Source organism: Heterocephalus glaber, unplaced genomic scaffold (assembly GCF_053883595.1).
Source record: "Heterocephalus glaber isolate CG9 unplaced genomic scaffold, H.glaber_assembly_v1.0 deba00001497, whole genome shotgun sequence".
NCBI lineage: Eukaryota > Metazoa > Chordata > Mammalia > Rodentia > Bathyergidae > Heterocephalus > Heterocephalus glaber.
The window spans coordinates 51263921-51404413 of NW_028258320.1; the positions used below are offsets into that span (position 1 = coordinate 51263921).

General features: G+C 47.1%; 8 protein-coding genes and 1 pseudogene across 22 annotated transcripts; 6 read left to right on the forward strand and 3 right to left on the reverse strand.

The window, feature by feature from the left end:
• Positions 1-31459: 31459 nt before the first annotated feature.
• Positions 31460-32395, forward strand: LOC101726457 (olfactory receptor 226). The gene has a single exon (XM_004838993.1). The coding sequence runs from the start codon at positions 31460-31462 to the stop codon at positions 32393-32395; it is 936 nt and encodes a 311-aa protein (XP_004839050.1).
• A 10414-nt stretch (positions 32396-42809) lies between these two features.
• Positions 42810-47071, forward strand: Sprn (shadow of prion protein). 3 transcript variants are annotated; one of them, XR_015440419.1, is made up of 3 exons: positions 42844-43001; positions 43860-46661; positions 46749-47071. XR_015440419.1 is itself a non-coding variant. In XM_004838673.3 (2 exons), the coding sequence occupies exon 2, from the start codon at positions 43875-43877 to the stop codon at positions 44325-44327; it is 453 nt and encodes a 150-aa protein (XP_004838730.2). In that variant the 5' UTR covers positions 42810-42996; positions 43860-43874; the 3' UTR covers positions 44328-47071. The 3 variants fall into 3 exon arrangements, 2 of the variants coding, with proteins under 2 accessions (XP_004838730.2, XP_004838731.2); XM_004838673.3 differs by having other exon boundaries at positions 42810-42996; positions 43860-47071; XM_004838674.3 differs by having other exon boundaries at positions 42835-43001; positions 43860-47071.
• Positions 47072-47211: 140 nt separating this feature from the next.
• On the reverse strand, positions 47212-60124 carry Mtg1 (mitochondrial ribosome associated GTPase 1). Of its 2 annotated transcripts, none has more exons than XM_087185131.1 (11): positions 59920-60124; positions 59221-59287; positions 57701-57803; positions 55958-56035; positions 54975-55031; positions 54646-54736; positions 52819-52880; positions 52250-52346; positions 51760-51841; positions 48434-48546; positions 47212-47881 (listed from the first exon to the last, which is right to left on the reverse strand). In XM_087185131.1, exons 1-11 carry the CDS (start codon positions 60026-60028, stop codon positions 47742-47744), a joined length of 999 nt encoding a protein of 332 aa, XP_087041257.1. In that variant the 5' UTR covers positions 60029-60124; the 3' UTR covers positions 47212-47741. The 2 variants fall into 2 exon arrangements, with proteins under 2 accessions (XP_087041257.1, XP_087041256.1); XM_087185130.1 differs by having other exon boundaries at positions 55958-56038.
• Positions 60125-62235: 2111 nt separating this feature from the next.
• On the reverse strand, positions 62236-74201 carry Paox (polyamine oxidase). 3 transcript variants are annotated; one of them, XR_002392623.2, is made up of 8 exons: positions 73821-74181; positions 72872-73358; positions 71947-72146; positions 69246-69498; positions 66395-66507; positions 64074-64231; positions 62815-62958; positions 62236-62629 (listed from the first exon to the last, which is right to left on the reverse strand). XR_002392623.2 is itself a non-coding variant. In XM_004838679.4 (7 exons), the coding sequence occupies exons 1-7, from the start codon at positions 73999-74001 to the stop codon at positions 62486-62488; spliced, it is 1536 nt and encodes a 511-aa protein (XP_004838736.1). In that variant the 5' UTR covers positions 74002-74201; the 3' UTR covers positions 62236-62485. The 3 variants fall into 3 exon arrangements, 1 of the variants encoding a protein (XP_004838736.1); XR_015440415.1 differs by lacking the exon at positions 62815-62958 and having other exon boundaries at positions 64005-64231; positions 73821-74072; XM_004838679.4 differs by lacking the exon at positions 62815-62958 and having other exon boundaries at positions 73821-74201.
• Positions 74202-78538: 4337 nt separating this feature from the next.
• Echs1 (enoyl-CoA hydratase, short chain 1) lies at positions 78539-87855 on the forward strand. The gene is made up of 8 exons (XM_004838680.3): positions 78539-78735; positions 80184-80381; positions 80785-80912; positions 81846-81945; positions 83370-83474; positions 83996-84115; positions 85763-85830; positions 87358-87855. The coding sequence occupies exons 1-8, from the start codon at positions 78648-78650 to the stop codon at positions 87421-87423; spliced, it is 873 nt and encodes a 290-aa protein (XP_004838737.1). The 5' UTR covers positions 78539-78647; the 3' UTR covers positions 87424-87855.
• Positions 87856-90535: 2680 nt separating this feature from the next.
• Positions 90536-93331, forward strand: Fuom (fucose mutarotase). Of its 7 annotated transcripts, XM_013069947.3 has the most exons (6): positions 90560-90772; positions 91324-91392; positions 91575-91645; positions 91843-91941; positions 92740-92813; positions 93078-93331. In XM_013069947.3, exons 1-6 carry the CDS (start codon positions 90688-90690, stop codon positions 93151-93153), a joined length of 474 nt encoding a protein of 157 aa, XP_012925401.1. In that variant the 5' UTR covers positions 90560-90687; the 3' UTR covers positions 93154-93331. The 7 variants fall into 7 exon arrangements, with proteins under 7 accessions (XP_087041261.1, XP_087041259.1, XP_087041260.1 ...); XM_087185135.1 differs by lacking the exon at positions 91843-91941 and having other exon boundaries at positions 90536-90772; positions 91333-91392; XM_087185133.1 differs by lacking the exon at positions 92740-92813 and having other exon boundaries at positions 90538-90772; positions 91333-91392.
• A 2998-nt stretch (positions 93332-96329) lies between these two features.
• Prap1 (proline rich acidic protein 1) lies at positions 96330-99840 on the reverse strand. The gene is made up of 5 exons (XM_013069949.3): positions 99736-99840; positions 98251-98317; positions 97308-97360; positions 96767-96867; positions 96330-96634 (listed from the first exon to the last, which is right to left on the reverse strand). Exons 1-5 carry the CDS (start codon positions 99741-99743, stop codon positions 96420-96422), a joined length of 444 nt encoding a protein of 147 aa, XP_012925403.1. The 5' UTR covers positions 99744-99840; the 3' UTR covers positions 96330-96419.
• Positions 99841-103705: 3865 nt separating this feature from the next.
• On the forward strand, positions 103706-105277 carry LOC101696323 (signal recognition particle subunit SRP72 pseudogene; annotated as a pseudogene).
• Positions 105278-109041: 3764 nt separating this feature from the next.
• Positions 109042-120293, forward strand: Caly (calcyon neuron specific vesicular protein). 4 transcript variants are annotated; one of them, XR_015440417.1, is made up of 7 exons: positions 109042-109163; positions 114984-115138; positions 116193-116306; positions 117210-117323; positions 117575-117900; positions 118295-118397; positions 120166-120293. XR_015440417.1 is itself a non-coding variant. In XM_004838686.4 (6 exons), the coding sequence occupies exons 2-5, from the start codon at positions 115004-115006 to the stop codon at positions 117869-117871; spliced, it is 660 nt and encodes a 219-aa protein (XP_004838743.1). In that variant the 5' UTR covers positions 109042-109163; positions 114984-115003; the 3' UTR covers positions 117872-117900; positions 118295-118451. The 4 variants fall into 4 exon arrangements, 2 of the variants coding, with proteins under 2 accessions (XP_004838743.1, XP_004838744.1); XR_002392626.2 differs by lacking the exon at positions 120166-120293 and having other exon boundaries at positions 117575-118071; positions 118295-118451; XM_004838686.4 differs by lacking the exon at positions 120166-120293 and having other exon boundaries at positions 118295-118451.
• The last annotated feature ends 20200 nt before the right edge of the window (positions 120294-140493 follow it).

Genomic DNA, 140493 nt, shown 5'->3' on the forward strand with positions numbered 1-140493 from the left:
AAGCACCACACTCGGGGCAACCCACTTTCCGGTCCCCCTTCTGTCTCTCTTAGACAGAAGTTTTCTTTCTCTCAATAAATTTTTTTTAAATAAAATAAAATTTAAAAAAAGAAAGCACAGTCAGAACACAATTAACTCAAGCACACTCAGAAGCACATGTAAGCCATAGGGTGGCCAGTCAAGAAGACTACCCAGCATTTACTCTGAGTTGTTACTGTACTGGAAGGAAGTGATCCAGAAAAAAGCCAACAGTGAAAGAAAAGGAGGAGAGATGAAGCTGATTTTTATCTTAGGTAATTAACAATACAAGATAGAGCTCTGCCCTTGGCTCTGTGGTTGACCTCATTGTTGCACTTCAGAGAACTGAAAGCAGGCTCTGCCATGTACCTGAGGTGTCTTCTTCAACTGAAGTCAGAAAACTCCTGGAAGCAGAGTTGTTTAGTCTGAAAGTTTTGGGTCTCCTCATCAAACCCACAGCCTGGCACCTGAATCACTGCTTCCTCTGGCTCCTTTGGAGACAAAGCCAGCATGATACTGCTCCTATCAAATCCACACCTGGATGCAGGCTTCCTAACATGGCCTATATGCATGTGAGTATCCCATACCTCTTCCTCAGCGCTTTGGCACATGCTGCCCTAGCCTGGATACCACAGACCTGGCCACCTGTGCCAAGAACTTGGTTGCCTGCTTGCAAGACTTAACTGAAGCTCACCTCCTCCGACCTATGATCCCCATGAGCTCTGGCTGGTGCATGTTCTGTACTGGCCTAAGAGTGAGTAGCAGGCTCAGATAATTACCACTGACAGATAATCATGAATGCTTGCCAAGAAGATGCGAACTTTAGGTACTGAATGATCGCATTCTTATAAGTGAGTAAAGATATGCCTAGAAAAATATTTAAAACCATCTAAATACAACTAAACCACTAACATGGCTCCTTCAGGGCATGTATCCCTTAATAACAAAACCCTGGGCTGCCCATTCAGGAAGCTGTCCCAAGAGCCCTGCCTGGGCATGTCACTGGTTCACATAAGCAAGAAAGTCTGCCCTTGTTTTAGGCTGAGGTCTGAGGCTCATCTGTGACCACAGTCAGCTTGCTCTGAACAGAAACCACAGGAAACCTACTTGCAGAATATGAGAATTATGCCCCTAAAGGAAGATGGGCTCACTCCAGTAATACAAATTAACATTAACTAATCTACTAGTCATATAACTAGTCACATATTCACAAAGAAAGATGAAAACACAGGAACACAGATGGGAAAATTGAAATTTAATAAGACTTCTGATCTTAAATATAAATATATTTTAGGCCTCAATAGGAACACAAGTATGTTTCCTAACTGGCCCATAAACTTGGACGCTAAACTATCATGACAACACACAACAAGAAATGGAGGAAATCTTTTTGCTGAGGTCTGACAGGTGTCCAAGGCCAGAACAACTAAACTAGAATGAAACCCAGGCTGTTCATGTAACCCGGACCCTGGCACACATAGTTATGCAGACTAACACCTCCAGAAAAAATAATTGGAGCAAGGACATAGCCTCCAATTCACATGTGAAACTGGACTGGAACATACGGCTTTCACAGACCCAGAATCAGTGCATGTTCAAGACAATCTCACATAGACCTTAGGAGAGAATGTGGCCCACAGCCAACAGCTTGTTAGACTGGAAACTGGTAAGAAACCCATAAGGTCAAGATGAAGAATATGCACACTTAAAAAGGGATGTTCGTTCAGGGACATTGGAGTAGCAGAGCTTGGAGCTGCTCATACCCAGGTGTAAATGAGCAACAGCATCCAGAGGAGACATCCTACATTTCCCTCAGCCTCAGGGAATTACTAACAAAATCTCAAAAATCTAACCTTCAGTGGGTGGCTGGCTAGAAGACTGAGTTGGAGGATGGGCAATGACAGTACTGACAGGAAAAACACAGATAAGATCCACTCACCTCTCCCCACACTCTAGGGGATATCAACATTCAACCATGAATCCTTGCCAAGAAGATGTAAACTTTTGCTATTGTATGATTTACATTCTTATAAGGCAATAAAGATATTCCTAGAAAAGTATTTGAAACCAGCTAAATATAAACCATTAACATGGCTTCTTCAGGGCATGTATCCTTTTTTAATGAGACAAAACAATAATAAAGGGTTTTCTCCTTTAAATTTTCTGTTAAAGAAATTGAATCAATAATTAACCTTCCAAAAAGAAAGATCCAGACCCAGTTGGATTCACTGGTGAATTCTGCCAAAAAATGTAATAAAGAACTTATACATGTTCTCTATACTCTCTTCCAGAGTATAGGTGCAGAGGAACTCTGCTCAACTCATCCTGTGAGGAAAGCATCACACTAACAGCAAAACAGACTAGGGCACTGTAAGAAAGGAAACTACCAGTCTATATCCCCATGGACATAGATACAAAACTCCCCACCCCAACAAACTATAAGCAAATCTTGCTCATTTCACCATGCAAACATGTACTGGAACTATTACATTGTACACCATAAATAAATAAATAAATAAATAAATAATTTTTAGTCAAAAATAAATTTAAAGATATTTATTAGGATGAGGAAGATGCCGAATCACCCCACTGCAGACAGGCAGGTCTGCCCACAACCTACCGAGGTCCCCAGTCCCGCGGAACATGCCGAATCAGCCTGCTGCAGACAGGCAGGTCTGCGCACGCCCTACCGAGGTCCTGAGTCACACGGAAGACGCCGAATCACCCCACTGCAGACAGGCAGCCACCTGATTCCACATTACCAAGGCGCAGAGGACACCAGACCACCAGACCAAGGTACTGAGTCCCACTGTTCCCGGCCCAAAGATAGGGGCTTCTGAGCCGTCGTCCCACTGCTCCTGGTCCAGAGGAAGAGGCTTCCCGGTCACCAAACCTCCCGCTGCTCCCAGCCCAGAGGAAAGGGCTTTTGGGCCACCATCCCTCCCACCGCTCCCGGCCCAGAGGGAGGGGCTTCTGAGCCGTTGTCCCATTGCTTCTGGTCCAGAGGAAGGGGTTTCCCAGCCACCATCCCTCCGGCTGCTCCCAGACCACAGGAAAGGGCTTTTGGGTCACCAACCCTACCGCTGCTCCCGGCCCCTGTCCCACCTCATCCAGCTCAGAGGAGGTAATCTGTGCAGGCGCTAACAGCCCCCCGCCCCAGTGGAAATGAGAAAACACATATATAAGTCTCAAAACCAGACTTCCAGATCACCTACAGCAACCCCAAAGGGAAATGAGACGGAACCCTCTGATACTCAACCACCTAGACCCACTGAACTGGCAACAAAAGGGGATCTGGAAAAAATGAAATCAGAAATAATTTCTCAGATAACAGGAGAAATTGTGCCCTTAGTGCAAGACATGATTAATAAATCTAGAGAGGAGCTGAGGAACATGATGGAATCCCAACATAAGAAACAAATGGAATCCATAAAACAGATGCAAATAGATTTCCAGGACATGAAAAACTCTATTGAAAGTCTACACAGCAGAATGAGCCAGTGTGAGGACAGAATTTCAGATATAGAAGATAAGATTGCAATTAGTGACCAGGAAAAGAAAAATTGCTTCAAAATTATAAGGGAACATGAGAAATCAATCCAGGAGTTGCTAGATGATGCAAAAAAGAATAACATAAGACTGATTGAGCTCAGTGAAGAAACAGGAGAGAGTGCAGATGACATAAAAAATCTCTTCACAGAAATAATGGCAGAAAACTTCCCAAGCAGGGGAAAAGAACTTGACATACAGATAAGTGAGGCATATAGGGCTCCAAATAGCCTTGATCAAAAAAAATCTACACATAGGCATATAATTGTTAAGATTCCAGAAACACAACAGAAGAACAAAGTTCTCCAAGCAGTCAGAGAAAAGAAACAAATCACATACAAAGGAAAGCCCATCACAATCACAGCAAACTTCTCAACACAAACCATCAAGGCAAGAAGAGCTTGGAGTGACATATTCCAAGCCCTAAAAGAAAACAGCCTCCAACCCAGATTGATGGACCCTGCAAAACTATCTTTCAAAATGGATGGAGAAATAAGATACTTTCATGACAAAGAGCACCTTACGAACTTCGTGAATACCAAACCAGCACTCCAAAGAATTTTACACAATATCCTAGGAACAGACATTGAGGATCACAACCCCAGGAAGCAAAGCAGAATGAACCCATCTGGCATGACAAGAAATTAAATGTAAAGGGGGAGAACCCAACAAAAAGAAAAAGTCATGGCAATGACAAGTCATTACGTTTCAGTTATAACCATCAACGTTAATGGTCTCAATTCAGCAATCGAAAGAAATAGACTGGCAGAATGGGTCAAGAAGCAAAATCCAACAATATGCTGCATAGAAGAAACACACTTCATTCAAAAGGAAACTCATAGACTGAAAGTTAAAGGGTGGAAAACAATACTCCATGTGACGGGAAATCGAAAAAAAAGCAGGAGTAGCTGTCCTCTTGGCAGATCAAGTAGATTTCAAACTAACACTGAATAAGAGAGATGAAGAAGGAACTACATCCTTGTAAAGGGAACAATCCAAGAGGAAGAGATGACAATCATAAATATCTATGCACCAAACACTAGTGCACCCAACTATATAAAACAAATACTAATGGACATGAAAAGTCATATATGCACTAATACAATTGTAGTGGGGGACCCGAACACCCCACTGGCACAAATAGATAGATCAACTAGACTAAAAATAAGTAATGAAATACTAGAACTCAATCGAACTCTTGAACAAATGAACTTAACAGATGTTTACAGAGTCTTCCACCCCACAAAATCAGAATACACATTCTTCTCAGCTGCACATGGGTCATTCTCCAAAATAGACCACATACTCACACATAGAACATGTTAAAGTAAGTGCAAAAGAATTGAAGTTATCCCCTGTATATTATCAGACCATAGTGAGAAGAAATTGGAGATTCATAGCAAAAGAAACTCAAAACATTTCATAAACATGTGGAAATGGAACAACACACTTCTGAATAACCAATGGGTCATAGAGGAAATTGAAGAAGAAATCAAACAGTTCCTTCAATTAAATGGCAACGACTATACAACATATCAGAATCTATGAGACATAATGAAAGCAGTCTTACAAGGGAAATTCATAGCAGTGAATAATCATATTAGGAAAACAGAATGAGCCCAATTAAACAACCTGATGCTGAACCTCAAGCTTCTAGAAAAAGAAGAACAGGACAACCCCAAAGCTCATACAAGGGAAGAAATTATAAAGATCAGAGGAGAAACCAATGCAATGGAGACTAAGAGAATGATACAAAAAATCAATGAAGCCAAGAGTTGGTTCTTTGAAAGAATCAACAAAATTGATAAACCTTTAGTCAACCTTGTCAGAAAAAGGAAAGAAAAGGCTCAAATCCATGCAATTAGGAATGAAAAGGGTGAAACTACAACAGACCCAGCAGAAATCCAGATGATCATCAATACCTACTTCCAGAACCTATACACCAATAAGATGGAAAACACAGAAGAAATGGACAGATTCCTAGATACATATGAATTACCAAAGTTGAATGAAGAAGACTTAAAAATTCTGAACAACCCAATATCAACCAATGAAATTGAAAATGTAATAAAAAACTTATCAACTAAGACAAGCCCAGGCCCTGATGGCTTCACTGCTGAATTCCACAAGACATTTAGAGAGGAACTACTGCCGCTACTGTTTAAACTCTTCAATGAAATTGAAAGGGAAGCAATACTCCCAAATTCATTCCTGGAAGCAAGCATCACCTTGATCCCCAAAGCAGACAAAGACCCAACCGAAAAAGAGAACTATAGGCCAATCTCACTAATGAACATAGATGCAAAAATCCTTAATAAGATACTGGCAAACAGAATGCAGAAGATCATCAAGAAGATCATACACCCTGATCAAGTGGGATTCATCCCAGGGATGCAGGGATGGTTCAATATATGCAAATCAATCAATGTAATACACTATATCAATGGAACCAAGGACAAAACCATATGATTATCTCCATAGATGCAGAAAAAGCATTTGACAAAATCCAACTCACATTTATGATAAAAACCCTACAAAAAATTGGAATAGATGCTCTCTACCTCAAACTGATAAAAGCCATCTATGAAAAACCAACAGCCAATATCATACTAAATAGTCAAAAACTGAAATCCTTCACACTAAAATCAGGAACAAGACAAGGATGTCCACTATCACCACTCTTGTTGGATATAGTTCTGGAAACATGAGCCATGGCAATTAGACAAGAGAAACAAATAAAAGGAATAAAGATAGGTAATGAAGAAGTCAAATTGTCATTATTTGCAGATGACATGATACTCTATATAGAAGACCCCAAGAACTCCACCAAAAGTCTTCTAGACTTAATAACCAAATTTAGTCAAGTAGCTGGTTACAAGGTCAACACACAAAAATCAGTAGCTTTCCTCTACACCAATGACAGACTCACTGAGAGAGAAATAGGGCAAATAATTCCTTTCACAATAGCATCAAAAAACTGAAATACCTAGGAATCATCCTAACCAAAGAAATCAAAGACCTCTTCTCTGAAAACTATGGCACTCTGAAAAGAGAAATTGAAGATGATATCAGAAAATGGACAGACATCCCCTGCTCCTGGGTAGGAAGGATTAATATAGTGAAAATGGCCATACTTCCAAAACTGCTATATAGATTGAATGCAATTCCAATTGAGATCCCAGCAGCATACTTCATAGACCTCAAGAAAAAAAATCCAAAAATTCATTTGGAGCAAGAAGAGACCCAGAATAGCAAAAGCAATTCTAGGTAACAGAGACATGGCAAGGGGTATCACAATCCCCAACCCGAAACTATACTACAAAGCTACTGTGATAAAAAAAAAAACAGCATGGTACTGGCAAAGAAACAGGCTTGAGGACCAGTGGAACAGATTAGAAGATGCAGAAACAATGCCAGACACACTCAGCCATCTCATCTTTGACAAAGGAGCCAAACACCCTCACTGGAGGGAAGATAGCCTCTTTAATAAATGGTGCTGGAAAAATTGGGCTTCAACTTGCCAAAGATTAAAACTAGACCTGTATCTCTCACCATGCACTAAACTAAAATCAAAATGGATTAAAGCTCTAAATATTAAAATAGAAACTCTGAACCAGTTGGAACAGAGGTTAGGTAGAACCCTTGAAGACATCGGTGTAGGAAAAGATTTTAGGAACAAAACCTCACTTGCCCGTGAACTAGCACAAACAATCAACAAATGGGATCTCTTCTTATTAAAAAGCTTCTGCACAGCAAGAGAAACCACCAGCAGTGTGAAGAGACAATCCACAATGTGGGAAAAAATCTTCACCTCCTCTTCCTCAGACAAAGGTCTACTATCTCGAATCTATAAAGAACTTAAAAAGATCAGACCTCCCAAATTTAAAGACCCAATCCGAAAATGGGCATCTGAAATGAACAGACATTTCTCAGACAAAGAAGGAGAAATAGCAAAGAAATACATGAAAAAATGTTCAACGTCACTGGTCATTCGAGAGATGCAAATGAAAACAACGCTGAGATTCCGCTTCACTCCAGAAAGAATGGCTGCTATCAGGAAATCAACCAATGAGAAATGCTGGCAGGGCTGTGGGGAAAGAGGAACCCTGCTCCACTGCTGGTGGGAGTGTAGACTGGTGCAAGCACTGTGGAAATCAGTATGGAGATACCTCAAAGAACTAGGACTGGAAGTCCCATTTGACCCCGCTATTCCACTGCTGGGGATCTTCCCCAAAGAATTAAAAGAATCATACCACAGTGATATATGTGCACCCATGTTCATAGCAGCACAGTTTGTAATAGCTAAAACTTGGAAACAGCCCAAATGCCCATCACCTGGAGACTGGATAAAGAAAATGTGGTTTTTTCATAAAATGGAGTACTACTCAGCCATAAAAAATGAGAAATTAGAGAAATTTATAGCTAAGTGGATGCACATTGAGGCAATACTCTTAAGTGAAATAAATAGGACACAGATGTGTAAATACCAAATAGTTTCTCTGGTGTGAGAAACTGAAAGTGTAAATAGGGACTAAATGTATAATAGGTCATGTGAAATAGGAAGAAAAGGGGCAAAGGGGAAGGAAGTGGGAGGGCTAGGGGAAAGGATAGAAGGGATTGGGATTAATATGAGAAAATGGAAAAATAGGAACAAAATTTTTGTAAATGGGGAGGGCTGGAGGGGTTGAAGGGAGGGCTGGGCAAGGGTGAAAAACAAGAACCAAGAGAGACTATGTAAAGGTGCAAATTTCCAATGATGAATGTCATTATATTGTATACCTAAAATGTACCAATGATTAGAATGAATAATCGATAATGTAAAATAAGAATAAAAGGTCCAAAGGGGTAGGGGTAGCGGGAGGCACAGGGGAAAGGAAAGAAGGGAAAGGAAAAAATGATGAGAACTGGAAAAAATGGAAATAAAGTCTTTGTAAATAGGGAAGGGTGGAGGGCGTGAAGGGAGGGCTATGAATGGGGAAAAAATAAGAACCAAGATGCATTATATAAAGGTACAATTCCCAATGAGAAAAAAAAAAGAAATTTATTAGCAAATCAAATCTACCAGGAAATTAAAAATTATTCACCACTACCAAATGGAATTTATTCCAGATGTATAAGGCTGGGCATCTGCAGATTAGTTAATGTGATTCATCCATCCATCATGCCAACAGGTATGCCAGCCTCTGCAGATTCCTCCCTGCTATCATGGCAATGCTGTTCCTCTCCCGTTCACTTGGACTAGTGCAGCTCTCAACAGCCTGCACTTGCTGCACAGACTTTCTCATCTCATGGGGAAAAAAAGTCAGTCTCTAGAAGATGATAAACAATGGCATTCCCTTAAAACCTGTCTTGTTTCTAATCCCAAGAAACAAATTTCATCCCACAATGCCAAGCTCGAGGAGGACATGTAAGACAGGAAAGACCACCTTCCCCAAGAAGGCAGGACCTGGCAACACTGGCCTGTGGGCCCAGAGGGCTCCTTTTCTCCAAAACCTGCTCATCTGAGTCCCCATTTAGGCTGTGTCCAGAACCCAGCAGTGCTTCGCAGCACTGCCTCCCTGTTGAGTCACTGCCCAAGAAAATTGACATGAAAAAAAAAGAAAATTGACATGGGCAGGAATGAGGAGCAGTGGATGTCCTGAATCAGGCAAAACCTAAGAAGATAAAGACCTTTAATCCTGAGTCTATATCCATCACCTGCTCACCACCAGGGCCCCTGATCCATAATAAGTGGAAGTGGGAAGGACCATGGTCTACCTCCAGAGTCTGAGAGGAGTCTGAGTTGACTCCTCCACCATGCACTGCAGCAGTGGGGCAGACCTAGAGCAGAATAGGGACAGACAGGCTACCAAGGGATGGGTCCCTGAGAAGGCCCAGGTACTTCCTGCTCCTATCCCCCACCCTTGGTCACCCAGGGTCACCTCAGGCCACAGTCTCTCAGGAAAGGCATCTACAGAGAACCCCATGAGAGCAGGGCAATCTCCATCAGAATGGGAGGAGAGAGGACTGATGTCCTTGAAGGGCATCTGGTTGGTCTGCAAAAATGAAGGACAACAGTGGTCCTGTCAGGGTGTGAGGCTGCTGTACAACAGACCACAGATACTGAACTGCCTGTCCCTCTGTCCTCTGCCCTATCCATCTCCTCCAGGTGTTACTGGGAGTTCACCAAACCACAATAAAGTGAGCTGCTATTAACTTATGTCATCAAGTTAGCAAAGACACAAACCAATGAAAGTAGGATGCTCTTTAATTTGTCATTTGCTAAGTAACTTCATAAAGCATGATGACCGCACAAATGTCAGTAGCTACATATGGTGAGTTGCGCAAGTCTCAGGGACCAGTGAGTCATTTGGCTGCAGGCCCTGAGAAAAGGGGACCCCCAATTTAGTGTTGGTGATGGCACCTCCAGACCCTGGGAAGATATCTCCAGGCACCTGTGGCCCTGCCCTACTCCAGGCATGGTATCACTACAGAGAAGAAGCCATCAGAACCCCCTTCCTGGGCTCCCACTCTGAAGACAGAGTGAATAAAAACCACAGGGTAGAACACACAACCATTAGACTGGAAAGAGCAGGGAAACCTGTGGGGCAAGAGGTGGGAGCCAGTGCAGTGTGAAGTGAGGGAGCTCTGCAATAATCTGTAGAAGCAGGGCCACAACCAAAACCAAGATGACTCCCCACCCTCGGGCCCTGCTTCAGCAGTGGTGACCCCCAGCACTCCCAGCACCCCCAGCACTCCACATCCCCACCCTGAGGAGCAGAGTGGAAAATGGGCTGGATTCAGCCCCTGTACAGGCTGCTCTGAGTTCAGCCCACTACCAGCAAGGAAATTTAGCCAACTCATATTCTAGCCTGGGCAAGCATCGTGGCCACACCTATGGCCCTGGCGGACCTGAAGCCACAGGTAGTGGTCATAGGCCATAGCAGCCAGCAGGAAGTACTCAGTGCAGCCCAGGGAGGAGACAAAGTACATCTCTGCAGCACAGCCAGCCAAAGGGATGGCTCCACTCTGGGAGGTGAAAGTGGCCAGGGTCTTGGGCACAAAGGCTGTGGTGAACCAGATATCCAAGAAAGAGAGATTGCAGAGGAAGAAGTACATGGGTGTTTGAAGGTGCCAGTGCACCCCAACAAGGAAGATGATGGCCAGGTTTTCAGCCACTGTAAGCACATACATGACCAAGAAGAGCAAAAAGAGCCCAACATGCAAGATTCTAGGGTCTGGGAAGCCCAGCAGGATGAAAGGGCCCTGTAAGGACACGTTCTGGCCACTGCTCCAAGCACTGTTGGAACACAGAGCACCATGCAACAGGAAGGGTCTCAGGAACCAGATACCAACCCTTCTCCACCCTCTTGGGGATCTACTCACTTTATCCTACAATCCCAGGTCCCCAAGCAGACCTGGTATCCTGTGGGAATGGGCAGATGGGGCCATAAGCTACACATCTGCTGGCTGAAACAGCTCAGAGTCAGAAGGGAAGCCAGCTAGCAGTGGCTTGTTACCTGGAAGGAGAAGATGTCCTTATTTTGGAGTCCTTGTCACCTGGGATATGGACACATCCTTCCTTATTCTAGAGTCCTTATCACAGGGCAGTAGGGGGATGCCTTGTTCTAGAGTCCAAGGAGCCCGGAAAAAGGCAGGAATTGTCAGGTTTTTCACAAATGAAATTAAGTCTGCCCTGACTTTTAACATTTTCATCCAACAAGCCAGACTGGATCCTAGTAGAACATCCTTATTGTAAAGCGATCCCATTCAGGACATAAACCTGTTGGGGGGCGGGGATGGGGCGGGCAGGGCTTGTCTTCTTTGCCTGGGGTTTTAACCCTGCTGAGAAGGGAGGGAGACAGACTTCCTCAAATGGGACTTTTGAAAAGCTGTGTTACCAGCTCCCCCTACTGGCTAGACACTGGTGGACAGGCAGGGCCAGGGCACCTGTAGGGTCCAGTGGAAGCTCAAGATAGATGAGGAGGTTGTATAGGTTCTGCAGCCCTGAAGGCCCCCAGGTATCCACATCTCCCTCAACACCTTCTCAGAACAGGTTCAGTAAAGAGCTTAAGAAACAGCCCACTAGATGTCCTGGAGCTGGCAGAGGGAATGGCTGGGAGGAGAACCAGGCCCCAAAGGCACCCTCCAACTCCCGGGTCATGTTTACACACATACCATACAAGCACACTCCCACTTGCACCTGGAGACCTGGACTCTAGCCCCTGGATCACCTCCCCTCTTCCTGGCTGTAGAACCAGTTGCATCACTCAAAAAGACTTGGGAGTGCCTTGGTGAGGACCCTTCGGCTGCAGTCCCTTCCCTACTCCTACAGTGTGGTCCTGTCCAGCTATCCTTAACCTGTGCCAATCTACAAACAACCTGGGATGTACCACCTCAACCCCATTCCAGACTCCTGCTCTGAGAGTCAACCCACTGCTATGTGGCCCCCAAGTACACAGCTGTGCATTGCCATGGGAGGGGCAAAGTGAGCCAAGGCCAGTACACCTACCCCAGAATCCAAGGTGGGACCACCAGGGGAGCACCTTGCAAGGAACAGTTTTCTCAACGTACCTTCATGACACCATTACCTGAGAACCAAAGCCTGAAGCATGGCCGGCATCCTGAACACATTGGCACAGACCCCTGCAGGGCTGTACCTGTACGAGTGGCCACGACACCCCTAGAGCCCACAGGCACATTCATTTTCCAGGTGGGAGTCACTCTGTCCTGTGACAGCTGTGGGTCCTGACCTGGGGGCCAGCACCTTCTTCCCTCAACTCTGACCCAGACAAGCCTCTTGTTTAGAAAAATGTTCTTGCCAATAACAATTATACTGTACAGGCTGAAAGGGAAGCAAAGAAATCAGCATCACCTGCCTCACAGCCCTCCAGTCCACCACCCTGGGTCTCTCCTGCCCCTGTGAGTGAGGGCCAGGCCAGCTCAGCAGCTTCCTCCTAGCTCATGAGCCGTATGTATGCAAAGACGGGGCACCTGCAGTGTGGGTGAGGAAACCCATACCTAGCATTCTCCCCAGTCTTCCTGTGACCACATCTTGCAGGCATTCCCTGAGGCTCAAGAGAAGATAGGCTTGGCCAGGGATTTAGATCAGTGGCACTGCGCCTGCCTTGCAAGCAAAAGGTCCTGAGTTCAAACCCTGGTACCAAAAGAAAAAAAGAGAAAAGATAGGCTTGAAGTCATGGAGTTGTGCCTGAGCCAAGGTGGGGTCCATGGACCCTGTGTACACATGGGACTCAAGTGGGCTTGGAGGAGATGAACTCAGGGAGACGTCCAGATGGCCTGGATCCTGAAGAGTAGGGGATGAGCTGCAGGAGTGAGACTTCCCTGGTCAAAGTCAGGCCAGGGCCAATCTCAGCTTCTCATTGAGGGGTAGGATGCAGAGCCACTCACCCAGCTCCAGGATGCGTGTCCCTTTGGCAACCTAGGGACCAGGAAGGTCAGCTGGGGCAACACACAATCCCTCCGTGCAGGGACACACTCTGGACCAGGGCATAGGGAGCAGCTCAGCCACCCTGTCTAGCTTGTTTTCTGCTGCCAACCTCCTGGAGATGAGGTGAGGAGTGTCATCCAGGTCACAGGCCACTCCGCACTCTCAGCATGTGGCCTAAACACACCTGCTGCCTTGACATACCCATGGCTCCCCAGGAAGGCATCTGACTGTCCTTTCACCTACATGGGCCTTGAGTATGGCCCCTGGGCTGACTGCCTGGGCCCCAGGTCTACAGGACTGCTCTGATCAAGTGGCCCTGGCTGTGGTCACTTAGAGCAGCCAGTGTTGGCACTGTTCAGGCCAGACCCCAGGACGTAGGGAGCCACAGGAAAGGAACTGGGGATGCTTTGCTACTGTTCTACTCATTAGGCTCCACACTCATTTCACACTGTGGCCTCACAGCTCCTGTTATCCCCCTACTCACAGAGAGAGGCCGGGGCTGACACCTACACTAAACCCTGCCAGCTGTCAGCCAATGTGCTGGCCAGAAACCCAGACCGGAGGCTGCTGGCACTCAGCTCCCAGACCAGGTAGTGAGAGCACCTGATAAGGCAACAAATGAGGGGCTCCCCACCCTGCACCTGACCCTCCTGCTCTCAGGAGAGGCATGGGAAGCCCTGTGCCCAGCAGGAGGCACTGGGGTATTTAGGTTACTTTTGCCTCCACCCTGGCCTCCCCAGGGCTCAGGCCTGTGAGGATTCTCTTGCTAATTATGCAGCTGGCAAGAGGCTGGCCCTGGAGGCTGGGGAGAGGCCCCAAGGGTGGACCACCTGCCCTTGGACTGCACCTGATTTCTCAAGCACACCCTCCCATCTCCTGGGGTTGTGCCTAAACTGGGTTCCCATACACCAAGGCTGTGCACTCCAGGGAATGCTCAGGCTGCACACCAGATTCTGGGTGCTGCTGTCAGTGTTCTGTGCCTCAGTTTACTCCTCTTTAAATAGGGGTGTGACACTCCACCACACCTGCCCTGCCCCAACAGATTGAGAGGTAAATTGCAGGCTGCCCAACCTCATCACAGCCTTTCAGATAGAGCTACTCTGGTAGAAGCTGGGGTGGTTTCTGTTTCCTGCCTGGTCCTCTAACCAGGGCCACTCCTCTGAGGCAGGGACCCTCAGTCAGTGTCGAAAGGAAAAAGCTGTGCCCCAGGTAAGGAGCTGCCATGGACTGTATGGCTTCAGATGAGGCCTAACTTTCTGAGCCCCTCAAGCATCAGCCCTGGGGCACCTGCAGGCCAGCCCTGTGGAGCTTAGCAGGTACCTGGAGCCAATGTTGGGCTCACAGCCACAGCAGGGATGTGTGCAATTAGTCACATGGCAAGGACTCAGCTGCCTGGAGCCAGGGTCTTAGGAGGTTGTGGGAGTATGCACCCACCCTCCCTCAGCTCGTTTCAATTGCCTGTGCTTTGGGGCTCTGGGACGGGTTGCTGGGCAGCCATTCAAGGGGTATGTGGACGCTACCAGCCACACTTGAAAAGTAGGTGTCATGCAGCCTTAGGGAATGCCACCCTACATAGGCCTATAGGCTGCCCCAATTGGAAGCTTATTAAAAATGGTACAAAAGGGCTAGGGATTTAGCTCAGTGGTTCCGCCACCTGCCCTGCAAGTGCAAGGACCCGAGTTCGATCCCCGGTACCAAAAAAAAAAAAACCCAAAAATAGTACAAAATATCCCCAAGACCAGAGCAAGCAGGAGTGAGGCCTTGTCATTTAGCATCTACCGGGGGGACTGCCCCTGGCCTGGGAAAATAGAGTTGCTGGTAAAACCACTGTGGAAATCCGTATGGAGATACCTCAAAGAACTAGGACTGGAGGTCCCATTTGACCCAGCTATTCCCTTGCTGGGTATCTTCCCCAAAGAATTAAAAGAATCACACCACAGTGATATATATGCACCCATGTTCATAGCAGCACAGTTTGTAATAGCTAAAGTTTGGAAACAGCCCAAGTGCCCATCAACTGGAGACTGGATAAAGAAAATGTGGTTTTTATATAAAATGGAGTACCACTCAGCCATCAAAAATGAGAAATTAGAGAAATTTATTGCTAAATGGATGCATATTGAGCAGATACTCTTAAGTGAAATAAATAGGACACACATGTGTAAATACCAAATAGTTTCTCTAGTGTGAGAAACTGAAAGTGTAAATAAGGACTAAAAGGTATAATAGATAATGTGAAGTAGGAAGAAAAGGGGAAAGGAGAAGGGGAATTGGGAGAGGTAGGGGAAAGGAAAGAAGGGAATGGAATTAATATGAGAAAAGAAAAAAAGGAAACAAAGTCTTTGTAAATAGAGAGGGATGGAGAGGTTGAAGGGAGGGCAGAGGAAGGGGGAAAAAATAAGAACCAAGAGAGTATGTAAAGGTGCATATCTCCAATGATGAATGTCATTATATTGTACACCTAAAATGTACCAATAAAAGGATATACCAAAAAAAAGAAAATAAAGTGTTGCTTTCTGTTTGGTAGAAAACAACTCTATTTTCCCACTTTAATAACATAATAGAAATCTTGAGGATAAAAAAGTAAAAGAAAAGTTTCTCAAAGCATAGACAGCTATGAAGATTTGGTCTGTCACTTCTTTTCCATTTTTTGGATTTATTTTTCCCATGTCAACTTTTAAGGATCACACTGCAGACATATTTCTGAGCTCTTACTTAACATTACATGCCAGAATTTTCCACAATGTTGTAGACTCACTGCAGTTACTCAACAATGCTCCCAAGACAATTCTCCAGGTTGTAACTTGTGATCCTACGCATAAATGTTGACCAGAAGTTTTTCCTACTTCTGATAGTTCCCCTATGATAGGGAAAGAGTGGTCTAAATACATAATTTCCATGGACTTAACTACTCTCATGGTGATAAGTCTAAGAAGCAATATACCATCCATGTGCTGGGCAGGCCTGGCCCTTCTCTGGGCCCCTGACCAGCCCAGGAGTCTGAGAAGGCCACCCTGCTCTGAAAATACCTCTTTCTCTATAAAATGGGGATAATGGAGTCTCTGGGAATCTCAGCCTCTGGGATCAAATGTGGAAATGAACAGCAGGATGCTGAGGGATCTGTGAACATAAGGGGCTTTGTTCTTGCCACCAGCAATAATAGAGATAAATGTCTTTTGGAGTACTGTGCATGTGCATGTGTGTTATAAAAAATAAACACATGTGACAAAGTATGAGGCTTGTCCTGTCTGCATTTAAATTTAGATGCTAAGATAGCAGAAATCAGATAGTAAAATGCAGCCCCAGAAGAAATGAAGATTTTAAATGGTATTGAGAACCAAGTCTGTGGGCTGCACAGGCCTCCCACTCAACTTAAGACCAGCCAAGATTAAAAGCAAGCCTCCAGACAAATGGGATCAGCCAAGGTGTGCTTTCTCTCCAGCCCAGAGTGGCTTTGGGTGGGAGCCCTGAAGTACAGAGGGCATAGGGAGGGCCTGTGCTGCTCCTGAATGTCCCTGGGCAGCCTTGGGATAGGGGAAGGAGAGTATCCCAGGACCCACCACCCCCAGAAACCTGTGTTCCCCAGGAAAGAGAGGTAGAAGTTCCTCTGGCCCAGCACAGCCAAAAGCCCAGGCCCCCTGGGAGAGATTATGCATTGAAAGAATGCACCCTATGGCATCAAGGGCTGCAGGGGGCCAAGGGAGCCTGAGATCACTAGGAAAGAGCCCAAGAGGAGCCCCTGGTGCAAAGCTGGCTCAAAGAGATAGCAGCAGCAAATGAGTTACCTACAGCAAAAGCTCACATATGCAGTAGCCTAGAACAACACATACTTATGAATTGGGGTGCACAGAAGGGCACAGAAACTAAGAGCTGCTGGAGTGACCATAGCCCTAGAGTGAATACCACTGACTGACCATGCACAGCCAGAAAGGTTGGGCAAGATTCAACATTCATTTGGTTTGTCTTTGTGTCTATATTATTATTGCAGGTCTCTATTGTTAAGGGTGGTACAGTGGTAGCTTTTATTGGTTCTTATGTTACGTCAATATCCAGTTTGTCTTTGATTCTATTATTGTGGCTGGTTTCTTTTCTATTGCCAGTGGTGGCATAGCTAATACCATAGTATTAATTGGTTTTTATGATGTGTCAATAGCTGATTTGCTTTTGTGTCATCACTGTAGTTCATTTCCAGGGAACTGGGTGCTGGGCCAATTACACTGCACACACCCCTCCCCAAATTAATGGAGGTAGTCAGACCCTGAGACAAAGGCAAAGATCTTAGTTAGTTACCCCAGAGTGCATCACTGGAAAGCAGACACTAGCTGAAGAGATTTCCATATTAGCAACAAAGTCTTTCCACTTTAATTGACCTTAATTCCTCAGGATGAAAAAAAAAAAGGAAATATGAGAAAATAAGGCAACAAAATGCCTCCATAAACTTCCAGCTCCTCCAAAACTGATCCATGGGGCATCTCCTGGGAGGAAATTAAAAGCCAAACAGCTAAATTTTATGAAGTGATCCTGGGTTCATTCCCCAGCAGCACCAAAAATAAAAACAAAAACAAAATTTTATAAAGTGAGGAAAAATGAAATAAAAAACAGATCAATAAGATGCTCAGCCATCTCTTAACCAACATGAGTGTATTTCTATAACCATAGTTATATTGAAATAAAGTTTTCAAAAGCAAAAAAAAGCTCAGCAATCTCAATGATGATATAACTAAACCAATAATGTACTTAAAAGAAATGATCAATGACGTTAGAAAAGACACTTTAAAAAGTGAGCTGAGCTAAACAAAATGATACAAAACATGAATGACGAGTTTCGCAAACAATTAGAGTCCATTAAAAGGTGAAAAACATAAATCCAGGAGATAAAAACTTCTATTGCATGTATACGCAACAGAAGTTACCAATGTGAGGACTAAGTATCAGAACTAGAAGATAGGGCTGATGTGGATGACCATATATTGAGAGATACCTTAAAAGCAACAACCGATTGTAAAAAATGAATTCAACAGATGCTATTTAATGTAAAGAAGACTAAGATTAATTGGATATAGTAAAAAATCAGAAGACAGCATAAATGGCATAAAACACCTGTTTATAGAAATCATTGCAGGATAGGGGAAGGGGGAAAAATAAGAACTAAGAGAGTATGTAAAGGTGCATATCTCCAATGATGAATGTCATTATGTTGTACACCTAAAATGTACCAATAAAAGGATATACAAAAAAAAGAAATCATTGCAGGAAATTTTCCAAGTATAGGGAGAAATTTAACCCACAGGTGAGTGCTGCATACAAAACCCCAAATAGCCATAATCAGACAGGAATTTCTCCATGATACATCATAGTCAAAAATCCCAGAAGTACAACACAAGGACAGAATCTTAAAAGCTGTTAGATAAAAAGCAAACATTCACTTATAAAGTTAAACCCATTACAATCACAGCAGACTTCTCAAAACAAACCTTGAATTCCAGAAGATTTTGGAGTGAAATTTTTCAAGCCCCAAAAGTAAACCGTTTCAAACCTAGAGTAATATACTCTGCAAAAATACCTTGCAAAATTGATGGAGAATCAAGTGATAATGTCAGTACAACATATCAGAATCTATGGGACACAATGAAAGCAGTCCTAAGAGGAAAGTTTGTATCTGTGTACACCCACATCAGAAAAACAGAGGAAGCAAAACTAAGTAACCTAATAATGCACGTAAAAGTCCTAGAAAAACAAGAACAATCTAAAACTAAAGTAAATACAAGGAAGGAAATTATAAAGATCAGAGTGGAAATTAATAAAACTCTTCAGGGTTTTTTTTCATGAATGGATATTGAATTTTCTTAAAGATTTCTTTTTTAAAATTAATTTTATTGATACATTTTAGGCATACAATATAATGACAACTGGAAATTTGTACCTTTACATAATTTATCTTGGTTCTTATTTTTTTCCCATTCCCCTGTTAAAGACTTCTTCTGCATCTGCTGAGATAATCATGTAACTTTTGTACTTGCTTTATGTCATTTGGTACTTGTTCATGTGATATATTACATTTATTGATTTTTCTTGTTTTGAACCATCTTTCCATCCCTAGAATGAAGCCTTCTTCATCATGATGTATGATTTTTTAAAGAATTTATTGCATTACTTGCCAGTGCCTTGTTGAGGATTTTTACATCTATGTTCATTAAAGATATTGGTCTTAGTTTTCTTTTTTAAGACAACAAGTGAGTTCAATGCCAGCCTGAACTACATAGTGAAACCCTGTCTTAAAAAAAATGGATAAACAGAATGTGGGATATACACAAAGGAATATTATTCAGCCATAAAAAGAATGAAGTACTGATGCATCATATAATGTGGACAAACCCTGAAAACACTATGCTCAGTGAAAGAAGCCAAACACAAAAGGCTTCATTGCTTGCTTCCATTTATACAAAATATCTAGAACAAGTAAATCCACAGAGACAGAAAGCAATTTCATTGCCAAGTACTACGGGATGGAGAGGAAGGAGCAGGGTTGACTACTTAGTGAGTACAAGGTTTTATTTTGCAGCAATTATAATTTCCTGAAACTAGATACATTTAATAGTTGCATGACATTGTGAATGTGTTTTTAAAAAGCACTGAATTGTGCCTAATAAGTCATTAGTTTTGTATAGTTTCTCCTCAATAAAAAAAAGAAAAAAAATAGAAAGCAAAAAAGGATATCCTTAAGACATTTCTATGAATACAGAGAGGAATATTATTCTGAGTCAGAGCAATTGCAAAGAGAGCACCTACCCTTAGCTAAGAGCTACAGACATGGACTGGAGTGTCCTTCTCCTGCTATCAGAGTGGAAAGGAACTATGGAGAACTTTGAATTTTCAGCAAAGATTTCAATACCATAACTTGGAGCAGCTGGGAGAAAAGGTCATCACTCTTGCCACGGAGCTTAAAAAGAAGTCTTTCAAAGATTGTGATGGTTCCCAAATAAGCTAACTGCCTGACGAAAGTCAAAAACATCCATGCATTTCATAATGAAGAATCCATAATGCTAGGAGCCAAGCACAGTTTACTAGGCATATGAAGGAACAGAAATAGATGATCTAGAAGCAGAAGAAAAAATCTATCAAGAGAAAAAAGAAAACTATTATTGACTGAGATAATGGAATTAGTTATCAAATATCTTTAAATTGCTCTGACAAACATAAACATAAAAAAGAATTGTATGGATATAATGAGAAGAGAAAAGAACCAGTCTAGAAATTCTAGAACTGAAAATAGAATATATTAACCAAAAATTCGTTAGATGTGCTAATGTGTTAAAATTTTACCTGGGCCAGCCATGGTGGCACACACCTATAATCCTAGCTATCTGGGAGGCTGGGGCAGAGGAATCACAAGTTCCAAGCCAGCAACTTATTGAGATGCTGTCTCAAAATAAGATTTTAAAGAGCGCTGAGGGTATAATTCAGTAGTAGTTTCCTAGCATGAGAAAAAACCTTGTTTCAAGCCTCAGCACACACACATACACAAAAAACAACTGTACCTGGGACTTGCTTTAATGAGGTACAGCAAGACGACAGACCTGAAAATGATTGTTGTTAAGGGAGTTAACAGACCCCTGGAAGTAGTAGACCAGTGTACCACATGGGCCACATGGAAAGAACAGGGAAGGGTCAAGAGGCAGGAGAGAAGAGAGCAAGAGTCAAAGCTTTGGCAAAGTTTCATGAAAAAGAATTAGTGATGCAGATAGCTTTAGATGTGATCGGATTTTTGGAATCATTTCAGCAGCCCTGGGAAGCCCTGAGCTGTAGGAGTGGGCTCTAGCTGTCTGGTGTCTGGTCCTGGATGACATAGGACAGGGAGAATATTGGCTTGCTGAGTGAAAGTTTGATAAAGGAGATACCTCAGATGAAGACTCTGGATGGGTTGCTGTGTGTCTTGGTCACTTTCCTCCTGTCTGGAACCAAATACCTGACACCTACAACTTAAGAGAAGAATGGTTTATTTTGGCTCATGTGTCAGTCCCTAGTTGGCTGGCTCTAGGCAGGATGGCATGACAGAGGGGCATGGTAGAGGAAAAGCTGCTCACCTCGCGGCACCCAAGGAAGTAGAAAAAGAAGGGAGAAGCTGGGGAGGAAGATTAACCCTTCCAGGCCATACCTGCAGTGACCTGCCTCCACCCAGGCCCCACGTCCTATCACATTTAACTATGAACTCATCAATGGACTAACGCACAGAGGAGTATAGGACCCCATGATCTAATCACTTCCAAAAAGAGCCCCCTCCGAGTGCATGAGGCTTTGAGGGAACATCTAGATATAACAGTACATACAATAATACTTCAGTTCATGAACGCTTCTGTCTGTAAACAGTTTGGTTTGGAAACAGAAGTATTCAGCAAAATTTTGCTTCCATTCACGAACTCTGCATTGGGTGATGAATATGAATGTAGCCATCTTCCCTGGAATAGTAGAACAAATTAAGTGCATGAAACGGGGTACCACATTCAAAGACATGCTCAAAGGGGTGGATGTCCTTTGCCATCTCCAGGAATTAGCCAGCCGTAGCAGGGGAAATCTCTCCAAAACCAAGGTCCAAAATTCCAAAGCATCAAGAAAACAGAAAATACCCTCACTATTAGATGCTGAAAAAGAATGGATCCAAGTAATTGGAAACAAGACAATAGCAGTTTCTCAAACTGGATCACAGACATGTTTTATAAACATAAAATATAAACCAAGCCTCCTTGCCCTGTGGGCCAACATCAAGCAGTTTAAATATGTGTAAATGGAATCCCAGAAAAAAGAGAGAAAGAAAGAAAAAAATTTTTTAAATAATGACAAGTTTTTTCAAATTTGATGAAAACTATAGACCCCCAGGTCCAATAAATGCAATGAATTCTAAAGTGGATAAACACAGGGCAACCACACCAAAGAGCATCACGATCAATTTTACAAAAAACTGAAAGCTAACTAAACACAAATACTTCACTCAATAACTGCATAATCTACATTCCTTTAACTGCATATGGAATATACAATAAATACAATGCCAAGCAACAGGTCTCAGTAAACTGAGAAGAGTTGAAATAACAGGGTATATTTTCTGACCACAAGAGAATTAAATTAAAATTTAACAAACAAACCCAAGACATTTTCAACATTTTAATAGTTTGAAATACTTTCAAGTCATGTATATATGAAGGAAGATATTTTAAAACAATTTAGAGCAGAGCATACCTGTAATCCCAGCACTTGGGAGGCTGAGACAGGAGGATCACCATGAGTTTGAGGCAAGCCTGGGCTACATAGAAAGACTTCTCTCATTAAACAAAAAAGAATATTTAAAATTTAAAAAATAAATAGAAATAAAAACAGTTTAAAGACTTTCACTTCTAGCCAAATGGAACAGGATTAATTATTCCACCATAAAGCAAGCAGAGAAAATAAATGAAAAATTAGCTTTCCAGGAACAGGACATTAGTCAATAAGGGACACTGGCTTTAAGAAATAGAAACCAGGTAAGCTCACAATTAGCTCATTTCCTTGAGGTTTTTCAGACCTCTGTACAGGGAGGTGACCCAGGCAAAATCAACTAGAATCCATGAGATGAGATGGGAATGAGAACTAAAGAGACCCAGGCAGTTTGAGTCATCAGGACCACATAGAGAAAAGCTTCCCACAGATGATCCCAGAGCCCTGCAGAAGGTCTCAAGTCTTCAGAGCATTCACATGGGTATGTCTCAAAAACATGCTGAGCAGGCCACGGCTCCCAGCCCAGAGGAGACTGCCAGATTGGTGCACCATGGCTCCCAGGCGGGAGGAGGCTTCCGGGTATGCATGCCGTGGCTCCCAGCACAGAGGAGGTGAGCCGCGTGGGCACCAGGAACACACCCCACACCCACCCCCCCACCCCGCATCAAAATGAGAAGACAGGTAAACAAGCCACAGAACCAGACTTCCAGATCACCTACAGCAACCCCAAAGGGAAACGAGATGGAAAACTCTGATACCTGGAAAAAAAGAAATAATTTCTCACATAACAGCAAAGATTGTGCCCATAGTGTAAGACATGATTAATAAATCTAGAGAGGGTACAGATTTAAAAAAATAGAGGAGCTGAGGAATATGATGGAATGCCAACATAGGAAACAAATGGAATCCATAAAACAGATGCAAACATATTTCCAGGAGATTAAAAACTCCACTGAAAGTCTATGCAGCAGAATGGGCCAATGTGAAGACAGAATTTCAAATATAGAAGATAAGATTGCAATTAGTGACCAGGAAAAGAAAAAATTCTTTAAAATTTTAAGGGACCATGAGAAATCAATCCAGCAGGTGCTAGATGATCCAAAGAAAAGCTCAGCGGTTCTGCCGCCTGCCTTGCAAGCAGACGATCCCAAGTTCGATCCCTGGTACAAAAAAATATATATATATGTATATATGAAAACTAACATAAGACTGATTGGAATCAATGAAGAAACAGGAGAGAGTGCAGATGACATAAAAAAACTGTTTACAGAAGTGATGGCAGAAAACTTCCCAAGCAGGGGAAAAGATCATGACATTCAGATAAGCAAGGCATATAGGACTCCAACTAGCCTTGATAAAAAAAAAAAAATCTACACATAGCCATATAATTGTTAAGATTCCAGAAACCCAACAGAAGAACAAAGTTCTACAAGCAGTTAGAGAAAAGAAACAAATCACATACAAAGGAAAGCCCATCAGAATCACAGCAGACTTCTCAGTGCAAACCCTCAAGGCAAGAAGAGCTTGGAGTGATGTGTTTCAAGCCCTAAAGGAAAACAACCTCCAATCCAGATTGATGTACCTTGCAAAACTATATTTCAAAATTAATGGTGAAATAAGATACTTTTATGACAAAGAGCACCTTGGGAAATTCATGAATACCAAACCAGCACTCCAAAAAATTTTAGGCAAAATCCTAGGAAAAGACAATGAGAATCACAACCCCAGGAAGCCCAGTAGAATGAATCCACCAAGCACGACTAGAAATTAAAAGCAAAATGGGAGGATCACACAAAAAGAAAAAGTCATGACAATGATAAGTCAATACATATCAGTTACAACCATCAATGTTAATGGTCTCAACTCACATATCAAAAGAAATAGACTGGCAGAATGGGTCAAGAAGCAAGATCCAACAATATGCTGCATACAAGAAACACACTTCATTCAAAAAGAAACTCATAGACTGAAAGTTAAAAGGTGGAAAACAATACTCCATGTGACTGGAACCTGAAAAAAAGCAGGAATAGCTATCCTCTTTGCAGACCAAGTGGATTTCAAACCAACACTGATTAAGAGAGACAAAGAAGGACATTATATCCTTGTAAAGGGAACAATCCAAGAGGAAGAGATGACAATCATAAATATCTATGTACTAAACACTAGTGCACCCAACTATATAAAACAAATACTAATTAATGGACATGAAAAACCATATAAGCACTAATACAATAGTAGTGGGAGACCTTGATACCCCATTGTCACAAATAGATAGATCAAGCAATGAAATACTAGAACTCAATCAAATTCTTGAACAAATGAATTTAACAGATGTTTACAGAGTGTTTCACCCCACAAAATCAGAATACACATTCTTTTCAGCGGCACATGGGTCATTCTCCAAAATAGACCACATACTCACTCATAGAACATATTTAGGTAAGTGCAAAGGAATTAAAGTTATCCCCTGTATATTATCAGACCATACTGTGGTGAAATTGGAGATCAACAGCAAAAGAAACTGCAAAAACTTCATAAACACATGGAAATTGAACAAAGAACTTCTGAATAACCAATGGGTCACAGAGGAAATTAAAGAAGAAATCAGACAGTTCCTTCAATTAAATGACAATGACAATACAACATATCGGAATCTATGGGACACAATGAAAGCAGTCTTACGAGGGAAATTCATAGCAGTGAATGAGTATTCACTGCTATTAGGAAAACAGAGCGAGCCCAATTAAACAAGCTGATGCTGAACCTCAAGCTTCTAGAAAAAGAAGAGCAGGACAAACCCAAAGCTCATACAAGGGAGGAAATTATAAAGATCAGAGGAGAAATCAATGTAATGGAGACTTAGAAAACAATACAAAACATCAATGAAGCCAAGAGTAGCTTCCTCAAAAGAATCAACAAAATTGACAAACCCTTAGCCAACCTTATCAGAAAAAGGAAAGAAAACGCTCAAGTCCATGCAATTAGGAATGAAAAGGGTGAAATGACAACAGACCCAGGAGAAATCCAGAGGATCATCAATACCTACTTCCAGAACCTATATGCCAAAAAGATGGAAAACACAGAAGAAATGGACAGATTCCTAGACACATATGAATAACCAAAGTTGAATGAAGAAGACCTAAAAATTCTAAACAACTAAATATCAATCAATGAAATTGAAAACGTAATTAAAAACTTACCAACCAAGAAAAGCCCGGGTCCTGATGTCTTCACTGCTGAATTCTACAAGACATTTAGAGAGGAACTGCTGCCACTACTGTTTAAACTCTTCAAGGAAATTGAAAGGGAAGCAATACTCCCAAAATCATTCCTGGAAGCAAGCATCACCTTGATCCCCAAAGCAGACAAACTCCCAACTGAAAAAGAGAACTATAAGCCAATCTCACTAATGAACATAGATGCAAAACTCCTTACTAAGACACTAGCAAATAGAATGCAGAGATCATCAAGAAGATCACACACCCTGACCAAGTGGAATTCATCCCAGGGATGCAGGGATAGTTCAACATATGCACATCAATCAATGTAATACACTGTATCAATAGAGCCAGGGACAAAAACCATATGATCATCTCAGTAGATGCAGAAAAAGCATTTGACAAAATCCAACTCACATTTTTGATAAAAACCCGACAAAAATTCAGAATTGACAGTCTCTACCTTAATCTGATAAAACCCATGTATGAAAAACCAACAGCCAATATCATCCTAAATGGTCAAAAACTGAAATCCTTCACACTAAAATCAGGAATAAGACAAGGATGTCCACTATCACCACTCATGCTCAATATAGTTTTGGAAACATTAGCCACACCAATTAGACAAGAGAAAGAAATAAAAGGAATAACAATAGGAAATGAAGAAGTCAAATTGTCATTATTTGCAGATGACATGATATTTTACATAGAAGACCACAAGAACTCCACCAAAATTCTTCTAGACTTAATAACCAAATTCAGTAAAGTAGCTGGATACAAGGTCAACACACAAAAATCTATAGCTTTCCTCTACACGAACAACAGACTCACTGAGAGAGAAATAGGACAAATAATTCCTTTCACAATAGCATCCAAAAACCTGAAATACCTAGGAATCAACCTAACAAAAGAAATCAAAGACCTCTTCTCTGAAAACTATAGCACTTTGAAAAAAGAGATTGAAGGGAAGATCAGAAAATGGAAAGACATCCCTTGCTCCTGGGTAGGAAGGATCAACATAGTGAAAATGGCCATACTTCCAAAATTGCTGTACAGATTCAATGCAATCCCAATTGAAATCCCAGCAGCATACTTCATGGACCTTGAGAAAACAACCCAAAACTTCATTTGGAACAAGAAGAGACTCAGAATAGCAAAAGCAATTCTAGGTAACAGAGACATGGCAGGGGGTATTACAACTCCCAACTTGAAACTATACTACAAGGCTACTGTGATAAAAACAGCATGGGACTGGCAAAGAAATAGACCAGAGGACCAGTGGAACAGATTAGAAGATGCAGAAACAACTCCAGACACACTCAGCCACCTCATCTTTGACAAAGGAGCCAAACACCCTCGCTGGAAGAAAGACAGCCTCTTTAATAAATGGTGCTGGAGAAATTGGGTTTCAACTTGCCAAAGACTAAAACTAGACCTGTATCTCTCACCATGCACTAAACTAAAATCAGAATGGATTAAAGATCTAAATATAAAAACAGAAATACTGAACTGGCTGGAACAGAGGCTAGGTAGAACTCTTGAAGGCATTGGGGTAGAAAAAGACTTCATGAACAAAACCTCAGTTGCCCGTGAGCTAGCACAATCAACAAGTAGGATCTCTTCTTACTAAAAAGCTTCTGCACAGCAAGAAAAACCACCAGCAGTGTGAAGAGACAACTCACAATGTGGGAAAAAATTTTCACCACTGGTCCCTCAGACAAAGGTCTACTATCTCGAATCTATAAAGAACTTAAAAAAATCAGACCTCCCAAATGTAAGGACCCAATCCAAAAATGGGCATCTAAAATGAACAGACATTTCTCACACAAAGAAGTAGAAATGGCAAATAAACATGAAAAAATGTTCAACATCACTGATCATTCGAGAGATGCAAATGAAAACAATGCTGAGATTCCACCTCACTCTAGAAAGAATGGCTGCTATCAGGAAATCAACCAATAACAAATGCTGGCGGGGCTGTGGGGAAAGAGGAACCCTGCTCCACTGCTGGTGGGAGTGTAGACTGGTGCAACCACTGTGGAAATCAGTATGGAGATACCTCAAAGAACTCTGACTGGAAGTCCCATTTGACCCAGCTATTCCCCTGCTGGGGATCTTCCCCAAAGAATTAAAAGAATCATACCACCATGATATATGAGCACCCATGTTCATAGCAGCACAGTTTGTAATAGCTAAAACTTGGAAACAGCCCAAATGCCCATCAACTGGAGACTGGATAAAGAAAATGTGGGGTTTTTTTTATAAAATGGAGTACTACTCAGCCATCAAAAATGAGAAATTAGAGACACTGCTAAATGGATGCACATTGAGGCAATACTCTTAAGTGAAATAAATAGGACGCACATGTGTAAATACCAGATAGTTTCTCTAGTGTGAGAAACTGAAAGTGTAAATAAGAACTAAAAGGTATAATGTGAAATAGGAAGAAAAGGGGCAAAGGGGAGAGGGAAGTGGGAGGGGAGGGGAAAGGAAAGAAGGGAATAGAATATGAGAAAATGAAAAAATAGAAACAAAGTCTTTGTAAATAGGGAGGGATGGAGGGGTTGAAGGGAGGGCAGGGGATGGGGGAAAAAATAAGAACCAAGAGAGTATGTAAAGGTGCAAATTTCCAATGATGAATGTCATTATATTGTACACCTAAAATGTACCAATAAAAGGGTATACCACGGGGAAAAAAAACATGCTGAGCAAAAGAATTCAGAAATGGACAGAAGATGCTGTGTGGTCTCATTTGCATTACCTGCTAGAGCAAATGAAACTATTCTATGAGGGAAAGACTCACAGCAGTGGTTGTCTCAAAGTGGAGAGTCAGAGATTAACTGGGAAGGGGCATACAGGAAGGTCATCTCTAGGTGAAGTAAGTTGTATCTTCATGAGTATTGGTTCTGCACATGCATGCAATTTGTCAAAACCCATCACACTCAACACTCAAGGTGTGTCCAAGTCACTAGTTAAATTACACCTCAAAGACATATTTAGACAATGGTATAAAAAAAGAACCATAAATTAGTAAGCAAAAGATAACACCATTGGGAAGAATGGGCAACCCACAGTAGCACATGTTGGTACTAACAACAGAAGCAGGAAAATACAAATCACCACCATAGTGAGATATTTGTTTTTCCCCCGCTGATTTGGCAAAGTTTAAAAATTTGGCCTCACCACCTACTAAAGAGGATAGGGTTCAAAAGGTAGATGTGTAATTAGTATAATTACTTTGCAAAAACAATTGACATTTTCTTGTCAAGTTTTACATAAAGTTCAACCTCAACATTCTCCTTTTTTTTTTTTTTTGGTACCGGGGATTGAACTCGGGTCCTTGCACTTGCAAGGCAGGCGGTGGAACCACTAAGCTAAATCCCCAGCCCAACATTCTCCTTTTTTAGGTATAAGTCCAAGAGAAATATTCCAATAGGGAGCAGGAGCCTTGCACAAGAATGCCGCTACAGTGCACTCTACAACAACAAAGAACTGGAAACACAAATTCCAAGAGGAAAGAGTGGACCCCCCTGTAGTCATGCCATGGGATATCATACAGATATCTAAGAAATACAGTTCCTGAGAAAAGTGAGAATCTTACCAATGTGAAAAAGCAAGACATAAAAAAATTAACAAATAAAAATAAAAACATGAAGCACTATACCTTCTGTTACAAAATTAAATACAAGCAAAACTAAGTAATGTGCTACATATAATTAGAATGCTTTAAGCAGCAAGGGAATCCCAGTGAGTGGCCCTGGGGTGGGGGTGGGAGGTGCAGTCATTTGTTAGTGCTGTCTACCTCTTGGGTTTAGGGTAGGCTTGTAAATGTTCTTTAAATCATTTCATAAATTAATGAATATTATGCATTGAAAAGAAAATGAAACAAGTATTCTGAAGTCTGTTGGGCAACACGAATGGTCCCCAAACTCAAGAAGGGTCATAGACTGAGGCCTCCCTTGACAGGGGTCCAAGCCCAGCACCCAGGGAGCAGGTTCCATGGGAAGCCCCCTTGGCGCTGAAGAGATGCAGGGCACCTCCCAGTTGGGTGCCTCCCATTACATAATCCCCATCATGAGCCTGCAGATGCCTCCACAGAGCCTCCACAAATTGCCCTGAGAGCAATTAGGCTGCCAGACTGGGGGAGAGGGGGCAAAAGATAAGGCCACAGAGGAGCTGGATGAAGACCACTTGGGGCCAAAGGCAGCAGACCTTGCTCAAAGACATACAGACACCCTGTGGGACCCCTCACCTCCTCAGGGGAGGCTGGGCTTGTGGGACCTTGGTCTTGGTAGAACAAGCCCAAGGAAGGCTGCCAGGACAGCCCCCAGCTCCCAGAGCCAGGCTGCCAACCCACAGAGCAGTACCTGAACCCGGGACTGCCTCACTCCCCAACCCAGAAGCAGCGGTGCCCACCCTCTCCTTCTGTCTTCAGAGGTCAGACCCCAGCGACAGCCCCAATCAAGGGTGTGGTATGCCAGCCCTGAGCCCTGCACTCCCTCAGCCTGCCAGTCCAAGCTTCCTGCCCACTGGGTTTCACCTCGCAAGTGCCCTCTGGCAGGCTCCGCCCTGCTGGGATTCTGAGAGAAGTGGTGAACAATCAGTCCTCCACCCAGCGCCCTTAGGCCAAGTTGTCTCAGCCTTTCCGCACCTCGGGCCCTGAGTAGACGCATGGCCAAACCCTGCGACTCACCCTGCTTGAGAACCCTCGTCTGGAATGGCAGGCTGAGCCCAGCCTCAAGCCCCTCAAGGCCCTTAGCAACCCAGGGGCAGCCAGTTCAGCTGAGCCCTCCCCCATGCACCGGAGGAGAGAGAATGGGGGAACCGGCTGAACTTGCCAAGGTTTCATCCTTTCGAGATCTCCCTCTGCCTCTCCCTCTGTCCGGGTGCAGACAGCCCCAGTGCTGGAGGGCAAGGAGGTCCTGAGGCTGGAGGCTGTGGCTGAAGGAAGTGGGGAGGAATTGCTACAGAGCAGAGCCAGAGCTCCTCAGCCCGTCAGGGGAGACCTTTCCTCATCCTCTTTCCCATCACCCCCCAGTGCATTCAGCCCATCTGCACCCAGGCATCTAGCAGTAGGGATGTCCTGACTCAAAATTCCCAAACCCCACAGCCCATTTGAGGTCCCTTTGCTGCTCAGACAGCTCAGGGCACAGACTTCAGGCTGGCCTTTGGCTAGGCTGTCTCAGGACATCACAGGTGGGGATGAGCTCTCACCTCTCTGCAACACCCCCCACCCTGCACACCAGCGAGGAAAATCTGTTCACACTGTGGGGTGGCCCTTAGGACTCTTGCCTGTCCTTCCTGAGGCCTGAGGGTCCCTGTGAGCAACATGAACCAGCCAGCATACTTTGGGGACAACAGGGTTAAAGGGACAGGGACAAGCTAGAGCAGTCAGGGACAAAGGACAAGCCATAGCATGAAGCTATTTAGAAGCACACTGGGCAAATGGGTCTTCCTGGGGCTGTGTGTCGATGTGTGTATCTACAGTGGGTGCATGACTGCTCTATATGTGCTGTGCGTATATGCACCTGAAGTGTGTGCATGCACCTGAGGAGTGCTCACTTGGGGGCATGCATTTGGGTGTCTTGTATACTTAGTTGTACACACACACTTGGCAATGTACCTGTGTGTTGAGGCAGGAAAAATTATGCCCCTGAGGGGACACATATGAATATCTAAGAGGAGTGTCTGTTAGTCCTGGTGTGTACAGGCTCCAAGGCCCATTAGCTCTGGGTAAATGTACAAGTTGAGCTGAGAGCTGGGACAAAGGTAAGGACTGCAGCAGGTCCCAAAGATGTCCATAAGCCTGGAAAGACCTGAGAGCCTCAAGAGAGAGGTCTCGATCTTTGGGCAGCCGCACAGGTTCAGCAGAAAGGGTTGCTGTGCCCTCAGCAGCCCTCACCACTAGAGCAGCGGTCCTGACCCCATCATGTACCAACCTGAATCCCTGCTGTTACAGGGTGCTCAGAAGTGACTGCCCTGACTAGGAAAGGCCATGAGCAACTCCAGTGATACCTTGGTGACAGAGTTCATCTTGCTGGGCTTTTCAGAGCTGTGCCATCTGCGAGGGCTGCTCTCTGGGTCATTCCTCACCATCTACGTGGCAACTATCCTGGAGAATCTGGTCATCATAGGGACCATTGGAGCCAGCCGTCAACTGCACACACCCATGTACTTCTTCCTGGCTAACTTGTCAGTGCTGGAGACCTTCTACACCACTGTCACCATCCCCAAGCTGCTGGCTGGCCTCTTGGCACAAGCAAAGGCTATCTCCTTCTCGGGATGCCTCACCCAGCTATTCCTCTTCCTCTCACTTGGCTCCTCTGAGTGCTTCCTTCTGGCCACTATGGCCTGTGACAGGTACCTGGCTATCTGCCGCCCACTGCACTACCCTTCCATTATGCACTCAAGGCTCTGCCTGCACCTGGCCCTCAGTGCCTGGCTTGGTGGCTTCCTGGCCTCCTTTGTGTCCACAGCTCTTATCTCCCACCTCAGGTTCTGTGGCCCCAATGTCCTTAACCACTTCTTCTGTGACATCTCACCCCTGCTGCAGCTCTCCTGCTCAGACACCACCACCATCGAAACACTGGACTTTGTGGCAGCCCTGGCAGTGCTTGCAACCTCCCTTCTGGTGACTGCCATCTCCTATGCCCACATCCTGGCCACTGTGTTGAGGATTCCAGGAGGAGCTGGCCGCCAGAAGGCCTTTTCCACTTGCACCTCCCACCTGGTGGTGGTTGTCATCTTCTATACCACCACCATCTTCATGTATGCCCGACCTCATGCCATCACCTCCTTCGACCTCAACAAGCTGGTGTCTGTGGTCTACTCAGTTGTGACTCCACTGCTCAACCCCATAATATACTGCCTGAGAAATCGAGACATAAGGGAGGCCCTAGCCAAACTCCTTCAGGTCCCTAACCCCTCCTGAGTGCCAACTGCAGGATACCTGCTGGAACTGCTAATCGCTCTTCTCTGCTTGCAGACACTACCACTGCCCACTGCTCAGGCCAGGCCATGATTTCATCCACCAGTGCCATCAGCATGTTCTTCTTGCCCACGCCACCCTGTATCAGAGCTGCCAAGAACATAGAATGGACTTGAGTGAGTATCTGAACAAGCAGGGGAAGTGGCTGAGGCCAAGAAACCCTCGATCTGTGCTCTCGGTTCCTCCCAATGAACTCAGTCCCTGACCCAGGGACAGCTCCTCGGTGCCTATGGCCTCCTCTCCTAGAGAACTCAGCAATGAGCCTGGGACAGCTCCTGAGTAGGCTCAGCACCAAGCAGGGGCCATCACCCCACCTTGGCAGCCCAAATCCTTCAACTGAAAAGGTCAGTGCAGACTTCACAGGAAGCTCCTTCTGTGTCACTCCCCTGACCACCTAGAGTCTGGACAATTTCTCTGTTAGACAGCCCCTCTCCCTGTACCAGGCTCTGATACCCCTCTCCTCCTTCCCATGAAGTCCCAGCCAGCCCCTCAAACAGACCCAGAGATCTTCAGCTGCCTCAGAGGGGCAGACCAAGCATTACCAAGCCAAGTGGAAGGATTCCAGCAAGTCTGCAGTACCACTGAGCAGTACCATTGAGTACCATTGAAAGGGACTGCCTTTCATCAGGAAACATGTAACTTAAACATGTAACATCCTCTTACTTTGGCCACATTCTTGTCCCATTTCCTTCATGACAGCCACCTACAGTGACGTGTTTAGGGCATGATCTTGATGGCATATGTATTTGACAGACATACTGTTATTTGTGAGAGTTTTAAATCTATGTGTATGGTGCAGTAAATATCTTCTTGCAATTTTGCTTTGTACATTTTAAGGTTATGTCAAAGTGCAAGCAAGTTTAGAATCGTTTTATCACCTCAGTAAATTTAACCTTTATCATTAAGAAACATTACTCTCTCTAGTAGTGCTCCTTTACATTTAAAGCTTAGATTCTACTTTGCCACCAGCTTCTGACCACCTTCTGTAGTCAGTTCTGTGGTCTGCACAGGGACAGAGCAAATCACACTCATAATGACAACTGTTGAGAGGTCAGCTGTCAATCTTATTTTTATTTTGTCGTAGGTAATTTGGGTCTCCCTGCTTCTGGAAACGAAGATTTTCTTCTTTAGCTGGTTATGCTTTCTTTTATATTTGTTGTGCATGGCATTTGTAATGCTTTCAAAGCTCATGACTTGCACTCTCATCCATTTTTGCAAAGTGTCAGCCATTATTTCCTTAAACACCATCATGTACTTCATTCTTTCCTCTTCGTTTCCAAAATTATATGTGTGTCAGGCCTTTTTATGGTGTTTTCTAACCCCTTGCATTCTGATCTGTATACTCTTCTGGATACCTTCTTACCTTCCAAGTTACCAACTCTCTCTAGCCATATCTAATCTTCTGTATTTTAGTTCTAGAATTTCCATTTTGTTCTCTATTTTCTGAGTAGAAAAGACAAGTTCAGTTTCTCACACTCGACAATCAACATAGGGTATTTGGGAATTTCTGTAACCAAATTTTATTGGGGGTCCTCCTACATGATAAGCAAGTGATTCTGCAGTAGATATCAGCTGGGTGCTCTCTAATTCAATTAAATTCTGACACTGTCTACTTGGAGATACTTCAGTTCCCATGGGTGTTGGGCTTAATTGCCAGACATCCTTGACCACTCTTGATGCCAGTTTCAAGGCCCGAGTCGTTTTACCTGTATCTCTAGCCAACGGGGTGTAAATTGGTGCAACCCTCTCCTCAGGTTCAATCAATTTGCTAGTGAAGCTCACAACTCAGGAAAATGTTTACTTACACATGCCAACTTACTAAAAGATATTGCAAAAGATACAGATGAAAAAGAGATGCACGGGGTGAGGGATGGGGAGGGATGGGCAGGGATGGGTTCCTACAGGAGCTTGTTAATAGTGTCTTAGTTGTCTTGTGCCAGTCTGCCTGTCCCTTACCCAGGCATCTTAATATCTGGTATAATAAATATCTCTTGTTTGATATTCTTTCTAAGGAAGCTATAACAAAATTACTTTTGTTGTTTTAGGCCTTTATTTTTTTATACAGACTTGAGAATCACTTGGGTTCTCCCCACATACTCACCCACTGTGGCAGAATCACTTAGGTTCTGTATTAGTTTGCTAGTACCACAAAGTGTCACAAACACTTAACAACAGAAATTTATTTCCTTATAATTTGGCAGGGTTGGTTCTTCCCAAGGTCTCTTTCCTACCTCTTTCCTGTTGCCCTGTAGACACTACCTCCTCCCTGTGTCACAGTCATCCTTCTGTGACTGTGTCCTAGTCTTTTTTTAAAAAAAAAAAGGTGTATATTAGTAATATTAGAATAATAGGGCCAGAGATTTAGCTCAGTGGTTCCACTGCCTGCCTTGAAAGCGCAAGGTCCTGAGTTCGATCCCCAGTACAAAAAGAAAAAAAAAGTCTACCTATCTTTAAAGTTTCCCTGTGAAATATATATATATATATATATATATATTTTTTTTTTTTTGAGACAGAGTCTCACTGTGTAGTTCAGGCTGGTTTTAAACTCACTACGTAGCCCAGGTGGCCTTGAAGTTGTGGCAATCTTCCTGCCTCAGCCTCTCAAGTGCTGGGATCACAGGTGTGCGCCACCACACCCACCTCTAACCTCTTCTTAAGAACACAGTCCTATTGGATCAGGCCTCCCTTGGGAGCCCACTTAACCTTAACTACTTCTTTAAATGTTCTATTTCCAAATATGGGCACATGCTAAGGTTAGGATTAAACATGTGAATTTTAGGCAGGCATAATTCAGCTCAGAGCTGGCACTTGTTTTAAAATGTCTGTGAATTTATGAATTGACTTGTGAAGAATCATCACTTCCACAATCCTGAGCTGTCCTGTTCTTTTTCACACCTCCACTTATGTAGGACTTCTTTTATGTTCTTTAATAATTTTTTATGCTTTCCATAGATAATCTGCATGTGGAAATTTACTTATACTGTTGGTTTCTAACATGAATGATAGTTTATATTTCCTAGCTATTTCTTGTTCAGATAGGGGAAATTTGCTAAATTTAATAAAGTGTTGGGCCGGGGATTTAGCTCAGTGGTTCCAGCACCTGCCTCGAAACCGCAAGGGCCCAAGTTCGATCTCCAGTACCAAAAAACAAATTAAAAAAAAAAAATAAAGTGTAAGTTACATATTTTGCCACAAATTACAGAACATTTAAGTGTTTACTGCTTAAACAAACAGGGTCAAGAGACCAGGCTTTTAATAGCACAAGGGCAATGGAGCAGCCTCCCACTGCATCAGGGACCCCACATTTTCCACATTTTATCCATACAGCTGTCAACTGTACGCCAATGCCTTCACATGGTTGTGGCGACCCCAGGGCACCAACTCCAATCCAGAAAGGAGAAGAGGAAAACAGCATTGGGAGTCCATTCCTGGGCGGCACAAAGCCCTCCCAGAGCACACTGCGTTTTTATGGCCCTCCAGTCCTACAGGCTCCCCTCCCCCCGCAAGGAAGTAGGCTGGAAGTCAGCACCTGTGTGCTGCCGCCCGCAGCATGGATCTGGCTGTGGACCTCACCACTCCACACATTGTTTCCTTTGTCTTGGAAGTTCTGTCAGTACAAGAGTAAAAAGAAGTGGTAAAGCAGGTAAACTTTTCTTGTTCATATTTTTTAAAACACACCTTTAGCGGGGGATTTAGCTCAGTGGTTCCGCCGCCTGCCTTGCAAACACAAGGATGGGAGTTCAATCCCCACTACCAAAAAAAAAAAAATACATTTAAAGGCTCTTCACTAAGTATAGTTTTTGAAGGTTTTTGAAACAGCCTTTGTCAAGTTAAAATTTTCACTTCCGTAACGAGTTTTCTTAGCATTTGATTCCTTAAAAATGAGTGTGGATTGAAATCAAATGCTTTGTCTTCCTCTCCTGAAGAAATTAAGAGCATTTTTCTCCCTTGTTCCACTACGAAGTAAAGTATGTTGGCATATTTTATGATGAAAAACCATCTGAACCTGACTCAATCATATGCTTTCTGATGCACCATCAGATTCATTTTGCTTTTTTTTCTCAGTACTGGAAATAGAACTCAGAGTATTACACATGCAAGGCAAGTGCTCTATCACTGTATCACTAGTTCTTTTATTATTTTGAGACAGGGTTTTGCTAAGTTGACCAGGTTGGCATCAAACATTTGATCTTTCAGCCACAGTGGGCATCACAGGTGTGCAGAGCTGACCCTAGCTTCATTTTGCCAATATTTTGTTAGCAGCATCACATCTATATTCAAACATAAAATAGCTTAAATATTTTTCATATCACCTGTGACATCCTAAGATACATCCCATACTTAAAATAAAAGGTTTATACCTTGGAAATCAGTAGGAGAGTCCCTTTCCCTTCATATTTCCTATTTTGTCACTGATCTTCCTACCTCTCTGTTCCTCTGTTCTTATCCTTTGAACAACTATCAGGTTTAGAGCCCAAAACTAACCCTCTGGGTGGATGCCCTTCCCTCTTGTGTTCATGTCCTTCGACAGACATTTTCCTTAACTTTGACATTCCTTTAATCCCTTTTCCCTTTTGGGGGATGGGACAATAATTTTGTTTTTAGATTCAAATGCTTCTTTTTAGTCTCTTTTATTCTTTTTTAATCTTTTTTATGCCTGTCATCCTGAGAGTGTGGATTCTTTTTTTTTTCATTTATTTATTTTTATATACAGCTGTTTTTAAAAAATTTCATCCCATTCCTCTCCTCAAGCCCCCTCCCCTCGCTATAGTGTGAATTGTTTTTTAATGTTTGCTTTTTAAGTTTTCCTCTGATTCCTCAAGCTTGTTGAGCTTTTTTTTTTTTTTCCTGTTTCTTTTCCTTGGCCTTTCTCTCTTGTGTGGCAGCTCTCCTTGACTGTCTGATAAATTTCAGCTAGGGCCTCAGAAAGACATGCAGGGAGCTAGCCATTGGGTTGGGACACTTCACAGCCCAAATCTAACTGGTTCAATGGGGAGTTTCACTTGCTAAACCAAGACTGTTAAGTCCAGGAGATGAATCTGGGTCACCAGAACTATCTTCCTTCCTAATTGGGACCTGGTCCCATCATCCATCCACATGGGCTCCACACTCAGTTTCACAGCGGGGGAGTGAAGTCCTGGGCCTGCAGTGAGAAGCAGGCCAGTGGCTGGGCAAACACATGGCTGTCTGGAACAGAGGTTACACACCCATCCCAGGTCTGGGGAGGGTACAGTCATAGCCAGACCTCACAGGCCAAAAATAAGAGAAGGCTAAGCCAGGCATGGGGTGCCTGTCACATTCCAGCATTTGGGAGCCTGAGACAGAAGCAGCACCTCAAGTTCGAGGCCAACCTAGATGACATAATGAGTTCAAGACCAGCTTGAACCACATAGTGTAGGAACAGGGTCCTGTATATGAAAAAATAAAATAGGTGCCTCCTTAGGTCTTCTAGTTAATCCTGATTAGAAGGAGTTAAAAATCAAACCCTACTAGAGAGATTCCTTGGGGAAACAAGTCAATGACAGGGGTAGAAAAAAAACAGATAAAGAAAGGCATCAAATGGCCTTCTGACTTGCACCAAGAGACCAGAAAAAGAGCTGACAGGCAGGACACAAAGAGAAATCCAGGTCCAAAACGATGTCACCTCCACCTTCAATAAAATATAGAGAAGCGAGGAGGTAACTTTAAGACAGTGTGTACTCACATCTATGCACTAACATATACATTTACATACATGTATATTCACTCTAGAGTCACTATATTATTCATTCGGGTCATTATAGAGTACAATAGATCTCCACATGCCCCATTCCTAACTCTAAGCCAACCAAGAACAAGGCACCCCCTTGCCAACTAGCTGTCCACCCCAAAGATAAGGCCTTATGGGCTAGGGATTTAGCTCAGTGCTTCTGCCGCCTGCTCGAAAGTGCAAGGACCCGAGTTCGATCCCCGGTACCAAAAAAAAAACCAAAACAAACCCAAAGATAAGGCCTTAAAAGATAAGTCAAAGGACCGGGGATTTAGCTCAATGGTTCTGCTGCCTGCCTCTCAAGCGCAAGGTCCTGAGTTCGATTCCCGGAACAACAAAAAGATACGTCAAGCACAAGTAAACAGAAAAAAGCTGCACATAGACCACCAGAAGAAATGACATTAGGCAGAGGTGCCCAGAACCCAATTCAGTTATAGCAAGTTCCAGGTAGAAGAAAGAGTCACTCACCCCCGCCCCTTATAAAAACAACTAAAAACAAAGAGCCTGTGGGTCTTCCATCTTTCTAGAGCCTCCTACCCCTGATTCTTATCAGGGTAGCTTTCTATCTTCTCCTTTCTCCTTTTCCTCTTTACAAATAAAGTGTCTTAGTTTCTTCAAATAAATGACAATGACAACACAACATATCGGAATCTATGGAACGCAATGAAAGCAGTCTTATGAGGGAAATTCATAGCAGTGAATGATCATATTAGGAAAACAGAGTGAGCCCAATTAACCTGATGCTGAACCTCAAGCTTCTAGAATGAGAAGAGGAGGACAAGCCCAAAGCTCATACAAGGGAGGAAATTATAAAGATCAGGGCAGAAATCAATGCAATGGAGACTAAGAGAATGATACAAAGAAATCAATGAAGCCAAGAGTTGGTTCTTCAAAAGAATCAACAAAATTGACAAACTCTTAGCCAACCTTATCAGAAAAAGGAAAGAAAAGGCCCAAATCCATGCAATTAGGAATGAAAAGGGTGAAATGACAACAGACCCAGGAGAAATCCAGAGGATCATCAATACCTACTTCCAGAACCTATATGCCAAAAAGATGGAAAACACAGAAGAAATGGACAGATTCCTAGACACATATGAATAACCAAAGTTGAATGAAGAAGACCTAAAAATTCTAAACAACTAAATATCAATCAATGAAATTGAAAACGTAATTAAAAACTTACCAACCAAGAAAACCCCGGGTCCTGATGCCTTCACCACTGAATTCTACAAGACATTTAGAGGGGAACTACTGCCACTACTGTTTAAACTCTTCAAGAAAATTGAAAGGGAAGCAATACTCCCAAAATCATTCCTAGAAGCAAGCATCACCTTGATCCCCAAAGCAGACAAACTCCCAACTGAAAAAGAGAACTATAAGCCAATCTCACTAATGAACATAGATGCAAAACTCCTTACTAAGACACTAGCAAATAGAATGCAGAGATCATCAAGAAGATCACACACCCTGACCAAGTGGGTTTCATCCCAGGGATGCAGGGATGGTTCAACATATGCATATCAATCAATGTAATACACTGTATCAATAGAGCCAGGGACAAAAACCATATGATCATCTCAGTAGATGCAGAAAAAGCATTTGACAAAATCCAACTCACATTTTTGATAAAAACCCGACAAAAATTCAGAATAGACGGTCTCTACCTTAATCTGATAAAACCCATGTATGAAAAACCAACAGCCAATATCATCCTAAATGGTCAAAAACTGAAATCCTTCACACTAAAATCAGGAATAAGACAAGGATGTCCACTATCACCACTCATGCTCAATATAGTTTTGGAAACATTAGCCACACCAATTAGACAAGAGAAAGAAATAAAAGGAATAACAATAGGAAATGAAGAAGTCAAATTGTCATTATTTGCAGATGACATGATATTTTACATAGAAGACCACAAGAACTCCACCAAAATTCTTCTAGACTTAATAACCAAATTCAGTAAAGTAGCTGGATACAAGGTCAACACACAAAAATCTATAGCTTTCCTCTACACGAACAACAGACTCACTGAGAGAGAAATAGGGCAAATAATTCCTTTCACAATAGCATCCAAAAACCTGAAATACCTAGGAATCAACCTAACAAAAGAAATCAAAGACCTCTTCTCTGAAAACAATAGCACTTTGAAAAAAGAGATTGAAGGGAAGATCAGAAAATGGAAAGACATCCCTTGCTCCTGGGTAGGAAGGATCAACATAGTGAAAATGGCCATACTTCCAAAATTGCTGTACAGATTCAATGCAATCCCAATTGAAATCCCAGCAGCATACTTCATGGACCTTGAGAAAACAACCCAAAACTTCATTTGGAACAAGAAGAGACTCAGAATAGCAAAAGCAATTCTAGGTAACAGAGACATGGCAGGGGGTATTACAACTCCCAACTTGAAACTATACTACAAAGCTACTGTGATAAAAACAGCATGGGACTGGCAAAGAAATAGACCAGAGGACCAGTGGAACAGATTAGAAGATGCAGAAACAACTCCAGACACACTCAGCCACCTCATCTTTGACAAAGGAGCCAAACACCCTCGCTGGAGGAAGATAGCCTCTTTAATAAATGGTGCTGGAGAAATTGGGTTTCAACTTGCCAAAGACTAAAACTAGACCTATATCTCTCACCATACACTAAACTAAAATCAGAATGGATTAAAGATCTAAATATAAAAACAGAAATACTGAACCGGCTAGAACAGAGGCTAGGTAGAACTCTTGAAGGCATTGGGGTAGGAAAAGACTTTATGAACAAAACCTCAGTTGCCCGTGAGCTAGCACAATCAACAAGTAGGATCTCTTCTTACTAAAAAGCTTCTGCACAGCAAGAAAAACCACTAGCAGTGTGAAGAGACAACTCACAATGTGGGAAAAAATTTTCACCAGCGATCCCTCAGACAAAGGTCTACTATCTCGAATCTATAAAGAACTTAAAAAAATCAGACCTCCCAAATGTAAGGACCCAATCCAAAAATGGGCATCTAAAATGAACAGACATTTCTCACACAAAGAAGTAGAAATGGCAAATAAACATGAAAAAATGTTCAACATCACTGATCATTCGAGAGATGCAAATGAAAACAATGCTGAGATTCCACCTCACTCCAGAAAGAATGGCTGCTATCAGGAAATCAACCAATAACAAATGCTGGTGGGGCTGTGGGGAAAGAGGAACCCTGCTCCACTGCTGGTGGGAGTGTAGACTGGTGCAACCACTGTGGAAATCAGTATGGAGATACCTCAAAGAACTCTGACTGGAAGTTCCATTTGACCCAGCTATTCCCCTGCTGGGGATCTTCCCCAAAGAATTAAAAGAATCATACCACCATGATATATGAGCACCCATGTTCATAGCAGCACAGTTTGTAATAGCTAAAACTTGGAAACAGTCCAAATGCCCATCAACTGGAGACTGGATAAAGAAAATGTGGGGATTTTTTTATAAAATGGAGTACTATTCAGCCATAAAAAATGAGAAATTAGAGACACTGTTAAATGGATGCACATTGAGGCAATACTCTTAAGTGAAATAAATAGGACACACATGTGTAAATACCAGATAGTTTCTCTAGTGTGAGAAACTGAAAGTGTAAATAAGGACTAAAAGGTATAATGTGAAATAGGAAGAAAAGGGGCAAAGGGGAAGGGGAAGTGGGAGGGGTAGGGGTAGGGGAAAGGAAAGAAGGGAATGGAATTAATATGAGAAAATGGAAAAAAGGAAACAAAGTCTTTGTAAATAGGGAGGGATGGAGGGGTTGAAGGGAGGGCAGGGGAAGGGGGAAAATAAGAACCAAGAGAGTATGTAAAGGTGCAAATTTCCAATGATGAATGTCATTATATTGTACACCTAAAATGTATCAATAAAAGGATATACAAAAAAAATAAAGTGTCTTTTTTTCATTAAACTTTGTTCCTCTAATTTATTTCTTATAATCCTGGAGTGCTGCTTGGACAACAGAGCAGTAGTGTTCCTCCCCCAGATGCAACAATAGCAAAACTGCCTCAAAAAAACAAAAACAACAACAAAGCAGAGAGAGAGAGACAGACAGACAGACATCCCGGAGCATTTCCAAACGTGGTCCCTATTCTAGCCCAGCAGGACCTGGGAAGCAGCTCAGTCTAGGGCAGTAAGGATTCATCTTGCTGTGGAGCGGCAGCTCAGAGGAATGCCTGCCAGGGTTCTGAATCGTGATCACTGTATAAATAGTAGCATCACCTTAAGATTCCCAGTTCATCCCAGTGTCCACAAGGAAGTCCCTCAGGAAGAGGGGCTACTAAGAGTAAGACTTAGGACCCTGGGGCCCTGGACAGGCGACATGCCTCTCCACCTGGAACATTCTGTAGTCCCTGTGGCTAGGAGATCCACCTGCTTAGGGATGAGGGTGGGGGGGGGGGGGCAGTTGAGGAGGGGGCACGGGGAGGCCATGAGGACTGACCCCCAGCCTGATGTGCACGCATTAGGAGCGTGGGTAACAGGGACGAGTGGGGCTTCTTTTGGGCAAGTGAAACCAGATGGGGCTGGTGGGGGAGGCAGGATGGAATAGGGAGGGCGGGATGCAGCAAGGATAGGGGCCGGGCCAGAGAGGGGCTGCGGGCTCCTCCCTCCGTCACCAGGGCTGAGCCCGGGCGCTGCCTGCCCCAGTCCCCCGGTGGAGGCCTCGCACCACCCAGCCACACCCGACCTTTTCCGGCAGTCTCGGCCTCCGCCCATCCTCCCGAGCAGGACCCCTGGAGCGGCACCTGGGCCCGGGTTCCAACCGAGGCCCGCGGCGGTAAGGTCTGCAGTGGGATCCCCAGCGGGAGGCTGGGGCGGAGGACGTCCCGGAGGACGTCCCGGAGGACCGAGCTGCCACCCGACCTGCTGGTCCCTTCTGGCCCCTTTCCGATCAGGGTCCCCTCCAGGCTGCTGGACCATGCGGCTGGGGGTCAGTGGAGGGCCGGGCGGGAGAGAAAAAGGATCTTCCAGGCGTTGTCCGGCCCTGCCGGGGCGGGGCTGCAGAGTATCCAAGGCGCATGTGCATCCTTTGCGCAGCCCCGAGCCCTGAACCCTGGCCCTGACTCCGGCCCCTCTCCCATTCCGCACCGCCCTGGCAAGGGAGAGGGCCCCTGGGCGTCTCGGATGCCAAGCCCGATCTGGGTATTTGGGACCTTCGGTCGAACAAAGCGTCCTCCAAACAACGACCACCATCCCGCAGCGTGGCCAGCCCGTCCAGAGACCCTTGTGCAGAGACCAAGACAGGAAGCCCTTCCCCCAGGCCTGAGTGCCCCCCCACCACAGGAGTTCATCGTCCCCTATTCACCTCCCACCCCACCCCAGGCGCAGCCAGGTGTTCCCAGCCCCACGCCTTGCCCGGGCCTAAGTCATCAAATACCCTCCTCCCCCAGCTCATCCTTGGCGGCAAGCTGTCCCCCAAGATGCAGGGTCCTCCTTGTTCGCCTGAGTGTTGAGCTCCCAGGTCCCCACAATAGCTGAGGCTCAATCTGCCCTCGGGACTTGATCCTCCAGTGCCCTGGTCCTGTATCCCCTCCCCCAGGCCTTTATGCCCCTGCCACCAGGCCCTGAACCCTCTTTCCCCAGGCCCTTAGCATTCACCTTTTTCCAGAAGCTGAAGTCTCCCCCACCCTCTTCCAACAGGCTTTGCCCGTGAAGATGAACTGGATGGCTGCGACATGCTGGGCTTTGCTGCTGACCGCGGCCTTCCTCTGTGACAGCAGCACAGCCAAGGGTGGGCGTGGAGGGGCCAGGGGCAGTGCCCGCGGAGGGCTGCGCGGTAGTGCACGTGGGTCCTCAAGGGTGCGGGTGAGGCCTGCACCTCGCTACAGCGCTGCAGGCTCATCCCTGCGCGTGGCAGCTGCAGGAGCAGCCGCAGGGGCGGCCGCAGGGGCTGCCGCTGGTGTGGTGGCAGGCTCCGGCTGGAGAAGGGCCACAGGGCTAGGTGAACACAGCCTGGAGGACGAGGACGGAGTGTCCGGTGGCAACGGGACTGGCAGGGGCGTCTACAGCTACTGGACCTGGACTTCAGGCGTTGGTCCCACGCAGGCCACGCCCCTCTGTCTGCTGCTAGGAAGCGCCCTTGGCACCCTGGAGCTGCAGTGGCCCTAGGCCCGGCTGGGCTAGGGGTCAGACCCAGCCCCTAGCCTGCACCATCCCTGCAGGCCCCTCAGGTCCACCCATCCCACAGCTCGGAGTGCCCCTTCTGCTGCCCATCGTCCTCGAGCCTTGAGGGCTACCTGGGTGATTCCCACCAGAGGGGGCAGCAGCTGCAGCCTCTCCTACCTGTGGACATGCTGTCTACCCTTCCCTGCTCAGCTTGTCTCTACCTGTCCATCTCTCACCCTACAAGGGGACCAAGGCCCCCCACCCAGAGGCAGGCAGCCTGTGGCTGTGCACTGTGCAGATTGCCCTCTACTCCCCAGCACCACCCACAGGGAGGTACCAAGACCAAGTATTTGGGCCACTTATGCCCACTGCCTGCACTGGACATTATAGTGTGGACGGGACGATGCTGACCAACAGGCAGAGGCCACCCTCAGATGGGCCCGGTTCTGCCATTGAGGACTCATACCCAAGGGCCTCCCACAGAAGCAGCTGGAATGGACCAAAGGATCTCAGGATTTGAAGAAGAGAACACTCAGGCTACAATGTGAGAAATGTCAGGTACTAACCACCTACCCAGCGCAGGTCCTGAGGATTTTACAGCCCAGGAATGTTCCACGAAGGAAAGCCATCCATCCCAGGAATGCCTAACATGGTTCTCATGGCTCCTGGAACATGTCCTGTGAGGCCAAGGCAGCATCCCCCTCTTCTTGGCAGATTCCCCAGAAGACCTTCTGCCAGGGAAAGGTCTCCTTAGAGCCACTTGGTTTTAAGATCACTGGACTCCTAGGACTGGGGCGGGGGGTGGGGGGGAGCCATCCAAGAGCATTCCATTCCTTTGAAATTTAGGTGCACATTTGAGGAGAGCAACTGCCAATTGCCACTAGAAAGCCCTCACTGTGCACAGGCCAAGCTACAAGGTTCCCGCCTTTCTGATGGGCAGCAGCATCTCCCAGTGGTCAGATGTTACCTTGGAAACCACTAGACCTGGCTGAAGTAGAGGGGCCTAAGTGAGGGTGTGGTACTAGTGACAGCTGATGTTCTACTCAACAAATTGAGTAAGAGGCAACAGTTCATCAGACCCATGGCTACCTGTGGTCGTAAAGGCTGACTGCGCAGGGAGGACCAGCCCCCAGTAAGTACAGCCAGGTGCCTATGTCCCTCCAAGATGACCTAGTACAGTCTGGCCACTCAGGGATATCCTGAGCTGCCACCCAGAGCAGCCTCAAGGAGACACTAGGCAGTCCTAAAAATGATTTGCCTTTAGTTCCCACACACCTAGTGCATAGACTGGCCCCTTCTTTCTCCAGGGCTCACCAACAAAGTGCTTGTGAACCCAGCTCAGGGGGATGCTGGATCTGCCAAGTTCTCTAGCTCTGGTCATACAACCAACTACCCAGGCTGGATTGATTTTTCACTTTTTTGGTACCAGGGTACAAACTTGGGACCCTATGCTTTTGAGCCAGGTGGTGGCACCACTGAGCTAAATCCCCAGCCCTGGATTGACTCTTCCAGGCCTCTGGTGCCCCTCAATGCTCTTTTGAGACCCTCGTCTGCAGCTGGACTGCCCTGGGACCCATCCCCATCCCCATCCCCATCCCCTGGGCCAAGGGACATAAGGGTTCAACCAGTGGCATAGTGCTGAGACCAGCACCTTCCCTGCTGCCACATGGCCATGGGTTAGCCTACTGATTAGGGTGCAGGCTTCAAGGCTATTGGAAAAACTCTGGGCCAAGCTTTTAGGTTGAGGAGAGCAGTAAGTCAAAAGACAGGGCTCCCTGCAGCCTCTTGTCCACACTGCCATTGCTCTCAGGGCACAACCAGCCTTGATGCTCTTCTGTCCTGTCAAGACCAAGCTCGATGTCACCAAGACGACCAACATGCCAAGGTCTAGCCTGCCTAGAGGCCTCAAAGGCAGATGAGCACCTTTTCCATTGAGTCTCAAAGACCCATCACAGCCCGTTGGCTTCTCAGATACCCACCAGGATGGGCTATACTAGATCAGACCCTCACATATCACAGAACACCGTGAGCATCACAATGTTCCAGAGGCAATGGAAACATCTCTCTATGATGCTTATGTTGCACATGAACCTGACTTCTTGAGTACATTTAGCATTTCGCACAGTCACAAATCTTTGAACAGCCCACCTGCCCATGAGGGTCAGCAGGAAGCAGAGTGCTGAGGGGCAATCTCAGGACATGTGAATCACACAAGGAAGCTGTCTGAGAAGGCACCAGTGGAAGGCCAGCTGCACACAGCAAAGAGAAGGCTGGCCAGGTGCCGTGGCCCTGGCAGGCACTCAAGTAGCTATAAATGGCCAGGCCACCACTGGACAGGTGAGGCTGGAGGTACTGACCAGGTCCAACCCCACCCAGCCCAAGAGCACCTCTTGTCTGCCCAACCTAACCCTCTCTTCTTTCTAGAAGGCAGCTGCAACAGCAACACTTCCTGAAACCTGCAGGTGTTAACGATGACCATGATGCTGGGACAGGCCCTTGGCACCTCCTCTGGTCCCCTCTGAAGCAGAATGCCATGCCACTGTCCCATTGGCTATGAGGTGCTGCCCACACTGCAACCCTCTGGCTTATGCACAGCTGAGCTGTGATCCAGCAGCCTGCCATGGAGCAGGGACCCTGGAGCACTGAGGGGACATGCAGTCCCTGGGTTCCACTACTCCCAACCCCTTGTCCATGTTTGTGTGCACATTTGATAGTGAAGTGACTGTAAAATAAATCCTCTACTGGCAGCAAGGCTCTTCCTCATTGCAGGGTTATAGGGCAATTGAGAGCTGCAATCCCTAAACTGCCCATTCCCAGCTTCCAATGGTGAGAGGGGCTTTAATACATGGGCCTAAGTTACTATGGGTATACAATGAAAGGGCCAACAAGAAATAGAACTTTTTATTTTTTGTTTTTGTTTTCAGACAGGGTCTTGCTATGTAGTTCAGGCTGGCCTTGAACTCACTATGGAGCCCAGGCTCACCTCAAACTCCTGGCAATCCTAAATCTGGGATTACAGGTGTGCACCACCACACCCAGCTATTTTAATCTTAATTTTTTTTTTTTTTTTTTGGTACTGGGGATTGAACTCTGGTCCTTGCGCTTGTGCAGCAGGCGGCAAACCACTGAGCTAAATCCCTAGCCCTAATCTTAATTTTTTAAACCTTAAATTACAGCTTTAACTCCTCTCAGACAGCACTAGGTTTTCCCTGAAAGATGCTGAGCAGGAGCCTTCTCACAGGGCCAGGCACCAAGGACTGCTTGGGACCCCACAGCCTACTGCCCATCATGAGGCTGGCTGCGATGGGCAGGACAGCACAGAATATCCTCTGGAATAGGGATCTGAGTCATGCTGACCAACACAGGCACGTCTGACCAGCTGCATAACGTCTGGAGGCCACACTCCTTCCAGCAAATTCAGGGGTCTATGTCAGCAGGGAGGCAGCCCTGCAAGATGTCACGGTCTATCATCATTGGGCCCAGCAGCCCACTTCGAAAGGTCCGGAGGAAGTCACGGGCTGCTGCAGAGTAATTGGGCTGGACAACATTCACATCACCTAGGGAAAGGAGAGTCTGGTAAGGAAGGCACCTCCAAGAAGATGGCCCAGACCTGTGAGACCCTAAGGTGGGCATAACTGAAGTCTGAAGAACGCGCATATTCAGAAGGAAAACAGATTCCAGGCACATTCCTGTCTTGCCCGCAGGAGGCTGACAGTGCTCAGCTACCTGGTCAGCCTAGGCAACTTAATGAGACTTTATCTAAAAATAAAAACGTTTAAAGGGCTGAGAGTGTAGTTTATTGGTAGAGCACTTGCCTAGCATGCATAAAGCCCTGGATTCAAAACTCAGTACCTCAAAAAAACACCATCATGTCTACCTAGCATTGCCAAGGTATGGGGGAAAAGGGCTAGTCTCACCCTCTAAATCCTGGACTATTACTTCCTCCCTCTCTAGAAACTTCCATAGCTCCCCTTCTGAGCCCCAAACCCAGGACAGTTACCAGCATGTTCCCCTCCATGTCTCCCTTCTCCCTCCCTCCTCTAGGGGTGGCTAATGGGCCTACCAGGTGACAGGGTGAGAACCCCATGTGGCCCAAAAGTGTCACTCACCTGTGCCTGTGAGCACCTTCACCTTCCGCGTTTTCCTCAGCCGCACAGCTATGGTCTTCAGCACACACTCTATGTCATCACTAGCGCCATTCAGGCCATAGTGCTGCACATACCTGCACACAGTCCACGGCCCCCAGTCAAACTTCTGAGAGGCACCATGCCTGAGAGACTCCCACCAACACACATCCCAGAGTGGCCAGCTGCTAGGACTCCTGAAAGAGTCAGACTATTTCCAAATAACTCAGTGTCCTTGTACCAAATCTCAAGAATTCTTACAGGAAGCCAGATGTGGTGGTGCATACCTATAATCCAGCACTCAGGAAGCCAAGGCAGGAAGATGGCTGTGACTTTGAGGCCAGCTGGGCTACATAGTGAGACCTTGCCTCCAAAAATCAGAAAAAAAAAAAAAAAAAAAAAGAATTCTTACAGAAAAGAAAGTAGAAGGGCTAGGGATTTAGCTCAGTGGTGCTGCCATCTGCTTTGTAAGCACAAGGTCCTGAGTTCAATCCCCAGTACCAAAAAAGAAAAAAGGAGAGACTCATCACTCAACAAGGTAAAATTCATAAAGCTTGCACCTAATCCAAAATGAACAGGCCTGCAAAGCAGGAGGCCAAAACAAAGAGGAAGAGCTAGATCTGATCCACAGATGTTAAAATAAACAGACCCAACATCAACTCAGCAATTAACAACCACATTTTACATGGTTACAGAGCTGAGACATGGATGATATGAAAAAAGGTCTAAACCAAAATTCTAGAGGTGAGAACTCTAAGGAACAATGATATGAGATGATTAGACACTATAAAGACCACTGACAGACTCAGACCAGGAAAGAGGAATCTCAGTTGTGCACAAGGCCAAGTGGCCTGGCATCCAGGGACTCAAGCCCTAGGGAACAGAATGGGGGCAAAAGAAACACCAAAAACATATGGTTCAAAATTATCCACGGGCCAGGGATTTAGCTCAGTGGTGCTGCCACCTGTCTCGCAAGCCCAAGGTCCTGAATTCGATCCCCAGTACCAAAAAAAAAAATTAGCCAAATGTGATAAAAACCACAAGGCTAGGGCCAGGGATTTAGCTCAGTGGTTCCACCGCCTGCCTTACAAGCGCAAGGACTCGAGTTCGATCCCCGGTACCAAAAAAAACACACCATTTAAAGTAGCATCAAAATTACAAGTTAAACTTTACAAAAGATATAAAAGACCTAGATTTTGAAAATTAAAAACTAAATAATTTGGGAAAGATACTGTCCTCATGGGATACTCAATAATGTTATAATATTAAGCTCCCCCTCATCCTCACTATAAATTCAATGGAATCTGCTACTCCCCCAAGAAAAGAAGGGATTTGGCAGGGAGGAGTACTAGGGATCAAACCAAGGACTCTACACTTTGCTAAGCCAAAGCTCTATCACTGAGCTACACCCTCAGCCCTAAAAGCAGGAAGTTTTGTAGAAACTGACCATCTGTTGTAAAATTCATGTAAAGGTCCTACTGCAGCCAAAGGAACAGCTACCTAGACAGTCAAACAGAGCAACAGGAGAACATGGGCATATGCAGTGACACTGATTTCCCACAAAGATGCAAGGACAACTAGTGGAGAAAAGAATACTCAGCCGGTCACGGTGGCGTGTGCCTGTAATCCCAGCATTCATGAGGCTGAGGCAGGAGGATGGCTGAGAGTTTGAGGCCAGCCTGGGCTGCATAGTGAGTTCAAGGCCAGGCTGAACTACATGGCAAGACCCTGTCTCAAAAAACCAAAGGAAAAAGATGTTTCTTGAGCAATTGATTATCTATGTTCAAAAACATAAATTCATAGTTTGTACCACATACAAAAAGCATATATATGCATATCAAAAAAGGATTGTATATCTAAGTGTAAAATCTGAAGTACAGGCTGGGGATTTAGCTCAATGGTTCCGGCGCCTGCCTCGAAAGTGCAAAGTCCCAAGTTTGATCCCCGGTACCAAAAAAAAAAAAAAAAAAAAAATCTGAAGTACAGTACCAGTCTTCATGAAGAAAACAGAAGAAAAAACCTCATGACCTTGGTTTAGGCAAATTTTTAGATATGACAACAACAGCACTACCTATAAAGTATCTAGTTACTAAACTGGACTTTACAAAAACTAAGAACAACCACCCTTCAATTGACAATATTAAGAGGAAGAAAAGACAAGACATACTCAGAGAAAACACTTACAATCCTTTATCTCTGATTAAGGACTTGCATCCAGAATATATAAAGAACTAAAACTTGGGGCCGGGGATTTAGCTCAGTGGCACCACGCCTGCCTTGTAAGGGCAAGGTCCTGAGTTCACTCCTCAGTACAAAAAAAAAACTCCTAAAACTTAAATTAAGAAAAAAGGGGCCAGAGATGTAGCTCAGTGGTAGGGAGTATGCTTAGCACAATGAGCTTCAGAGTTCAATCCCTAGCACTAAAAGCAAAACAAAAGAAAACAAGAAATGAAATAAAATTAGAAAAAAGAAACAACTAAGTTTTTAGAAATGGAAACAAAGATTTGAAGAGACATTTCCCCAGAGAAGATACACAGGTGCGCATGAACAGAGGCTTAGCATCATTTGTCATACAAGACACCAACAACTGTTAGGCTGCATTTAGACTGGGCACACCAAGTGTTGATGAGGACATAGAGAAACCAGAACTCTCATTCGCTGCCAGCTGGTATACAAAACAGTACAACTACTTTGGAAAATAGCACAGTGGTTTCTTAAAAAGTTAAAACATTCATCTACTATGTGGCCCAGCCATTGCTCTCCTGAAGAAAAATGAAAGTTCGTTTGACATAAAGATTTGTACAATGAGTTCTTCCCAGCAGCTTTATTTTTAATAGCCAAAGTCTGCCAACAACCCACTGTCCAACCACAGATGAAAAGGATGAACAAACTGCAGTATGTCTAAGCAATGAACAACTACTCATCAATGACAAGGAATGAGCCACCAATACATACAACAGCATGGATGAATCTCAAAACAATCAGACTTGGACAGAAAAGCCAGATGAGAGGATACATAATGTAGAATTCCTCTGATACGAAATTCTAGAAAATGAAAACTCGCACAGCAGATAGCTGCCTGAGCACAAGGAGGAGCATGAAAGGGCAAGTACAACACAAGAGACAAGGTGATGGGAATGTCCATTTGGTTGATTATGTGAGTCTCTGATGTATTCATTATCAAACTTGGCAAATGATATGCTTTTCATAATATGTAGAATATTATAATACCTTAATGGTATATTTATCAAACCCTACTTGGCTAGGATAAGTGAGCAGGGGGCACCCACCCCAAAATCACTGCCACTCACTTGAACATACGGTGCCGGTTGAGGGTGTAGAGGAGGTAGTCAGCCATGGTCTCCTCCCCAACCAGGTGATCCAACACTGTTCCTAAAAGACAGGCAGCAGAGCACAGCACATGAGACAGCTGGCATCTGCACCGCTGCCAAGCTTGCAACACTCCCAGTCTTGGCCCAAAAACCTTGTTGCTAAGGAGACTCCCTGAAGGGTAGCACTAGGCTGGTGTTCCTCCTGCCTGGAATGTGCCTTGGTCATGTAGCCTGACCTCTCTGCCCATATCTGTCAAATATGGGAGCAAAGGCCACTTTCACAAGACAGAGCTAGACCAGAACACACACGCTATGAGCCATTCTAGCTCCCTCACTTAGCTGAGAGAAGTGTCTGGCAGCAACCAGGGAAAAGGCAGTAACAATTCTGATCTGCCTAAGGACCATACCCAGCTCAGCAGTGGAGCCCTAAAGGTGGGACTGAGGGACACCCACGCCAGCCACAGCTCACCACACAGGGCCAGTTTCAAGCCTGTCTCCACACTTCCAATCTGAGGAGCCAGCACCCCAGGTGTGTCCAACAGGAACATCAGTGGCCGCTCAGATACCTGTGCAAGTAGAAGACACCAACAGATCCTGATAGCAGCCTCCCACCCAGCTGGCCCCAGGGGAGCTTCTCACACCAGGCTTCTGGATAAATAGGGGCCCTCCCCAGAGGCTCTAAGGGTGCCCTGTAAACAAACCAACCCCCACAGAGTCATCATTTTCACCAAGCACTAGTACTGCTACAACTTCATTTGGAGACTAAAGAAAAGCACCAGGTCCTGCAGAGAACCAAAGGGAAAACATGGAGAGTGGGTTCCATTCAGCTGTCTGACCCAGACCCTGACATATGATGGGAAACACGGCCACCTTCTCCACAGATTTTTGTAAGAACACAGCAGTCCCTGGCATGGGATCACCAAAGGAAAGAAGACAAGGATGGCTGGAAGCAAGGGCCACTAGCGGGCTCAGCAGGGCCAGGCATGGAGCTTGCAGAGCTCTGGGTGGAGCACCAGACATGGCCACCAAGAACCCTACCTGAATTCTGGATGTCACAGCTCTGGTGATCCCAGGCTCACCACCCACTCTGGCAGCTTTTCCTGCAGGACAGAAATAGACCATCAAATGTTCATTAACGCACAGCTATAGAACACAGAATGAAACATACATGTGTGACTAACACATCTGGAAAACGAATGGAAACTCCAAAGGTTATCATCGTCCCATGTTCAGCTCTGAACAGCTCTGGGGAGGCGCACTTTTCAAAAACTCAGGCACAGAGGCCAAGAGGCTCAACAAATGGCCAAACCTCACCCTGTAGCCCCAGGCCCCTCCCTCCTATACTCACCTGCCTCCCGGCACTGCCCACAACAGGCCTGACCAGCCGGGCCTGGGCTCTGAATGCTGTGGCTGCTCAGTGAGGGACCCAGCTCAAGAAGACTCCCCTTGAGATTCCCCAGCCCACTTCCAAACCAACTCAAGAGTAAAGGGATAGAAGAGTCTGTCACAGATGAACAAGAGATGGTACAGATGCATAGAGAGGGACTCCGCCTTAAAAAGGAAGTAATCCTGACACAGCTCCAACATGGACGAACCTGAGGGCACTGTACTCAGTGAAGACACCAATCACAAAATGACAAATATGATACAATCCCACTAACTGACATTGTTGGAGTGGCCAAACGTAGAATAGGGGTTCCCAGGGGCTACAGGAAGAAACAGGACTGCTGTCTATGCTTAGAGTTACAGTTTGAAGTAATGAAAAAATCCGAGAACAAACAGCGGGGATGGCTGCACAACATTGTGAATGCACTTAATGCCACTGAATTTAAAAAATGCTGAGGTGTGGTTCGATGCCAGAGCACTTGTCTAGCGTTCACAGGCTCTGGGTGGGATCCCCAGCATTGTATTTTAAAAAATGACACTGTTAAAGGAAAATAAACTTTAAAAAATAGAAGACTAAGCTGAGCATGGTGGGGTACACACCTGTAATCCCAGCACTCTGGGAGTCTGAGGCAGAAGGATCACAAATTCAAGCCCAGCCTGGTTGACTGAGCAAATCCTATCTCAAAATGAAGAGAAAAAAAATTTTTTTAAATGGCTGGGTGCTCAGTGCAAAGGCCCTGAGTTCAATCCTCAACGTCGCTTTTAAAAAAAAGATGACTATAATACCAAAAGTAATGATTCAATATGACTTAAAGCTCTCAGCCTTTACATTGTGAAGAACTTTCTTAATAAACATTGTATTGTTAATATGAAAAAACCCCAGAGATTTGGCACTGAACTTTATAACGCATAAGAAAAAGGCCCCACTGAGTGAGTGTTATGGGCCATGTTTTGAATTGATACCTAAGAATAAACAGGTGCCAAGTGGCTGAGGGCTCACAAAAGCAGTTCCAACACGAGTTTAGAAAACCACCAGGTGTGGTGATGCACACCTATAGTCCCAGCACTTGGGAGGCAGAGGCACGACCCTGGGCTACAGAGTGAGTTCAAATACATAGCAAGACCCTGTCTCAGAATAAAAATTTTAAAAAGAGCTGAGGATGTGGCTCAGTGAAAAAGCACTTACCTAGCATATGCAAGGTTCTGGATTCAATCCCCAGTACCACAAAAAAAAAAAAAAAAAGAGAGAGAGAGAGAAAGAAAAAGAAGAAGAAAAGGGGAAGAAGGAAGGAAGGAAACAAGTATAAAATGTATAAGGAACGGATATCTCGTAGCCCTCAGTCGTACCCTTAACTGTCCTTTTGGCAGAAAAGAACATGAGAGATATAAGGACTGTGTCAGAGCAAGAGAGCTGGCCATGCTCTGCAGTTCTATCTCCTCTGACAAGGGCAGAGCTCAGCAGTCCAGCTCCAGGTATACCTGTCTTAAGGTGCTGTCTCCTCAGGGAGTTGATGAGGGAGGACTTGCCCACATTGGGGATACCAACCACCATGATACAGTACTCCATGTTCTGCAAAGGCAAGAAAAGAGGCTCAAACCCACAGCCCAGGGAAAGGGGAGGGCAGGGCAGAGGTTTTGCCAACTGATAGGGCTGGCCCAACCCTTCTCACAAAACAGAGGACAATAGATAAGCTTCCCTGCTGGGACAAAGCACCCTGTCCTCTGCACTGTGGCAGCCTTGGAAGGGTCAACAGGAGGGGCAGGTGACTCCAAAACCCACCTCCCAGCTCTGGGCCCTACCAACCAACCTCTGCTCGGTGGTAACGATAGCTGCTCCCAACTAGCTCAGTGATCTTCGGGATGATCTGCAACCAACCAGCCACACATTCTAGTCAAATCACCTCTCACCAGCCCACTTCCTGCCACCTCCAAATACCAGGATTAAGTGTTTTGTTTCCCTTTCCATTCATCAGTTAAGAGAACAAAGACTTCAGACTTCACTCATGAGCTGATACAGATGTGTGGCTCTCCATAATTTCTGAAGGCAACATACTTCAGCATCCAGTCCAAATGAACTGTGGCTGACCAGAGCTTGTCCATTCATGGACAAGCAAGATAGTTCCCCCAAGGTGCTTTTGAGACAGCTGTGATTGTAACTACCTTCTACAAAAACATGTATCAACCCATGAAGTCCAACCAAATACAACAGGAAATGGCTGGGTGTGGTGGTGCACACCTGTAATCCCAGCAGTTGGGAGGCTGAGGCAGGAGGATTCCCCTGAGTTCGAGGCCAGCCTGGGCTACAATAGTGAGTTCAAGGCCAGCCTGAACTACATAGTGAGACCCTGACTCAAAAAAAAAAGGGAAAAATAAGTTACTGCACTGTCTAAAAGCCTCTTACTACTTATCACTCAAGAATGATTTTGTGCTCCTTCAAAATTCATCTCAGGGGGGCCAGGGATTTAGCTCAGTGGTTCCACCACCTGCTTCACAAGCGCAAGGTCCTGAGTTCGATCCTCGGTACAAAAAAAAAATTCATCTCAGGGGGCTGGGGATGTAGCTCAGCGTTGCAGCACCTGCCTGGCAAACTCAAGGCCCTGGGTTTGATTCTCAGTACCAAAAAAAAAGTCATCTCAGGCTGTGAACATCAAGCACAAGAAACAGCTTAATTCAAGAGGCCCTGCATCCCTGAGTAACAAAAGCCAATTCTAGGATCTTCTCCAAAACTCTGCTTATTGTAAAACAATGTATTTGAAGCAGAAACATCACATGTAAACAGAAAACGGCCTACCTGCTTGATGTTTTCATCCTTTATACAGTTGGTAAAAATGATATTTTTTAGGCCTTCTCCTTCTAAGTGATGTATAATCTTCTGAAAGACACATTCCCATTTAAAATACTAAATGAAAATATGAATAGTGTGAAATAATAAACTTTGAGGATATGAGCTCAAAGGAACACTCTGTCAGAAGCATTCACTGCTCAGAGTCAGCAAAGCTCCAAAGAGGCAAGCAAGGAGCATACACCAGCACAAAGGGGAATCCAGGCTTTGAGGGCAGCCTGACACCCCACTGGCCCCAGGGAGGAAAAGAGGGAAGGGCCTCAGAACAAGCACATAACAGGGATGTAGAAGCTTCTTTTGTTAAAAAGCACTGACATTTCTCTTGGGCCTGCAGATATCCAATGGGTTACTAAAAGCAGGATAAAAGCTTGGTATCTCTAAATTTATTTTGTATCTGTCTCCTTTGCTATTAAAGTTTGGGTCATATTCCTGCTGAGTGACCCATATGCACAAATTCATTAATCATTTAAGGAATGTCTGTCTAAAAACTGGTAATGCAAAGCTGATTAGTCTTTAATTTACCTAACTTCTCCCATGGTGACCCACCAGTCTGAGAAAGCTAGTATTGAAATAACAGAAACAATCAATCACTAATCAGACTCAGGTCTCAACTAGTAAAAGTACCTGAAATTGTGTGTGATGATAAATAACTACAACTGTAAATGCAGTGAAAACCACAAACATCATGTCTGAGAGGCCTGCCTCATCTTGAACTGCCAGAGGGTTAAAATAATCAGCTCAGCAAGCCTGCGAAGCAGCTGAGCTATCCTTGGCGAAATGCCTTCACTTCCTGATAAAGAACTTTGGTATTTAAAGTTTCCTGAAAATCAGTGGAGGAGTCTAGTGCTTGGGATTTAGGTAACTAGAATGTGCCTCTGTCAGCTAAGAAACCAGAAGGTATTATTCCTCCTAAACAAAGAAATTTCTCCAGCATTAACAACTTTTTAAAATATGACTTGAATTCAAAGACTTTAATATCTCTTTGCAAAGAACTTCTGACAGCAGAGCATGAAAATCATAGACAACATCTCAAAACAACATTTGCAGATTCCACGTTTGTTTTATCTTTGGGGCATATCCCACAGGTCATCTGTGCCTGATTCTACCTGACTCTTGTGAAACACTTTAGCTATATTGGGACTTTCCCACTCCCAGGCCTTCCACTCCAGATCAGAGGGTGTCCAGAAAGCAGCCAGCAGAAGAAAACGAGGTCAAGCTGGCAAGTGTGGACACCTGGGGAACTGCAGCCATCACAGGAGATCTCTAGGCCAGACCAGTGCTGTGTGGGGCTGCAGACATTAGTCTCATGCAGCTTTTCAAACTCAAATTAATCAAAGCTAAGTAAATGTGAAAGTCAGTTCCTCCGGTGCAGTGGCCACATGTGACCAGAGGCTACGATGTGAATAGAGTATCCATCATCTCAGAAAAGGCCATTGGACAGCATGGCTGTGGCATCACTCAGGCTCCAGTGGAACAACGACCACTTTTTACAGGAAATGTGACCATTTTGAGCATTTGGATCACAAGTTAATGTGCAAGGGAAGCATGCCATTCTGAAACCAGACTGGAATACTCCTGCAAAACCAAGAGTTGTTCCTGAAGTACAGGCTGGCTAAGGGAGTTAATATGGCACTCTTCTCTGTCAGCAACTCCTGTTGAACTACTACAGGCATCTGCAGAGAAGGCCCTTACCTGCTGCTCTGTGAGATCTGCCAAGTCCATCTTGTTGAGGACAAGCAGGTGAGGCTTCAGTCCAAGAGTCTCCTGAAATAGAGGATTTCGACCTGAAAGTGGGATGTGGCAACATTAAGGCAAAATTCCTCCAAAACTTTACCAATAGATTCAGTTATTTTGGCCTTGTTGACATTGGTCAGGAGCTAAAGGCAGAGGAAGCCCCATCTCAAAATAAAAGCAACCAGCCCAGCCCATCTTCCATCTTCCCACCTGAAAAGCTACAAAGCTGACCCAGATTCTGTCCTTCCAGCTAGGGAAACACTTTACCTTCTGCCACTGCCAGGCCAGCCAGTCAGGCAGAGCAGTGGCTGTCACGTGGCTTCCCAAATAGAATGATGGCACTAAGAACAAAATCAAAGTTCAGAGAAGGTTTTTATAACTAAGTCACTAGTTACCTGGATATAGAAGTTTTAAATGAATGATATGGTCACTCAAGAAAAAGTGACTACCATGAAGTTCTAACTAGAATATCTTCAAGCACTACTCTCCCTCTGAGACCACTAAGGACTCTTGGATGGCCACCACTAGGGGGCCAGCAGCTGTAGTCACTGGTGGGCAAGTCACTTTTTCCCCCATAGAACCATCACAGAAGATGCTGCCTCCTTACTACCGTCCTAACCAAGGGGCCCCAGGACTGATGTGGGTTCCCATCTCATGTGACACTGACATAGCAGGCAGGGGCTTATCTTCACTTCCTGAGCCTTCAGCCCTCCTGGTTCTACAACAGTCCCAAAACATGTCCAGTCTATCCACCCGGTTAGGCCATAATCTCCCACCCAAAGCTAACTTCCTTCAAGCTAACCAATCATGTATCTATCTACAAGCCTTCAAACTCCTCTCCTAGCTTGTTACAGAGGCCACTATCCAGCACAGGGCACTCACTCTTCCTGCCTAGATATGGCAGGACAGAATGTTCCAGAGGCCAAAGGAGAAAACTCCTCTTATCACACACTAAACAATAACTACAGATTTTATTTTTTTTAATAATCAGTCATATAATTGCCAACAAAAACTTTTGACCACCAGATGTCAAATCAACAAATACATCTTTACCGTGTACAGAAAAGAACCTCTCAGCAACATTTTTTCCCCCTATAATTCCAACAAGCCTTTGAAAATAGTCCCTCAGCCTGTACTATTTCCAGACTCCTGGCAGTGGAAGGGCAGTAACATTTAATCTCAGGTTTCGTATCCCACCTGAGAATTCTATTGCTGAAGCACACTAGAAAACCTGGGGAAGCCAGGAAGAGGCTGAGACAGACGATGTATCAATGGAGAGTGTTAAAAAAGCATGTGGCCTGGACCCCATGCCAGATTCTGGTCAAGTGTTTAAAAGCCTCCCTGGTAATTATAAGGTGTAATAAAGACTGCAGGCCACTGATGTGACATGTTATGGTGCTCGCACTGTAAGCAGCTCACTGGACTTAAACCAGGAATGTTTCCTGCTGGCTCCTGCTCATCCTACACCATGAAAGGATATTCGGGAGTCATGGACCTCGATGATACAGTCCACCAGCTTCAGACTACTCTGCATCTTCTTCAGCCCTGGAAAACAGAAGGGTACTAAGGGACGTGCAGAAGGGCAGATTTAAGCTGGCAAATCCAAAAGCAATCTAAAATACATCAGACTGAAGCACACTTAAGCCTTGCCAAAGGGGCAGCAGCATGTTAAGCCAGGTCCTAACACGACCCTGGATGACTCTGAGAAAACACTCCATTTCTATGGGTTTTGCGTCTCCGATATGCAACAGATTAGGCCCTTGATAGTGTGTGGACATGATGAATAGGTATCGACCTCATCCTCTCGCCAGGTACACAAACAAAAGCAGCACAGCTCTAGCTCCAAGGTTGCAGCTGGCCCGCCCATGGACCCCAGCTCAACTTGGCCAGGGGTGGCAGCAATCGGATGCGCAGGGCCGCACCATGCTAGCTGTTCTCTTGGAGCCAAATGTTGACGTATCAACAACAGGAAGCCCCTAAATATGCTGAGGCAGGAGGAAAAATGGATTCGAGAAATCTAAAGGTGCTGGGACAACAGTAGAGACACTGCGACGGTGGCTCCCACCGCTACTCTAAATGGCCTTAGAGTAAGGGCACGCAGCACCTGAGGCTGGGGAGGCCGCGCAGGGAGGACGATGGGGGATGAGGGCCGGACCAAGCATCGCGCTAGACCTCACCCTTGGCCATGTGGCCTGGGAACCAGCGCGCCACGTCGCGGCCGTGTAAGGGAAAGCACTCGCGCCAGGCGGCCACAGCAGCGCACAAGGAGCGCGGAAACAGCCGCATGGCAACACGTCCCGGAAGCGTTCCGCAGTCCAGCCTCTTTCGGGCGCTCGATCAGTCCCAGCGGTTCCGGCGCTCCACAACTACGTTGCTGCGCGCGCGCATAACGCTGCCTTGGCGTGGGGCGGGGGAACCGGAGTGAGGCGGAGCCCCGGGTTGGCGGTGTCTAGGTGGGCGGGGCGGGACTAGAGCCAATCCGGACCTGTGAGATCAGTCCCTTCTCAGGGTCCCTAGGTTTTATGGAGTTTTAAAAAAATAATCCGGAGATTAATCAACATGTTAAATCTTAAAAGTCCTGGGGCTGGGGGGTGTAGCTTAGTAGTATAACACATTACTGTCATGAGACTCTCAGCCTTCTACTCCTCCCACGCAGGAAGAATAGCGTGGGGCTGTCTCTTTAGAAACAGAAAAGTCTCCCAAAGAAACATGGATTGATGAAACTAAAAATGTCAACAATAAAAACCTTTACCCTTGAAGGAAGCTGAATTATTTCATAGTCTTAGTATCATAAATTACAATAAAACCCTACTGGATTTCTCCCACATATTGGTGACCAGTCTCGTGATACATGGCAGAAAGCACTCTATAGATCCCAGATAGATGACATCAGCTTTTATGGGGAGACTCTAGGAGGTGGCAATTTGAACCTAGACCTGAAGGATGAGAAGAAAGGAGACCAGCAGAGTTGGGCTGGATTGCTGGGCCAAGGTGTAAGCCTAGCAGTTTTGGAGATAAATGTGCCAGACTGAAAGCAACCCTCTGAGGCCCTTCCTTCCAGCATTAGGAACCAGAACCCAGAGCCTAGCCCCAGATGGGGCAAGAAACAGACTACCCTGCAGGGGAGAGACCAGTGCCCTCCAGCAGCCCCACAGAGTGTGGAGGTAGAGTGCAGGCCTCTCTGAGCTCCCTCACCTCCCTTTGGAGTGCCATCCTCCAGCGGCACCCACTTCCCTTCCATCCTCAGCACGCAAAGAGAAACATTTAAACTCTCATGGTAGCTGTGGCACGGTCAATTACTAAGCCCAAGTGTTCTGTGTCTTCTGCAGTGAAAATTTTACAGAAAGCTAAGTTAGATAGAGATTAACAGGCAGTCAGACGGGTGATTCCTTGAGGGAGCAGTGCAGAAGATGAGAACACATTGAGACACAATGACCAGGTCTGCATGCCAATCTAAGAAATAAACAAAGATTATACTGTAATTAGCAATACCCGGTCTGTAAGTCCAGATAGGCATCAGACACCTAGGTGGGTGACCAGAACATCCAGACCAATCCTTGCATCCCTTCCTGTCCCTTTCTAAAATAATTCCTTTGTTAATGTTAGAAGTCATAGGGAAGCAAATGTTAATGATGACTGCCATTACACTTGCTTTGTGCCTCACTTCCCTTTTGGATCAATATTACCTAAGCAGCTATACTTGTAATCCTACAGGTTGACTGTAGTTTGACCCACGTTGTACCCAAATTGTGACTTTGCTGTATATTACCCCTAACAAAGGGCCTCAGTGGCCACCCCATTCAAGACCCCTCCTAGAAATCCAGGAGCTATTCTCTATTTCCAATAAAACACTAACTTCTTCCTTTGGTTCTCAACTTCATTCCTCAGCACATTTGACATCTATGAGGTCGGGAGTTATTTTTCTCCTGTATCAGAAAAAGGAACAACATGGTCTAGTCCCTAGATCTACTGTGAGGATGCACTGATACCAAAGAGAATACCAGGAGACCCACCCAACACGCCCTGCTCCCCAGTAGGCTCACCATGCCAGCCCCAATACCATCCAGCTTCCCAGGGCTACCCCGCTGGGCCTGCTCAACCTGCCTCCCCACACAGTCTTTATTTTCTCCAGAAAATCTCAAGCCCCAGGTCAGGATGGAGTGCCCCTATACATCACTCACCTCAATTCTTCCCCTTTGCCAAGACCACTGTGCAGTCGGCACCTAACACAGTGTGTGTCGATGAGCAACAGGAGGTTTGTAGTCCACACTATGGTCACAGACATGAGCAATGGGAGCCAGGGGCAGCACCTCATGTTGCCAGGAACAAGGGGCAGCCATAGGACTCAGGGCCCAGGGAACCCAGATGGAAGGGCCACATACTGTAGGAACAAGGGGTCAGAGACACAGGGCCCCAGCATGGCCTGGGGCAGGATGAAGACAAAGGCAATAGATGTTGCTGCTCTGTGGTTAAGGACAACTCTGAACAGAAGGTGTTGATAACTGCTTTATGTGCAAACCATCACCATGAACAGTAATATCCCATACATCACACTCAGCCCAAGATCAGTCCTGGCCAGACTCCTTTGACAGATGTGAGAGATGAGAAGGTGACTGACTCAGTTACCCGAAAAGGACTGTCAGTGAGATCCCAAAATCTCAAGTCAGACTGAAAATCATCTGTCAGAGAAGAGGAGGGTCCCAGCCTTCCATCCAGAAGGAGGACAGCCAGTAGGAGCCCAGCTCAGAGCCTGGGCCGGGTCTGCTGCATCTTCAGGTCCCACAGACCAATGAGGCGGTCAGCCTCTCTCCAGCCAGACAGCAGGGCTCCATGTGTCGTGGAGTAAAATGTCCGATGCGTGGCTTCCCCTGCAAATAGTATCTGGAGCTGCAGAAAAGCAGGATAAGAATAGGGACATGATTGAGATAGCTAGCAGAGAAACATTCAGAAAACAAAGCCCCACACACTCCCATGCACAAACGGGTGGGAAGACACTACTGCCTTTGATCATGCTGGTATGAATGGTGCCTAGAGAAACAGAGATTAGGGCACTGCATTGTGAGTGAGCTCACCAGAGTTAATGAATCACCCCTGAGAAGGTCAGGGAGACTTGACAGCCAGGGTGGATGGAAGAATAAAAAAATTTATAGCCAGCCAGGGATTTAGCTCAGTGGCACTGTGGCTGCCTCGCAAGTGCAAGGTCCTGAGTTCGATTCCTGGTAATTGAAAAAAAACAAAAGAAATGTAGACCTTATTAGCCATGGCAAAAGCCAGTCAATTACACCTAAAACTGAAAATTCAAGATTGATATGACCAATAAGCAAACTGAAAAGAGAGATATATGATGACTTTCTAGTCTGAAACTGAATACTGAATACCAAATAACACTGAGGAATTATTCTTAATTTTTGAGTGTGGTAATAATATAGTTACATATTTTTTAAGAGTGTGTCCTTATCTTTTAGAGGTGCATGCCAAAATATATGCACATGCTCAGTAACAATAAGAGAGGGGAGCAGGAGGAGCCTGCTGAGGCAGGGTAGGTACTCATTACTTCTACCTATTTTTGTGCGCATTTGATGTTTTCCATAATGACATTTTTTGAAGGGCCGGGGATTTAGCTCAGTGGTTCCACCGCCTGCCTCACAAGCGCAAGGACCCGGGTTCGATTCCTGATACCACAAAAAAAAAACAGTGCAGATGTTTGGGGCCAGGGATTTAGCTCAGTGGTTTCACCACCTGCTGCGCAAGCACAACAATCAGAGTTTGATCCTTGGTACCAAAAAAAAAAAAAGAAAAATTTTTTGAAGTGGTAATATAACCTTGTACTTTTTTTTTGGTACCGGGGATGGAACTCAGGTCCTTGCGCTTGCGAAGCAGGCGGCAAAACCACTGAGCTAAATCCCCAGCCCTACCTTGTACTTTAAAGATATGATAAATTTACAGATCAGAATTGGCTGTGAGGCTGGGGCTATAACTTGGTGGTAGAGCAATTGTCTAACATACGCAAGACCCTGGGTTCAATCTCCAACACTATAATATAGGGGAAAAAAATCAGTTGGAAGGACAATCTGGGAAGGAGACAGGTGCCTCCACCAGCTACAGTACTTCTGTTTCATTTTATTCCGTTAACCAGCACTGTAGAATTATATGGTTCTTTAAGAGAAATGTAAAATTCTGATACTACTAATACATTTTAAAATCATTCTTAATTTTGGAAAGAAAATGGCTTCTGAGTCTGAGAGGACCCAGTCTCACCCACCTCTTCCTCAGACTCCAGCCCCTCTCAGTCTCAGCAGCGGGCTTCCACACCCAGGGCCTGCCATCATACCTGGGGGCCAGTGCCATCTTCAGGGAGAGGCTGAGCCAGCAGGTCTATGTCATCCCCAGTGCTGCCCACAGCCACGTAGCTGTAGGAACCCCGAGTATATGGAGCACTGTGCCAGCGAGACCTCAGTATACTCTTGGGAGCAGGAAGCTGTGGGTTTCCTGAAACAGAGATATGGCACATTAACCCAGAAGTCTCACGCATGTGTCAACAATCAGTTTTTCATTTTAAAGATTTAGCAGTTTAGCCAGGTGTGGTGGCACATGCCTGTAATCCCAGCACTCAAGAGGCTGAGCAGGAGGATCACAGAGTTCAAGGTCAACCTGGGCTACATAGTGAGTTCAAGGCCAGCCTGGACTGCATAGCGATATGCTGTCTCAAAAAAAAAAAAAAAAGACTGAGTAGTTTAAAATGAAAGAAAACCATGCCACCAAGTGTATTCCTAAGAAGCTGCCTTACCTGCTCTACTGTGCACTGCAGAGGAACAAGCAGATGCTATTATGGCTTAGATCTAAAAAACCCCCTAGAGGGTGTGGGGAGAAAAGAACCCTTCTCCATTGTTGGTGGGAGTATAGACTGGTGCAACCACAGTGGAAATCAGTATGGAGATCCCTCAAAGAACTAGGGCTAGAGGTCCATTTGACCCAGCTAGTCCCTGCTGGGTATCTTCCTCAAAGAATTAAAAGAATCATACCACAGCGATACATGTGCACCCAAGTTTATAGCGGCACAGTTTGTAATAGCTAAAGCTTGGAAACAGCCCAAGTGCCCATCAACTGGAAACTGGATAAAGAAGATGTGGTTTTTTTATAAAATGGAGTACTACTTAGCCATAAAGAACAAGAAATTAGAGACATTTATAGCTAAATGGATGCATATCAAGGCCATATTCTTAAGTGAAATCAATAGGATACACATGTGTAAATACCGAATAGTTTCTCTAGGGTGAGAAACTGAAAGTGTAAATAAGGATTAAAATGATTAAAATGAATAATTGATACTTTGAAATAGGAAAAGGTCCAAAGGTGTAGGGGTGGTGGGAGGGGAAGGGGAAAAGGAAAGGAGAGAAAGGAAAAATTATGAGAAAAGAAAAAAAATGGAAACGAAATCTATGTAAATAGGGAAGGGTGGAGGGGGTGAAGGGCGCACAGGTAATGGGGAAAAAATAAGAACCAAGATACATTATCTATAGGTACAAGCACCCAGTGATAAATGTATTGTATACCTAAAATGCGCCAATAAAAGAATTTAAGGGAGCCGGGATTTAGCTCAGTGGTTTCGCTGCCCGCTGCACAAGTGCAAGGACCCGAGTTCGATCCCCGGTACCAAAAAAAAGAATTTAAGGGAAAAAAATACCCCCTAGAAATCTGATGCATTCAAAGGTAGGGTTTTCAGAAAGTGATTGAATCATGAAGACTCTAACTTTAGCTGTGGATTAATCCATTGGTAAGATCATAATTTGACGGCACTGATAGGTGATGGGAACTTAAGTGATGGGACCTAACTGAAGGGAGTGAATCATGGAGATATGACTTTGGGGACTAGATCTTGTCCCTTACCCTTCCTGTCCAGCTCTTTCCCTCTCTCTATTTCTTGGCTCCCAAGAGGCGAGCACCTTTCCTCCATCTGTCTGCCATAATGGTTCTGCTTTGTCCCAGACCTAAAAGTAATGGAGTAAGCCAACCTTGGACTGAAACCTCTGAAACTGTGAGCAAAATAAGTCTTTCCTCCTTTAAGTTTATTTTAGTAGGCATTTTGTTGCAGTGATCAAAAACTGATTAACACAGACATCAACAGGCAACAGCACTGAGCCTAGCACTTGGTTAACTTAATTGGCCCGTGGCTGCCTGGACAGATTTTCTAAGCTTCACTTCTTCATTTGAAACCATTTGGTTAAGGACAACTGCATTTCTTTTGTGACACATTTTAAAGAAAACAAGTAGAAAGTATTTTCAAAGTCATTATACTTCCTTGACAATCAAAACTGTTACTGGGGGCCAGGGATTTAGCTCAGTGGTTTCACCACCTGCTGTGCAAGCACAAGGACCCGAGTTCGATCGCCGATACCAAAAAAAATGCTATTAAAAAAAAAATGGGGCCGGAGATTTAGCTCAGTGTTCTACCACCTGCCTCACAAGTGCAAGGACCTGAGTTCAATCCCCGGTACCCAAAAAAAAAAAACCTGTTACTGACTACACTACTATGAGGAAAGGTTGTGGTGATGTGCAGCAGAGTTTAGTTCTTCTTTGTTCTGAAAAGTTTGTTTCCCATTTAGAGATCAGCCAATAGCAATACTGCTGTGATTTCCTGTAATAAGTAAGTACCTGTCATTTTCTGGAGCACTTGGGTTAAAGAGAGAAGCACTTCTTCATCGGACAAAGTCTCCATAAACTCTGACTCCAGCCCAGCAATGAACCCACAGAGCACATGCACAGACCTGTGTGGAAAGAAGAACCACTGAGATGAGCTTCAGTTAGCTCAGCTCTGCCATCATCTGTCACAAAGACCCACAGCTCAGCGGCACCTCAGAGCTTGCCCAGGGCAGCTGTTCTCAAAGTGTGAACCTTTTTTCACAACACTGACACAGCATTTGCACCTTCACTATATCTCCATTTGCACCAACGAGGAGGGGCACAGGTAGGTAAACTGTCCTTCACAGAACAGTGGCAGAGACACAAACTGCACTAGCAGGGCCATGTTCTTTACCACCACATATGTGGTTTAAAGAAAAAGCTGCAGTTTCACTTGAGAAGGCCCATGATGAAGCAGTAAAAGTTACTGATTTTATTCAATATTCACCCTTAAGTATCATTTCCAATAATCTGTGTGAAGAAATGGGAAATAGACACAGGCACTTCTGCTGCACATGGTGGTGATGACTGCCCAGGGTAGCTGAACCATGAGCTTTCTCGTGGGCACCATTTCTACCTGAAGAACACCTGACAGACAAGCTATGGTGTTTAGCAGACATTTTCTAAATGAGCCATGTGTTTCTCACAGAAAAGCAATAGGCAAACATTAGTTATTGATGACAATAAAATTTAACCTCTCAAGCAAAAACTTGAATTTTAGAAAACTTGTATCTCCCACCAACAGTATAACAGCTTCACAATACCGAAAGACATTTCTGATCAGTGGTGATATTAATAAATTTAACTTTTTTCTGCATTGAAGTATTGTCTCCCCTGGTGGTCAAATCCATGTTTTAAATTTTTTCTTTATCTACAAGCCATAACTTCCTACAGAATTCCAATAAGTACTTTCTCATGGATTGAATATTCCTCCAAATTACAAAATATGTCAACATAGGGAAGACTGCACAAACCATATTTTCTGAATGACAGAAATCAGGATAGGCAAAGATCCATTCAAAGTGCCAGACAAGCAAACAGACTTCAGTGGAACAAAGTACAAAATTCATCCCTACAACCTTAGATTCCACATCTGGCCAACCTCTAAGAATATCATGTCTTGAGTTTGGTGTCATCCCAAAGAAATCCACAACCATCTAAAACACTATTTTAATATTTCTACATTCTTCCAACTGTCTATCTGTTCCACAATAGGAAAAATGTAGAATCAATTCTGAGAATCCAGCATCTTCTATGTGGCCAGACATCAGAGATTTGGAGGCAAGTCAAAACTCTGTCACTCTTCTCATTAAATTTGAAAAAATATAGTTATCTTTCCTTTTTAAAATGTTACTTATGCTAACATACAATAGATTACTCTCATCTTAAATAAGAAATATCTTAGGGCCAGGGATTTAGCACAGTGGCACCATGCCTGCCTCACAAGTACAAAGTCCTGAGTTCGATCCCCAGCACCGAAAACAAAAAGAATATCTTTAAGTTGCTGTTTAAGTTTCTCATGTACATACACATATTCCACATAAACAAATGCTTTTTTTTTGGTACAGGAGATCGAACTCAGGACCTTGGGCTTACAAGGCAGGTGGCGGAACCACTGAGCTAAATCCCTGGCCCACAAATGCTCTTCGAGATGCTACGCTTTTTTTTTTTTTTTTTTGCAGTGCTGGAAGTTGAACCCAGGGCCTTGCACATGCTAGACAAGTGCCCCATCACTGAGCCACATCCAGCCCTATCCTAAGCATTTTTAAAAGGGATTCTGAGTCACAAACTTGAGAACTACTGTCCTTCTGTACACAGCATCCTAATAAGTTACTTAGTGTTTCCAGAGCCTCCGACCCTAAACACATCCTAAACACCAAGATTCAGGCTGCAGAGGCAGGTCTGGAATGGGTGGCTGGGTCCAATGGTCACTGGTTCCAATGGCTACTGCAATCCTGAGCCATTTCCAAACTCCTGGAACTTCAGTCTCCTCTTCAGTGAAATGGGACAGACAGGCTCCCTCCCTACCAGTGGGAGGGCTGCTCTGAGGCCACAGCCTCCTGCTCCCTTGACCCCTAGTCTACCTTTCAGGCTAAGAACACAGCCCCTCTCCTGCCACATCTCTGAACAGAACGTGGAGTTCTCTCTGCCATCTGACCACAGTACACTGGCTGTGTTCTGATCTTGCCAGGTCTCTCATCCACATAACATGCATAGTGTTATTTTCTGAATTCGTTCCTGGGTTCAATCCCCAGCCCTGGTCCATATATGCTGCTTTGTAGACCAGCTGGGCTACTCAGCTGAGCCCTTCACCCATAGGTCTTTGATTCCATTGCTTAGGATCTTTTGCTCAATTTCTGCATTGAAGTATTGTCTCCCCTGATGGTCAAATCCATGTTTTAAATTTTTTCTTTATCTACAAGCCATAAGTTCCTACAGAATTCCAATAAGTACTTTCTCATGGATTCAATATTTCTCCAAATCCTCCAGCACATTCTAGGCCACTAAAGATGCTGACAACCTCCATACAATTAGCCTTCATCTGTCCCTGTAGGGTACTAGGCCCAGGTAATCTATAGGGAGCATCTTGTAGGCTTATGTAGTGACAGACACCTGCTGAGGACACTGTAAGAGTAAATGAGATAACAGAGGCAGTGATCCCTGTCTGCAAGGTCCACATGAAGCAGATGTCCAGCCCACAGCAATTATCCATTAAAGCCTCAAAAATGCTTGGCAGTGAACCACACACAGCTGAATCTCATGCAAATTGAAACCTTGAAAATAGGCCCAGATGCTTCCTCAGAGTCTTTGGACACATACATACTTGAAAGAAGGTAGGACCAAAAACCCAATGAGTTTCTTGAACCAGGTGTCCTGCAGCCCAGAGGCAATGTCGTGCAGGGGCGACGTGTCCTCCCACACCACCTGGATGAACTGGCAGTCTGGCTCCCAGAAAGGTTCCTGAAACTCCAGGAAGACTTTGTTGTTGGTCCCAAAGCCTATTTTCCTGATTGCTTCCACTTTCGCAGCAGGCAGTGGTGGTTCAAAGAAGGTCCCCTGATGCTCTTTGAGAAAACCTGTAATTCATTAGGTGTGCATTAAACTAGAATCCACAGCAACTGAATCCCATGATTCCACTAAGAGGAGTGAAAGAGGCTTCTAAGCATGCCATGCATTCATTCAGGACCAGAGGTTGCAGAGAAAAAGTCTGCCAGCAGGACTCAAGGGCAACTAGCACCATACTAGAGGGACATGACAAGCCCATTCACCACCACTGATCACACAGGGACAGTTACGATGACTTTGTACAGACGGCTCTGCAGGGACAGTTTACTCTGAGCCTCTGCCTCTCCACTCTGTAGGTTACATGCTTCAGGATCAGTCTGAAGTAGTGGCTGAATACATAGGCTTCATCCAGAAGATAGATACAAATATATATATTTTTTTCCTTTGTGGTGCTAAAATATGCCAAACACTCTATCACTGAACCACATTCCTAGCACACTAAAAACTTATATAAAGATTACTTTGCATGACAAAACAATAAATAAAGCTGGGTGTGGTGGTACATGCCTGTAATCCCAGCACACAGGAGGCTAAAGCAAGAGTGTCACAGCTAGAACCAGCCTGGGTAACTTAGTGAAATCCTATCTCAAAATAAAAATAAAAAAGGGCTGGGGATGTGCCTCAGTGGTACAGCTCCCTGGTTCCCACCTCCAGTACCGCAATAAATTAATTAAACGCAAAGGCAGACAACAAAAAGATGAAAAACAACAACAAAGTGGGGACAGAACATTTGCAACCTGAGGTAAAAGCCAATTTCCTGAAGGTACCCACAAAAGTCAGTAAAAAAAGGAAGAAAAACCTAACAGCAAACCAGCAAAGTCATCAAGAGGCAGTTGAGACGGGATTGGCTCATGGGAACATACACAGGGTCACTCTGTTCAGATCTTTGACCAACAACTCCCACAACTAGAATCTATCCTTCAGATTTAATGACACAAGTGCTTTCAAATGCAAGGATAGGCACCAGGTAAAAAAGGCAAAGTGAGAACCACAAACCTTCACTAATATTTATAAAATGACATCCAGTTACAAGAAAATGCTATGTGACGTTAAGAACAGAGAAGAGTGCAGAACTGTTCCTTGTGAATGCATCAACACAGTGGTCATAACTATCCCCACATCCCCAGGGATCAGCAGTTGACAGGCTCAGTGAACACAAACTGCAAATATGAGTGAACAAAGGCACTTCTGTGTTCAACAATAAGACCATGTGCTGATTTGGAGACACAGACAAAAAGCTTCATTAAAAACAAGGCAGCTCAAAAAAAAAAAAAAAAGGCAGCTGCCAAAAAAAAAAGCAAGGCAGCTGGGCATGGTGGCACACACCAATAATTTCAGCACTTGGGAGGCTCAGGCAAGAGGATTAAAGTTCAAACCCAGCCTGGGTGGAAAACATAGTGAGATGGTCTCAAAATAAAAAATAAAAAGGGCTGGGAATGTAGCTCAGTGTGAAAACCATGGGTTCGACCCCTAGTACTGAAAGAAAAAAAAAACAAAACACTAAGACAGACAGGAACTAACATGTCTAGTAGCGTGATTCATCTGTGCAAAGGACAGTACAGTGGAGTGCCACACGGGCTCAGGGCTCCTGAAAGGATACACATCAATGTGACCACAGCCAACCCCAGTTGGCAGATACCCCTGCCTTTTATCTCACAAGCTTACCAAATCCTGACTCCCATACTTATGGCACTTGCCAACTTCGTGACTTGGACAATTAAGTGATTTCTCTCTTGCCTAGAAGATCCTCACATCTGTCTTAACAGCAAGTAGACTTCTTAAGGCTGGCATGAGGAGTAAAAGAGAAAACACAGGCAGCTCCCTGGGTGTGAGGCCCACATGAAGCAAATGTCCCATCCACAGCAACTACCCTGGACACTGCCCCATCAACCATCCCTACCAGTCATCAAATGGCCAAACAACTTCTACTCACAGATATAAATCGAAAGCACCAGATCTGGAATTATGTAGAATTACACCTATGGCTCTTCTCATGGATCATCACCAGACCTAACCTGGAGACCAGGGTCTACCTGCCCTATTTAGTTCCCTAGAAAAAACAACCATGCTAATCTCTGGGGGTCACGCCAGTCTTTTTCAATAAGCTCACCGAGTTACTGTGCAATGAGCAAGACAAAACCTTGTGTTTTCCCTTAATGTGAAATCCTTAATTCCAAAATATGCAGTGCTATAAAACATGATAAAAGGGCCGGAGATTTAGCTCAGTGGTTCTGGTACCTGCCTCGCAAGCGCAAGGTCCCAAGTTCGATCCCTGGTACCAAAAAAAAAAAAAACATGATAAAATAGTTCCTTCCACCTATCTGGAAATTATTAAAATAAAAATGTGAATTTAGCAGCCAAGCAAACGCCCGCAAAACCTGAGGCTGGGTGAAGCCAGAGGCCAGAGTGCCTGGGATAAAGATTGGAACTGAAAACCTGACCAGAAAAATGAGCTCTACCCAAGGGCACAGTGATGACGACGTGATGGGCTGGGAACTGGCCACCATCATCACACTCCACCAATACAGGAAAGGTCTCCCCGGGAAATGCTGCCTCTTGGAAGGACCCGTTCCAGCGAACAGTCTTCACAGGCTTGTTAAAAACCATCACATCCTTTGGCAAGGAGCCCATTATGTGGTTTGTGAGTCCCTGGTAGCCCCTAGGAGAGACACAAATTGATAATGTTTAGTGAGCCAATCCCTGGAAGGGTAGGATAGGCAAAAATCAGCCCTCCAAATTCCCACCTATGTCAAAGGGAGCATCACTCAGGGGCAAGGAAGAGGGCAGGTTCAGGGTGGGGGTGCTATAGTTTTCCCTTAAAACGCAGGAATGTTGAAACCCCCTTCCTGGCTAAAGGGAGGCTTAAGTGAGCTAATGAACACAAAGCTGCCAAGGTATTCATACAAGACCCAGGGCTCTCTCCTTACCCACACCAGAGTTCTGATTCTGGGAATTTTTGCATCACAAATGCCCATCCCATCCCCTGGGCAGGAGCCCGAAGGCTGATAACTGGGAGAGTTCGATGAGACAGTCCTGCAGGGGATCTTGTATGTGCCTGCCAAGGGCAGCACCCTGCCACAAGGAAGGAGCCTATCTGAAACCCCTCACCTAACACTTGACACAACCAAGGCTTCAGGAAATACAGAAAGGAAAGGCATTTTAAGAAAACCTTTCTTTCCCAATCACTTCCTTAAAAATAACTTTTTGCTTAAGTGGGCAGACTAGGAAAAGAGCAACCAGTTGCTCTGAATGACAAGTGCAAACACTTCTTGTCACTCCCCACATCACTCCTCTGCCTCCCAAAGCCAGAGGGCAGAGCCCAGCCAGCCCCTTGACCCTGAGGTACAGTGAGGGCTCTAGGGCAGGCAGGGCCTGGTCCCATACCCAGAGAAGGTGCAGTCCAGCCCCGGCAGCACAGTGTACTCCCCAAAGGGGGCAAGAGCTACCAGATCCATGCTATGGGTGCCACTTATGCAGCACTCCACATTGAAGAAGGTGTTCAGGATGGCCAACTTGAGATTCTTGGTGTCCTCGTCCTCTGTCCAGTGGGCCACGTGCTGGCCGATCTCCTTCTTGAGGTACTCCCCGACACTGGGCACTGGGGTCTCAGCCACATGCAGAAACTCTCGGGTCTGGTCTATCAGCTCATAGAACAGACTGGCCATCTCTGCCACCAGCTCAAGGCTCACCCTTGTCCCAGAGCTGGTGCAGCACATGGAGGGCAGGGCTAAGTGGCCCCCTGTATCCACCAACTGGTTCTCCTCCGACAACTCCTTCTCGCCCAGGAGCCCGAAGGCAGCAGCCAGCTGGAAGACAGGGTTGCCCTGGGAAGGCCCATGGATCCAGTGTGCACCCACCTCCACCATACCACCTGGGAAGGCAAAGAGATGATGCCACCTGGAGGTCCTCTCCCCAGAGAGGTCACTCCACCCCTTCCAGACCAGACTGTCCTGCCCTTCCCAAGTGTTTTAGAGACTACCAGATACTGTCCCTGAATACTACGTGGTCTCCAAAAGCAGGTTCCCCCAGACCTGCTTTAAGCACCTGGGGAGAGATCTGGCCTGCACCGGCCTTGGGAGGACTCTTGTAGGAACAGCTTAGGGGAAGAAGAGGTACCTAAGGGTCCCCAGGTCTTTGTGGGAGGGGGGCACTATGCAGGGACCTTGGCTCCTTTCCCTACAGGCACTCCACTAAGTTGGAGCAGCTGAATTTTGGGGCCGAGGGGCTACGTGGGGCGGCCTTCACTCGGAGAGGTAGGTAAGACTTCCAGAAAAGGGCCCCGCCGGGCTTGGGCACAGTCAGTTGGGTTCAGAGAAGGGGTCAGGGCAGTTACCAAAGCCGCGCTCCGAGCGGATGCGGCCCCCGGCGCGGGCCGTGGCCTCCAGGATGCGCAGGTGGGGGGCAGCAGGGTGACCACACAGCCTCTGCGCTGCACCCAGCCCCGCGATGCCGCCGCCCACCACCAGCACCCGCGGCCCACCCAGGGTCTCTCCGCCGCCGCCGCCTGACGCCATGATGTCCCCAGAGACGTCTCCCGGCTCTGGGGCTCGCGATAGACAGGAGGTGGAGGCGGGGCGAGGAGATGGGGCGGGGGCGGGAAGGGGGCTGAGAGGGCAGGAAGGAGGGGTGGGAGAGGGGCGGGGGAGAGACCCGGAGGGGGAGGGGAGGGGAGGAGCGGGGACGGGAGGGGGAGCGGGGACGGGAGGGGGAGCGGGGGGGGGAGCGGGGAGGGGGCGGGGCGGTAAGAGGAGCGCTGGGAGAGGAGAGGTTGGCTTGGTTAGAGGGATAGGATGGAAAGGGCAGGAGCGGGGAGAGTACAGGAGACAGCTGGGAGAGGCCGGGCCAGGCAGGATGGCGTGGTAAGGCAGGCCCTGGGTACACTGCCTCTTGCCAGCGTTGCCCTCCTGCCTATCTCTTAGCAGATCCCTGGGAGAGATACTATGGACCGCCCTTTTGTGCCTGGCTGGCTCGGGCCGCGCACGCCCTCGCAGGTACCCAGTAGGTTGAACTGAGCATGAAGGGGTTCCCTGAGTGGCCCTGGCTGCAGAGTGATGGGGGCGAATGACCTTAGGGAAACAGAATCTAGCCAGCTAGACACTTTCCTGGCTCAGAGAAACAATGACTGCCATCATCCTGGACCCCTCAGACGCAGTGGAGCCAGCTTAGGAGTCCCAGAATTAAATGGGTAGCTAAATTAGGTAATAATTAATATACCATCAGAAATCAGCACAAAAAATAAAGACAACAAAATCATAGCTAGAGGTATAAGATGGGGAGACAATGGCCAGGCTTGCATGCCTCCCTAAGGGATAAACAACAACTTGAGATTATACTATAGTTAATACCACCTGTCCAACAAGTCCAGCTAGGCATCAGATGCCCAGGTGAGTGACTAGAGTATCTGGACCCATCCCTGCCCAAAAAATACTTTGCTCCTTCAATATACCCTTGCTACATGACTTGTTTAACGCTACTAGAACAGCATTAGCTAAGCAGCTATACTTAAATGCCACTCCCTTATATGTGATATCACACAAAGCCAGCAAGTTGCCAAAAAGCTATATAACAAGACTACTTGTTTACATGTTCACTGCCTATGTGCAGGCCAAATAACATATGCTGACTGTTATAAAGAATCCACTTGTCAAAAATAAGCTTTTGAAAGGAAAGTTTATTCCAGTGAACAGGAACTAAAATCAAGAGATTTCAGCAGCTAGCTGGGAAAAGCCGAGTTTATCGCATCTGTGTGTGGATGGGCTGACACTGGGAGAGAGATAGTAGCAGCTAGCTGGGAGAGATTTCATAGATGAGTGGATGGCTAACATCAGGAGAGAGAGATATTAGCTACTAACTGGAAAGGAATTAGGCTTTTATAGGTTTTGGGGAAGGGGCTGTAATCATAAGGAATTTTTATGACTTGGATGCCCAAGGACCATCTGCTCAGGTGTGTAGACAATTACTGGACTTCTCGGTGCCAGGGGGGTTGTATACTTCATTTTGAGTCCATTTGTCCTGTCCTATTTACTGAGAATCTGCTGTTTGCTTTGTCCCATTTGTGAAGGACTCACTTAAGTCAGGCCTGACACTGACTCCCTAGGGAGCAGAAGGCCTGAATAAAATTGGCCATTTTGGGTACCTTGACCACAAACTCCACCCAACTCAGGAGTTTTTGCCTCACAGTCTACCCATGAGACTTCCATGTGGTTGCCTTGGTGAGAAATGTGGAGCATTGTACTCGTTCTACAGCAACAATATATGCAATAGCAATAAGCCACTAATAAGCATCCCCCTCCCCTTTTAGGGGCTTGCCCCTGGCTCTATCCCCTCCAAGGGTGAGAAATCTTGGGCCTCTGGTGAAACACACATCACCAGTTCCAGAACCTCTTGCAGTTCTGCCCACAGGGGCTGGCAGACAAAATATTGGGCTGCTGCAGGTATGTCCACCACTTTGCCAATGTGGGAATCTGGGCAGTACTACTCCTGGGCTTAGCGGTCTAATCTTGGACCCATCCTGCTATCAGGTAGGAGATCCTGATGACCACAAGAGCTGTCTTAGTAGTGCTTTCAGTTGCTCTCAGAGCCACATAAGCCACAGCCAGCTGTTTGTCTACCAGTGAGTATCATTCCCTTTCTACAGATTGCAAACAGAACTCTATTAGTTGTGCCAACCATTCTGACTTCTGCCACAATGCCCACCCCAAACCATCCATGGACACATACACCTTATATTCCGGCTCACACGGCTGGCCCACTATGGAACTCTCCAGGTGCACCAAGTGTGGGGAAGTTAGAGCTCTCATGCACTGCTGTCAGTAGCATGAAATGATGTAGTCACATACACCCCACCCCCATGGCTTTTTTTTGGAGGGGGGCTGCTAGGGATCAAACCTAGGGCCTTGCATATGCCAAGCTAGCTCTGTACTACTACTGACCTATATCTCCAGTCACACATGCAGCCACTTTGGAAAACAGTCTGGCATTTCTTCAAAAGGTTAAAAGACAAACCTACTTGCAAGTATATGCCCAAGAAAATGAAAACATCCCACCACACAGACATTGGTATATGTAAGCTCATAGTAGTATTAATAGCCAAAACATGGAAACAAACTAAATGTCCACCAACTTCTGCACATCCTATTGGTTTACTACAGTCTATTATAGCCAGCTCACTAGGTGTGAAATGGTTTTGATTTCCAACTAATGTCGCTGAGCACCTTTTCACATGCCTCTCAGTCATTTATCTATCTCTGTTCAATCCATTACTTGCTTTTTATTACTGACTTGTAAAAGTTCTTATATATTCTAGACATGAGACCTGTATCAGATACAATACAACATTTTTTCTCACTCTTTCACTATCTTTATGGTGTCCTTTGAAACACAATAAGAGTTTTCAAGTTTGGTGATGTTCAGTTTATCTCTGTCTCCTTTTTGTGACTTGTGATTTCCTTACTGAGGACAGTAGCTATCAGATCTCAATATCCGTGCTAGGTTGTTAGAAAGAACTCTTTAACGCTGGAGCCATTTCATTTTGGGTCTGTCACAACAGTCTAATATACACTACTCCAGAGGTCCTTTTAGTGAAAATTTGTTGGTGAACTGTTTCTTTTTGTATGTAAATTGTTTACTTCAGTCTTGAAATAGTTTGCTGATTGTTCAATTCTGGTTTTAATTGAGTTCTTTTCTTGGAATTATGAGTCTTGTTTTCATTTGTAGATGATGTTTTTTCCCTTCACCCTAGCATTTGCAGGATCTAGGCAAGAATACAAAAGTAAGCTGACAATACTTGTGTATTTAAAAGTCATAACTCCCCAGCTATTCCCCTTCTTGGTACCTTCCTGAAGAATTAAAAGCATCATACCACAGCGATGTATGCGCACCCATGTTTATAGCGGCACAGCTTGTAATAGCCAAATCTTGGAAACAGCACAAATGCCCATCAGTGAATGAATGGATAAAGAGGATGTGGCCAGGTGTGATGGCAAATGCCTGTAATCCCAGCACTCCGGAGGTTGAGGTAGGAGGCTTTCTGTGAGTTCGAGGCCAGCCTGAACTACATATTGAGACCCTGTCTCAAAAAAAAAAAAAAGTGGTTTTTTTATACAATGTACTACTCTGCCATAAAGGATAAGCTTGAGACATTTCTAGCTAAATGGATACACCTTGAGACCATACTCTCAAGTGAGATAAATCAGACACATATGTTTAAATACCACATTGCTCCTCTGGTGTGAGAAACCAAAAGTGGAAATAAGGACAAAATCTATAATAGATATTGGGAAAGGGGAAGAAAATGTTCAAATGAAAAGGGGAACAAGGGAGAGAGGAGGGGAAGGAAAGAAGGGACAAGAAAAAAAGAGAAGGAAAAAGTGGAAACAAAGCTTTTGTACATAAGGAAGGGAAACGGGGGTCGAAGGGAGGGGAGGGAAATGAGGGAAAAAAAATAAGTAAGATATATCACGTACAAGGTCCAGATTCCTTATGATGAGTGTTATCATTATGTATATCTAAAATGTACCAATAAATGTTTTGCTTTAAAAAAAATAGAAGTTGCAACTCAAAATAGTTTATGGAAAACACAACTATTCTTTTTGTTTGCTTGTTTTGGTACCGGGGATCGAACTCGGGCCCTTGTGCTTTCGAAGCAGGCGGCGACGGAACCACTGAGCTAAATCCCCGGCCCAACACAACTATTCTTAATCTGGTGTTCAGATGCCATCTAGCTCCCATGTAAAGACTTAGTCTCGCGCTCGGTTCATGCTGTGTATGTGCGCTGCAGAGCAGCGACACGAGTACTTTCAAGCAGCAGGGCCTTGCCTTCACCTGGTGCAACCATGGTGCCCCTAGCCAGCGCCACAGGACAGCGGTAGGGTGAGGGGAGTCCGCATAGCCTCGCTCTGGAAGGCCAGATCCAATGGTGCAATTCTGTCCGACCCCAGAGCCCACACCTGCCATCCTTGGCTCAGTGTACGGGGCGGTGCAGTTGGGATGGGCAGTGCGTCCACCTCACCCAAGCTACGCTTGCTCGGCCTCTCCGACAGTGGGCCGGCCCCGCCCCGCCACGCCACGCCCCGCCACGCCCCATCCGCTTCCGGCCTGGTCTAGTGACAGGGATCTGTGCGGTGCAGCGCCACAAGTAAAGCTAGTGGTCTCTGGCACTATGGCTGCCCTACGTGCCATGCTGCCCCGCGTCAGGGGCCCGCTCCGGCCTCTGTCCCGCTGCCCCGCCCTGCGTCTGTTTTCGTCGGGTGAGTGTGGGCCCGCGCACACCATTACCACCCCATCTGCCCTGTCTGACCCGCAACCCCACCTCCCCCTGACCCCAGGTCCTGGTCTTGCACCTCCTACTTGATCCTAGAGACCCTCAGCCCCCGACCGCTGACCCTCTAACCTCACTCCCACACACCCCTGTTCCTTCTAGCCCCAGCCCACCCCAGCCCCCTCCCGACCCTGGCGCCTGAAGAGGGCTCTGCTCAAGAGAGCACCCCGGCTGGTCACTGGCTGCTTCTCAGCTCTGGTACCTGGCAGGGCCAGGACCTCGGACCATCCGGACACTTGTTTGTTGGTTGTGAAATTCCACCAGTGTTTAGGTGGCTTTAAGAAGGCATGCAGTCCTCCACGCGCAAGTCACCCTGGGAATTGGAAAGTCAGGCACCAGTTGTCTGCATTGCCTCCTATCCAGTCTTTTTTTCTTTTTCTTTTTTTTTTCTGTCCAGTCTTACCCTCGGTCCACTGCTTCTCCCTAAGCCTGTCCTTCAGACTATCCAATCAGAAGTTCCTGGGCTTATACCCGCCTTCCTTCGGCTGCCAACTGGATTCCCCTCCCTTCTTCCCTCTTCTCTTGGTCACCTCCAGCTGGGCTCCCTCGTGCTATCATCCACTGGAGTATTTCAAGGAATTCTTGGTCATACCCCAGGGCTGGGGCTCCTGTATATCTAGTTAACTACCTGTTCACATTGGCCTCACCCTCTGTTTTTGACTGTCCACTTCTGCACCCCACTTGGAATTGGCAGTCATTTCCTGGCTCCTGTAGATGACAGACATGCTGCTGTGCAACACTTCACATGTGATATTTCAATTACTCACCTGCAAGCCCATGAAACAGACAGAATGGCTGTGCTACTGCAAAGGGAACTAATCACCCAACACACACTCACTTTGTCATGCTCACCTTCTTCCACTGGAGACTGCTCCTCCCAAGTCTGAGCTGATGACCCCTCTGGGTCATGGTGGTCACCCCACAACAAAGTGGTCCTTTCTCTTTGTCTCCCTCTCGCCATGCTGTCCACCCAGCATAGGCAAGAACTCTGTCTTACTCCTCACAGGCATTTTTTCCAAGAAGGCCTTTCTCTTGTCCTTAGTGCTGGGTTCTGAGAATAGCTGACCAAATCAGATGGGAAGGAGAGTGGCTGTGTTCTGGGTTGGGTTTTTTTTTTTTTTGGTACCAGGGATCGAACTTGGGAACTCGCGCTTGCGAGGCAGGCGCCAGAACCACTGAGCTAAATTCCCGGCCCTAGGTTGGGGGTTTTAACTTAAGGAAGCATTCGTGCAGCTGTCAAAGAGAGTGGTTGTGAAGGGAGTTGTAGGCAAAAGGCATGAGGACTGGGCAGGGTGCCTTGGAGGACCTCACAGGGTCTCTGTGTTTGTGCTTTTGACAGCTACCTGATGGAGATCCCCTTTTGCCCTCTCCCCTTAGGTACTAACTTTGAATACATCGTCACAGAAAAAAAGGGGAAGAATAGCAATGTGGGGCTGATCCGGTTGAACCGTCCAAATGCACTCAATGCACTCTGCAATGGCCTGATCGTAGAGCTCAACCAGGCACTGGAGTCCTTTGAAGCAGACCCAGCTGTGGGTGCTATCGTGCTTACCGGCGGGGATAAGGCATTTGCAGGTGTGCTGGGCAGCAGTGGTGGCAGGTATGGGAGGGATATCATTGCCTGTGGGAAGCAGCAAGACAGACTGGCCCCTCCATGATGGCATGTGATTTAGGATTTAATCAGATGTAAAGTGTTGAACATTCACATTTGCTATGTTAGCAGATCGAGCATGTTCAAAGGGAATCCAATCCTTACTGGTCAAGTTAAGTGGCTGATGAATGAGCTGGGCCTTCTCTGGCATCTGTCACCTGCCCCTCAGCCCTCTGCATTATCTTGTCTTAACAGGTATTGCAGTGTGTCACTGGCCTTGTGTCAGGACTTGCTCCTGGTCCCATGGTCCCCAAGTTAGCTGCCTATGTATTTGGGGATATGGGGTCTTATGCTGTCTGGTAACTGGAGCCTCATTTCCATTCCTAGCTGGAGCTGATATCAAGGAAATGCAGAATCAGACACTGCAAGAATGTTACTCTCAAAAGTTCCTAGGTCACTGGGACCAGCTGACGCAGGTCAAGAAGCCAGTCATCGCTGCTGTCAATGGTTATGCTGTGAGTGTCAACATCAGGGGTCCCCGTCTCAGAGTTGGGGCACAAAGGATGTTAGAAGGAATTGGGCTTTTGTGAATAAAGTGTACCGAGATCTTTATCTTAGAAAGGTATCAAGTATGATTCTCAGGCCAGTGGCCCCTTTTCTGCCAAGTAAGGAGAAAGAATCTTTTTATATCTGCTTTGTTTGGTGTTCATCTGCTAGTTCTTCCCAAATGGGTTGATGGATTTTTCTATATTGATTTAATGCTCCCTGACTACTCTGCAAGCATAGCACATCCTCTGCTGGGTACTTCAGTGTCCTTACGTAATTGGACTGTTCGGAAATGCCAGGACTGGTTTGGCCTGTGGAGAAGTTACGAAGTTGTTCCACCTGGTGTTTTTTGGTTTGTTTGGGGGTTTTTTGGTTTTGTGTTGTTGCTGTTATCATTGTTTTGTGATACTGAGGATTGAACCTAGGGCTTTCTCTCTGAGCTGCATCTCCAGCCCTTTTTGTTTTTTAAGACAGGGTCTTACTAAGTTGCTCGGGCTGGGCTCAGCCTCCCAAAGTGCTAGGGTTATAGGCATGTGCTACCATATGTGGCCCAAATGGTGATTATTTAAAGAAGTCCTTTGCATGTGACCCAGGGGTCAGCCACACCCATTCATGTCCATGTGCCCCATGGCTGCTATTGAGCCACCATGGAAGAGCTTCATATTGCTGCGGAGCCAAGATCGTTTATTGTCTGGCTCCTTGCAAAAAGTCTGATGCCCCTGGTGAACAGTACCAACCATATATAAGTAATTTATCCCAGCAGTTAACTAAGTTTGTGCTGCTAGATTAATTTTTGCCATACCCCAGCTGATTTATTTTACTGGGAAAGTTCAATAAGCTGATAGCAATTTTTCTGATTAGGCTCCTCTAGTAAAACTTGTCCTCTGCTCAACATTTTACAGCTTGGTGGGGGCTGTGAGCTTGCCATGATGTGTGACATCATCTACGCTGGTGAGAAAGCTCAATTTGGACAACCAGAAATCCTGCTGGGGACCATTCCAGGTGAGAACATGGCACCTATAGTGTGCACTCTGCAGTTAATTCCTCATGACCACCCCATCCCTAGGACCAACAGCTTGTATTTGACCAGAGGTCCCAGAAGTATGTCCTTGTGTCTGGCCATGGTTCCCTGTGCATATGGGTACATGGGATAGTGGACAAGACAGGGCTCAGAGCAAGTACCTGGGGGTCTCAGACCATGTTCAACTACTGTGATTACAGCTGGATCCTATGTCTAATGTCACACATTGATAACATTAGTTTACAACCACAGTGGTTCTTTCGTGCTGGTGACTTGTACCTGTACCAGGTCCCTGTAGGTCAGCAATTAGGGAGAAAGAACAGTGACCTTGGACTGGCTCCAAGAGAGCTCTGCCTCACATCACTTTAGCCCCATCCAGTCCCACACCACTAGGAGTTAGGACCTCCTGGGAAGGAAGCCTGAGATACTGCAGAAAGAACAATGCCAACAACCTGCTGGATCCTCCTAGTAAACCTGGAAGAAGAGGGATCCCCCAGGGGGAGGAGACCATACTTGGAGGTCCTCTACTGCTATCTAAGTTTTTATTTGTTTGTCTGCTTGCTTGTTTGTTTTGCATTACTAGGGATTGAACCCAGGGCCTCTGCACCCCTCTTTTATTTTGAGACAGCATCTCATTAAGTCACTAACTTGCAGTCCTCCTGCCTCACCCTCCCAGAGTGAGGGTAGCTGATGTTGGGGATCCAGTGCGTGGAGTCAGAGAGACCTGAAAGTTTCTGGAATGGTCACAGAAGAGCCTGAGGAGGGCCTACAGCCACTGTGTAATGCTGTTGTGAGATCAAGGAGGCCTGAGCTTGGAAAGGGGCCTGCCCCTGAGGTTTCTAGTTTCTTCTGCTTGTCCTACCTTTGTGGTGGCATCAGTTCTGCCTGCCCAACACTAGGCCCTTATCTTAGGCCTCTTCTTCAGGCCTTATGATCTTGCCTGCAGCACATCTATGGTTTCTTCCCTCTTTCTTTTCTTTTCTTTTTTTTTTGGTCCTTGTATGGAACCCAGGGCCTCAGGCACACTAAGAATGTACTCTGTCACTGAGCCACACCCAGGCCCTGTGGTGTCTTCTCTTTTTTCTCCTTCCTTCATTTCTTTTCTTTTTTTTTTTTTTTTTTGGTACCAGGGATCAAACTCAGGACCTTGGGCTTGCAAGGACATGATGGAACCGCTGAGCTAAATCCCCAGCCCCTTCCTTTATTTCTTGCTTTTCTTTCTGTCTGTCCCATCCTTCCTGTGTAGGGTTCCCCCCTCCCACTGTCTGTCTTCTGGGAATTGAACCACCCAGCCAGGGCCTTGTGCATGCTAGGCCAGCTATTCTACCACTGATCCCCAGGCCTCTGGTTTCTTCTTGGCATCACTTGCCACAGAACCAGCTGACAAGCAGCCCCTTCCTTACAGGTGCCGGGGGCACCCAGAGACTCACCCGAGCAGTTGGAAAGTCACTGGCAATGGAGATGGTCCTCACTGGTGACCGCATCTCAGCCCAGGAAGCCAAGCAAGCAGGTAAGGCCAGTCTTCCCTTGGGAGCTGGTTGGAGGCTCAGGCTGTATCAGATGTCTTGGGAATGATCAGTACCAGAGCTTTTGGGTCTTAAGGATCCAGGGAGTTGACTGCCTTTGGTTTTAAATTTTGAAATATTTCATATACAAGAGAGTGACAACATTGCTTAGGTTAAAGAGTAATAGTGCAATGTGCCATTTCCCATAGTCCAGCTTAGGCAATGGGTGTCTCCAGAGCCCTTGCAGCCTGACCCTTTCCCCGCCCTGTTGGGGACCATGGTCCCTATATCTTCCTGCCTACGCTAACTGATGTCATGGATAGCCTGGGCTTTGTGCCTGAGAGCACAGAGACTGTGACTGCTGAGGGCCCAGGGCAACAGCCCCCCACACTCCCACCCCCACCCCCAAGCTGCCTCTTGTTCAGCACTCAGAGCTCTTAGCTCCTGGGTGGTCACTAAGTCTCCACGATAAATGGAACTGGTGCTCTGTATCTCCATGATTTTCACCATCTTTTTCATGTTTTAGGTCTCGTAAGCAAGATTTTTCCTGTTGAAAAACTGGTTGAAGAAGCCATTCAGTGTGCAGAAAAAATTGCCAGCAATTCCAAAATTATAACAGCCATAGCCAAAGAATCTGTGAATGCAGGTAGGAGTCTGCCAGGAAAAGCAAGTGAGGAGGATTCCCAGGACTGCAGACAGAATTGGAGGCACCAAATGACTATACCTTAGCCTGTCCAAGACAGAAATGGTAGGATTCTCAGGATTGTGATTTACTGGTAGAGTTCTGGTTTCTAGCTGTTCACAATTTGGTTGAGATGTTCTGAGTATCCCTATACCAGGGGCCAAGAAGTGAGCCACAGGAAAACTGCCTAGGAGGTGACAGTGACACAGCACCAGGCAAGGCCAGAAGAGACCAAGGAGGAAGCCATTGTCCATAGTGTCAGGCTTGTCTCTGGCTCCTCGGACCTGGGTTGTAGAGTTCATATCCTCAGCCCATGCTATGGTTATGCAGATGTTCTACAGCCTGGGGACTAAGCCCACACAGGCTGACTGAGAGCCATCTACATGAGTGTGGGAGCATGCTCTATGTATTCCAGGCCCCACTCAGTGTTCTCTGAATTCTTGTAGTTTTCTTTTTTTTTCGTTAAATTCTTTTATTGGCACATTTTACGTATACAGCACAATTACATTTCTCATTGGGAATTGTACCTTTACATAATGCATCTTGGTTCTTATTTTTTCCCATTTTTGTAGTTTTCTACCAGTGAAACTGGTCTGACCTACCTCCTCAGAACTGCTGAAGTCTTTATTTATTTATTTATTTAGAGACAGGATCTTACTCTGTAGTTCAGGCTATCCTGGAGCTCACTGTAGCCAAGGCTGGCCTCGAACTTGCAGCAAATCCTCCTGCCTCAGCCTCCTGAGTTCTGGGATTACAGGGATGTGACACCATGCCAGGCTGCTTGAGTCTTTTTTTTTTTTTTTTTGGTACCGGGGATTGAACTCAGGTCCTTTCGCTTGCAAGGCAGGCGGTGGAAACACTGAGCTAAATCCCCGGCCCGACTTGAGTCTTAATGTAGCAGTTTACCTCAGCATTTGAAATGAGATTGTCCTTCTGTTCAGTTCCTGGGGTAGAAGGGTGCAACCTATGAAGTGACACAGCCTCTCTGAGCCTGTCATCCCCACCAAGGAGGCTGCTGGCTCTCCGGGGTTGCTGTTGGCGCTAGTCAGAAACACTGATGTTGCGGGGGACCAGCTGTGTGGCCACAGGAAAGCTACCAAGGGTTTTAGCAAGGTCACAGTAGATCACATGGCCACTGCTTGTATCCACCCTGAGAGGCACCTTCCAGCTGTCAGGATAGCAGCATACTTGTGTCCTCCGCTGAAAAAAAAAAGGCATTTCCTGATGCCTGATCATTCTTTTTCTGATTTTCATCCTTAATTAGTTGTCTGTGCTTTTGATTTCATTGGCTACCTCAGATCCTTCTAATTGGACAAATTTTGCTATTTGCCTTTCACCTATTTCCTCAGTCCTCTCTCCGGGGACCTGGGCCACAGTTGGGAATTTGGGACCCTGGGAGAATAGTTTGTTCAAGTGACCACCTCAGCTGGGGCATGTACTTAACAAAAGAGGCTGACTGGGCCAGCATGAAGGCCTAAGCAGGGCTGGCCTGCCGGCACATCTGAATTAGATGTCTGTGTGGTTGACAAAGAGTGCCCCATCGCTGCAGAGGAGATAGTTTTATTCCCCCAGTCAGCATCTCAGTCCATGACTGCAGGGTTTCTTTTTCAGCCTTTGAGATGACATTAACAGAAGGAAATAAATTGGAGAAGAAACTCTTCTATTTAACCTTTGCCACCGTGAGTAAACAATATTCTGCTGAGAATCAAACATGTTCTAGTTAAGGAGTTACTGGGATTTTTCTTTATACTTTATCATTAAATGACATTTCTTTTGGTCTACACTTTTAGCTTCCCCTCTAGCTATATCAGACTTGTTCTACAGTGGGCCTTGCTCTTAGCAGAAAAGTACAATGTGGAAATAAAAAAGAATAAAAACTTCTTCCTATTGGAGGAATGGCCTGTGAACTACACCCTTAAGCAGCAGCTCCTAAAAGGATGCACTTGAGACCATAACATTAAATGAAAGAAATCAGACACACAAGTTTAAATATGTATGGTTTCTCTTATATGAGAAACCCAAAGTATGAATAAATACATAAATAAGCGAAATAAAGGATAGATAATAGGAAACAAGGTTATAGATCTTTTGCAAATGGGAAGAGGATCAAGACATGGAGGAGGAGGGAGGGGAGAAGGGATGTAAAAAATTAAGAAGTTTTATTTACATGTACCAACTCCCCACAATGAATGTAATTATTATGTACTGTAAACATGTACTAATAATAAAATTTTTTTTAAAAGCTCTTTTATGTAAAATGCAATTCAGAGCCAAGTACAGTGACATGCACCTGTAGTCCCAGCACTTAGGAGGCTGAGACAGGAGGATAGCTCGAGTCCAGGAATTCAAGACCAGCCTGGGCAACACAGCAAGATCCTATCTCAAAAAAAAAGAAAAAAAGAGAAAAAAATTGGAATTTATTTCAGCTGTATTGTCCCTAGATTATTCTACTTATTTAGAATGTGGCTTGAAAGTATTACAATAGTAAACTAACATTATATAGCAATATTTTTTAGGATTTCTGCCAGTAACACACTCATGACATGTCTTGCTGCTGAGTGGCTTGAACCACTGGTGGTATATGTATGATTGTTCCATACATTGCTGTGCCACTTCTACCACCAATGGTACAAGCCACCTGACGGGACAGTCACATATGTACCAGCAGTGATTCAAGCTGGCAGGAACATGTTAAATGAAATGGTTTTCGATTGCCATTATAAGTCACTTCTTTTATTGTCAAAGAATCATGTGTAGGCATTTTACAAAAGAAATTAAAATGCTTTTGACTCTTTAAGAAGCGAAGATTTGTGCACTTGGGTGTACACTTATGTGTACATAGACACAAGCAAAGGAAGAGGGCAGATGCAGCGTGGAGTTGTGATCCATGAGGGTGATGCCTGACTTAGACCATGCTAGATCCAATTGAAGAGGGTGGCATGGGAGTTTACTGATGTTCATGTGGGTGGTTTCTGAGTGACTGTCATCTGGGGAGAGGGTATAAAACCTTCCGTTCCCAGCTCCAACCCTGTTGGTCGGGAATTCTGTCCTTTCCAGGCTATACATGGCCTTGCTGTGGAATCACCTGCCCCATACCATGTGAGCAAGGAGAGCAGCCTGAGAGAGCAACCCCAAAGACCAGGCAAGTGGGGAAGTCACTGGGAAGATGCAAACTTCACGTCTGCTTTTCTCCCTTTTCCTTCCAGGATGACCGGAGAGAAGGAATGACTGCATTTGTGGAGAAGAGGAAGGCCAACTTCAAAGACCACTGAAAACCAGCTACGTGGGCCTTATACATCTTTAGAGAGGAAAAAGCAGCCATTGGTTTGGAAGCAAATTGTGTCCTCTTAAAGGGTAGTGTAGGTGAGATATGTTTTCTTGCTGATGGCCATGGGGCTGTGGCCATAGTTTGAGCTCTGCTGAACAACTGGCCTTCACTTGGCTGTCAAGAGAGTCAATCATGTATTCTGACCAGAACAGATTCTTTTAAATCAAAAGTTCTGCTGAGGAGCCTTCAGGGTATTTACTTTTTTACTTCACTTCAGGAACTGGGATACTAGTTTGCCAGGGGTTCCTTTGTGCACAGATTGAGTCCAGATGGAAGGTGGGTGCCTGCCCGGTCATGGTATTTGTAGGTGCTCAAGGAAAGATGTTCCTGTCTGTTGATTTGAACAAAATAATGCTGATTAAAGTAGCTACTTCGAGTTGGTTATACTTTGTTTTTAATCATCTTTAAAGGGTAAATACCCTATATATCGGTTAGTTTAATTTTTTTTTTCATTGTGATAACATTCAAATAAAGCTGAGGTCCATAAAGTAAGCTATACCGATGTCACATCCCCAGGTTAATTAACCTCTGTGAACAGCTGGGCATGCACCCTTTCAAGATTTTTTGTCCCCAAATGTGCATACATCCTTAGGTGTGATGCTTTGTTTCATACATGGGTGCTATGCACTCATGCACAGTTCTCCACCCACAAGTCTGCCCTCATTTTCATTCTCCTGGAATCCTTATTCTTCACAGCATCTAGTGGTGTTTGAAACACAGAGAAACTCAAGGTAGAAAGTGCCACATCAGAAACAAACACAATAGTTGTCATGCTCAGTGCGATTTACTATGTGAGATTTAGAGACACAATACAGACATGTACCAGAGCCACCTTAAGGTACATGTTCCCACCATGGTTACTTTGGTGGCTTCAGATTCCAGGAGGGCCAGCCATGTCCTTGGGTTGCTCTGCAGCATGAGGGACCTAGCAGTGCTCAGCTTGGTTCCCTTATGACTAGTTATAAGAAACTATCTCCACTTTATTCTCAGAACACCAAGTCCTCCATTTGAAACTGTTCTTCAGCAAGTGTTGGTGAGGAAGATGACACAAATTTGGATCTCCTGCATCCTATGGCCAGGGCATCTCACATGTGGAGGGGAGACGCTGCCTCAGGTCAGAGGCTCCTAAGTCTCAGGACAGCCTTAGACCCACTAAAGTGAGGCTGAGAGATCTGCATTTCAACAGGTGGGCACCAATGCTGTTCAGGTTTTGTGGTCTAGGACTGCTGCAAGCCCCCAACCTACACCCTATCAGTGGGCACCCACCTATCAGGGGACTTAGCTTTGTCAGCTGCAAACCAGGCCAGGATTCTGCATGAGGGAAAAGGTTGAGTTCTGCCTAGGAATCCAGGGTAAGATGTGCTCACACAATAACTGAGCACTCAGGATTAAACACACAGCCAATACACAGTCCAGACCACAGGGACCACAATGTGCTTACCACATTGCACAGCTCAGCCAAATAAAATGATGCTTGGCCTGTCCCAGGATCTGGGCTTCAGAGCCCTCCTGTGGTGGAGCCCACTCACCCCAGCTCAGACCACACCAGAATGCCATTTACAGGTGTCTCTTCCACCTAGCTGTACAGCTTGGCATAGGCAGTTAATTCAGATTGTGGTCATGGCCTTGGGCTGGCATGGACCAGGAGTGTGAATCCTTGTCCTGGAGGACCTGAGGTGGACAAGGAAAGGACTAAAATGGACCAAGGATAAACTAAGAACTGAGCTGACCTTTGCAGGCTATGGCTGTGCACTTCTTAGACTCCAGTTTATGCTCATTTACACAGCAAAGTGGGCTCACATGCACTCTAGGGACCACTTTGTCTTGCAGGTGTGAGCCCTGTAATCCACCATGCCCTCCTGTCCACTACCAGGAACTGGTGGCAGGAAGGGGGAATAGTGAGGGGTTCTGTTAACTCACCTGTGGGAGGGCCAGCATAGTTCTCATGCAGTCAGGCCCCCTTCACACAGAAGGCAGGTAACCTTGGCAGATAAGCCTCTGGATCTTGGACTCTGGCACATTCTTATTTACAGAAGCAGGTACAAAGGGAACTTGATTTGGGCCCAACGGGGTGGAATGGCATGTCCCCAGCCAGGGAGCAGGGAAGGCTGGGCGTGGGAGCACAGATGTGGACATGCTCATTGCCAAATCTGAACACATGTAGAGGTTCATGCTGGGTGAGACCATTGACCCCAGAGTCTGGAATAAACAAGCAGATGCACCAAAGTTCTAAGTATCCAACAGAGAAAACCTTATCTTTAACTTGAGAAAAATCTATTCATGTAATTTGTTTCATGCACTGGCCATCTGGACCAGGATTTTGAGAAAGGCTTGGAAACTCTTGTTTTTTTATTTGGGGGTGGGGGGTACTGGGGATCAAACTCAGGACCTTGTGCTTTCAAGGCAGGTGGCAGAAGCACTGAGCTAAATCCCTGGCCCTGAGACTCACTTCCTTACTACTCAGGCCAGAAGCAAGAAAGGGCTCAACACTGCACCTGCTAAGTTCATCACACTTGTCTGCATTCCCCCATGCCCCTTCCTTTGGGTTGGGACCTTGTCTAGACAGGAGCTCACCCCCTGGGGTTCTCCGTGGCTGCAGGCTTTGGAGAGGTGGGGGAGGTCAGGCAGTGGCTGTAGAGACTGACCCAGGTAGGGGCAGCCCCAGACCTCAGTGAAGCTCCCACTGACTTTGAGCTAATCGACCTGTGGCCCATTAAAGTTGGGAGGTGGAGGCTGATTTGCTTTGGAAGCTGACACATTATCTTCTCAGTCTATAAACTGGCTTGCCCTTGTGTACTTATACTAAAACAATAAAACCTCAGGGCATGTGAACACTAACTTTTCCCACTCACAGCTGGAGCAGATACTGTTCTGATGCAACCCTCACCCTCCTGGGAGCCACACACCCAGCTCTGCCGTCTGGACTGTTCCAGTGCACCCCCTGGATGGAGCAAAGCACGCACGTGTTTTCTCGGGTGTCTGCTGTGGCTCTGTCGTCCTCCCCACACATATTGACTTCCAGAACTTTCCCAACAGTTGTCAGGACTTCTGACCTTTGTGCGTCACCGCAGGACGCAGAGTTCCTGCACCCACTTTGGCCACAGCCCGGCATCCAGCAGAGAATTACTGGCCCTTAGGCCCCGCCCTCCCACTTACCCCGCTCTTGTCCCCTGGCCGGGTTCCCAGAGGCCCCGCCCAGTCTGCAGACATGGTTGTGCTGAAAGGCGTCCCTGCTTTACTGTCTCCAGAGTTGCTGTATGCGTTGGCGCGTATGGGGCACGGAGACGAGATTGGTGAGCGCTAGGGGTGCAGACTGGGAGATATTAGGCGTCGTTCTCAGAGAGGGGTTGGGGCACTGTCACGGCCACCCAGCCCCTCTGAGCAGGAAGCCCCAACCCTGCTTCTGTTGGGAGTTGGGATCGGTGGGCAGCTCCAGCTGCGAAGTTCTCGGTTCCACCCCCGCGGTCACCAGGTGACGGTGGCCTTTGGCCAGGTTCGAGCTGTACCCGGGTGGGTGGAACTCTATTGGGGCGGGGGGTGGGGGCCTGCGGGTCCCGGCGGGAGGGCAGGTCCCACCCCTCCACAGCCTGGGTGTCCTGGGCTAACCAGCCCCGGTCCTACCGCCTCCCCATACCTCCCGTGAGGGCTGCCCCCCTGCCCCTCCTCCCAGGCAGGGGTGTCGCCCTCTGAGCCTGCCTTTCCCACTGGGCCGACTCTCAGCGGAGCCGTGGAGATGACCCACCGCCTGCACCCACTGATCATGGTGGGCGGGTGGACTGTTTGATCCCTGGGTGGGGTGTGCGGCCTCCTGGCCAGCACTAGGGCCTTCTGACCAACTCTTCAGTTCTTGCAGACGCTAACTTCCCCACCTCCTCCATCTGTCAGTGTGGGCCTGTGGAGATCCGGGCAGATGGTGAGGAGAGCGGAGGGTGGGGGGTGGAGTAAGGGGTGGGGTGGGAGGGGTGGTCGTAGGCAGTGGTCCTGGGCCCCAAATTGACCTTACTGAGGCCAAAGAGTGAAAGTTTTGGATGGTAGTGGGGGTGAGGGTGTGCCACAGGGGAGGGCAGGAGTCTGAGCCTAGCTCTGTCCCCCCAGGCCTGGGCATCCCGAAGCTCCTGGAAGCTGTGTTGAAGCTGCTGCCCCTGGACACCTATGTGGAGAGCCCGGTGAGGGCCGGAAAGCTGCTCTGCTGCTCTGTGTCTCAATTTCCCCTTTGCCAGACTTCACCAGGCCATCTGCCCTAAAGTAGGGGGAGGCCATATACCACAAAGGGGCCCTGACCCTACTGGAGGAACCTTGAATGGTCACTAGCCAGGGGAGGGCTGTGGTGCTCAGGGCCACAAAACTGACTCCAATATCCCAGGCTGCTGTCATGGAGCTGGTTCCCGGTGACAAGGAGAGGGGCCTGCAGACCCCAGTGTGGAAAGATTATGAGATCCTCCTGCTCCAGGCTGGCTGCATGGTGAGCCTGCAGCCCTGACCATGGGAGGGGCCAGGGACCTTATGTCTTCTGGAGGCTCAGGAAGAGTGAAATATGAGGGGTATCTCACACTCTCCTCACATGACCTTCATCCCTAGCTGTGTGAGCACTCAGAACCACCAGCTGCACCCACTAGCAGAGGTAGAAGAGGTACACCTAGGCTATATGTCTGCCTCCCCCTGAACCCTAAGCTCCCCACTTCTTGCCTAGGATCTTGACCTGTTTACCTGAGGGTCTGTCTCCATGCAGCCCTTGGCCACCTGGCCACCCTTTCTGGCCTCCCATGGGTGTTCCCCTGGGTCCCAGGTATTCTCCCCCACCCCATCCTGGCTGTGGACTGCGGGTCACACAGCTCTCACCCTTACCTGATGGGAAACAGTGATTGTCTTGGGGAACACATTCACTAATTCTCAAGTCCTGGGGAAGACCTACCTGAAGGGACCAGACCAGGAACTCCCCTCCTGCCTAGGGGACCCCTTGAGCCAGTTTGGAGGAATTGCAGGGGGTTTGCCAAGCTGTTTGAGCAGCCCCAAGGTGCAGCACAGCACCTTGTCCAGCCCAGGCCCCAGAGGGGACTTGAGAGACACCACATGTCTCCACTGCCTAGTCCTTGGAGTTAGAGGCTGAGGGCCCTTGGGACCTCTGTCCTGGGAGAACCAGAGAAGTGGAGCCCAGAGAGCCTCGTGCCGTAGCCCCTTGTGCCATAGTTTCAGGGACTCGGGACCTATCCATGAGGGTTTCTGGGCAGAGCCCTTCCAACCATGCCATTTTGTCTTCCAGGGAACCCTGGCAAAGATAGAGAGATTTGAGTTTTATGAACAAGCCAAAAAGGCTTTTGCTGTTGTTGCAACCGGGTGAGTGCCAGCTGGCTCTGCTGGCTCAGACGTGCACTCACTTCAGGCCTTTAGGAAGGCCCCATTCCCGCCCTCTGCTCAGCTCCTGCCCAGTTGAGACTCAAAGAGCAGGAGGGATTTGGGCAAGCAGGGTCCCTGTTTGCCTTGCCCAAGGCGGCTGTTCTATGGATCTTTGTCTAGCAGGTGGGATGGAAGATGGGATCTGCCATGTCCCCAAGACAGCACCCTGGCCCTATGCTCAGCTTAGCTCTGCTCCTCCTGCAGGGAGACAGCACCGTATGGAAACATCATCCTCAAGAAGGGAACAATTGCCCTTGGTTCCCAGTTTGAGGCCTGGTGAAGACTACTTTGAGGGGAGAAGAATCGACAATGCCATAAGGGCTACCCACAGACCTGGACTTCAGCCAGGGTCTCAAGGTGCCAGTGGGTTTTGAGAGATCCTCCCAACTGAGACTGAGATTTCCCTGATTTTTAAAAATGATGGAAAAACATGGCACTATCAGCCTTCAATCTAAAAACTGTTCTGCCTCCCAGATTTGTTTGGAGCTGAGCTCAGGGAGGCTCCTGGATGCTCAGAGAATAGCCACCACCCACCCCTGATGAATGCTCAGGTGGGAATCTTTGTGGGAAATGAGGCCTGGGGCTGGGCAGAGTGCCTGGCAGAGAAGCCAGATGTCGGTGCAGTGGCTGTGTGGCAGCCGAAAGAGAATGGAAGCTTCTACACCAATTGCCCAAGATTCAGACACAAGGTAGCACTTGATCAGGGCCACTCCCTCAGCCCCAAGTAGGAAGACAGGAGTCACAGCTGGCCTAACACTTTAGGAGGAAAACAATGCAGGCCTCGTGAGGGGGTGTATGCTGGTAAAGATGGTGTTGGCCTACCAGGAAGCTGGTATAGGAGCACCCACTGTATATACCTGAGCAGCCAGGCGCCTTGTGCCTGGGGATGAAACCAGATAGAACCTTCCTGCTTCCTACTTGAAGCCTTGATTGTCCTGGGAGGTAAAGGACATGCAGTCATATAGCACCCAGTGCTGGGCAGAGGGGCAGCAAGATACAACAGTGACCTAAAGGGGGTTGGTGCCTGGAGGGTCAGTGATGATTTACTTTTGTGACACTTGGACTGGGTCTCAAGCCACTGTCCAGAGCTGAGGTCCTCCCTTTAGGCCTGTGGTAGCAAAGCTGTAACATGCGTGCCACAGTGGGCATGCAGAGCCCTCTCTGTTGACATGTAAGCAAAGCATTGGATAATAGTTGTTTTTCCTAAACTAGAACCTCAGTATTTAGGTTTAATTGCAATGTTGGCACTTTGCTGTAAAAGGTGGGTTTGAGGTTGCAGTTTGGGCACCTGGTCTCTAAGAGGTTTGTCATCGGTGCCCTAGGCCCTCTCCTTCCCTCCAATTCTTTCAGCCATGTGGATGTAGGAAGAAGACAGAACAGATAGAAAATGGGAGCTTGTTTGGGTAGGGGCCCTCTCAGGGGGTAGGGGTGGGTCACAGGCACCCAGGCCTACACTCCAGGACCACAAGGAGTAGTAGGGCAGGCAAGCCAACTGGGCAGGGATTTGGGGCCAGGCCTGGGGAAGGAACCCCACCAAAGCCTGGCCATAGACCTTGGTGACTATCCCATCTGCTCCTCTGGCATGGTCCCTATCCACCAGTCACTAAACACAAGCACTGCTGCCTAGCAACAGCCAGTAAGTAAAGTGACTTTGCTTTCTGGCAAAGCACTCAGTCAGCACTGCCCAAATGGCTGGTTACTCAGCTGATATGAGAGGTGTGTGTGCAGAGACTGCAGAGAGAATTTAAGGAAGGAAGAAGTTTGAAGGCCACCCCCCTGCAGTACCCTCCCTATTCCATGAGGGGCATGAAGAAGCCAGGCCTGTTTTTGACTGAAAGACTTCCCCAGCACCCCTCGGGGTGTTGTCCCCAGGTCACAGGTTGCAAGACAGAATTAGCCTGTGCTTCCCTCTGTCTCAGTGGACTGCTCACAATGGTGGCAAATTCCTGAGTCCCAGATTCCCTCTGCCTTTCCTGGACACATCCACCTATGCTCTTCAGGCAATGGAGAAAATACCCACAGGTATTTGCTCAGGCAAGGTTGGAGAGAGGCATGGCTATGAACTCCACCTTGGCCAGTGCCCACCTTTGGGCTTAGCAGGTACTAGACTCTTGGAACTTTAGAAATCCACAGGTCCCTCTACCTGTCTGGGACCTAGAGAAGGGGTCAACATGGGGCAGCCTAAATCTCCAGCCTGAGTCTGATTTTCTCAGGGGCAGTGGGCACCAGTTGCTGACCATCTGTGCCTGAGTTGCTCTGGTATTGGCCCCTGGCCATTTCTGACCTGACATAGGCGTGACCTGGGAGGGGAGTGCTTTGAGCATTCATATGCCCCAGGGATTCAGGGCCTGAGATTCTGTAGCCTCTGCCGATACTGCTCTGCTCTGCTGATTCTGAGCTGCCCACCCGCTGCCCTAGTTCTTATCAGGATGACAGGTAAGGCACACTGAGGTGAAGCTGGACCTGCTCTGCCCCTATCAGAGCAGGACCTTGAAGGTCATAGTCTTGGCCTTGGTGAGTTCATCCATAATGGGATATGGACTCACCCATAATGTGGGGACCTGGCTCCTACTTTGTAGGGCTTGGAGACAGTGGTGCATACACATGTACCATTCATGTCCTTGGGAGAGTAGGGACATGCTAGGGGACACAGCGAGTTCTAGGGCATGTGAGGTCACCTAGACAAACACAGCAGCTGCATGCCAGCCAGGGACATCAGGATCAAGAGTTGGCAGCCTCTCCCAGGTGCTGTCTTGGCCATGGGAGCTGCTGAACTTGCGTGGTTCAGGCCAGTGGGTTTGGGCCTAGGTACTTCTCCCTCACTGCAGAGCATGGATGCCAAGCACGCCACTATGTACAGAATGTGAGATAACTCAAGTGGCCTGTGCTTATGCTAAGGCATTGGGCCTGCTGAAGGAGACCCTGCAAGAGGACCAGCACCCCAGACAGCTGGATGGCCACCTACAAATTTAGGACGAAATGTTTGCATACCTGACCTGTGTCTGGTCTGTTCACTTGAGTTTCTGTGTGCTTGCACCTGTGCACCTGAGCACATGTAATATACCTACACACCTGTATGCCTACCTGCCTGTCTACCAGTGCACCTGTCCACCTGAGTGCCAGTAGTCTCAGCCTCCCTCCTCGCTAGCCCTCTCCTTTCCCAGGTCCCTTCTCCCAGGGAGCCCTGGGCAAGTTCTGTTTCTCTGCTGAAGCTGATCCTGGTGCTGCCTTTGGTGCTCACCACTGACTACTGCCGCATCCTTTATTCCATCACCACGTGGAGAGAGATGGCCACGTGGGGGCCAAATGTTCAGGAGCTGAGGGTCAGCTGGGCCTTTTATGACCCTGGGGACTCCTTCTGTGCCATGCATGGGACAGATACAGCTCCCTCCTCCTAGACAGCAGGTTGGGCTCCAGAGTTGTTGGTCTTAAAGAAGCATGTGGCCTTCCACTTCTGTTTGCAGGTATTTATTTTTCTAGCTGAGAAGGGTCAGCAATCCCGACCTCCTGGACCTTGGGACAGGAGTATAAGGGTGTTCAAGGCCCCTAGGACTCCTCCACAGGGTGGTAGATGTGGTCTAGGTCCTCCTCTGGCCCCTGAAGCACCTGGCGAGACAGCACTGCCCAGGAAAAGGGCTCTTCCTCAACCTGGATCTCCTCAGATTCAGGATGGTACAGACTGTCGTGGTCAGTCTCAGGACCCTGCTGGGGTCTTCGAAAATGGCTCAGCATGTCCTCAGTCTCCACCCAGGCTTTGTTACCTAGGGACAGGCAGGTGGAGCCATAGCCTGTTTCCCTTACAACATTCTCCCCTTCACCCCCTCCCACTAGCCCAATCCTTCAGCTCAACCCCATGGGGCAGATTCCTGCTGTGACCTTGGTCCCACCCTGACCTGGCTTCGAGATGGCTGCAAGATTTGGTTTTGGCGCAGGGAACAGATCCACCAGTTGGTCATCCTTCTCCAGGGGTTGCAAGATGTGGTTGCCCCAGGCTCTGCCCACACAACTGGGTTAGGTTCAGGTGCAGGTGGGGAGAGGTACTCACCACCCCCTAGGTAGCTGCTGGCCCTGTGAAGCCACTTCTGCTCACTTCCCATCAGCTGCCCCAGGAGCTAAGGATAAGCAACTGACCAGGTATTCCCGTGCATCCTTGAGCCACTAAGGGTGGGGAGTGGGGAGATCAGAGCCTCCCAGAGTGAGGGAGGTCAGAAACCATTCTGGTCCAAGACTCAGCCTTTCTTTCTGGGCACTGCAGGGGAGCTGGATAGGGAACATCTCCCAGAACCCCCAGGCCCCTTTCTTCTGGATATGGAGCTGGAGGCAGTTGGACATGGTTCTTCTCCATTTTCCCAGTGTACCCCAAGCCCAAGGAGGGCCCAGATAGAATAGGCTAGGCTTTGGGAGAGAGTACAAGGGGGCATCTGGGGTACTTACTTCTCTGTGTCCTGTTCAGAGGCTGAATGTTTGCCTTTGGTCTTGTCAGGGACCTGGAAGAGTAAGTCACAGGTGTGGACGTTGCCAGTCAGTGGCCCAAGATCAAAGGACATGTGGAGAGGCTGCTCCAAGGCTGAAGTGGGCTAAAGGCAGGGCTTGCCAGCTCAGGACAGCCTGAAGGTGTCATCAGGGGTAATGGGGATTAAAAGCAAGGGGAGTCATGCCACCAGTCTGGCCCCAAATGACCAGCCCACTTTGATTCCTGGCCAGGCCTAGGGAAGGCCATGCTATCCAGACAGGGATTGGGACCTCAGTTTCTGGCTCTGAGACCCCACTACACCCCCAGCTCTCTGGGCACTGCTTGTTTTCTGCAGAGATTAGTTGAGGCTACCCCTGCACCTCCCTTTTCTGGTTGGTGATCTGGAGAGATCAGCTCTTGTGAGTCCAGCACCCTGTGAGGCAGAAAGAGGAGAGCAAAGCAAAGTGGGCTCCCAAAGGAGTTTCGAGTTCCAGGCCACTGAAGTGACTGTGAAGGCATCTCCCTCATCTTGATTGCTCCCAACTGTGCACAGTCATAGCCCAGGCCACCATTATCAGCACAGTGCATCTGAGCTCCTTGCCCAGATGAGCATCAAGGAGGCCCAGCTACATGGAGACTTCCTAGGTGCCATCAATGCCCTTGTGCCCCGCCTGGGGTCACTTGAGTGTCATGGGGGCTTGCCCATCAGACCCCAGTGGAAAGAGGTCTGCCCCTTCTCATTCCAAGGCCACACCTCAGTGACCAGCCATATGGTATCAGCAATCATGCCAGTGCTCTGCCTCTACTCCTAGGCCAGCTTGAGGTGGCTGGGGATGGGCGCTGATGCCATTTCCCAACATTTCCTGCTGGTTGGACCATAGGGTGACAGTCATGGGTAGGAGCCAGGCAGAGGGACCCACATACCTGGGATGCTGGGACTGCACCAGCCTCTTGAAGCAGCACAGCCACCAGGCAGGTAACCAAGAAGAGCCTGGGGGACCAGGGAGGGGTGTGAGGCTGGCAAGGGGCTGCCCCTGCCCATGAGCATCTCTCTCGGCCCTACCCTGACAGGACCTGGATGAGCAGGGAGTCCTAGGTAGGTTCCTGGAGGGATCCACAGGTAGTTTATACTTCATTTCACAGAAAGGGACTTGCAGGCACCGAGAGATGAGACACCCAGGCACACACCTGCTCCCATGCTGTCAGGGCAGGGCCACTTCATCCCCCGTTACTGCACCCCACTGCTACTCCTGGGTAGACCCCACTGTAGCAGGCAGTGACAATGCTGAGGACTCCAGAGGCCACACAGGCGCACACATGTGGGTGTGTGCATGGGCATAGGTACATACATTTAATGGGATTCGGCTCAGTAATGCAGGTTCACAGTACCCTATGATGGCTGCAATCTCACTGATGAGGATGGATGGAGTCCCAAGCACAGGGCCACACTGCAGCATCCTGAGGGTATGCCACATTGCTGAGCAGCCCATCATGTAGGCAGGAAGGATGGTACATCTGTCTGGTCAGGTGACGTACATATTGTGTGTGTGATATGTGTTGTGTCTGTGCTCTATCGTGTCTGGTATGTGTGTGTGGTATGTGTGTAGTGTGGTATGGTGCATGATGTGTACATGTGTGGTGTGTGGGGACTGCAGCATCACAGAAACCTTTGCTCCTTCCCTAGTGACTCAGCACTTCAGAATAGGAATCAAAGGGAGGAATGGGGATGCCTTGGAGGCCTGGGGTGGGGATAAAGCCTAACGGGGTTCAACTACCCTGCATCTTCTCAGGACCCTCAACAGAGGCCAGTTCCTATGCTGGGCAGGGGGCTTACCCTTGTCCTCACCTCTGGACTCTCCTCCCACACTGAATGCAGCCCTGCAGGGACCCTGGGCCTTCCCAAGCCTAAAATCCCAGCTCCTGGATGACCCTCCCTCAGGGCACCCCAGCCCCTGGTGCCCTCCAGGTACCACTTATCTTCTTGACTCCGACTCCTGCTCTTTGGCCATCACAGCCTGGTGCTTCCTCCACCTCCCAGGGGATCCCACGATAAGGCACTCTAGTGCACAGCTCGGGGCTCTGGAGCTGCCCTCAGAGGTGAACCTTGGATACAGACTCCAGACAGATGAAGATTGGAGAACCCCTGGGAGGTGGGGAGGGGTGCGCTCATCCCCAACTGCCTAGGAAGAAGGTTCCAGGGGCCACCAGCAAACACGGTCTGACCCTGTAGTCTGTGAACCCTTCTCCTCCCTCCCAGACCCTCCCTGGAGCCAGGCCTGAAGTGGGCACAGGGAGTCCCCAGAAGCAGTCTCTGAGCCAGGGCTCCTGTATCTGCAGCCAGGTGCTCCTGATCACACCCAGCAAGCTGTCAGGTTTTGGTGGTTAGGGGGTCAGGGGCCCTGGAATCACCTCCTCATGGTTGGGTCCCCTTCTCAGTGTCCAGGTGCTCTGGGGCGCTGTAGTTGACGATCCAGGGGTCATGTGCCTGGCCCAGTTCCTCCGCATCCAGGCTGCTTAGGGTTTTATTGCCTCCACCTGGGTGTGTCTGTTCAGAGGTCAGTAGCCAAGGGCTGGGGATTTAGCTCAGTGGTTATGCCGCCTGCTGCGCAAGCACAAGGACCCAAGTTTGATCCCCAGTACCAAAAAACAAAAACAAAACAGACCATCAGAGGTCAGTAGCCAGCAATCCTGCTGGCCCAGGGACTGGGCCCACAGCTGCCCAGCCCTACTCCAGTCTGGACACCTGAGCTGCCCCCTGAGGTACCTACTCCCCCATCTTTCCTCCTGGTCACCCACCTGGCCCACTCCACCTGCCTATCTCACCAAGACCCATTCATTCCCTGAGCATTTCAGCACTGGACTACCACCCCCACCCCCTGCCATGAGACCCCATCTCCCAACAGAATCACCTACACTCACACCCACTCCTGTCCTCCCCTCAGGCCACACCAGTTGAAGGATCATACATGGGAAATACTCTGGCTTTGAGACCCAGGAGATGGGTTATTGGCCAGAAGCCACGGACTCCAGACTGGGCAGATGCCACCTTAAACAGTATGGTTAACCTGGAGTTGTGACGCTTGAGGACCATCTCACCATACTCTTCAGCTGCACTCTTTAGCCCCTCAGGGCACCAGCCCTTGGGCAGCTGCTGCCACGGAGCTGAGCCACTGGTCTTCCAGGCTCAAGACTCCTGTGGCTGAGCTGGGATTCTAATTGGTTGGGGTAAGGATCATAAAAAAAAATTGCAGGCTCTGGACCTAGATCCATGGCATAGGAGCAATTGAAAAGTGGTTGCTCCAAGAAGTGACTGTATTAGAATGGAAGGGAGGGTGCCTCCCACCCAACCCCACCTAACCCCCAAATTCAAATGGCTGGGCACAGTGACCACAGAAGAGGCAGCAGATACCAGTGGCTCTGGGAGCTGGGGTGGCAGACAGCAATGATAGCAGGTCAAAAAGAGGTTCAGGAAGCCAGGGATTTAGCTCAGTGGTTCCGCTGCCTGCCTAGCAAGTGCAAGGTCCTGAGTTCGATCCCCAGTACCAAAAAAAAAAGAGCTTCAGGGAGATCAGGAATGATGAATCCATGGGGGCCTTGGTGCACTCCACATCTGAGCTGACAGAGAAAAAGAGACTCTACCCAATATTCCAATCTTGCCTTGGCATCCCCTATTCTCTCCCGGCCCCACCACTTTTTCCCTGACCTCCACCACCACTCTTTCTATCCTAGACTCTCCCATGGTCCCCTATGCCCCTTTCTCAGATGATCCCACTCTCCCCACCCCTCTCCAGTCTCCCTAGTCTCCCCTCTCCCCACCGCTTCCCTCTGTGCTTCCCCTTGTCCTCTCCCACCTCCCCGTGTCCCTCCCCTCCTATCCTTCCCCGCTCTCCCCAGACCCCCTCCCCTCTCTTCATTTCCCATCCCCATCCCTCCTCTCCATCCTCCCCCCTTATTCCAGCTCTACCCAACCCTCCCTGTTCCCATTCCCTCCTCCACCCTCCCCAGCCTTCCCTTCATCTCCACTTGCTTTCTCCACCCCTCTGGCCACAGCGAGCCATAGACCCTTGAAGAGAAGGCAGAGAAGTCCTGAAGGGAAGGTGTCAACACCACCTAAACTTCAGTGTGCCCAACGGCATGCACCGCCTATTCACAGGACCAGCCCAGGAGCAGAGCCCACAGATTGAGGTATGTGAACTTCTGACCAAGGCAGACCCTGGGAGCTAGGCTGAAGAAGAGAAATAGACTGTATTGTACTGGGAGAGGTGTCAGTGCCACCTGTCAGGAGGAAAACAGCCCACACACAGATTTGGCTCAGAAAGATCAATAAACCAATAAGCACAAGCAGCAACCACTTTCAGGGAGTGAAATATCAGGATTCAAAATGGCTCCAATATGTAATTGAAAAACATTTAGTTTTTTTTTTGTACCAGGGATTGAACTCAGGACCTTGTACTTGCAAGGCAAGTATGGTACCACTGAGCTAAATCCCCAGGCCCAACATTTAGTATTTTTAAAACTAAGAGATTTTATATTTGAGCAACTTTAAGTTTAGAGAAAAGTTGAGCAGAAAGCACAAAATTCCCCTCTGCCTCTCACCCAGCTTCCCGCTTCTCACCATCTTGCACTGGTCCAATGCATTTGCTACAATTGATGAGCCAATTAAAACATGTTTCCATTCTCAAATTACAAGACAGTCAAAGAAACAACATTGGAGGAAAGAAGCACAGAATAGAAACTACCTCTGAGTGGACCCAGATGTTAGACTTAGCAGACAAAAAAATAAATGGAAAACATATTTAAAGACAAAGGAGAATAAACTGTGAGTGGTAATCCCAGCATTTAGAAAGCCAAGGCAGAATTGCAGTGAGTTTGAGGCCAGCCTGGACTACATCATGAGCTCAACTACATAGTGAGACCGTGTCTCAAAAAAAAAAAAAAATACAAAGAAACAAAAATACCAACTAACTAAACAAACAAAAGATAAAGGAGTATACAGTGGACCCTTGACTTAAGAACTCGATCAGGGCCGGGGATTTAGCTCAGTGGTTCTGGCACCTGCCTCGCAAGTGCAAGGTCCTGAGTTCGATCCCCAGTACAAAGAAAAAAAAAAAAGAACTTGATCAGTTCCTGAGGGCTTGTTGTAACTTAGTACAGCTGAGATCTGGATGGTTATCTGGGTATATACTATAGATAACAGGCAAATGAATCTTCCATTAACCTAATTAACCCAAGTTGTTTGTATGTCAGCCTGGTCATAGCTTGAGGGTCCACTATATGATGAAATGACTTAAATAATCCCAATAAATAATCAATTTAAAGAACCAAGCCAGTGATTTGTACCTGTGGTCCCAGCTACTTGAGAGGCTAAAGCAGTAAGATCCCTTGAGCCCAGGAGTTCAAGGCCAGCCTGGGCAATATAGGAGGACCCCGTCTCCTAAAAACAAAGCAAAACAAAGAATCAATGAGAATCCGTTGAAATCCAAAGACAAAGAGAAAATTTTTTTAAAGGTGAGAGAGAAATGCTACAAGTATACAGCATCCATTAATGACTAATTTTTCTTTTTTTTTTTTGGTACCAGGGATCGAACTCAGCACCTTGTGCTTGCTAGGCAGGCAGCAGCATCACTGAGCTAAATCCCCAGCCCTTAATGACTAACTTCTTATTAGAAACAATGGGGCCACCAGGCAACATGTGAAGAAGGAGTACACCAATCCTTCACATCCACAGAGGAAATGACACTCAATGAAATCAGGCCTACATGGGTACCAAAACTAGACAAAGACACTACGAAAAAGTTACAGACCAATATTCCTCCTGAATACAGACACAAAGATCCCTAATAAAATATTAGCTAAGTCCTCCAAGATGGAGCAGCAGTGGAGGCATTTCGGTGCCTGTGCTGTGGAGTGAAGTGAACCGTTATGGACAGAATGGCAACTTCACGTGCGCTCTGAAGACCGTCAATAAGATACTACAGATCAACAAGGACAATGTAACTGCCCTGCACTGTAAAGTGGTCTGCCTTATTCAGAATGGAAGTTTCAAGGAAGCCTTGAATGTCATCAACACGCATACCAAAGTTTTAACCAATACCTCTCTCTCCTTTGAGAAGGCATATTGTGAGTATAGGCTCAACAGAATTGAAAATGCCTGAAAACGATAGAAAGTGTCAACCAGCAGACAGACAAGCTAAAAGAGCTATATGGACAAGTGTTATACCATTTGGAACGCTATGATGAATGCTTAGCTGTGTATAGAGATCTTGTGTGAAACTCCCAAGATGATTATGATGAAGAGAGGGAAACAAACCTTTCAGCAGCTGTTGCAGCTCAAAGCAATTGGGAAAAAGTGGTTCCAGAGAACTTGGGCCTCCAAGAAGGCACCCACCAACTGTGCTACAACACCGCCTGTGCACTGATTGGACAAGGCCAGCTGAACCAGGCAATGAAAATCCTACAGAAAGCTGAAGATCTTTGCTGCCGGTCATTTTCCGAAGACTCTGATGGAACGGAGGAAGACCCACAGACAGAACTGGCCATCATTCATGGTTAGATGGCCTACATTCTGCAGCTTCAGGGTCATACAGAGGAGGCTTTGCAGCTTTACAATCAGATAATAAAACTGAAGCCAACAGATCTGGGATTACTAGCTGTAATTACAAATAACATCATTACCATTAATAAGGACCAAAATGTCTTTGACTCCAAGAAGAAGATGAAATTAACCAATGCAGAAGGAGTAGAGTTTAAGCTTTCCAAGAAACAACTTCAAGCTATAGAATTTAACAAAGCTTTACTTGCTATGTACACAAACCAGGCAGAACAAACTATCTACTGGTTTACAGTCCCAAAGTCCTGAGCATCTCCTGCCTGTGTTAATCCAAGCTGCCCAGCTCTGCCGGGAAAAGCAGCACACAAAAGCAATAGAGCTGCTTCAGGAATTTTCAGATCAGCATTCAGAAAATGCAGCTGACATTAAGCTGACCATGGCACAGTTGAAAATTTCTCAAGGTAATATATCCAAAGCATGTCTAATTCTGAGAAGCATAGAAGAGTTAAAGCATAAACCAGGCATGGTATCTGCATTAGTGACCATGTACAACCATGAGGAAGATATTGATAGTGCCATTGAGGTCTTCACACAGGCTATCCAGTGGTACCAAAACCATCAGCCCAAATCTCCTGCTCATTTGTCCTTGATAAGAGAAGCAGCAAACTTCAAACTCAAATATGGGTGGAAAAAGGAGGCAATTAGTGACCTAGAACAGCTATGGAAGCAAAATCCAAAAGATATTCACATCTTGGCACAGCTTATTTCTGCTTACTCACTTGTAGATCCAGAGAGAGCAAAAGCTCTTAGTAAACACTTGCCTCATCAGATAGCATGTCTCTAAAAGTAGATGTCGGGGGTCTTGAAAATTCTCCTGGTGCTATGTACATTCGGAAGAAGTGTGGAAAAGTCACCGGAGATAGTCAGCCAAAGGAGCAAGGTCAGGGAGATTTGAAAAAGAAGAAGAAAAAGAAGGGAAAACTGCCTAAGAATTATGACCCAAAAGTTAACCCAGACCCAGAAAGATGGCTGCCAATGCGAGAACGTTCTTACTACCAAGGAAGAAAGAAGGGTAAAAGGAAGGATCAGATTGGAAAGGGCACTCAGGGAAAAACTGCAAGAGCTTTGTCTGAACTGGATGGCAGTAAAACTGTGAGCAGTCCTCCTACCTCCCCAAGACCCGGCAGTGCAGCAACCCTATCTGCCTCTACAAGTAACATTATACCCCCAAGACACCAGAAACCTGCAGGGGCTCCAGCAACAAAGAAGAAACAGCAACAGAAATAGAAGAAAGGAGGAAAAGGCGGCTGATGATTAGAATATTCTCAGTCCAGGCTGTTTTTAAGCTAGTCTCAGTGACACTAGGAACATAATAAAGGTAACACAGTGAGAAGCGTACAACTGTCCCCTCTTCCATCCCCATTTTCCGTAAAATAATTTCTTGTGCATCAAATAGGAAAACATCTTCCTCAAACTGTCCAGTTAGATTTGGCCTACTTGTCCTACATAGTTTTGCACACATTATGAGGACTGAAAATGATTGGGCATTTACCCACCTTGATATCTGTTGCATCCTTTATCTTTGTTTGTTGATCTTTTTTCCATTTCACAAATAAGGCACATTATCCTGAGGTTTCCCAGGATTTTACAGAAACTATTTTTGCTGTTTCAACTAGAGTCTGAAGATTGAAGATGCTTGTTCCTATCAAGTCCCACTTTAAATTTTGTCTCAGAAGGCTCTGGGAAACTAAAAGTGGAATCTTCTGAGCATTCCAAATATTTGCTTAGAAATATCATGTGATAAAAAGGGACCTTATTAAAACACTGGTGTTCTTCACTTAGCTAAATGAGTGGCCACAAACAGACTACAGTAAATATCTTAAATAATTTTAACCACAAATTCTCTGTCACATGATGGGATGCTTTTCATTTATGTAGCAGCTTTGTCATTGTCATTTTCAGATATATTAACATGCTGATTTAGCACCACTGAAGACTTCAAGAAAATACATCAGTGTTGCAAACAGTTCACTCTTAGACCCAGTGTCAGAGGTCAGATGGGTTTGGACTGTCTCAATCAAAAAGGTTAATGTTCCTGTCAAGAATATGAAAATTTAAAAAAATATGAAAATTGACTTCATTACTTAGAGAGGAAATCAATACCACACAGTATTAAAATCTATCCGAACTGGTTGACCCAATTAATACACTCAAATGGCTCTTCTTTCTAGTTATGGGTTATGACTGTTCATTACCTTTCCCAGAGTAATGAAGTGTTTTACAGTCAGTTTGTGATGTAAATGTTGCTCGTCTTTGCTTACCTACAAGCCACTCTCATTCAGCAGCTGTGCGACATGTTAGGATGCCTACCCTTGTTGGTATTCATTTTGTGCTGGCCATTTATTTTAGACTTTTGAGTATTTCCTTGTGACTGTATTACTCTATGTTAATTAAATGCTGCTCTGTTTGACTGAACATAAAAAAAAATATTAGCTAAATTCTGCAACACATGAAAAGTAATTTATTCTAGAAATGAAAAATTGGTCTAATAGTTTAAAAATTGTGGGGCATGGTGGCATATGCCTCTAATCCCAGTACTTGGGAGGCTGAGGCAGGAGGATTGCTGCGAGTTTGAGGCCAGCCTGAGCTACATCGTACGTTCAAAGCCAGCCTGACCTACACAGTGAGACCCTGTCTTAAAAAACAAAACAAAAAAATTAAAAATCAATTACTTGTGCTGCCATGCTGTGAATGAAGGGGCAAAAGAACTCATTGTAACAGACACACACAAAAAAATCATCTGACAAAATCCAATATCCATTTATGGTTAAAAAAAAATAAAAACCTTTTAACAAACTAGGGCTAGGCCCTGAGTTCAATCCCCAGCACCACAGAGAATGGGGGCTAGGAATAGAAGAGAACTTCCTAAACCCACTAAGAAGACATCTACAAGAATCCTATGACAAACACCATGGTTAGCAGTAGAAGACTGACAGCTCCCTCCTTCATATTGAGAAAGAACAAGGAAACCCACTTTCACTACTTTCATGCTGCACAGTGCTGGAGGTTCAGCAGATGAACAGGTGAGTCTTGAGGATGTTATGCTAAGTAAAATAACCTAGACACAAAGAGACAAACACTGTATGATCTCAGAAGCTGAAAGTGGAAGGGTGGCTGTTGAGTAGGGCCATAGAATGAGGAAATGATATGTTGTCACAGGGTACAAACTGCAAGTGATAAGATGCACAAATTCTGGGGATCAATGTTCAACATGGGTCACAATGGGTGTGTTAATTAGATTGTGGTGATTATTACACAATATGCTCATAGATCAAAGTGTCATATACACCTTTAATGTATATAATCTTTGTTCACCAGTTATTTTAAAATGAAAAGGGCCTGTGTATAGAATATATTAATAATTCTTACAACTTAAGAAGACAACTTAGTTGAAAAATGTTCAGAACATCTGAACAGATACTTCACCAAAGAAGATACTGTATACAAAGGGATAATAGACCCATGAAAAGATGCTCAGCATCTTTAGTCATTAGAGTAATGCATATGTAAACCACAATAAGGCACCACTACACATCTGCTTGGATGGGCAGAATTGTCTCTCCTAAAGTCCTATATTGAGGTTCTAACTCTCAAAACATGACTGTATTTGGAGACACATTTTTTTTTAGATTGAGTCTTGCTATGTATTCTAGACTGGCCTTGAACTCACTACATAGCCCAGGCTGGCCTCAAACTTGTGGCAATCCTCCTGCCTCAACCTTCCAAGTGCTGGAATTGCAGACAAGTACCACCATGTCCAGCAAGAGACAGGGTTATTAAAGGGGCAATTGAATTAAAATGATGGCATTAGAGTGGACCCTAATCAAATATGACTGCTGTCTTTAGAAGATGAGACTAGGACACAGACACATAGAAAGAATACTGTATCAAGACACAGGGAAGACATGCTGTCTGCAAGTTAAGGAGGGAGGCCTCAGGAGAAACCAACCCTGCTGACACCTTTATCTCAGACTTTGGCCTCCAGAACAGGGACAAAATTAATTTCTGTTGTTTAAGCCACCCATCAGTGGTACTATGGTTATGGTAGCCCAAGCAGGCTACTACAGATGACTATACAAACAACAACAACAACAACAATAACAACAAATGTAGGTGAAAATGTGGAGAAACTGGACCCCTTATACACTGCGGGTGAGAATGTAAAATGCTGCAGCCTGTGTAGAAAATCATTGTGGCATTTTCTTAAAAAGCTAAACATCAACTTACTGTTTGAATTAGCAGTTCCCTTCTTTGGCATCTACCCAAGGGAAGTGAAAGCACATGTCTACCAAATACTTGAAAGGAATGCTTAACATTATAAACAATACATGTCTGGAAACAATCCAGATGCCCACTGATAGATGCAACATGATGCATGCATGCAGTAGGTATGTTCTGCAGTCCCTGTGGTCCACCAACAGCTATGAGCCCGGACCCAAGGGTCACATCTGCCATTGACACACTGTGGGAAACATAACACACAGTCACCAAACACCTGCTGGACACTGTCTGTATACTAGGCATCCTGCAGATACCAGTACCCAGAGTGACTAGGAAGGACAAGGCTCACCCCAGGAAAGCTTACAGCCCAGGGGTTCAGATGCTGACACAAAGAGACTGTCCTCTGGGTGAGTGGGGGCCAAAATCTAGCTGTGCCCGACTCCAGCTGCCCCAAACCAGTGGAAAGCCAGGGGCTAGGGAGAGGGCAGTCTGAGCACCCCCACCAGGTCTGCTGGAGACCCAGGGATTTCCAGGTGGGGAGCAAGGGCTCAGCTGATCCGGGGGTCTGTCCCCTGTGGCAAGGTGGTGTGAATGTGTGGGAGAAGTGTGGATTTGTGTGGTTAGTGTCCGAGGTGAGTCAGGGTATGAGAAGTGTGAGCATGGTGTGTGGCAAGTGTGTATGATGTGAGGCATGTGAGATGTGTCTGAGGAGTGCATCAGGCATGCAAGTGTGAGGTATGTGAGTGTGAGGTCTATGAGTGTCAGGTGCATGCCCGGGAGGGTGGGGGGCCAGGGACAGGTCTGATATGGGGGGTGGCCTGACTGCTGTGGTTCCTCCTCCAGCAGGAGTCTCCATGGCAACCGCAGCCTCGGTCTCGCGGCTCCAGCCCCTCGCCCGCCCCGCCCCGGCTGCTGCAAAGCGTCTGGAACTGCATCCTCCGCATTCACATCCGCATCCCCGTCCTCCCGCGACTAAGTCCAGCAGCAGCTGCCGTTGGAACTGCCAGTGAGCCATTTCCGCGTTTCTCCTTGTAGAGTGGGGGCGAAGGGCCCGAGTGTGTGCTGGAGTGTGCAAGGAAGGATGTGCGCAGTTTGAGGATGTGCGGGTGTGCGCGCGAGTGCCTGTGTAGGGTGTGCAGGGTGCTAATGTATGCAGGAGCACTTCAGGGGATCTGGTGGCTGCCAAAAAAGCCAGGCAAGCAGCCCTCTTCCCTTGGGGTCTCCGCCCAGGGCCAGGCACGCTTTGCTGACTAGAGGTGGGGAGGATGGTCCTCCGGTCTCTCAGGACTGGGGTTGGGGGGCAACCCTATGGACTGGGGGCAGAATGGAGGTGGTTCCCTCCTGGGATGTCCGGAGGCCCCATGGGCCAGTCGCAGCCTGGACATTCAGAAAAGGCCAGGCATGCGGCCCTGTGCCCTGTCCTGAGCACCGCCAGGGAGTGGAGGGGTCCAAGACCACCGGACATCAGCCCACCCGGCCTATAGTGACTTCAGCCCTTTCCCTGTGTACTGGCTCCACCCCTGCAGGTCTGGGAGAGCCAGTGGGAGGTGTGCGTCCCCAGGGTGGGCAGGGGCCGCCAGTTCCAAGTCTTGATCAGCTGTGTCTGAGTGTGGGCAAGGGGGAAGAAGGGAGGAGTAAGGAGAAGGGGAGCAACAGAACTGGCGTTTGGCCAGAGCACGGAGGATCCTCTACCTGGATGGGGGGGGGGGGGTGATGGAGATGGCTGTGTGGCAGGCAGGAGGTAGATAGGAGGTAGGAGGCGAATTCTTCCAGAACCACCTGCCAAAATGTTGGGTGCGCGGCCACAGGTGGCTGGTACATGTGAAGCCTCCAGCACCTGTGCATGCTCCCAGTTTGCTTAGGCCACGAAGCTCACCCAGAGGCGAACCACAGCCAGCTGTAGGGCGTGGGGCGTGAGCGCACGGAGGTGGGGGCGTGGTTGCAGCGTGAGGGAGGGGGAGTGCGGGGGCAAGGCCAGGACCCCAGCGACTGCAACAACGCGAGACTATGCACTTGGCTCCGGCCGGCGGGGCCTGCACAAGCAGACGCCCAGCGGCGCGCGCCTTTCCGTGTGACGCAGCATCCCTGGGTGGTGGGTGCATGCGTGGGAAAGCGAGTCCGTGATGTGACCTCCAGCCCGGCTTCCGTGGGCTTTCTACCAAGGGTGCCCACTCCCATCCATCTGTCTGTCAGCATCCTGTCCAGCCGCCCTCGCCAAATCTTGGGAAGGAGAGATGCACCACGCTGCAACAGGAGTGCACGGCGGCGGGTGGGGGTGCTGGGCAGATGATGCGCCGGAGACAAGATTACAGCACAAGGTGGACAGGGGCCAGTGGAAAGGGTCGGGATGCCCCCTCCCCAATCCTACAGAGCTGTGCGAATGAACCCAGCCCACTTTCCCATCAGGTCCCTGTGAGGCAGTGAATGAAAGGAATGTTCTGGTGTGAGCAGAGGAGGGCGAGAGATCGCACACAGACCTCGCCCGTCTTCCCAGAAGGAGAGGTCTGGAACCAGATGCAGAGGGTCTAGCGCGCCCCCCCCCCCCCCCGCAGCTATTTTCCATCTCTAAGACCTGGCTTGGGGGCCTGCCTCTGTTGCCGTGGGAACCCACAATGACGTAAAATGGCCCTCTTGCCACCTCAGGCTTTTGGCTCCCAGAGGACCCTAGATGAAGTTCAGAGGAAAGGCCCCTGCCCTGCTGGAGTGGGGGCCTGGGTGGCCTGCTGCGGGGCTGAGCCGCCACTCTGAAAGGGCTGGTGCGCCTCGGGAGTGCATGTGTGAAGGCCCCAGTCACTGCTTCTCTGTCGCGCCCCCCCACCCCATTGCACCGTCTCCCTCCGGCCCTCGCCTGCCTTTCCTTGCCCAATCTTCTCCGTGCGATCACTCGCGGTTTATATTTACTTTCAATAGCTATTTTTCATCTCTGCCTCCACGCAGTGACATCTGTACCCCATGTCCAGAGAGCCGCGTGATCTGCGCCAAGAATGACGCACAGAGAATTTTCATTCTATTAGCCACAGGTTGCCTGCCAGTCTCAGGCAGAGGCAAAGAACCAGCGCCCTCCCCAGGCTCCAGCCCACCTGTGGAAGAGCCTCCCAGCTGAGTGGGGGATGCCGCCTGACCTCTTCTGGAAGGAAGGGGTCAGGCACGGGGTCACTTTGGGTAAAAGCGCATCAAAGGAAGAGACTCTCACCTCCCTCCCAGGATGCCTGGCTGAGGTCAGGAGCCTGGTGGAGGAGCTACTTCTTTCCTTCCTCAGAGAACTCCTGGCCAGCTTTCCTCTCTTACACAGCCCTCACTCCCCCACCAGCTCCTTTTGCACACCCTTATCCTGTGCATCTGGGGCCTAACCTGTCTCTCTGTCTCTGGGTGGGACACCGTGACACTATTGCCAGCTGTGCAGGTGTGGACATACCTGATACAGGGTGAGCAACAGTTCCTTGCAGATCTGAGAGCACTTGGCTTTGTTAGGGCTGTGTCACAAATGACCACAACTAGGTGGCTTATAGCAAAATAAATTTATTTTTTTACAATTAAGGAACCAAGAAATAAAAAATCAAGGTGTGGGGCCGGGGATTTAGCTCAGTGGTTCCACCACCTGCCTCAAAGCACAAGGTCCAGAGTTCGATCCTTGGTACAAAAAAAACCCCCCAAAATCCAGGTGTCAACAGAGCTGTGCACCCCTCCAAACCCTAAAAGGAGCATCTCTCCCTCCTTCTAGCTTCTGATGGCCCTGGGCATTCCTTGGGCTACAGCTGCATCACTCCAGTCTGCTTTCCTCTGTACAAGGCATTCTCCACACATCCAAATCTTCTTCTTATGAAGACATTGTCATTGGATTAGGACCCACCCTAATCCAGTATGACATGTTAACTTGATTACATCTGCAGAGATATTATTTCCAAGTAAAGTCTTTTTCACAACTACCAGGGGTTAGGACTTTTTTTGTTTGTTTGGTTGGTTTTTGGTTTTTGTGTTGTCGTTTTGTGTGTGGGGCACATCATTCAACCCACAGCATGCCCTTTGTCACTTGTGTGTTGCAAACATCTTCCAGTTTTATTTTCTGTCTCCACTCTTTGAAGACTGTGTGTTTTGTTTTGTGACACTGGAGATCAAACCCAGGGCCTTCACGTTAAGCTATATCCCCAGCCCATTTTTTATTTTTTATTTTGAGACAGATTCTCACTAAGTTGCTAAATTGCCCAGGCTGGTCTTGAACTTTTAATTCTCATACCCTAACCTCCCAGAGTGCTGCGATTACAGGCATGTACCACCACACCTAGCAAAGGCTATGTTTTGATAAATACAAGTTCTTAATTTCAGTGTAGATATTTAATCAATATTTCCTTTTATGAGTAATGCTTTGTTTTCTCCTGTTGAAGAATCCCCCCCCCCAGACCAGGAAAATCTTCTATATTATCTCTGAGATGCCTAGTTGTTTTTGATTTTTCTACATGTAAGCACTTAGAGCGGATTTCTGTGTGTGATATGAAGTAGGGATCACTTCACTGTTGCCAGGCAGATACTGGTTTATCAAGAGGTGTGCAGTGGTGTCCCTATTGTAAACCAGGCTCCATGTGTGTAGAGTGTGTCACATGGGTCTGTCTGCCATGCATCAGCACCACTTGGCTTCCACTGCTATGCACAAAGCAGACACCTGACAGAGACCTCCCCTTGTTCTTCCTCAAAATGTCTGCCTGTTCCTGTCCTCTGCCCTCCACATAAATTTCAATACTTGTCAAGTTCATGAAAAACAAAAAACAAAAAACCTATTGGGATTTTGATTGGATATACTGATTCTACAGAAATATGGGGGTCTACTAAACATGGAGCTCTCCTAAACCTACAGTCACCCTTAACCATACCTTCCCCACTTCTTAGGGGACTCAGCTACTCAGTTCTCCTGTGTCCCCAGTCAAAAACATTTTATCTTCCCATCTCTAGCTACACCTACTCTGAAGCATTTGGTATTTTTGATAATATTTAACTGAAATCTTTCAAAGATCATTTTCTTTTCTTCTTTTTTTGCCACTAACGTATAGAAATGTAACCAATGTCCTCAGTGGACACGCTTTCAATCCTTATAATTTATCTGTAGCATTTCTTGGATTTTCTGCACATAAAAGCATTTTCATCCATCAATAATAATAGCATTACTTAATTTGGGCTGGCCTCAGGTCTCATTTTTTTGCCCTGTACAGCTGCATTAGCTGAGCACCCTGTTTCATAGAACTAACCTGGTCAAGGGCATATTTATCTCCTTCCTGATCTCAAAGGCAAGAAGATTTACATTCAATATGCTTTGCCTTGGGGTTTGGGGGTTAACTTTTATCAGGTTAATGAACTTTCTTTCTGGCCTTATTGTGCTAATGGGTTTTTAAAATAGTAAATGAATGTCAAGCCTTAACAGATACCTTTTCAGCTCCTATTGAAACTGATCAGATGATTTTTTTTCTTTATTTTTAACATAGCAAAGATACTAATTGCTTTTCAAATATTAAAATAATTTTCAAGTCCAAAATACACCCAACTTCTCGTGATCATATATATATATTGCTGGATTTGGCTTCTTTGAATTTCTTTTTTTTTTTTTTTGGTACCAGGAGTCGAACTCAGGTCCTTGCGCTTGTGCAACAGGCAGTGAAACCACTGAGCTAAATCCCTGGCCCACCTTGAATTTCATTTTGGGGTCTTTGCTTTGATGTCTGAAATTTTCTCTTCTTGTGGTCTTTGCCAGGCCATGAGGTCAAGGTTATATAGGCCTCAGGAGTTGGCAAGTATTCCTTTGTTCTCGTCTCTGGAAGAATTTTGTGTGATGCTTGTAGTGTTTACTCATTTACTGACTGGAAAATCAGCAATGATATTATCTGGGCTTGGAGTTCTTGGTGAGAAGGTTTTAATGACAGACTCAATTTCTTAGCACACATGGGACCTTTCTTTTTTCTCATGATCGAGTGGATTTTACTTTCCTACCTTGTCCATCATCAGCATGGAGGTCATCTGCTGCATTCCTTTTCTCTAAAAGATCAACTTAGAGGTGAAAGCATGGATCCTTGAGTCACCCAGTGTTAGTGGGACCTACACCCTCTTACGAGTCCCATGGGGTTTCATCCTGACACACAGCTCTTGTCCTGGGATTTCAGCTCTCCAAAAGATCTGACCTTCTATTTACCCTTAGGGCCAGGCTCTACAGTTAATACCTGGATTTACTTGTAAATGTCCTCTTTAAGTAGCTGTTCCTTAATTTCTGTATTTCCAACAGGGATATCAGCTGAAATGCTAGACACTCAGTTATATTTGAGTTTCAAGTAAAGCTATGAGTGACATTTTAGTATGGATTTGTCTCCTCTTGCACATTGCATGGGACATGCTTATATTTAAATAATGTTTATTGTTTAACAGAAATTTAAATTTAGCTGGACCCTCTGCATTTTTATTTGCTAAGTCTAGCAATCTAACTCTCCTCCTGCTTTTGGATCTTTTCCTCTGAGTGGAATAGATGCCCTTCGAGTGGAATAGCTGCCTTTAGAACATCCTCCAGAGTAAGCTGGCTGGTAGAAGACTCCCCAGTTTGGGGTTTGGGCAGTTCTGACCAGAGGTGCCATCTGCACTGCTGCGAAGCTCAGAGGGTCAGGAAGGGAATAGAAATCTTTGCCTGGATTCTCACTGATTGCCCTGAGGTTAGCCTGACTGCCCATAGTCTGTTTCTGGCTCTGGTATGATGGTCACTGGGACCAGCCCAGAGTTCTGTCCCTCCAGTACCAGTAAGCATAGATGTCCATAGGGTGGCTGGTGGACAGTGATCCTGTCCCTGTCTCTGGACCAGGAGGAGGACCACCATCCACCATGGTGAAGTTGGGCTGCAGCTTCTCTGGGAAGCCAGGCAAAGACCCAGCAGACCAAGATGGGGCTTCCACGGACAGTGTTCCTCTGATCAGCCCCCTGGATGTCAGCCAGCTGCAGCCACCATTTCCTGACCAGGTGAGCAACCTAGGCAAGCACGGGGGACTTTCTCCCTTTTGCCTGGTAACAAGGAATGTGGGTGAGGCTCATATACATGTTCTTCCTCCAAGGCACAGTGGTGCCAAGGCCAGGGTGGACTGAAACCACAGCAGTCCATAAGCAAGGCTAACCTCCTGGTCAGCTCCTTCGTATACAGGGCTCATTTTCCCATTGGAGACATAGGAAGTTGGCCACTGTATGCCTGAAAATTTGAGCCCCCATCCCATAATATAGTCCAGAGGAGATCAGGAAGCCACAGTTCCCACCCTTCCCCTGCAGAGCATGGCTCTTGGTCAGGCTAGAAATGGAGGACTTGGGTAAGTGACTGATGGAAGGCAGGCTTCCTGCAAAAATATGTGAGAAGCGAAGAGCTTGACTCAAGCCTAGCCCAACCTGCCCTCCCAGAGGCTCTTGAAGGGCTTGAAGGACACCAGGAGTTGTCCTAGCTGGAGCTGAGGGGGATGATCTATGCCCATGGCACTGCCAGGCCTGCCACTCCTGGAGACCAAGACAGCTCTCTGACAATCTGGATGGACTTCAGCTACATCTACCACAGCAGCGGACACTGTGAGCAGGCTCAGCCTTTAACCCTTGGGAGCACACAGAGCTCAGAGCTTAGACCTGTCTCCATGTATACCTCTTGTGATAGAGCCCTCAAGACGCTTAGGGCCAGTAGAGAAGTGGGAACAGGCTTCCTGGAAAAAGGGACCAAGCTGTGGAGCCACCAGAAGAGAATTTCATGGCAGGGAAAGCCAACACCTCAGAGTAGAAGGCGGCTGGCAGAGTGAGAGTCTCCATCTATGGCCTGGCCAGGCCCCAGGCTATCATGACTCCCAGCAGATCCACATTGCTCAACCTCTCTTGACTTTAGCTTGCAGCTACTAGAGCTCTGCTGGCCTCCAGACTGTTTGACAGATGGTGAACATCCACACCGCTACCATGCAGTAGACACTGGCTCCCATTTCTCTCAGTTTAGAGCTCTCCTGGATCCTTCCCAGCTGTTCTAGGAGACCATGACCATCTCTTTCTTCAGGTGGTCATCAAGACACAGACTGAATACCAGCTGTCCTCCCCAGACCAGTCAAAGAAGTTCCCAGACCTGGAGGGGCAGAAGCTGAACTGCAATCACCCAGAGGAAGGGCGAAGGGTAACTATACATACCCATCCCTGTGGGGAGTCAGGGCCGGGGGAGAAGGTGCAGGGGCAGCACAGGCTCAGGCCAGGTTGAGTCCTACTTGAGTCTCCTCAGAAAGGAAAGCTGGGCAGGGATCATCTCATTCCAAGACCACCCTTCCAGCTCTGGTGATCTTCAGCTGCCTGCCCTGTGCAGCCATCCTCCTACAGAGTTCTGAGCTCCCATGCCCATCATGCCATTCTTTTCCTAGTAAGTACTTGTTCCCCTAGGAAGTCACTGTCTTTTCTTTATTAACTTGCAGGCTAAATAATGCAGGTATTGCTTTTTCTGTAGCATAGCTGTCAGATATCTACTCTCATCTTTTAATATCTTACATTTACTAGTAATGGATTTAGTCATTTTAGTGGACTATTTCCTAAGGCTTTTCACTTTTCAGAAGTGGTATCTATGCCTTTTCCATTAAGCCCTTTGTTTCTTCAATGGAAATGCCCCCAGACAAACACTGAGGCCTTGCTGCACTTCTCATGAATCCATCCAGGCTGATACTGGTGAATGCTCCTTACTGAGAGCCCTTGAGATGGCTTTTAGCATCCAGGACCTTGTTCCATGCTGGCCATCATCCTTTGCAGGTATCATCTGGGCAGGACAAATCCCCACAAGAACCTGGTGGGTTAAAGACCATGTGTACTTTTCCTGGTAGCAGGTAGCAGGTGCTTCTGGAATCCCAGCAGAGGGGCCCTGGCAAAGCTTGTATCCTGTGGAGTGGTTTCTGGACCCTTGGCTCTGGGGCTGACCTCTAAGAAACCACCAAGTCTTGGGGATTCTGGTCCCAGCCCTAAGGGGCTTCCCCCAGGAAGGTAACCCTGACTTTGACTGCCTGGCACCAACAACTGAGTACCTGTCTCCCTCCCTCAGCTGCCCACAGCCAGGATGATTGCCTTCGCCATGGCGCTCATGGGCTGTGTACTCATCATGTACAAGGCCATCTGGTATGACCAGTTCACCTGCCCCGATGGCTTCCTGCTTCGGGTAAGGCAATAGGGCCAGTGGCCCTGGCAGGGGACAGTAGAGACCACCCTGATTCTCCCACAACCTCCAGACAGTCTTCCCAGATGGTACCAGACAGGCTCTTGCTGGTAACCTCTCTCCTTCACAAAGAACCACTTGGCCTTTTGGCTCCAAATGGAGCCTCTGGTTCTGTCCTCAGGCCTGGCCTTTATCAGCTGGAAATTAAGCCCCTTCGGCCCTGCCAACCTGCTGATGCAACCCCACTTCCACAGCACAAGATCTGCACACCACTGACCCTGGAGATGTATTACACGGAGATGGACCCGGAACGTCACCGCAGCATCCTGGCGGCCATCGGGGCCTACCCCCTGAGCCGCAAGCATGGCACCGAGATGCCCGCAGTTTGGGGGGACAGCTACCGTGCCACCAAGGAAGCACACAAGGGGCCCACCCAGGCTGGGGCTGCTGCTGTGGTGGCCACAGAGCAGCCCAGGAAGCCCACTGAGAAGGCCGACAAGGAAGAGGTGCAGAAAGTGACAGCCAGCGCGCCACCACTGGCCCCTCAGTGACCACAGTGAGCCCTGCCCACCCAACCAGGGTACGTGTGTCCAACACTGAGGCCTCTCTGGGCCTCCCTGCTGCCTTTTCTGAGCCAGGGGTCCTCTCCTTGCCATTTCCTACCCGGGACTTCGAGTCTAAAACATTACGCAGGTGCTTGTCCTCCAACACTGCCACCCCACCTCGAGCACTTATGAGGATGCAGGGGCGGGTGAGTCCTGGTCAGGAGAGGGGAGGAGCGGCGCCTGGGTCTGGGTCTCAGGGACCTAGCGGGGTTGGGGTGGAAGACTCAGGGACAGAAAGCGTGGGTAGGACTGGGGGAAGTGGAGGGCTCCTCTTCCCACCCAGGTTAAGGGGTGGGGGTGGCAGGGGACAATTCTTAGACACCAGGACCTGCCCAGGCAACTATCAGCCTCTACCCCTCTGTCTTGCAGCGTCCCGTGCCAGCTCCTGTGACTATCGAGCGAGTCACCTGATGCTCTCCTACCTTGTGTTTGTGCCCCTCCCCCAGACACCTCACTGAAGCCCCCGCTGCTGGTGAGCTTCTAGCTTTGTTGCTTTTCTGTAAGTAAAAACTCAAGTCTACCTGGATGTTCCTTTCTCCTGTGCATCCTCATCCTCTTCAGCTGGCCTGTTTTTCTGCCTATAGGCAGGCCCAGGGGGATCCTTGAAGGATCTGGCCCCTGCAGCATGGGAGCAGGGATCTGCATGGACAAGGAGGTGCCCGGGCTCCTGTGCAACTGGGCCTGAGGACCAGTTCCTTATAGGGCCTTGTTGTGGTCCAGTTGCCCTGGCAGCCACAGTGGAAGGAGCTTATATCCACCCAAGGGAACCCCAGGGTCCTGACTTGTCCCTGACCACTAGCCAGCTTTACATTTTGCTGTATTCCACACCATCTGCCTGGTGGTGAGCTTGGTCCCCATGGCACTCCCATTCCACAAGAGCATCAGGCTCCTATTTTGGGCTCCTGGTTCTGGGCAGCACCCACTCTCAGTTCCTGCTTCCAGACAAGCCACTCACAGGCATGAATGACCTAATGAAGAAATGAGTGAGTGCTGTGCCTGAGAGGGGAGTGGAGCCTTGGGGCAGCTAACTAGCACCTCCTGCAAGCTGGAAGGACCCCACCTCACTCCCCACCCTTCCCAGCACCAAGGTCTGGGTTTCTGGAGCTAGACGGGGTGGACCATCTACATCCGCTCCAGGGGAGCTGCCAGAACACCTTACCCCAACCGTGGCACTGTTGTCATCCAGCCTCCAGCTCTGGGTGACTCCAGTTCTGTCCCCAACCTGGGTGTGCTGGGCCCATGCTCCTCGCCCACTGTATCACTGCAGCTCCTACTCTGATCCTTTCCTTCCTATGTCTAGACACCTGCCTAGTGGGAGGTAAGCTCCAGCATGGGGAGTTAGGGCCATGACAGATCCTGGGTTGCTCAGGGGCCAGAGGAAACAGCTCTGAGCAGGAGGGGCCAGTGCTACTTGGGTGTGCTGCCTGGAGTGGGAGGGGTGCTGAGCTTCAAGGGCTGGGACTCCACACCTTGTCCAAATCCCTGGGAGAATTCCCTCTATACCAGGTGCAACTGGACAACTTAGATGGAAGCCCAGGACCATCTCAACGGTGTTGGGAACCATCCAGTACCTGGGTTTTGGGTGTGCACTTTCCTTCTAGGCACTCAATGGATACAGTTGGGGAAATGTGCATGTGTGCATGCACACACACACACACTGTGTCTTCTCATTTCTGTGTGCACACACAGGCACACATGTGTAAAATCTCCATGTGTTCAGTGACACTTCCCATCCAAAGCAGAACCTCAGGATTTGTTTCATTCTTCTCTTCCCATAGTTAGAACTCCCTTCTCCAACAGGGAGGAGCCAGTTGCTGCTATCCTTCCTATATTAATTTGCTCAATCCCAGAATACATTGGAATTAGTAACCCAAATCACAATTAAAAAAACAAGCCAGCACACTAGACTTAGGTATTTGCATAGAGTTTTTTTTTAAAGTGTTTAATCTAAGGGTACACAGTCTAAGTACAAGCTCAGAGGTCATCTGGGTTAGTTCTTTTTTCCACATTAGTGTGGTTATATTACTCATTTGACATGTAGTAAGAGGTTTATTACTGTTTGAACTCCATTTTAGGCCCCTCCCTGTTTTGTTGATTTTTATCCTGTATTTTGACATGATTCCAAAAGATGAAACTATACAAAATGTTTTCTCAGAAAAGACATCCCCTCCCACCCCATCCCCACCCACTGAAGGAAATCAGTCTTACTAGTTTCTTTCTTTTTTTTTTTTGGTACCAAGGATCGAACTCCGGACCTTCGGCTTATGAGGCAGGCAAAGGAACCAATGAGCTAAATCCCCAGTCCAAGTCTTACTAGTTTCTAGTTTGGCTTTCCTTGCCTTTTTGCAAAAATAAACAGATGCACATTTACTTATTTTTTCTCTTCCTTACATTTTCACTGAAGAGCTTTTTCCAACAACAGCCAATTCTCCAACACCAGCTAGAGTCCTGCACTTATCCTTTTCTGACACTGACCGCTGGCTTCAGTTCAGATCCATAGTCAGTGGCTCAGCTCCTCAACACATCCCTTCTTTCTGGACACAAGCCCAGGACCCCCAGCCTCTTGTACTTCTGTCCAACTTGGCTACAAAGTCAGATGCTCTTAGACCTCTTCTCAGGCTTGGTATTCTCTAGAATGAATGACAGAACTAAGGCAGGCACTTTATTTATGTCAAAAGACAAAATTATAACACATTTAACTAAAAATCTTAATTGGCTTTATTTTGATTCCAGAATCAGACAGCATGTCATGCCCCAAAATACAAGTATTCCAGTGGGCTGGGGGGTGGGGGGGGATACATGCTAGCTGGGCATGATGGCACAGGCCTATAATTCAAGCAGCCTGGGAGGCTGTGGCAGGAAGATTGCAAGTTCAAGCCCAGCCTAGGCAATTTACTAACTTAACAAAATTCTGTCTTAAAAAAAAATCAGAGACTTTTCTTCATTCACTTCACGGCTGCAAAGAACTTCATGAGTGGATGACGACAGTTTGCAAGTAATTTGACCACAACTAATTTATGCATGTGTATTTTTTTATTGTTAGAGATTTATCTTCAGGGTAAATTCCTAGCGGTAGTATTTCTGGGTTAAAAATACATTTTATAATCATAAATTTAAAACCAGTTTTTCTCAATCTTGAAAGTTCAACTTAAAATCTTTTTTATAAATCTATTAATCTTTGTGTTAATGTGAAAATACATTTTCACTTATTTTTAATCTTCCATTAGCTTATGCATTTGACATATTAAATCTCTAAGCTTTTTAGACATTTCACAAACATAATAAACCTGGTTAATTAAATTCCTTAGGTATTTCAAACTTTAATCATAAATGGATCCATCTGAGTCTGCTGAGTGCTTCAAACATCTAGTGGCATAGACCTACAAATCTGCCAAGGAAACCTTTACAGGCATTTTTACACCATGTACCAGCTGATACAGCCAAAGTTATATACTCAGTCAGATGATGTTAAATTCTTTCACACTTTAAAAATGAAAGCCACAGGTTTATGAGGTAAAATTTAAAGCATTTCTTATTAAAACAAGTTGAGTATGCTACATTTGCTTAAAAGCTTCACACATTTTAATAGGAAATAACATGAATTTGTGGTCCTAACCCAGACACTATGCAGCAGAAGTAGGGCTTGCTGGTCTTGGGTCCTCTGGTAGCCCAGGCCACCGCTCTCACCATCTCAGGTGAGCAGGTACATGGGGTGGCCTGGCTGGCTGTCAAGGGTGGGTGGGACCAGGGTCTGTCAGTGCTCCCTGTAGCCAACCACCCTCTCGCCCAGTCAGGCCACACCGCTGAGGCATCCGGACCCCACATGGGCTGTACAAGCCAGACAGATCCCAGAATCAGGATCATACACATCCTACGGTGACTTAAAGTCTTTAAAAAAGACTCTCACCAGTCAGACACTCTTGCAATAGAGCTGAGCTGGCTTCCTCCAAAGGTGAGCCAATTTAGGGAGCAGTGTGGCTTGGAGGTGACTGTGATAATGTGCTCCACAAAGCCTGAGGTTCATCCACCTCCATCTACACTGTGTGAACTTTCAATGGCCACAAGGCACTTGTATGGCTACCTTTTAGGACCCCGCAGTATGATCTCTCAGTGTGACCCTGTCATGTGCAGCTTTAGGAAGATGGGTAATCAAGGACTGGGATACTTTCTTCTCCCAGGAGCTGTGATGCAGCACCTTCATTAGGGTAGAGACCCTTTTAGGGGCACTGGAAAGGGGTAGCTGTTACTGGGGTATCCAGGGGAGCTTCTTCAATAGCTGAATGGACTTTCCTCAGAACCTGCTGCCAGGACCATATACTGGGCCCACTGGACTCCTACCTCAGCCAGAAAGGTGGTTCTGTTGCTCACCAGCAGTTGAGGCTCAGGAATCAGGGACAGGGAGACCTGGCCAGCTGTGCTTTAGGGCTGTGAAGTCTTTGGGTCCTGATTCAGAAACTGTTTCTTTGTCTGTATGCTGGTGTCTATGAGGGCACTAGACCTGAGATTTGCCAGTGATGGGTAAGTGGCTCTAGAACAAGGCTCCTGGCCCCCTGATGGCATCTGAGCTCCCCTGTATTGAAGTTCTTACCTCAGTCCTAGTCAGCTGCTCAGGGCTTCTCACTCAGGAGGCTGGGGTTGCCTGCAGCCCCACCCAACCCTGTAGGATGGCTCTGACCAAGTTCCAAAGGTCACCCCACCTGCTGTGGGACTGAGGCCCAATGTGTGGATATTCTGGGCATGTACAAGACTGCCCCTTGCAGGCCTCAGAGGGGAATGTGGTGACAGAGCCTTTGACCTATCCCCCACCACCCATTGAAAGGCTCAGCTGAACCATGGGTGCCTGAGGAGTCCTGGAGGGTCCTATAAGGCTCTGGGGCCTGCCTAGTGGGTCCAGGTCGCCTCTGTCAGATCCAGACCCATAGTTTTTTTTTGGAGGGGGAGGTTGTGCCCCAACAATGCAATAGCCTGATCCCAAGGAGACATCTCCTGTCTCAGGAAAAACTCACTGGGAGAAGGGATGGGCTGCTACATAGTCCTTGGTACCTCCCCTTGCAGATGCCCTGTAGGGTAGCATGTTGTGACTGGCAGCCAGGATTTGGCTGAACAAGGGCACCTGTGACAAACAACCTGTCAAGGCATCTTCACCACCTTCTTCTCAGGGTCCATCAATCCAGTCTGCCCTGGACAGGCAGGAAAAGAAGCTTCCCAGGTGTCCGCAAGGGTGGGGACCTCAGAGCTGGAGGCTGCAGAAATCCCCATGCTTCCTTCCTCATCTGCCCACCCCACCTGCTCAGGGGTGAAATACCCAGGTGTTTGAGGATGCTGTGAGAGCCATCTACTGGATTCAGAGGGGCTACCCAAGCCAGACAGTGAACCCTTCTGGGGAGGATGAGGGGACCTGGAACTGTAATGGGGCATGCAGAGGACAGGACCCTGGGATTTTAGTGACCTGCCTCAGCCACCCTTGGGTTCAGGGTGCTTAGAGATGGTTCGGGGAACTGGTGTTTTAGCTACAGGACTGAGCCACACAGCCCTGGATGGATGACAAGATGCCACATGGGGAGACAGAGGAGGGGCCAAGTGGAGGATCCAGGCTCCAGGGACAAGGGGCATTCCAGTTCCTGATGGCATTAGAAAGAAGCAGGGTGCCCTCAGGGCTTTGACTTCCCACAGCCTGTGTGAAAGATCAATGGCACCAAAAAAATGGCTCATTTTGAACATTTTGCCATCATTGTATATAAAATGTGTTATTTCATAACTAAAAATCTTGACCTTTTGAAGTGACAGAACTTTGTGATCTGTTTTTTGTGTCTGGCCTGTCTCTTGGCTCTGAGGCACTGTCTGTAGGGGACAGGAATGTCACTATAGTTACCCACCTGCCTGCCTGCAGGAATCATGGGGGCCAGGTGTATACTCAAGAGTATGCATGTGTGTACATGTGGTTGTGGACCTCCTTATGTAGTATGTGTGCACTTGCATGTGCACAGGAGTGTCTGCACTATTGACACACTTGCATTCTTGGCCTGAGTGGACCTGTGACAAGGTCAGATGCTGCCTGCATGGCATGGAGCTGTTCCCTCAATGTCCTGGCCTCCTGTTCTGTGGCCTGTGGACTCAGCTTTGGTTCCACACAGCTAGGCATGGGGGCGGCACCAGGTTTGTGGAGGGGCTGACATTCTCATGTGTGTCCCTGTAGTCCTTGTTCTATGCTGTAATTTTTCTGGGGATGGAGGCAGGTCTGAGAACCTAGTAGAGTCTATGTGAAGTCTGGTGGGCCCCGCAAAACTACAGAAGCTACCACAAGCAGAAGCAGAAGTTCCAGAATGTCCTATAACTCCTTAGAAGTTCTTCCAAGTGGGGACTCAGTTTTGGACATCTCAGAGCCTTTGATCCCAGTGCCCCATACAGCCTTTTAAAAAGTTGTGGATATCCAAAGCCTCTACAGCAAGCCCCAGGTCTTCTAGAACATTCACCCTAGGAGTTCCAACTCCTGGCCCTACTGGTTTCATTCAGCCCCCAGGCCTTAAATTGCAAGAAGGCTCGATCCACCACTCATGATAGGCCTGGGTCACAGTTGTTCTCTTGCCTCTCAAAGGGAACCCTTAGGAAATCCTATCCCTAAGACACTGGTGACATCTATTCAGCCTCCATACTGACTCCTGGCAGGACCACAACACCTGGCTGAGATCGGAGAGGTGCCTGGAATGTCTGCACAATATACAATTTCAAATTTGGCTGATCTTTGGAGATCAGCTGCTCACTTATAGTCAGGTAAACTGAGGCCCAGGGCAGAAGCCCCACATCCACTGCTCACCTCCAAGGTCTTGCCTTGGTGCTGAGGGGCTAGATCTGAGGAGATCTCTAAGGATCCCTGCCCAAAAGTGGACACGAACCTGCTTCCTCTCACATCTCCAACCACAGGCTCCCACAGAGCTTGGCTGGGAAGTAGCTCTGGGAAAACAAACCCTTGAGCTGCTCCCTGCTGTTTCACTAACATTCTCAAAACATGCAATTCACGGCAGGTTCTATGGACACCTCTCCTGTCCTTGAAGGGCAGTGTCAGCAGACATGCTTAAGCAGGCCCAGCGCAAAGGGGCCAAAACTGCCAAGCTGACAGAGTAAGACTTGGCCGTCACTTCCGGAAGATGGCGCTGTAGTCCCACATACCAACTTCACTTTATTTTCATCACCCTTCCAGTAGCTGTGGAGCTGTGGATCCAGGTCCAGCTCAGACTGACCAGCCGTTAGCGAACGCTGACCTCACCTTCTCCTCGATTTTTTTTTTTTCTGTTTTTTGGTACCGGGAATCGAACTCGGGTCCTTGAGCTTGCGAGGCAGGCGGCGGAACCACTGAGCTAAATCCCCAGCCCTTCTCCTCGAATTTTACCTGCACTCAGCTCTTCCACTGAAGAAAACTGAGCACCTGCACTGCACTGTGGAAGGGTCTTTAAGGACCTGTCCCCTGGCGCCTCGCCTCCGCAGTATTTTTACTGCTCACTGCTCTTGCACCAAAATCGAAGTCCGTAGAGCATCTGCTGTGTACCGCGGACTGGTCTTATTGACCCACCTGGACCACCTGCTCGGGGGGTTCCGTTCCAATCCCCAGATCCTAACCGGCTCAGTTTGATGATGAGACAAGATGAGTCTCAGAGGCAAGAGGGGGTTGGGGTGTACAACAGCGCCAGGTGGGGGTGAGGGTGGGGACTGCAGGTGGCTCCCAGGCTCCTCCCTGGGCTGCGGTTCCCACCCACTCCCCGCCAGTTTCTCAAGCTCTGGTGCCCTGCGTGGGTGGGCTGGGACGCGGTGTTGGTGTTGCGGCTCTACTGGGCCTACCGAGCCCCCTTCTCCGAGAGCTCAAAGCCAGGGAAGACACATCTGTCTCTAGGTAAAATAGGACAGGTACCTGCATGAGACAGGAGTCATGGATTCTCAGGTTTTAATCCATGACCTGTTACCCACTAAAGATAGAGTCAGCTTTCTCTCTTCTCCCGGGCTAACGATGTATAAAATGCTCCCTCTCATCATGCCCCTGCTCATTTCCAGAATCCAGTGCACCGTAACAGCAGGGGGACACCAGGATGTCTCCAAGGGTGAGAATGGCTGCTCAAGAGGGAAAAGTCTAAAAATACTATTCTTATGATCCTTCGGAAAAGTGCCAGCCCCTATCCCATAGCAGCAGAACTATAAAAACTAGTTCATTCTTTTGTTAATGGGCTGTCTGCTAATCAGAGCTGTGCTTTCTTTAGTTCCTCAAGCTAAAGCCCTTTACATGTTTTTGCCATCAGGGATTGAACTGAGGACCTTTGCCCTGAGCTACATCCCCAGCCCATTTTTTATATTTGATTTTGAAACAGACTCTCACTAAATTGCCCAGGCTGGGGTTCCAATGTTTGATTCTCCTGATTCAGTCTCCTAGAGTACTGGGATTACAAGTGTGCACCACTATGCTGGCCTTTTTAAAAATATCTTTCCACTTTCAATAAAATACCCTAAGCGAATAATTGGTTGACACAAAATATTTGGTGAATGCAAAATATTGAAATAGTTAAAAAGGTAAAGAAGAAAAGTGGTCAATATTTACATACTAATGCTCATAAAATTTAAGGTAAATCCATACATATATATTTTTGTGATCTGAAGAGTAAATTTTAATATAGATTTTTAAAATTTTTATTTGGTTTAACAATTTTTCTTTTTATTGAGTAACTGGCAAATCAAATAATATATATTTAAGATGCGCAATGTTTTTAGGCAGGTAGTTAGAATTAGCAGGCTTGAGAAACAAGGAGCCAGGACCCAAAATAGTATGCATTACGAGTTAAAGAAAGACTTCAATGTATAATGCATTTATAATCATTTGTTAGGTCTCAGACTCAAAGTAATCCCACAAAGCACAATCCTTTTTTGTTTGTTTGTGTTCTGGTCATAGTCTGCTCCCCCCACCCACTGGGGATCAAATTCAGGACTCACTCAGAACTCAGGATCTTGCATTTCCCAGGCAGGGGCAGCACCACTGAGCTACATCCTTGGCCAGAAGGGGTTTTTTTTGGTACCAAGGATCGAACTTGGGTCCTTGCAGTTGTGAGGTATGTGGCATAACCACTGAGCTAAATCCCCAACCCCGGAGTTTCTTTGTTTTTTTGAGACAGGGTTTCACTATGTAGCTCAGCAGGCTGGCCTTAAATTCACTATGTAGCCCAGGCTGTCTTTGAACTCACAGTGATCCTCCTGCCTCAACCTCCCAAGTGCTGAGATTACAGGCTTGCACCTCTAAACCGGGCACGATGGCATCTTAAGGTTATACCTTGTATACATTCCTTCTGATACAGGCTACCTGGCTAACTCCAGAACAAGAAATATTGCATTCCTGGCTACTGTAGCCTACAGCCCAATGACATCAGGAAGAGACGTAGAGACCCTCTTGCCTTTGGCTAAGACCTGATTTGAAGTAAGAACTTATCTTTCCAAAACTTTCTTTCACAATTTCTTTACATATGAAAGCCCCTGAGGAAACACTATCTAAAAGAGACAGGAAGGCATTTTGCAATTCCAAAGTAACTTCTAAGTAAAAATGTCTAAAAGTATAATTATTCTAGTTCTCTGAACACCAGGAGTAACTTCTGTTACATAAAATGATATCCAAACTCAAACTCCACTTTGGGCAGCTGTCTCCATGGCACTGCCTGCCTTCTCACTTTAAGGCCTAACCCTCTCTACATCTACTTTACAACAAATTCTATATGTACTTCTGCATGGCCAATGTGTCTTGACTGAATTCTTTTATCAAGGACACAAAGAACTGATGACCAAGGAAGTGAGTGGCCAGTTCCTCACTGAATCAGGACCTGGCTTCCCAGTGCCAACATCATGGATTTTTGTTTTTGTTTTTTGTGGAGGAGGGTTTTTTTTGTTTTCTTTTTTCTTTCTTCTCCTTCTTTTCTTCTTCTTCCCCTTCTCCTCCTCCTCCTCCTCCCCCGCCCCCTTCTTCTTCTTTTTTTGGTTTTTTGAGACAGGGTCTTGCTATGTAGTCCAGGCTGGCCTTGAACTCACCGTGATCCTCCTGCCTCAGTCAGCCTCCCCAGTGCTAGGATTAAAGGTGCGCATGCATTACGATGCCCAGCTACAACATCATGTTTTGGAGTACATACATTTTGTGAAATGATTACTACCATCAAGTTAATTAGTATATCATCACTTTACACACTTATAATAATTCTTTTTTCTTTCTTTCTTTTTTTCCCTTGAGACGGGTTCTCTCTAAGTACCTTAAATGGCCCAGGCCAGACACCTCCTGAATCAGCTTTCCAGAGTGCTAGCATTACAGGCCTTCACAACATGAGCAGCTCCCAGTCTGTTTTGAATTCAAGGAAGGGTCTAAGGACTGGACAAGGGCAGGTGGTGGGGTAGGCAGGGTTCTACAGGGTGAAGTCACACTTAATTCCATGTCCTTACCAAGGAGTTACTGGCCTGGCTCTGACTGATCCAGCCCCAGACTCAGCCAGACACCAGTCTAGGACTCCAAAGTCCTCGGCAGGCCTTCTGGGCCCCTCTGCTATCCCTTTGGGAGCCAACCAGCCTATAGACAACCCCTCCACCACCATCTGCACTATCCCCAGGAGTAGACAGGGTGGACACTGGCTCTCAGTATCCAGGGACTTTCTGGGCCCTGGACACTGGAACATGCCTTATTTGAGAAAAGGGTGGTTGTAGTTCTTGTAAATAGCGCAAGGGCTGCCAGCTGGCTTTTCCACATTGGGCACCTGTGCTCAGGGTTCTAGGGACAGGCTGTAGTGTCCCTGGGTTGAGGAGACCAGGACCTCCAGAGCCAGAGTTTCATGCTGCTGTGAGCAGACCATGCCAGGTAAGTAAGACCTCCTGGTACAGGTGTTGGTGGGGGTTAGCAAGTGGGCATTCAGTGGACACTGTTGTTCCACCAGGAATGGCACCTGCTTCTGACATGCCTTTTACTAGGTCAAGGCCTGGGGTATCTCCAGCTCATCCAGTGCCCAATTTTGAGGTGTCCTAGCCTGCCCTTTGGCTGGGAACAATGAGGCTGCAGCATTGCCTGGAGATGAAAGACATGTATCATGTAAGACAATGACACCAAGGACAGTGGGCTACCTGAGAGCAGCAGGGCGATATGTCCTTGGGTCTCTTCACTGAGCAAGATATCAAGTCATCAGACCTGAAACTGCCAGTGGGACCAAGCCCCAAAGGTACTCTGAGCTGCACAAATGCAGTCCAGGGTGTTCTCAACCTCACACGGGATCAGAATCCAGAGGGAAGGTTCACATCTGCAGAATGTTCATCCAATTATCTCTTCATTGCCTTCCAAGTCCTAAGCTGAGAACAATATTTCACATAGAAGACAGTCCTGCTATGGGGCCTGTTTGCACATAGCTGCAGCTGGGTGGATCAAGAGCTGTGAGAAGCTATGGTTAATTAGCCTGAAAAGGCAGCTGCCTAGGAAGCACCTAATGGCAGCAGCTCCCATGTGATCCATGCTATAATTTGTTAACTTGCAGCACACATGTGATGCTCCTTTCTTTCCTTCTTCTTTGTTTTCTGTAAAGGGTTTGGAAATAGGCCCAGCCTTGAGCCATTCCTGCCAGCCACAGATGCCAAGGCTGATGGAAGCCCCCGAACTCAGGCTGGGGTTGAAAAGAAGAGCAGGAGCCAGGCCATGCGTCCCCTGTCCACCCCATATCCTGATTATTGCTGTACTCACAATGGTCAGGCACCAAGGCTGGCTCCCTGGCCGAAGAGGAGGTCCCCATCTCTGTCCTGTGGCCAGGTGCCTCTGAGTGTGTTTGCCACTTGCCCAGCCAAGCTTGCAGCATCAGGCTCAGATGAAGAGCACGGGCAGGGTCCAGGGCCAGGTGGGGTGGGCAGAGCACAGGCCTTGGGTCATTCAGCCTGCAAGGCGCGAGCTCCAAGGCTAGGGTGGGGGCAGTCTGGCACCCAGGAGGCAAACCAACACTCCCCTCTACACATCTTGGCAGGGTTTTAAGGACCCCCAACTCCCATCTGGATGATATGACTCATCCTGCTTGAAGCTATGAGCAGCATCATTGTCCACTTTGCTTCTCAGAAAACACCTGACTCAGGGCTCCATCAACCTCAGAGCTCTGGAGGTTTGTGTGGCTGGGACTGCCAAGGAGCCAATGCTGGCTGACACCCACTATAGCCTCCCATCCTGGGAGGATGGTAGGAAATAGTGTGATCCTAACTACTGAGCAGAGAGGGGGTTCAGGGGCCTAGGCACAGACACAAACAGGACCCCTCGTTCTCTTTGTGATAATTCCTAGGGACCGCAACTCAGGGAAGAGTCTATGGATCTGGCCCTGGGGTGAGGTGGTAACTCAGGGAAGAAGTCTTTAGGGTTCACTCCTCCTCTCTGCTCTGCTGGGTCTCCCTGGGGTGAGGAAGGGCAGGACAGCACCCCACATGACTTGCTGCTCCCCACACCCGAGTGCACTGTTGTAAAATCCCTGACCTCACCTTTCCTCTCTCCCTCCCTCTCCCCCATTGGAGGAGGGATCTAAATCTACAGGCTCTGTGGGCCCTGGAAAGTGCTCCAAGCAGGGTGGTGCTCCCTGGGGAGCCAGGAACCGACAGCCCTTTAGGAATGGGCTCACCCTATCTAGCCCAGTGGGACAAAGGGTGTACCTAGCGAGGTTGGGGTCCTACACTGGATGGAGTGGGAGAGGACTTGGTGTCACTCAGTCGCCAAGAGCTCTCGAATTTTGTCTTTGTTCTTACTCTTTCAAGAAACATTGGCATAACCAGAGAACAGGAGCCTCGGAACGTCGAGGCAGGCACTGGGTTGAGGGTTGGGTAGGGGAGCAGCTCTTTCTAAGGTCAGGGGCCACGTCCCCAGCCGGGAGGAGGGCGCAAGGCTTCCGCGGGGTCCTGAGGTCGCGCCAACAGCTGCCCCGCGGTGCAGAGCTCCTGCCGAGACCCAAGGGCTGGAGTCAATGAAGTGAAAACATAAGGATGAAAAGCTGAAACCAGCGGCAGGAGGGCAGCCCCGAGCAGGGCCCCGCCTCAGAGGGGCAATCAGTACCGCAGAGGCGGTGGGAGGCAGGGGGAGGGATTGGGGTTGGGGTGCAAGGAAGGAGGCGGAAAGGGCTCCGCAAAGGGGAGGGGGCGAGGAGAACAGGAGGGAGGGGGAAGGCGCCCGGCGGCAGGGAGGCCGGCCAGCAGTCGGGATGCACTCTGCCGCGGCTTCCGCGGAAGCACGCGTGGGCGGGGCAGGCGGTGGCTGTTGAGTGGCGCGGCCATTGTGCCGGCCCTGTGAGCAGCGACACGCTCCAAGTCCGCTCCCTGGCGACGCCTGAAAGCGCCTTTGACCAGGAGGCTCACCTGCGGAGCTGGCTCTATAGAGCCTCTGAACGCACAGCAGCTGCCAGGGGCCGCCGGCCGGGCACCTGGGGGGACAAAGAATGGGGGCCGGGCCCTTTGAATGAGAGGCCACTTGGAAGCAGCAGGCTTGTGCCAAGCCTCAGACGAGGGAAGAAAAGTGCCCTTCATGCGGCTCAGATTGAAGGGGACCCTTTCTCAGCCGTGGCGCCCTCATGTGCATGACAAAGGAGCCGGGCGCGGGAGCCGAGTAGCCGAGCCTGGGCAACCGGCAGCCCAGCTCACTGTCCGGCTTCTCCCCAGTCCGGCAAGCCCGGCCCCGGTGCCGGAAGACGGAGGGCGGCAAGCTCCCTGCTTTGCAGACCTGCAGAGGAGGCTTCACTCAGGTGGATCAAGGCAGAGGGAGGCGCCAGTGCCCCACCCCGATGTTTGCAGAACCAGCGCTGTGGTTCTGCATCTGAAGAAACTGGGAAACCCCTTTAGACATATTCCTCCAGCAGGGAGGCCAGTTTTCATTTAGGGTCTACTGAGATTACCATGGGAATACGGGACAATCAGTGACCTCTCACAGGGTCACAGAGGCAGGTGGGAGGGCTCTGTGCTCTTCTACCAGGTGGGGTCTGGGCCAGGGAGTAGGGAAGCATCAGCTTGCATCTGCCTCCTTCAAACACAGCAGAACCTAGAGATCCAGAACCTGGCCAGAGTGGCCATTGTTTTCTAACATGTGGGCACCTACTTGCTCCTACTCACACATCACCACCTGCCTGATGGACGGGCAGGGAAACTGGCCTGTAGGGCCTCTGGGGAGAAGCAGAAGCCTTGGCAATATCCTTGCCAGCTGTCATCTGAGCCCTCTGGGGTTCTGTTTGTCTTTGGGATTATGGGGCAGCCAGAGCCTCCATCCTTCAGCCTGCATAACCTTTAGTTTTTGCCTCAGCTCAGGGTCCTAGCCCCTGCCTCAGCCCCCACATAGTCTGTTAGTCCCTCTGAACACAGGGAGCCCTAACGAAGGCCCTCCATGGCTCCCTGGCATCCTGGACTCTTGGCAGCTTGCTGCTGGCCCTTGGCCCAATTTCTCCAGGATTCTGCATATATCCCAGAGAAGGTCCAGCGACATGTAGGGGGCCAAAGGCATTGGCTAGATAGGGCCTCACAGTCAGGGCCCACTTGAGAGGAAGAGTGGGTACAGATCTTGGAGCCAGACAGGGCCTTGTTCAAGGTTGGCTAGCACACAGAGGACTGCTTGCTGCTATGTGGATGCTAGACAGAGGCAACACATGTTGGTCAGGGTCTTAGATACACGATGTCTGTCCAGGGCCTAATCTCTCAGCAACAGCTGATGCTGGTCACTCCCCCCCAAACACATGCATCCCCAGCTCAGAACCGCCCCCCCCCAGGACACCAGAAGAAGCAGGTCAGACCTATTGCCCAGGCACTGGTTCAGATGGTCAGAGCTTGTTATTAATCACTATCTTAGATTGGACTACGAATCATCCACCCTCTTAGCTGCCTATGTCTTTATTAAGTAGGACCTATTCCACAGACACTGTCAGGCCTTGATCTGTTCTTGCTCTGCATGGAGATCCAAACCCAGCCCTGTCCCCTCAGATTCCTGGTCAGGTCTTGGGGTAATGCTTTGGTTCCTAGCCCTTCCTGAGCAAGGCACCACTCACTACCCAGCCTTGGACCTGACCTCTGGACTCATCAGGATCTTGAGTTGGCCCCCAAGGGTGGATAAGGCGGTGCCAACTCCAAGCAGATGAATCAAAATATAGCTCCACTGTTTCTGGGGTCCAAACCTGGGGCTCTTTTCCATAGGGCTAGAATCAGTACTTGGGAGTCATCCTAATTAGTGTCCTTCTTCACACTGTTCCTCCTGTTCTCCACCCTCTCATCTCTCCCTCCCTGCCTGGGTCTTTGGGCTGGATTCAAAATATGTCCACAGTCTTTGATACTTTTCCCTTCAAACGATGGGACTTTCTTCCCCTGCTCTTGAAGGACATAACAACACAACAGTGGTGACTGGAGCATGAGGACTTCACACCCCTGTACCAGCTGGAAATGATATAGAGGAAGTAAATGTAACTCCCAACCTGCTAGTTGTCAGATATGCTGAGTTCATGTTCCCCACAATTGAAGACTGAATTTTAGGAAACAACAGAGGTTAAGAGTAGGAAATATTTATTGAGAGAGAGCTCCTGAGACAGGAGGGGACCCAAAAATGGGTTGCCACGGACTCTACAGAGGAAGTTTTATAGAGCACAATCATGAGGTGGGTACAAAATCAAAAGATAGGTACAATGTGGGTCAAAACTATGATCAACCAATAAGATTACAAGTATAGGCGCTTAGTTAATATTGATCCAATGGGGAAGCAGGTCATGTAGCAAGTATACATGGAAAAAACAAGACCTTTTTGGGAAGAGATGAAACAAGAGGTCCTGGTCACCTGTCGGGGTGACTGATATCTATCTAGACTTTATTGGACCAGATAATGACAATTGCAGCATTTGCTTAGCCCTTGGGGAGGCATGCAAGTCATTCTGTCTTTATCTTGAGGCCTGGCCTTCAACGGATGTGCCTCCAGCCACAGTTGTAATGTATTCTCATCTTCTGTACAGACTCCCTCAAGGGCCTAGCCCTGACTGGCTGCCTATAATATTTCTACTTAACTTAGCTGTCTATAGTAGGACACTCAAAGGCAACCTTGGCCATGGCTCTGAGAGGCCAGCCTTCCTGTGTCCTTGCTCCCCAAGATAGGACCACAGTGCTCAGTGCAGTCACCCTGTTGCTCCTAACTGGTTTAACTGAAGGTTGCTGGAGAAGCCCCACTTTGGTGGGTATGGCTGATGTTGCCTTTTGTATGTGATCTCACCCAGGATGAAGCAGGTGAGGCTGCACATCTGCCTGCCAGTAGATGCCCAGAGCCTGATGCCTGTGGTGCTGGTATGAAGCACTGGCAGGGAACCTGGGCCAGGCTCTGGCTAGGATCAGTAATCAGGATCAGTTGAGAGTACTGTGTGTGGTCTCCCTGTGCCTGCAGGGATGTGGCTACTGACAAGGCCATCTGAGGTCCCAATGGGATTAAGCTGGATTACAGTACAAGACCAGAAGCCTCTCAGCAGTGGCTCAGAGGTGGTAGGGGCCACCTGGTGGCCTCTGTCCTGGTGGGCCCACCTCTACCACAAGGTAGGGGAAAGGAGAGGAGGGCACCTTTGCAGTACCCATTGCCCCTGCTTCTCACACTACACAACCCCCAACTCAGGATGGGTGTGGCAAAAGTGAGGTGGGCAGGTCCTTGATGACTACAAAAGATTAAATTTTTTTTTTCACAAACTGTGTTTCCATTGCATATTGCAGCATCTCTTTGGGAGACTGAACAGGAAACTGAGGCCCAGAGAGGTTGTCATCTGCTTAGTTTGCACAGCCTCTCCATGAGGAGCCAGGACAGTATGGAGGCCTTACGCACTTCCGTGATACCCACCCCACCCTCAGAGTTCAACTGTAACTGGTGTCTGGCTCAGATCTCAGCTTGTGCTGGGCCTGGAACTTGTCCTCTGCTGTGGGCCCATTCTATGCAGAGCTGAGAGCCTTCTGCATAACCCCTTGCCCTGCCAGTGATTGTCCCACAGAACCCTACCCCAGGGGAGAGGTTGTCTCTTACAAAAAGGAACTCCAAAAGGGGGCTCTGGAAAATGAACCAGGCAGGAGAAAGATGCTGCATTCAGGTTTGTGCTTAAAGCCTTGGAATTCCTGAGTTCCTGTCCACTTGGGGGCTGCTTGGAGTCTTCCTTGGAAGAGGCCCAGCCTAGTGCTGCAGCCCCTACAAACAAGTGCAGGGCCCTTGAGACAAAGGAGATCAATTCTGGGGTCTCCCTGCAGCTAAGTGACGCCATTGCCCTTGAAGTGATTTTCACAGCCAGGGAAGCCAATTGTATTTTCCAGCTCATTAAACCAAGGAACAAAGCATAAGGCTCAGCCTGCCCACAGTGCCTTGCCTGGAGCCAGGCCGATGTCAGGATTCCACAGGTTCCTCCCAGCCTGGAGACTGCTGTCTATTGTCCCCAAAGTGTACCACCACTTGTTTATTCAGGCCCTTTGAACACTCCTCCCACATTGTTGGGCACGCCTGGGAGAATCCTGCCCAGCCACATCAAACAATAAGCCCCAGTGGACTGTGGTGATTAAAAGGGCTGGGTGTTTACAACATCTGGCCTCCACTGGAGGGGTACCATCCCTCAGGACAGACAGAAACTTGGATTCAGACATCTCCAACTTAGTTGCCCATGGGGGATCTGCAGATGAGGCCCCTGGGAGTGCCATGTATGTGGAATTCAGAGCCATCAGGGACACTCTGGGCTGCTGGAGGTGGGCCCAGAGGATTTTAGAGAGTGTCCACTGCTTGAGTTGTATCTTAGTTACTTTTCTCATTGCTGAGACAAAAATACCTGACACCCACAAGTTAAGGGAAGAAAGGTTTATTTAGCTCACAGTTTGTACAGGTTTTAGTCCAAAATCAGTTGGCTTCAAGGTAGGGTGGCTTGGCAAAGGGGCATAGCAGAGGAAAAGTTCATGGCACACAAAAAAAGCATGACATGACAACAAAAGCAATAAGGGACTTTAACAGCATCTTTCTGCCCCTTTTATCTTATCCACTCTAATTAGAATGGGTAGCACACACATGCTTAATCCTAGTGCCCTTGAGCCTAGTATTGAACCATGAATCAATTCCAGGGACACACACTCTAGATCCAGCCACCTCTGAAAAACCCCCACTTTTTCAAACTGCTTGAGGCTTTGGGGAAACATCTAGACACAAGCCATAACAAGTTGCTTGTGCAAAGGCAAGCTCATGGCCCCAGCCAATTATGACCCCTAAATTCCTAGGGGAGAGGCCAAGCTCAAGAGGACAAGATTTGTTTCTCCCTGTGGTGTGGTTTGAGGGTTGTCTGCCCTTCTGAGGTCATCTTACGCTAATGAGAGCTCTCTGGACAGTGAGGTAGCAACTTTAAACAGAGAAGACTGACCAAAGAGGCTGTGGAGTAGACAGGGCTCCCCTTGTCTCTCCTCCCTCTATCCTCACCAGACCAGAAATTACCCCTCACTCACACAATGGTGGTGCTAGTGGAGCTCCTTTTCCTGGTAGCAGGAGAGGGCCCACAGTGCCAGAAGAAGCAGTGAGGCTAGGGTACTTTCAGCTCCAAAGATCTGCTCCTGCTCTTCTTTCTCAGGAAAGGGGCTGCCTCAGGACACTTGGCTGGGTCCACCAAGCTCTAGGCTGTCACTCTCTCTCTACCTTTCACCAGCTGCACCAACCATCCCTCCACCCAGGCACTGTCAGGCATTTCTGTGGATTTTCCAGGGTCCTCCAGACAGGACCTAGGCAAGGGAGGGAGATGAGCCCACAGGACACCTGACCCCTGGTTTAGTGTACCTTGTAGCATCTACTACCAGAATGCCACCTCTACCTGACTGCTTTGCCCCTGGCATGCAGGCTGGGAAGCTTTCATCACCACCTGGCCAGAGGCTGTGAAGCCCATACGCTTGGGTGTCTGATCTGTCTTTCTGCACAGGTAATTGTTTTGTGATTCCAAGTCCCCCCTCTGTCACTCCCATGGCCTGTCCTTTGTGGACTCCATGGGCCACTTCTAGGGCCCCAGTTCTAGCAGCCCTGTGGCCAACCCTGATCTCTGCCTCATCTCTCTGTTTAGCTTCTCCCCTCTCACCTTCAGGCCTTAGGGACTCATCACTACCTACTCAGCTGGCTTCTTTCATCTCACCTCGCAGTGCACTCCTGTGAGCCCCATGAGTAATAATCCTACACATGGACAATGGAGTGGGCCTACCTGCAGTCCCTGTACCATGCTGGGGTGTACCCTCCAGCCCGAATTCCAGCCCAAATCCCAGCCCAGAATGCAGTCTGGCTGACCCCGTTCTCAGATGTATTCTCTTGCCCGGACAACTCCAAAATAGAATAAATGGTTTCTAGGACACATACCTGAAGACAGTACTCAAGATGTGGAAAAAATGTCCATCCTTTTAGAGAACAATGTCTGGTGCTCCCTGAGGATGGAGACAGTGCCTGCACTCTCCCCCAAGCCTGACTGGGATCCTCAGGGGACAAGGTACACAGAGAGCTTGGCCCCAGGTATGCTGGGAGCATGCGCTGTAGATCACTATGGCCAGGCCTAACTTGCCTCCTCCCTAGAAGGGAGTGGTGGAGCAAGGCCTGGCCGACAAGAAGACTGTCTTCCTTCTCACTCATTGCCAAAAGACATCAAGCATTACCTCCTGCAGACCCTAGCCATTCTCCCTGTTCCAATCAGGCATCCCCTTTATCTACACTTATCTATTTCCTTATCTACACTATAAAAAAGGTGCTGAGGATGCAAGCCAAGCTTTTTGTCTCATCAGACAAAGAGTTTCCACCTGGCTTCAGCTACGTAAACTTTATTGTCCTCTCTGTCTTCTTTGTCTTACTCTTTAAGTTTCTTAATCTCTCACAATCATTTCTCACTCTGTGAACGGAACCCTTCAGCCATGTGAACACTTCAGCCGTGCAGGCTGTGGCACATTTAGGTAGGTAGTAGGTGGAAGCAACTGGCTTTGGACAAGCACCACTCAAGACTTGCCTGAGAAATCTTTTATGTATATATATTGGTACATTTTAGGTATAAAATACATTTACATTTATCATTAGGTGTTTGTACCAGAACGTGATGTATCTTAGTTCTTATTTTTTCCCCCATTACTTGTGCCTGAGAAATCTTTAAAAAGGATCACACTTCCAAATAATGTTAATACAGTTAGAAAGAATGGAGCTGAGGGATCACTCCTTTCCCCCTTTTAATTCTAAACAGTACCCTATTTGTCTTAAGAGAGGTAGAAAATAAAATACCAAAAGCTCAAGAGATCACTGATGCTCTAGGGGAGAGTATATCTGTGTTGGATTTCCTAGCTTGATCTTCTGGCCTTTACCCTATTCCCACCTCATTACAGGTTCATAAATACGCACTACATGTCATAATGTAATTAAGATTAGAGTAAATTCTGGGACAATCATGCATGTTGAGAGCCCCTAAGATGACTTAGCACCCTGTCAATCATTCTTGTCAATCACACATACAGATTCAGTGGGAGGCACCTAAGCAGAAGTCTGGCCTGAAGATTCTGAAAGCCTGATGTATCTGCCCTCCCCTTTTTTGTTACTGTTGCTACTTTTGCATGCTTTGACCTATGTGCAGTGTTTTTCTGTTACCCTGGGACCTTCTTGGTCTGTGTTATACGTTTTGTTGGCATGGACTTGTCCTGAGCACAACTTTTCATGATCTTTAATAAACATAGCTGCTTACTATTTACTACAAGTATATGCTTGGCAATTCTTTCCTTGTCATACACAAGAACCTGGACTACTATTGGCCTATTCCACTGTAACAATGTGACTGTCACAGAACAAAGCCTAAAAACACTTATAAGAATATAAAAACATTCAGCACATAACAAGGTAAAATGCACAAAGTATAACATAAAATGTACAAAGTGTAACATTCAATCAGAAAATTACAAATATATAAAAATCAGAAAAATATGACCTTTAATGGAAGGAAAAATCAACCAAAATTGATCAAGAGCTGATATAGAGGATAGAATTAGCAGACAAGTACATTTGAACAGTATTCTATGTCTTGAAAAGTTAGGAAAAAACATGGAATATAGGAGACACAAATAGAACTTCTGCAGATGAAAATTACAGTGTCCAAGACTTTAAAATATGCCAAATAATATTAGTGTCAGAATAGATATCACAGAAGAAAAATTTAGTAAACTTGAAGATATCAGTTCAAACTGTCTGAAATAAAACATAGAGGAAAAATAACTACTTGAAAAAGCCTAAGGCACAGGTAACTGGAGTCACTAAACAGGAAGAAGTAAAAATCATTTTTTTAGTAATGGTTTTAAATTTTCTAAACTTGAAAAACACTATAAACCTATGATCTAAGAAATTTAACAAAATTTAAGCATAAGACACATGAATAAAATTACACCAAGCCCCATCTTGAGCAAATTGCTCAACACCAATGACCATTTTCACCAAAAATGAAATCTTAAAAGTAGCCAGACACAAATGGCACTTTATGTGGATGGGAACAAAGATAAAGAAAAAAGCTGACTTCCCACTGGAAACAATGTGAATGAGAAGACTGTGGAATGATATATTTCAAAGTCAGGGAAGAAAAGCTTGTCAACTTAACTCAAAATTCTATACCCAAGAAAATATCTTTCAAAATTGAACGGTATATAAACACATTTTCAGACATACAAAACTGAAAACAACGTATTAGTAGACTCACCCTTGAGGAATATTAAAGAAAGTCTTAGAAAGAAAGTGACAGTGGTCCTCTTACTGGATTTTAGGGTATTACTGGAGTCGCCTTCTGGGATGAACTCTAGGTTCTTTCTGTCCTGAACAAGAATTGGTCAAGACAAGTGCAAACGGTAGCAAAGTTTTATTAAAGGTAGAATTATAGGCAGCTAAGTTAGGTAGAAATTAATATACAGATGAAAAGGGACTGGGCTCTCAAGGAAGTCAGCAGAAAAATAAAACATCAGAATTGTCCCTGGAGGTGCATCTGAAGAATCCCCCAGGCCTCAAGATACAGATGGAATGACCAGGCCTACATGCCTTCCAGAGGAATACTATAATAGGTATCACCTGGTCCAGTAAAGTCCAGCTAGATATCAGTCACCCAGGTGGTTGACCAGACCATCCAGACCCATCCCTTTCCCAAAATGCCTTTGTTCTTTCCATGTACCCTTGCTATGTGACCTGCTTCCCTATTAGACCAATATTAGCTAAGCATCTATACTTATAATGATATAGTGTAATTGTAGTTTGACCCATGTTGTACCCATATTGTGACTTTGCTGTATAAATTACCCCGAAAAAGACCTCACCGGCAACCATTTTCAGGTCTCCTCCTGTCTCTCAGGAGCTATCGCCCAGTGAATTTTTCCTACTCTTACCCTCCGTTGTTCCTTAGAATTCATTTTTTTATTTCAGGGCACACAAACTAGGTGTATCTGACATCTAGCAGGTTGGAAGTTACATTTTCCCCTGTATCCGTAGGAAAAGAAATGGGTTCTGGAGAATGAGTTGGGGCCATATAAAAGTAGGACAAGAAGTATGCCCTACAACATGAGGGTGG

Excerpts from the sequence above, each read along its gene's own strand:
- LOC101726457 (XM_004838993.1), top strand. The coding sequence starts at position 31,460 with ATGAGCAACTCCAGTGATACCTTGGTGACAGAGTTCATCTTGCTGGGC.
- Sprn (XM_004838673.3), top strand. The coding sequence starts at position 43,875 with ATGAACTGGATGGCTGCGACATGCTGGGCTTTGCTGCTGACCGCGGCC.
- Mtg1 (XM_087185130.1), bottom strand. The coding sequence starts at position 60,028 with ATGCGGCTGTTTCCGCGCTCCTTGTGCGCTGCTGTGGCCGCCTGGCGC. Across the intron at positions 57,804-59,220 it reads GAGGTCCATGACTCCCGAAT|CCCACTTTCAGGTCGAAATC; the intron begins ATCCTTTCATGG and ends ATGTTGCCACAT. Across the intron at positions 51,842-52,249 it reads CTTGAAACTGGCCCTGTGTG|GAACAGTGTTGGATCACCTG; the intron begins GTGAGCTGTGGC and ends CCTGTCTTTTAG.
- Paox (XM_004838679.4), bottom strand. The coding sequence starts at position 74,001 with ATGGCGTCAGGCGGCGGCGGCGGAGAGACCCTGGGTGGGCCGCGGGTG. Across the intron at positions 72,147-72,871 it reads CTGGACTGCACCTTCTCTGG|GGGCTACCAGGGACTCACAA; the intron begins GTATGGGACCAG and ends TGTCTCTCCTAG. Across the intron at positions 64,232-66,394 it reads AGTGCTCCAGAAAATGACAG|GAAACCCACAGCTTCCTGCT; the intron begins GTACTTACTTAT and ends TCTCTGTTTCAG.
- Echs1 (XM_004838680.3), top strand. The coding sequence starts at position 78,648 with ATGGCTGCCCTACGTGCCATGCTGCCCCGCGTCAGGGGCCCGCTCCGG. Across the intron at positions 80,913-81,845 it reads CTGCTGTCAATGGTTATGCT|CTTGGTGGGGGCTGTGAGCT; the intron begins GTGAGTGTCAAC and ends AACATTTTACAG. Across the intron at positions 84,116-85,762 it reads CAAAGAATCTGTGAATGCAG|CCTTTGAGATGACATTAACA; the intron begins GTAGGAGTCTGC and ends TTTCTTTTTCAG.
- Fuom (XM_013069947.3), top strand. The coding sequence starts at position 90,688 with ATGGTTGTGCTGAAAGGCGTCCCTGCTTTACTGTCTCCAGAGTTGCTG. Across the intron at positions 91,646-91,842 it reads ACACCTATGTGGAGAGCCCG|GCTGCTGTCATGGAGCTGGT; the intron begins GTGAGGGCCGGA and ends CCAATATCCCAG. Across the intron at positions 92,814-93,077 it reads TTTGCTGTTGTTGCAACCGG|GGAGACAGCACCGTATGGAA; the intron begins GTGAGTGCCAGC and ends CTCCTCCTGCAG.
- Prap1 (XM_013069949.3), bottom strand. Across the intron at positions 96,868-97,307 it reads TCTGAACAGGACACAGAGAA|AGCCTGGGGCAACCACATCT; the intron begins GTAAGTACCCCA and ends TTGTGTGGGCAG. Across the intron at positions 96,635-96,766 it reads TGCAGCCATCTCGAAGCCAG|GTAACAAAGCCTGGGTGGAG; the intron begins GTCAGGGTGGGA and ends GCCTGTCCCTAG.
- Caly (XM_004838686.4), top strand. The coding sequence starts at position 115,004 with ATGGTGAAGTTGGGCTGCAGCTTCTCTGGGAAGCCAGGCAAAGACCCA. Across the intron at positions 116,307-117,209 it reads ACCCAGAGGAAGGGCGAAGG|CTGCCCACAGCCAGGATGAT; the intron begins GTAACTATACAT and ends TCCCTCCCTCAG. Across the intron at positions 117,324-117,574 it reads CCGATGGCTTCCTGCTTCGG|CACAAGATCTGCACACCACT; the intron begins GTAAGGCAATAG and ends CCACTTCCACAG.